General features: G+C 42.2%; 1 protein-coding gene and 1 non-coding gene across 3 annotated transcripts; one reads left to right on the top strand and one right to left on the bottom strand.

The window, feature by feature from the left end:
* The first annotated feature begins 1,494 nt into the window (after positions 1-1,494).
* Trnas-gcu (transfer RNA serine (anticodon GCU)) lies at positions 1,495-1,576 on the top strand. The gene has a single exon. It is a non-coding gene; the product is annotated as a tRNA-Ser (tRNA).
* Positions 1,577-12,104: 10,528 nt separating this feature from the next.
* LOC139443078 (cysteine-rich motor neuron 1 protein-like) lies at positions 12,105-105,935 on the bottom strand. Of its 2 annotated transcripts, none has more exons than XM_071224010.1 (14): positions 105,210-105,935; positions 64,596-64,838; positions 51,414-51,525; positions 43,240-43,364; positions 26,170-26,352; positions 25,276-25,446; positions 23,703-23,819; positions 22,267-22,521; positions 21,525-21,767; positions 20,412-20,624; positions 19,760-19,975; positions 18,788-18,976; positions 18,063-18,146; positions 12,105-17,631 (listed from the first exon to the last, which is right to left on the bottom strand). In XM_071224010.1, the coding sequence occupies exons 1-14, from the start codon at positions 105,544-105,546 to the stop codon at positions 17,189-17,191; spliced, it is 2,931 nt and encodes a 976-aa protein (XP_071080111.1). In that variant the 5' UTR covers positions 105,547-105,935; the 3' UTR covers positions 12,105-17,188. The 2 variants fall into 2 exon arrangements, with proteins under 2 accessions (XP_071080111.1, XP_071080112.1); XM_071224011.1 differs by lacking the exon at positions 105,210-105,935 and adding an exon at positions 72,661-72,746.
* Positions 105,936-126,871: the final 20,936 nt, after the last annotated feature.

Below are 126,871 nucleotides of genomic sequence, written 5' to 3'. Positions count from 1 at the left end.
TAAAAACAGTTCACCAAAGTTTGTCGCAATGGCCGTAACGTGTTATAAATTAAGATGCGTTGTTCAGAAAATAGTATGTTATCATTTTACCCTTCGAACTTTCTATAAAAAAAATACCGCTAGTAAAAGGGGTGTGGCACTGACAGAAGTAATTACGTTAGTATGTTGTTTCCTGGAACTGTCACATATTCGATTGCGACACATAATGCAAACTGAGTAATGCTTCTGAATTTTCAAAACAACAAGAGCTATAAACTGACTCTCATCAAATCATGTTTGATTTGATTTAATTATTTTTCGCGGTAAAAAAAACTTGATTTAGATATAAAACTAAATCAACTTTTTTAATTTTACCATGAAGGTACACTGCGTCGTATTAATATACAATACCAGGCATTGTTTTCGAATGGGTATATGCGTGCAATGGAATGATTAATCTTATATTTCAAATTACCATTACCATTTTAGATCTGTAAACATAGATTAACCAATATATGACGACAAACGATGTGTCTACATGTGTGATAATTTCGCTGCACTTTATAGTATTGCCCGTATGGGCAGGGATAAAGGAGAAAATATTTTCAGTAAACTTTCACTGAGCCTGACAACATTTTTTCCATTATGTCAGATTTTCTAGTTCGTTCCAATTTTTCCATTGTATTCTTTCTTTTTTACGCCCATAGCGACCTGACGTCATAAGAAAGCATTGTGGAAAATAATAGAAAATGACGTCGTCCTTTGTTCTTGACGTCACACACGATTAAACGTGACGTTGTTCCAACAATAGGAAATGTGTACGTTGACGTCGCCACTTGAGTTCAATGTAACTCACATTTTTCTTTTAAAAATTAGAAAAAGACCATGGCTAATGTAAAGAATATACTTATCGCGGAAATACTATTATTTATTATAATTTATTTTTTATTTGCGGGGGTTGTAAATGTCATGAAAAAAATGACAGCGAATGGGAGGAGGCAAATATCACACAACTATGTGAACTATGTGTCTGTTGTGTGTGTGTGTGTGGGGGGGGGGGGGGGGGGGTGAGCATTATTTAGGGACGTGTCATTTATAATAGGGAGGGATGGGGAAAATGAAAACATATTACACATATTGGGGTGGGGTACTTTGGTACTGGTTTACATAAAACATGATACAGACGTAAGACCAACACCCACCTCAACCACCCATAATGACCAGTCCCCTTGGAACGAGGAAGTGCTATCATATATATATGTATTATCCAGTGAACATAAGTTATACGAATGAGCATGTTGCGTCGTACAGAAGAGCTTACGGTGCAGTGCAAAGCTGGCTCAGCTTTCTCTATATATATATGCATGTACATGTCGAATATATTCGTTTCAGCTTATACGTGGCTTGGAAAATGTGTCACGTGATATCGACTTCAAGAGCATTGATCCAGTCAACGTTTACAGCTGTGTACAAGTTGATAGTTATAATTGTGACAGACTAACATTAGTATATAAGGACGAGGTGGCCGAGTGGTTAAGGCGATGGACTGCTAATCCATTGGGGTCTCCCCGCGTGGGTTCGAATCCCATCCTCGTCGATATTATTTTCTAACTGGAATTTTAAATTTGTAGTTTCTCACCATCCAATTGTCACAGAAAATCGTCATAATTGATTTATTTGTGACGATAAATACATCTGGTACCTCCAAACCTTACAACAGATCATATAGTTTGATAAATGAAAAGCTAGAATGATTCTCTCACAAAAAGATTTAGCCGGTCCCCACGCAGAGAGGTATCGTATCAGTAAAAGATCTGATTTTCTTTCTGAGATTGAATGCACCCACGTTTCTCAAAGTGGTAAACGTCAACAAGAATTGTGCTACTGCGGTGGTCACAAGGGATATGCAAACGTTTTTTCGACATCTATATTAAAAGAAAAACCTTGCAACACCCTCCTCCTAGAATATCAATTGGTCCGCCCCTGAAGCGTGCGAGGAAAGCACGAAGTGATGCAGGTCTTGGATTTTTTCCCACTTTAGTGAAACCTAACAGCATGGTATAGTATTACCAAACCAAGAAATATATTTAGAGCGAATCTGGGATATGAACCCGATCATAGGTGCGGGCGCCTTAGACGACTGGACCATCCGTGGCCCCCACGTATACAAGTGTATAACAACTGCGAAAATTACAACTTAATATTCTCCAATTATATATATATACACCCCTGAAGACGACAGAGCTACCAATTACCAATCTATAGTCATCACTGTGGATTATTGTTCAACAGATATGTCCAGGAAGCATGGCTCTATATCAAAGAATACTTCTGCCTCTAAGCCAATGTTAGGATAATTATCATGCATCTTTTTTCTCCTGAAGTTGCATCGGTTGTTTATTGAGTTACCATGGTAATGGTATTTTCTGGACATCATAAACCAACAAGATCAGTCAGTCTAATGAAAGCTTCTCTTATTGATTGCAGCGAACTTGTCTCAACACAAACCTATACGATTCTTCAACGGTATTTGTTATTGTCAAACAGCAAGTGGCAGTATGACATTATCATGCTCGATTTGGGCTGGCAGAGTAGAAGGAAGGTCCCATTATGCATACGTATTTCGAATGAATACATCTTATGAAGGCGTATCCGGTAATTATATTATGTGCATTGCTCTCATTGTTTAAAAGCAAATTAAAATAACCTTTATAGAATAACCTTTTTATTAGATTTGTTTACCATAACACCGACCTTGAAGATTATTATTCTGTATTTATCTACATTTGATATTTATATTCCATAGGAGATAGTGATTTGGGGGGGGGGGGGGGGGGGTGGACATTTCAGATTCGGTAACGTGGCACCTGAAACGAGCTTGTTATGCATCAATAACTGTCATGTATCAGTAAGTTGTATATATTTACCTGCGCAAATATTATTATTTTCATTATTATCATACATGTGCATACCACTTGCATGAGTACGTAGCCTGTTTAACTGCGACAAACACTGCGTGAACTCAATGCCATAAACAAACAACCCCTATGCCAGCCATTTACCTGGTTATATAAATCCCAAGTCGGACAGGCAGGAATTCATAACCACCATTGTCCGAGTATCCTGTTTCAGATTGTAAATTGTGATGTAATATAATTGTCCCTTATATGTCTATGGACCACATCAGCCGTGTTATTATGAGCCTATAAAGTATGCGTCATTTATGTCTGCATGGCCCCCCAATAAAGCCGGTTTGTCGATCAGGCTAAAATGGCACATTAATAGTGCACTTGTTCGCAAGCCTGTGTATGTGATGGTTAAATTCCGGTCTGTGTACGAGGTGTACAGAGATTATATTCAAACTGTACGGAAGCTCAACTATATATCAAATCAAACCTGAAGTCACCAACAACTTATAAAAACAAACTTTCGTATATAAGCTCATATTCAGAGATAATTCCGGTCTTCTATATTCTCTTGTCGCAGTTTCTGATGAAACATACGCAATTTCTTGTAACTCATAGATTCCTTAGGCCTAACACTGCGATTGCTGTTACCCCTCCTGACGCAGAAAACGCATTAGTCGGGACTGGTACAAGCAGACACACGCGCACGCAGGTACGCGCGCGCACACACGCACACACACACACATCGCTATAAAGTGTACAGAGATTATATTCAAACTGTACGGAAGCTCAACTATATATCAAATCAAACCTGAAGTCACCAACAACTTATAAAAACAAACTTTCGTATATAAGCTTATATTCAGAGATAATTCCGGTCTTCTATATTCTCTTGTCGCAGTTTCTGATGAAACATACACAATTTCTTGTAACTCATAGATTCCTTAGGCCTAACACTACGATTGCTGTTACCCCTCCTGACGCATAAAAAAGCATTAGTCGGCACTGGTACAAGCAGACACACGCGCACGCAGGTACGCGCGCGCACACGCGCACACACACACACACACACACACACACATCGCTATAAAATAGCATTATTTATCTTCAAAGCGACGATCAACCCCATTTCACCTCACCTCACCTCACCTCACCTCACAGCGTCTATTATGAGTCCGGGCGGACACTCAAGGCTTTCCCATACGGACACTTGATAACACGGACACTCTCCCATATAACAAAGGGACACATGCGTGCAGGGAATTAACGTCTCGTTCAAGATTATTATATCGACGGTTTTTTTGTGTCTGCTTGTACCATTCCGGACTAATGCCAGTTTATAGTGCTGGCCCACTGAAACACTAAGCTTGATGTGGGGGAAAGGGCGAAATAGTGCAGATCGTAGACGTTTACCACTTGGGTGAAACCCACAAGCACGGGTATGGTGCTGACAAACCAAGAAACTTGATCAAGGTGAGTCTAGGATTCGAATGCCTAAAGCCTCAAGGGGACGTAACTCTACATAGCGAATTAGTACGCCCCACAGTAGACGTTGGGCTCCAAGTGATACATTGAAGTACATCGCTTGCTTCTATTTATTTCGGACAAGCCTTTGACTCGGCGTCTATTGGAGGCCCGTCTTCTATTAATACCCCCATTTCACTATGACCACGAATGTTACCGGAAGAGAAATGAAGGGAGTCCTCATTATGTAATTTTGTTCCCAAAAAGGGATCATTAATTGTATCAATTGATCGACCCGGCGTCTGTTAGAGGCCCGGCTTCTATTTTTTGCACTGAACAATTGACCCGGCTTCTTTTAGAGGCCGGCGTCTAACAGAGGAAATACGGTACTTGGAAGCCATGTTCACGGTCGTGCCCGAGATGACTCTCTTAGTCTCTACAGTCTATGTCAGTTAATAATCATTTCCAACACATCTTTTTTACATTTTCGTTATATTACATGCTCTCTTTGCAACGTATTTAGAAGGGTCCATAATTTGTCTGTGCAAAATCGAATTTATTTGAATGTCTACAAAAAGAGCATAAAAAATATCCACCCTTTTTTTATTTAAATACCTTTGTACAATACTTGCGCCCTGTGAAGATCCGGGTAGAGAATAGGTATTCAGCAAACCATGATTGCCGTAAAAGGTGACTATGCTTGTTGTAAGTGGCGACTAACGGGATCATTTGGACAGGCTTGCTGACTTGGTTGATGCTTGTCATCGTATCCCAATTGCGTAGATCGATGCTTATGATGTCAATCACTGGATTGTCTGGCCCAGACTTGATTATTTACAGACAGCCGTCATATTGCTGGAACATTGCTGATTGCGGCGTTAAACAACAAACAAACTGTTCAATAATTTGATTTATAAATGATTTCGACTTTTGTATACTCTCTGACCCCAACATGTGATTCGCTGATTTTATTCATGGTATCCCCCAAAAATACTTATCTTTTGTTAATTATAAGTGTGAATATGTTACTGGAAATACTTCGAATTGTAACACTAAGTTTTTCGTAATTATTTACCTAGCTTGGATCACCTTGTTTGTGGAGAGGTACAATAATGTCGACTGACCATGATTTAAGAACATTTTCTTTTTCTGATATCACATTGAATAATAGTTTCAGATACGGAAGTAACAAACCTGAAGAATATATGAAGAATTGGGGAATAATATTATGTAACCCCTGTGTTTTGTTGAATGTATGATGCTGTATAGCCCCTGATATTTAAATTTCGTCCCTTGACATTGGAGAATCAAGAATATCTTGTATAACTTCCGTGTTTGGATCTGCCTGTGTTAATTTGTAAGAGTCGGGGGTCACAAGGACTTCCAATATCCGTAAATGAGAATAGCTTTTCAAAATGACAATATTAATCATTGGTACACACATTATTTATCATTTTCCAACAAAAAATGACCAAAATCGTTTGGAATCATTTTTACTCTTTGTCAGGCTTTACTGTTGGAAGATCCCGTTAGCCTCCTCTTACGACAAGCATAGTTGCCTTTTACGGCAAGCATGGGTTGCTGAAGACCTATTCTAGCCGGATCTTCACGGCTACTGCTCATAAGTAATACTGTAAACAAGTATTACTGTAAACCTGTAAACAATGCTATTGTTTCCAACCTTTAACATTAAGTGGCAGGTCGAATCAATGCATCTGATAGCAAATGCGTCCATGCTCCTGTAATAGGTTCACGTTTGTCAAGCTGGCTCAGCGTTGGTACTGCCGCTTATGTCTTGGTCACTTAACAAAAACATACGCTTTTTCTAATAGACTTTCAATTAAAAAAAACCCATAGTTTTTATTGGGTGTATGTCGTCCGTCATTATAAAAATAAAGTTAGTGGTATTTTTCACATTTCTAGCCCCGATCCTCTGTCGACTGCAAAGACAGTGAACGGAGGGTTTCACATATTTTACGTGCGCTTCTTTCAGTACTTTAAGCGACATTTGCATGACAAGTTTTGTTAAAAACAAATTGAATCAAAAATAGATGTCCAGGTGACCTATGACTTTACTCAAAGAATACAGTTGTTGGATGACCCGTTGAGAAGCAATAGAGTAAAACATGTAGTGTGTAATTACTTATTATTCATCAGGAACCATCAGCCTGGTTTATTTCATGTACACTCGCTCTGCACGTTAGTTTTTGTGAAACTATGAGAACATGCGCTTATTTCTGTCCGTGAAATAAGATTCAGTTGATTTCTGTTATAACGCTACCATAGGGAATCAAAACAGAGGAAATGGAACTTTTCCGTCTACTAACTGGGCCAGTTATCGCCATCGTCTTAACAGCACGTGCCACGTGATCACGCGCATCGCTTCAGTTATACAAAATACACATTTTAGTATCACTGGTATCGCACTCAATTTTGTTTTCATCAAAATGAATAAGATATGCTATTACAATTTGTCATCTGCAAATTGACATTAAGCAATATTCCCCAAATTCGATATACACATGTTATGTACTATAGATTTGGCGATACAGACAGGTTATGCATTTTTGGAAATATAGCTCAATTACGTTTCAGAATTGTATTTTGGGTAAGAAATGACAGAGAGATAGCAAGCAATGACAAAATTGAAGGTGCGTCAACGCGTTGTTTAAATGAATTAGTCGCGAGACACAGCCCCGCGTCTTTTCTAAAGTTGTATTTGAGCAAGGCAATTATGGTGGGTTTTTTTAATATTTCCTCACATGAGTCCGTTTTGTTCATTTTCGGATAAATATTTCTTTCTTCTAATGAAACGAGCAAAAGTAAAATGAGATGCGATTACGTGCGCGCTATAACGGGGAGTTGGCGATAACTGGTCGCTTGCCAGTACACTTCTGTTCTGAGAAAGAGTTTGGTACATATGATGACACGGTAACCAGCGATGAAATTGTCGGTCTATAATCTTGGGTTATCTCCCATAGACCGTTAACGAGGGTAAGTTATATTTGAAGCGTACCTACAATACCTATGGCAAATCATTGTGGCGGTCTTGTCTCCCAATCCGAAAATCTGTAAACATTTACATAAATCTCAAAGATATATCGAGACTTTACGAGATGATCAAGTTCAGTCGTTTCCGTCCACATGTAAGGCCTCCAGCCCAAAGTATATTTATTGTCAACATATAAACGTTACTTATGTCTGGAAACACTTTTGGCCGTGGTCATTTGGCTGGAATATGGCTAACAGAAGTCTCCCAGCAACGTCTGTTAGTCTTGCGAGGTCACTTCTGGGCCTGGGTATTGGGGCGCCATTTCCGATACGATACGTATTGCGATAGAAGAAAACGGTAAGATACGTATTTGGAATGCGGGATCAGGTCGTCCAGCTCTTTGAACCTGTGACTGGTTTGTCTGGTGCCGACTCGATAATGTACAAGCGTCATAAAGCTGTGATATGGCTGAATGTAGCGTTAAACAAACAAATCTAATATGAGTGACCAAACGGCTTGCACCACATTATCAGTATTGGAGGTCTCAGCAATAATATTGCATAGCCATGTCGAAAGGAAGATGTGAGACTGACTAGCAGATAAAAGGAATATGTGAAACTGACCGCCAATCTAGAACCAAAATCAGATCGTTTTCACAAGACTAAGATCTAGTCTCTGAAATGAACATATCGTACAGACAAAAAGTTGTTAAATTATCTTAAGAAAAATTTAAGAAAAAGGAGCCCAGAGACTCTCTTCATTTTCAGACTTGCCAAACATTATAGACTTGCATGGGCTGTATTTGATATATTTGTAACAGGGCCTGTAAGACAGACTAAATTTTCGCCTACATACCTCTAACCCTGAAGATCAGGCAAACTGTCCATGGAAGGTCGTCTAGGTGAATCCTTAGTGAACTTTGAAACTATGCAATGGATGTGTGTTCTCGAGCCAATCAGATGTCAGCTTTCAAAATGATTCAGCTTTATATTTTTATCACCTTCATTCAGAATGTTTTAGTTTTAGCACAAGAAAACCAACCCAGAACACTAATCTCCTTTCAGTGGTCCTCAGTTTTTGGTTATAGAAGCCATGGCAGTCAGAAATGACATGGTGTATAAAAATTCCCCAAGAAAATATTTGTGCTGCCTATATCATTTACATTTGGATCTGATTGTTTAACTTTGTTTTCAGGATACAGCTCCTACAGCTGATTTGAAAGTTCTATGGAAGAGTTATCAGGAGTTCAAGAGTGAGTGAGTGAGTGAGTGAGTTGGGTTCAACGCCGCTTTTAACAGTTATATCACGGCGTGTTAGCTAAATGTGGGAGGAAAACCCGAAGTGATGCAGGTCTCAGACGTTTACCACTTCGGTGAAACCCACGAGCACGGGTATGGTGCTGACAAACCTAGAAACATAATTGGGGCGAACCGGGATTCGAACCCACAATCATAGGTTTCTGGCGTGCCTAAGGGACGCAACTCTGCACAGCGAATCGCAGGAGTTCAAGAAGAGGGTTTATTAGGACAGATCTGACTGAAATGAGATTCATCTGACTGCTAGCTATTACACACAAGGAGGGAGTTTCCGACACCGGACCAACTACGCAAGGTGGTCGAAACCTCATTAATTTCTTCACAAAAATAGACCAGGCAAAGGTGAAATTGGCCATTTTTTACATGGTTTATTATAAGTATAATGAATGTATGGACTATCTAATTCAACTTCATTGATAAGCGACTTGTGAAGATCCGGGGTAGAATAGGTCTTCAGCAAACCGTGCTTGCTGTTAAAGGCGACTATACTTGTCGTAAGAGGCGACTAACAGAATCGGGTGGTCAGGCTCGCTGACTTGATTGATGCATGTCATCATTTCCCAATTGCATGGATTGATGTTCATGATGTCAATCACTGGATTGTGTGGTCCAGACTGGAATATAAACAGACCGCCATCAGAGTGGCGTTAAATAGCAAACAAAACACACACGTACACCACCCAATGCCATAAGTCGTCTCTTACGACAAGCATAGTCGCCTTTTATGGCAAGAATGGGTTGTTGAAGACCTATTCTACCCCGGATCTTCAAGGGTCATGTGTGTGTGTGTATGTGGCTGCTTTTACTAATCCAGGCTGATGCCTATTTATAGTGTTGGCACACAGACTTGCTTGTACTATTCCGGACTAATGCCATTCTTGTTTTATACTGCTTGTCCACTCAGATACGTACCATGCTGCAGTTAAACATGAACACCCCACTCAGATACAGTATACAGTGCCAACCAGTCTTTTAACCTCTTAATGACGAGAGCCAGGCAGGGTAACAACAAGCACCCTCTTTTGGTGTCTTTTGGTATGACACTGCTGGATATTGAAACCCCAACCTTCTGTCCTCCAGGCAAATGCTCTAGCCACTAGGTCAACTAGACCACGGAGGAGGTGAGGTGAAATGGGGTTTAATGTCACGTTCAAGATTATTGCACTTATATAGGATGTGCATGCATGTGTGTGTGTTTGGAGGGCTGCTTGTACTAGTCGGAACTGAGACACCATGTTGCAGTTTAACATGAATACCCCACTCAGACACAGTATACTGACTCTGAGCAGAACAGTCCTTGTTTTATCCCCTAAATGCTGAGCGCCAGACAGGGTAACAACAAGTACTATCTTTTAACGTCTTTTGGTATGAGTGGGCCGGGGATCAAACCCCAAACCTTCCGCTCTCCAGGCGGACGCTCTACCACTAGACCACGGAGGCGTTCCTGGGAGAGGTAGCTTATTAAAGACTTCAGAGTGATTATATAGTGATCACAAACCAACAGTCTTAATCAGGAACAGTGAGTGAGTGAGTATGGTTTTACGCTGCTTTTAACAATATTTCAGCAATATCATAACGGGGGACACCAGAAAATGGGCTTCATGTACCTATGTGGGAATTGAACCCGGGTCTTCGGCATGACGATCCAACGCTTTAACCACTAGGCTTCCCCGTCGCCCCAATCAGGGACAAGCTGGTTGCCTAATCCACTACCAGGAAATGCTGGCATAAGGGATGCCTTCTGTACAAAGGGTTCAGGTCATGGTGCTCTAAATCGATAGATCACTTATATATGCTCCATGTCCTGATATCCTGTTACACAAAACAAACACAAGACTTTTCACATAGTTTTTAATTTGAAATTTGATCATAGTCTCTGCCATTTGTGTTATGTTAGTACAAAATACTATATACAACAAAGATGTCCTACAGTTTTCTGTCTTCATGTCTGTAACATCACCAGTACACCGCATCTGATTGGCTGGACAGAATACCAACACATCACATGACCAGCAGATGTGTGCGTCACATCTGATTGGCTGGACAGAATAACAACACATCACATGACCAGCAGAGGTGTACGCCGCTTCTGATTGGCTGGACAGAAAGACAACACATCACATTGATACACATACACCTACCAACAACAGCTAAATATTTACACAGTAATATGTACAACGATCGCAATGCACCAAATACATCAACCTTCCACCCCTATTTCAATAGTAAGCCAGTCGGGATCTCCCATTCTTCCACTGTCACTGAGACAAGGACACAAGGGCATATCCTCATAGCTCTAGGACATACAGGCATATCCTCACAATACTAAGATAAATGGGCATATCTTCATAAAGCTGGCTATAGGATATACGGGCATATCCTCATAGCTCTAGGACATACGGGCATATCCTCACAATGCTAAGATAAATGGGCATTTCTTCATAAAGCTAGCTATAGGACATACGGGCATATCCTCACAATGCTAAGATAATGTTAATAACAGGGACAATGTGCATATCCTCATAGAGGTAGCTATAGGACACATGGACAATCCTCACAATGCTAGGCTATATGGACATACCAGTGCTTGGATATATCCTCACACGGTAGACATATGGAGCTTTCCTCACATACTGCCAAGATAATGGACATATTCCCACATACTGATCAGGAAATATATCCTCACATAGTTCTCGGTGATCGGAACATAGAGTCACATGGTGCTACCATTTTCGTCACGAGGCCAACCTAGACTGCCATAGTGTTATGAACTAATACATCCTGTCAATATGATGTGTTACTGGCTCATGCACCTCCTAGATACTGCTTCAGACCAACATATCCTGGCACTGCGTTATGGACCAACATATCCTGGCATTGCGTTATGGACCAATATATCCTGGCACTGCGTTATGGAGCAGCATATCCTGGCACTGCGTTATGGACCAATATATCCTGGCACTGCGTTATGGACCAACATATCCTGGCATTGTGTTATGGACCAATATATCCTGGCACTGCGTTATGGAGCAGCATATCCTGGCATTGCGTTCTGGACCAATAATCCTGGCCAATTTACCTTAGCACAGTGTAATCTTTCCTACATCATGACAATGTGTTTGGGAAGGAATATCCTGTTAGTTAGTTAGTTCATGATGGTGAGAGAGAGATGGTTGGATGGTTTTCTAAATATACAGCTTATCACATAGGATGTTTAATAATAGCAAATTTCGTATACTATTCTAGTCTCAATGCATTTACCATTGCATCCTTTCGTTTCAAACTAACAGATTTGAAATTTTGAATCATTGTTTATGAAATATTTATCAAATTGATGCTTATTCAATCATGTCTCACATAACATAATTAGTAAATGTAAAATGTGCCTAAATTCACATTTGCTGTTATTATCTCATGGGACAGTGTTTTGATTGAGACGATGATTAGGGATGCACTTATTTAAGGAGGCCAGATAAATTGAGGAAGTACATATTAACTGTATACACCCTGTTTCTATAAGGCTATCATTACACAGGCAGAATCACCACTATTGTAGCTCGCACACTCACTCTTGTTTACACTGGAAGCATGTAGTAGGGCAATTCTAGGCAATGATATGCTAAAAGCTGAGATTCAGGGGTATAGAAGCACACATACATACATTAAACTCATTTGGAAACTATGGAATGATCTCCGCTCATAATGAACTATCAATGTCATCGACCACATCACAACCTGACTGGCATTCAATACCCAAAGGATTCGACTTGGAATCCAATATGGCCACCATAACCTTGTCATTGTTCCCTTGTCCTGCTTGACAGCAGAAATCCAGCCCTAGTTAGTCACACAGGTGTCTCTGGCAACATCGTAACAACACCGCAACTTACAACAATCTGACAACATCTCCGCCGTTGCCGAGGCAGCAATCTCATACCCTGTAACACTCCGTAGTCTTCCTATGCAAAGTCCTCATTTTATTCTAGTTTTCAAAATTCAGATTGTTTATGCTAAATTATCAGTTGTTATTTTCAAAAGTGACCAGGTTTAAAAGTTAAGATTTCATTTCATTTCGAAAACCCATAATATTTTCTTGTTAGTTGGAAGACAGAAAGAAAGTTTAGGCAATGATCAAGTGCGCTTTTGCTTATCAAGATGAAGTTGAATTAATTCAAAGCTTGAGACAGACAACTGACAAAAACCTAAACCATATACAGATTAGCACTAAATATTTGGTTGTAGCTAAACTTGCCCTATAATCACTCCTCATTCAAAGACACACAACTTCTATTTAACTTTTCTACTGAATACAGAAATTTCCAAACATAAATTAATTCTATCACTTGACCAGTAGCAATAGATATATGTATGTATATATAAAATGAAGGACATGTATCATTGGTGTAGAGCTATAGAAAGTTCACACATAACACACAAGTTAAACACACATGTTCTTCCATCCCATCCGGAGTAGGTGGGCGTGGCAGGACAGGTCTCATCACATCTGTGCTTGGTTCACATGACATCAAATTACAGACAGACCCATGAAGATCCGCGGTAGAATAGGTCTTCAGCAACCCATGCTTGCCGTAAAAGGCGACTATGCTTGTCGTAAGAGGCGACTAACAGGATCAGGTGGTCAGGCTTACTGACTTGGCTGATGTATGTCATCGTATCCCAATTATGTGGATCGATGCTCATGATGTCAATCAGTGGATTGTCTGGTCCAGACTCTATTTACAGACTGCCATCATATAGCTGGAATATTGCTGAGTGCGGCGTTAAACAACAAACATCATCATCATGATCATCTAATTACAGACATACAGGCTGACAAACACTGAGGACAGCATCTCCTTGCCAGGTCATCACCACGGTAACATCACCACTGCTGGCAGGACAACATCCCCCTACATCGCATCATCATCATCACAGGACAACATCATCTCTGCTGGAAGAAAATGGCCCCTCAGTTAATGAACATAATTCCACTGAAAGAAATGTCTTCTTACTGAAGGACCACTGTATACCCATTCGGACATCCTCATCAGGCAGTGACTGTAATGACAGCCATTGTCTCCATGAAGGAACATCATCACTACTGGTGGACAACATCATTTCTCTAGGAGACAACATCATTAACACCACTGCAACTGGAAGGAAATATTGTCATCAGAGGAAAGAGTTGTCTTGGATGAGACTTACACAGTCTCTTACAAAGGTAACGATGTGATCAACATACTCTGAACTGGTGGACAACATTGCCCACACAGAAGAACTTCACCTCTGTTGGTGGACAACATCGTTCATACAGATGGACATTCTCTGAACTGGTGGACAACATGGTCCACACAGTAGAACTTCACCTATGATGGTGGACAACATCAGTCATACAGACGGACTGCACCTCTGATGGTGGACAACATCGTCCATACTAAAGAACTTCACGTCTGTTGGTGGACAACATCGTCAATACAGATGGACATTCTCTGAACTGGTGGATAACATGGTCCATAGACAAGGACATTCTCTGAACTGGAGGACAACATTGTCCAAACAGAAGGACATTCTCTAAACTGAAGGACAACATTGTCCAAACAGAAGGACATTCTCTGAACTGGAGGACAACATTGTCCAAACAGAAGGACATTCTCTAAACTGAAGGACAACATTGTCCAAACAGAAGGACATTCTCTGAACTGGTGAACAACATGGTCCATAGACAAGGACATTCTCTGAAATGGTGGACAACATTGTCCATACAGAAGGACATTCTTTGAACTGGAGGACAACATTGTCCATACAGAAGGACATTCTCTGAACTGGTGGACAACACTATCACTGAAGGCATGTGTCCCACTTATCCCCAGTGTTTTATGTACCTGGTATCCTATCCCGATGGAGGCACTATTTTTCTTCACACTGAGGAGGTACAAAAGACACCCTGTGCTAATCTTGAGTGTCTTGTCACAAGAATGAGGATTTCTACTGTTGCTACAACTCTTATGTTTGTGTTACTTTCAAATACTAATTCTTATCGAAATGTCATCAAGTTCGAAAAACATTAATGATGTATGTTATCATAGCAATGAAACAATGGTAAAATTCATTCAAATATTCTTGAATAATTAGTATGTGTTTCAATAAGCAATTTTTTGTAAATACTCCCAAGAAGAAATCCAATAAATGGCTAGACGTATTACACAGATGTTCCAATAACAGAAGCACATACACAAACAATATAATATATCAAGATATAAATGGCATTATTACAAACAAAGCAACCACTTAACAAGCAATATAGTATACATGGACATAATGTACATCTTGTACATGATGACTCACAAGCAGTAGAGGATGATTGAACAAGCAGAATACAACAATGGGCTATTGATGAAATGACACTGAAGCATCATGGACTAGACGGGACAGATAACACTGAGAACTCTGGACTTGCTCTGATTCACTGGTGTCACACTTTTGAGTGAGAGAGTGAGGTTTATCTCTGTTTTAAACAATTCATCAGTAATAAGAGTGAATGTCAGTTTAATGTTGGAAGAAGGCCAAAAGTGATGCAGGTTATTTACTAAAGGGCACAGGTATGTTGCTGAAGACCAAGGACCATAATCAGGAAGAATTTGGGATCAAGTCTATGGATCCTGGGATGGCAAAGGGAGACAAATCTATACAGAGATTTGCAACACCTTAGATCACTGTCACTAACCAAGACAGTCATGCCTGGCTGATTATCATTAAGAAACAGCAACAATACATTTAACATAAAATAAATAACAATAAATTTATATATATATATGTCAAAAGTTCCTGCCAAAGTTGAAAAATAAAATACTATAATAAAATTCAAGGTTGATCAATTATTTTTCCATCTAGGAAATATCTGTGTCGCTGGTGTGTACCTTAGCAAGTTCAGAGGTCACCAGTACTTGATGTGGACATCCTATAGCAGTTCTCATAGATGCTCACTGAGTAATAAATATAACCTTACACAAATAACCTTACATCTTGTGATTACATTTCACAATAACAGCAACAGAGTCACAGGAATAGATGTCACCTGACCTCAATGAGGTCTCACACACACATCTCACCTGCGGCACCTCGATCAACACCACCCACATGGAGGCTCATACAACAGAGGCTCATACAACAGAGGCTCATACAACAGAGGTCCATACAACAGAGGATCATACAATAGAGGATTTGTTTTGTAAGTAATCAACAACAATAATGTAAACGTCATGGACTTAATATGGTGGTTAAAATTTGCCTCACATGATGGCAAATGTTTAAAGTATAATATTCTCCCAAGTTTGATTGCACGCAGTCAGATCCGCTGTAATGTGGCTGGTATTTTACTCCATCATGTGTCACAGTCACTCACTCACTCAGCCTTCACATGTTCATCGTCTCATTCTCACACACTCTCACATTCTCTCTTTGCACCAAATCAGTCATGTACATAGCTATGTAGTCAATCCGTCGTATTCCAGCATCCACCAAGAACCAGCTTGCTTCTCAGAGGCCTTGCTAGCTGTAGTAGCATTTTAGCAGGAAACAGAAACTGCATGGTGAAAAGGTGTTGAAATAATGAGGCATACTTCTCAGAGGTACTTCTAAAGGCTCCATCCAAGCGAAGCTGCTGAAGTGGCCTTCCTGCTTCATGGGGACATGTTTCCTGCTTATTGTGAACAGTGACCTTTGCTAGAGAACTCATTATTCCATGAAGCAGACCTGGGGACTTAACCTCCTTTTGTAGTGAACAGAAACCTTGATTGGCAATTATTAAAAATAAGTTGTGCCTTATTCCAAAAATCAAGGCTGATAGTTCAGGTGAATGTTGAATATTTACAATGCCTGTGTCTGGGTAAGCTTCTGTTTTCAAATGGAGGAATCAAGGCTGATTTGGGGGTTTTCTGTTTGTCCTTGAACATTGACCTTCATAATCAGGGCTCATGATCTGGTTTTGTGTTCACCATTGAACAGTTTTCTTGACTTGAGAATCTTCTGATCTCCCAAGAAACATAGTGGATCTTGTGGTTTTCTGTTTGTTGTGAACAGTGGCCTTTTCAAGCAGAGCTTTACTTTGATCCCTGAAGCAAGGCTGTTTGTTTGGTGGATGCTGAGGATATACAGAACGGCTTTCAGAAAGTGATCAAGGTGGCACCCACTGTCCGGTCTGTGCATGTTGCTAATATACACAAAATGCCTGCTATGCAGTCAAACACACAGACCATGTGGTTGGTAGCTTGCTTAGCAAACTACAAAAGGATCGTCAATTAGAGTCATCACAACCCAGCTTTGTCACAAAGGATGTCACCCTGCACCAAAGACGGCAGTCACATCACCATCCAGCTTTGTCACAAAGGATGTCACCCTGCACCAAAGACGGCAGTCACGTCACCATCCGATGACGGTGATGATAATCACCAACATATCTGCACCAAAAATCACCTCAGACCATTTCTCTTCCATCTGAATTCTTCCAATCCAAATGCTTCCATTTTTACACTCTATGCCTGGTCAAATGTCTTGTTAGACACACAGTTCCCATTTGTAAGTGGTGGATCCTTCTTAGGCTCAAAGTCTGGGTTAGTGTTAATGAGCTGATACTGGTGATTGGGTGACAAGTCCAGTTTGCTCTTTTCGTTGGCTATTACAGCTGGTCCCAAGGATGCAAGGTGCTTCTCCAGTTTCTGTTTGCGCTCACAGTTGATCTGCTTGCTAGGGGAGTCCAGCAAGAAGGGGTTGACTCCCTGGAGCTCCAGATTGGTAGACTTGGGTCTGATCTTGGTGACGACAGGACTGTCGGTCATCTTGAACATCCCAGTGTGGCGCCGCCGTAGGATGACCAGCACCAGAACCAGCACGGCGATCAGAGCAATGGACAGTAGCACGCCCAAAAGTACAATCCCGATCATGTAGTTATCCTTGGCTTTGAAGTCCTCTGTCGGGCCTGGAACATTAGATATTGGATTCATGCACACCACAGAAAGAACTGCTTGGTTATTGTGGAATATCTAGAACATATGTGCTGGCTGTTGTTGTTTGTTTGTTGTTTAATGCCGGCCGCACTCAGCAATATTCCAGCTATATGGCAGAAGTCTGTAAATAATCGAGTCTGGACAATCCGGTGACTGACATCATGAGCATCTATCTACGCAATTGGGATACGATGACAAGCATCAACCAATTCAGCAAGCCTGACTACCCAATTCTGTTAGTCGCCTCTTACGGCAAGAAAGGTTGCTGAAACCTATTCTACCCTGTATCTACACAGGTCCGAAAAAGTGTACAGAAATATTCCTTGATGAGTTTATGAATGATTATGCCTTAATGGATGTTTTTTACTGCAACAAGTGACTGACAAGAGGAGATACATCTTACCTTGTGTGGTGTACCTCCTGTTGTGGTGGTCAGACGTGGTGCGAGGGAAGTGTCGCTCCAGGAGACTTGTGGTAATGGAGGCATCTGTAGCACATTGATATAGGGTAAGCAAGGGCATTTAAAAACAATAAATATATCATAAAGCTGTTTGTTGTTTGATGACACACTATGCAAATGTTTCAGCTATATGATGGCAGGCTGTAAATAAACTAGTCTGGACCAGACAATCCAGTGATCGATTTTGTGAGCAAGTCACCAAGTTTGACCACCCGTTTTGGTCCCCTCCATGACCGCCATAGGTTGCTGGGGACCAGGTTTAACCAGGAATCCCGACAGAGTCATAAAGCTGTACCACTGTTGTTAACTCTTACAGTACCAAACTGAGTATACCTTACAATACCATGAGATCATGTTCCCAACACTTTAGTTACTGAGGTCATGTAAGGGAGGCAACCCTGATTCATGTCTTGTACAATGCACTGAATGGATACACACATCTCATCAAATCTCGCTTATTTTGGAAATAAGTAAAAAGACTAAAACAGAATGGAAGCCAATATTGATATTTTAACTTTGCAGCCAAGTAGCACCCATGAGGCCATGGTCAATGGCAGTTCATTGATACTAGAGAACACCCTAGTCTGACGTCAAACAGTAAAAGAATGTGAAAACACATGGACATTGAAAGAATCTGTTGAGCTTTCTGTGACCAGAGAACTACTCACCAAGACATGAGGGGCAGCACTGGGTGGGCTTCCTTATCATCACTGTACATGTCAGTCGAGGGCAGGGGATCGGGACGCACAGGATTTTACCGTTTTCACACACACATTCCGTGCAGTTGTCGGACTGCCATCTCTCTCCAGTACTGTAGGTGATGTCATCCTTGGTGCAGATGCCTGGTAGACTCACCTCTGTAACGCAATGATATACAAGTCAAGGTCATACACAACACAGGTCAAGGTCACACACATAATACAAGTTAAGGTCATATACACATAATATGGGTCAAGGTCATATACATGATACAGGTCAAGCTTGTTCCATATTGGCTTCAATCAGGTGAAGTATGTTTTGAAAAAACGTTTTGAAAACTGGTAGAATTCCTACAACTTGTTCAATTCTAGAATGGCTATATAGTATTATGTGCTTCTCGCTAGTAAGAAAACAATAAAAATAATGAAAATGTTGATGCCAGTTTCATATTTTTTCATGGAATACACTGTGGACCTATTCAGTTCAGGGATCACCACTGGGCAGACAAAACTGGATTACTGTAGACCTCTTAAGAGCAGGAATCCCCAAAGGTTAGACAAGCATGGACTACAATTGACCAATTCGGTCCAGGAATACCCACCAGGAAGACGAGCCTGGACTACAAGAGACCTATTCAGTCCAGGAATACCCACCAGGAAGACAAGCCTGGAATACAAGGGACCTATTCAGTCCAGGAATACCCACCAGGAAGACAAGCCTGGACTACAAGGGACCTATTCGGTCCAGGAATACCCACCAGGAAGACAAGCCTGGACTACAAATGACCTATTCAGCCCAGGAATACCCACCAGGAAGACAAGCCTGGACTACAAGGGACCTAGCCACCCCAGGTATAACAAAAGGGTAGACAAGCATTGATTGCTGGGGACCTGTTCAGCCTTAGGAATCCTAACATTGGATATCAAACGTTGTGAACGCACCGAGGCAGCTCGGGCAGCACTGGCCCTTCCTGAGGACTGTCTTGTTACAGTTGAGGGGGGGACACATCTGGGAGTAGCAGTGCACCTGGCCGTTCCTGCATGTGCAGCTCTGGCAGGGGCTGGTCTTCCACACCTCCCCCTGCTTGTACACCACCCCCGAGTCGGACTTGCAGGGCCGGGATGACACCCGGTGAACTGTGGGGAGGTGGTCTGAGGCTGTAAATATAAGTATACATTACTGACAAGGTGAATGTGAGAGGTGACTTCCTCATTCAGCAATACTGAACTCAGCAATCACTGTTGGGAATTCCAGATGGGTTTAGATTGTATAATTTTGATTATCTTCTTCTCAGTTAGAAGACCCTACTATATTACCTTACATTTGGCAAAAGTTTTGTTTTTTTGACTGAAAATGTGCATTTTACTGTTAAATAACAACAACAAAAATGCACAGGAATTATTAAAAAAAAAATTCACAAAATTCATTTTGGGAAATTAACTTCAAACAAACCTATTTTTTTACCTGCCTCTGGGCATACTGACCAAGACTGTAAAACATAATATAATCTGCCTAAACACAATTCATCTGCCATGATTATAATAAATCTGAACTTATACATTGATAAACCACACCTTTTATATCATCACTTACCTGCACAGTGGGCGCAGCACTCGTCCTCGGCCTTGACGGGGTGGTAGCACAGGATAGCGGGACAGGTGGCGCTCTCACACAGGATGGAGCCGTCGTGACAGATGCACTGGGTGCAGTCGTCCATCCTCCAGGTCTCCCCCTCCACCAGGTGCTGGCCATTGGTGGACTGACACGACTGCTTGCTGCCATTCTCCGACGGGATGCCCAGTACACCTACACACATCAAGGGTTTGTTTGTTTGTTTGTTTGTTTGTTTGTTTGTTTGTTTGTTTGTTTGTGGTGCCAACACAGCAGATTCATCTGTCTACCTTTTGTTGTAGATCCTGTTGTCGTTATTTGTTGTTTAGCACCATACTCAGCAATATTTCAGCTACATGACAGAGGTCTGTAAATAATCAAATCAGGACCAGACAATCAGTGATTTACATCATGAGCATCAATCCACGCAATTGGGATATGATGACATGCATCAACCAAGTCACTGAGCCTGACCACATGATCCCATTAGTCGCCTCCTATAACAAGCATGGGTTGCTGGAGACCTATTCTAACCTAGAATCTTCACGGACACACACATCAAAGAAGGTGTCAGGGAGGTGGACTTTTTGCGTCACAGTTACAAGTGGTGGGTAAACGTCCCTGCATATAAGGTAGGGAGAATTTACTTTTCAAGGTTTTACATTTGTAATGGGCCCGTGAAGATCCAGGGTAGAATAGGTCTTCAACAACCCATGTTTGGCGTAAAAGGTAACGCTGACTTGGTTGATGCATGTCATCGATCCGAATTTCGTGGATCGATGCTCATGTTGTCAATCACTGGATTGTCTGTTCCAGATTCGATTATTTACAGACCGCCATCATATAGCTGGAAAATTGCTGAGTGCGGCATTAAACAACAAACAAACAAACAAGCAAACATTTGTAATAAAAAAATTAAATTTCTGGAAGACAACTACACAAAATTATATAATAAATGTGCTAAACAGGATATTCCATAATCATGTCAAGTGAAATATCATGTTTCTCACATCTCATGGCTGTGCAACTCATGAAAATATCTCACTCAACACATGAAATATCCTCTTTTTGTTTGTTCCAACCTCGTACACTCACCTGGGCATGATGGGCAACAATCTCCCAGCCGAAACACAGGGTTATCACAGCGTGGCACGGGACAAGCGATCAGAGAGCACATCTCATGGCCATTGTGACAGTAGCACATACGGCAACCATCATGCCACGACTCTCCGTCCTCATGACGGTGGCCACTCAAGGACATGCACGACTTGTCGCCACCAAACATGGAAGGGTCAGGCATGAAGTCGATAGATGGCGTATTTGGTATCATCAAGGCTTCTACAATGGAAACAAAACATGCATTGTTGTATGCTCCTGTGGTTTTCTTATGGCTGTGGAACAAGATGCTGATGAAGTAGCAGTAATACAGACAAAGTTTGCTCATCATCCTCATCAGAAACTCATGGTTTCTCAATACTTTCAACAGATCTTGCCTCATCTTTAACCTTTAGCTTGCTGAATATTTAACACTTTTTACCCCTGACTGTTGGATTAATTTTATCATAAGGCACTGTAAAGAGGTTGGGCGATTTCAAAGAGTTGAGGCTTCATTAAGCGTGGGACGAATGAACCAATATTTTTCACATTTATTAGTGATAGAAAAATGGATATTGTTATAAAACAATATTTTCAAACCAAAGTGATCATAAACCAAAACTGCTGCCATTTTCAATAAGCCATACTTTCATAAGTAACGGTAATTTTCAATCTATGGTATCTTCATGAAAAATCTCTATCAAATTTAGATAATGGTAATTCGGTTATTGTTTTTGCCTACCTTTGCATTTGCAGAGCTGGCAGCCTTGGTCATTGAGGTTGTAGCCGTACAAACACCTCTTGGTACAGTTGAAGGGCGGACACTTGTTGCAGCGACATTTGAGGCAGCCATTTCTTGACTTCTTAAATCCATATGTGCACTGCTTCTCACAGGTGGCGAGACTGGGACAGTGATCCTGGGGCTGGGCGCACTCACAGTTCTTGGTCCCGTTGGTGTTGGTGGTGAAGCCAAACTTACAGTCCAGCTTACACACTTCTGGAGAATAAAAATAATAATAGGTCATTTATTTGGCTCATATTTCCACACCACACAGGGACATGCATGCTCAAAGCGCTATTATTACTCCATCATTGGATCAGCATGCACCTAACTATCATTCTCAGCTCCCTGGGGAGTATCCAACCCAAGCTGCCTGTGAGGCACTAGAAGGTTAACAACCACATTGCCATCTCATCCTACCGGGTACCCATTCACTGCTGGGTGAACAGAGGCACATTTCAAACAAAGTCACTTGCCAGAGGAGACACCACATGTGGTACATGTGCTTCAGTGTAGGGCAGGACAGAAGCCCTAGAAACTCTCAGGAGCCAATCTACCGAACACGGACACCCATGCTTGCCGTAAAAGGCGACTATGCTTGTCGGGATCAGGTGGTCAGGCTTGCTGACTTGGTTGATGCGGACACCCATCCAAGGACTCTCTGCTTAACTTCGCCTGATATGTGACATGACGTGTCACCAAAGCAACAAGGCATCTCATATCAACATACATTAAGGATGTTCGCTGGTCTGCACTAAATGTGTCACAACATGTTGTTAAAGCACTTCCGATACATGGCACTTGGACCTGTGAAGATCCGGGGTAGAGTAGGTCTTCAGTAACCCATGCTTGCCGTAAAAGGCGACTATGCTTGTCGGGATCGGGTGGTCAGGCTCGCTGACTTGGTTGATGCATGTCATCGATCCAAACTGCGTGGATCGATGGTCATATTAATCACTGGATTGTCTGGTCCAGACTCGATTATTTACAGACCGCCGTCATATAGCTGGAATATTGCTAAATGCAGCGTCAAAAAACTAACCAACCAACCAACACGGCATTTTGACTCGTATAGTGAACACAAATCATCCTCTCCTAAATAGTTCTATATAATATCATAATGTGGCGTTATACACAAAGTGAATGGTGCTTAATAATGTTCCAGCTTTATCCCAGTGGCCTGTGTATACTCCGCAAACCAATGATCAATAACATGAGCAATGATCTGCAATCAGCGAAATTCAATGACCCTGACCATCCAATCCTCCTAAATCGGCTCATATAACAAAAACAGATTACAAAAAAACCTCTTTCTTCCTAGTATCGCGTATCGTGAAATGTCAGGAATACACTGAAAGCTATTTGGAATTTGCTGTTTTGGCGACTACAAGACTGACCTTTCTTACACTTGCACAAGAAGCAGTCCTCGTCCGTCTTTTCCAGGCCGTTGTGGCAGGTGAGACTGCAGTTCCGAGAATCGGGACAGAGTCGTGGGGTGTCCACTTCAGGAATGTCTAAAACCAGAAAACAGATGTGTAGCGTGATGATGATGATGAGGAGGAAGAGGAGGAGGATGAGGATGAGGATGGTGATGATTGTATGAGAGCTTCTGGTAGGATTTATTTTGCATTTAAAGGTATAGCTAACATATCTGAGTTTGCATACAAGGTACAGTGAACTGAAAGGACTCAGAATAAATGACCATGACAGCTCATTGATCAACCTCATCCACTACAACTTCATACTTCCCTCACAAAGCACACACTGTCTGGGTACTTATCCCTGCTCCTCACATGATAACTCTATCTCACACTTCAATCTTACACCGTCACGATAATAACACCTACTCTAACCATCACTACCTGTGTTCCCCCTAGGCTAGGGATACAAGACGCCGACACATCACACCGACACCTCACAACGACAACCCCGACTGACACCTCACATTGACACCTTCACTCACCATCACACACAGGACAACACTGTCCGGGCACCTGTCGGGGCTTGGAACACCTGACAGCACACATCTCAGCCTGACACAGCACCTGGCCAGCATCTCACCAACACCTCACACCAACACCTCACACCCACACCTCACACCCACACCCCCGACAGCAACACCTTCACTCACCATCACACACAGGACAAACACTGTCCGGGCACCTGTCGAGGCTTGGAACACCTGACAGCACACATCTCAGCCTGACACAGCACCTGGCCAGCATCACACTGACAGGTCACACCCACACCTCACACCGACACCCCCGACCGACACATCACACCCACACCTTCACTCACCATCACACACAGGACAACACTGTCCGGGCACCTGTCGGGGCTTGGAACACCTGACAGCACACATCTCAGCCTAACACAGCACCTGGCCAGCATCACACCGACACCTCACACCGACACCCCCAACTGACACCTCACATTTACACCTTCACTCACCATCACACACAGGACAACACTGTCCAGGCACCTGTCGAGGCTTGGAACACCTGACAGCACACATCTCGGCCTGACACAGCACCTGGCCAGCATCACACTGACAGGTCACACCCACATCTCACACCGACACCTCACACCGACACCTTACTCACCATCACACACAGGACAACACTGTCGGGGCACCTGTCGAGGCTTGGAACACCTGACAGCACACATCTCGGCTTGACACAGCACCTGGCCAGCACCTGGCCAGCATCTCACCAACACCTCACACCAACACCTCACACCAACACCTCACACCAACACCTCACACCCACACCCCCAACAGACACCTGACAGCAACACCTTCACTCACCATCACACACAGGACAACACTGTCCGGGCACCTGTCTGGGCATGGAACACCTGACAGCACACATCTCAGCCTGACACAGCACCTGGCCAGCATCACACTGACACCTCACACTGTCACCCCCGACCGACACCCCGACAGACACCTCACACCGACACCTTACTCACCATCACACACAGGACAACACTGTCCGGGCACCTGTCTGGGCGTGGAACACCTGACAGCACACATCTCAGCCTGACACAGCACCTGGCCAGCATCACACTGACAGGTCACACATGGGTTCTCCTTCCAGACATCGGAGTTGTTGTAAAGGCTGCCCGAGTCCGACACACAGCCTGCAACACAAGGGATGAAACAGCATGAGACATTCAGGTTTTAAAGACTGATGCCACCGGGTATCCCACTTTACACTATATAACAAACAATCTAACAGGAAGGTTTAATTCTTTCTTCGTTGCTTTTACAAATGATGAACATAATTTAATTTTTCGTCAATATTCCAATCTTTCAGCATATACTGTTTATATCGTTTGTTTGTTTGTTTGACGCTGCACTCAGCAATATACCAGCTATATGACGTCAGGAGCATAGTCGCCTTTTCACAAGCATGGGTTGCTGAAGACCTATTCCAACCTATTCCAACCTATTCACGGGTCTGGACTGTTTATTGATTATAGCTTGTCACTATATGGCTGAGTTACTGCCGATGTGATGTAAAATTTTAACTCACTCACTCATTTACAGATTATAGATCAAAGCAACAATGGAAATCACAATGTATAATTACATTCAGGATAAATGAAAGATGTTAAAGTTGGACATACAATCATAAGTGACGTCTGATATTGAGTGAGTGAGTGAATATGATATTACGCTGCTTTTAGCAATATTCCAGCAATATCACGGCGGGGGACACCAGAAATGGGCTTCACACCTTGTACCCATGTCGGGAATCGAACCTGGGTCTTCGGCGTGACGAGCGAACGCTTTGACCACTAGGCTACCCGACCGCCCCCCGTCTGATATTGAAAGCTCCTGTTTGAACCAGCTGGCCTTACCTTTACACACAGGGCAGCACTCTCCCTCGGGGATTACCATCCAGCCACACAGTGGCGCGTTGCAAGTCTTCGTCTTGCAGAACGTCAGCCCGTCGCGACACTCGCACATCGTGCACTTCTCCAGCTGCCAGCTCTCGCCGTCATGAAACGTCCGACCCTCGTACCTACAGGTGTGGCCTGTGTCTGAAACAACAACAGCAGCTAATACAAATCAGCTTACACTGGGTAGGAATTTGCCCGGTGTGTCCGACTGTCGCCATGGTTTATGTGAATAGAGTCTGCCCAGAGAGGGGAAGGTTGGTGATTTCGATACCCAGTTGCAAGATACCAAAAGATATGAAAGATTGTACCTGTTACAGGGGATAAAACAATGGCTTGTCAGTGTCAGCGTTAGTGTACTATGTGTGAGTTGCAGATACGTACTCCCCAGGGAGCTGATAATAAAATTTGAAAATCTGTTGTCAAGCACTCTGAGCATGCTGCTTGTATTTATGGATACAGGAAGACAACAGCATTGATGTTGGTATTTCTACAAAACATAAAAAGCTGATTTCGTAACTTGTTGGTATCAAATTATCACGTCCGTGGCTGTCAAGCAAGGAATACAGGGGAACAACCCCGGAATCCCCATGGCGATGTGTCTGTGTCAGTATTGTATATATACCACTCAAAAGAAGTTAAAGAACACCTTATTCTTTCATTATACTATAGTCAATCTGGCAACCCAAAGCAAGTCTACAATACTTTGGCAAGTCTAGATTTTTCAGTTTTAGGACAATGAAATGATGGTCTGTGTCCTTTCTAATATAAACCACTAAAAAAAATTATACCTGCCATGCCGTGATATATTAGCTATAGTATATTGAAAGAATCAGGTGTTCTTTAACTTCTTTTGAGTAGTATATCTGAACACTGCCTGACATCACCTGCATCTGTTCCACCTAATTACATAGATATTTACTCATGCAGTATCAACGATCTTCCACCATTGATGGGATCTTTCAAAATGTGCTTCAGCAGGAGTTATCTCCCATTGACCACAACTCCATAGGCATTAATGGAATCTCATAAATAATCAACATGTGTCTCTGCCTGTTAAAAGTTTCGGCAATATGTGTTAAAAACATGTTTAACAAAGCCTGATGCACCAGAGGTAGACCACAGAATTCAGAGACTGTTGGTCTGCCATATTCTTCAGTGAATACGATGGTTAGAACTGGTCTTCAGAAACCCATGCTTGTCACTAGAGACTACTGATGGAATCGGGTGGTCAGACTCACTGACTTGATTGATACATGCCATTGTATCCCATTGTTTACAGACCGCCATCATATAGCTAGAATATTGCTGAGTGCAGTGTTAAACAACAAACAAACGTTTATGTATTCTTCTTCCAAATGCATATTTACACATTCCATGATAAAGTCATCTAAATAAAACACAAGATCGTAACTACATAAGGAATGCCCCCAGCTTTTATCTCACTCCCAACAGGAAAAATCTTACAAAAACTCAGATGCATTCTACAAGATGGAGAACATCTCAGTTCCTGCTTTCCAAGCAAAAATATAGCAACAATTAAACCTGCAGCCAACTTCTGTATCTGAGCAGTGCATCAGGAGACTGCCACACGATGAATGGGTTTGGCACAGCTCCCTCCTTCAGACAATGTCTTCCAATATATTATGCAGGTAAAAAGTTGTTATCGTTCGAGAGAGAGCGAAGGACATTCGCAGACTGGTGTAAATATAAATACAAGATCTAGAATAGACTGGAAATGTTATATGTGTACTAATACTGACAGAAAGAAATAAGTGAACATATACCCATATTGCAGAATAATGCTTACTGCAGGGCCAATAAAAACGCTACTGTCACAGAAACATTTTTATTGGCCCTGCAGTGACAAAAGACATCAACAAATGAAGTCTTTTTGTGAATTGTCAGTATCTGGTATGTTCACTCCTCGCCAAGCAATTCAGGGGTATTTTCAGGATACATACCAAATTTCTTTCTTACATTTACTTACTTCGGAGCATTCTCTGATTTCTTCCCACTAGTACAGACGGAATCTAGAATGATTGTGTATGCTCTAAGCAATGTCAAGTAATATTTCAGCCAAGGGACAAGAAACTGGGTTTACAACCATGTGTAAAATAGAACATAGATCAATGGCATAACAAACAAAATTTTAATAACTAGGTTACCCTACAACCCAAATATCAGACATAGAACATATGTTGATTGAGAATATATGTTTAAATGAACCAGAACTTGCTTATCATTCATGAGAAGGTGACAGGTTGACCAAGTTGACCCAATTGCGCAGACCACAAGCTGTGACTTTCCCCTGTAGAGCACTTCCTAGACTTGCACCAGTCTCTTAGGCAATAATTATTAGCTTAAATCATAATTTCTAGATTATGAAAATAACAAGAACAAGTTGTCCCTAAAAGAGACCGGAGTCCTAATCTAGACTTTTGCCTATTAGGTGGATAGAATTACTACACATTCTGAACGTATCTTTCAGTACAGACTTGGAGCAAGTCTAAGCACTTGGCAGACACAGGCCCCTTGTTTACCATGTGTTGTTTGATAACAGACAAGACGCATGGCTCTCACCTGTCTATGACTTAACAAATAACCTCTATGTCATCACTCACACTATATGAACAACTCAAATCAGATTTTATTACCGCATCGCTACTTGTTCCCCCATTCTCACCATCCCTTGATGAACTCATCCTTTTCCACATAAGCACCGTCTTCTTACATGTCCACATCATTACACTTCAACAGTGCCTCATACAGACCCTATACTATAGCTATCAGAATCCCCCAAGCAGTTCTTCACTACTGTGGCAAGTCTAGATTTCTTCAGTTTCAGGACAATGAATTGATTGTGTCTTTCTATTATATACTACTCAAAAGAATTTAAAGAACACCCACATGCCATGACAGATTAACTATAGTGATATGAAAGAATTTATTCCTTCAACTTTTTTTAGTAATATATATAAAAAGACAATTTAATGAAACACAAAACATCACAATGAGAGGGACTTGTCACTGGCACTTGGCCAATCCCTGGCCGTGTCATACCAAATGATGGTAAAAGATGGTTCTTGTTACCCTGTCTGGCGCTCGGCATCATGGGATTAAAACAACTGGTTGGCTCAGAGTCAGAGTATGGTTCTTGGTTTAGCATTGATGTAAAACTGCAGCATGGTATCTCAGTGGGCTAGCATGGAGTCTCAGTGGGCTGGCACTATAAAACGGTGGGGACTAGTCCAAGCAGTGTCACACAGTGACACACATACATCACTCTATACGTGACACACAGTGACACACAGTGACACACACACTCACGCGTGCGCACACACAGACATCATTCTATAAGTGAAATAATCTTTTCTCAGTGATGTTAAGCTCAATTTCTCCTCACCCACTTTGAAAATAGGCCATACCAAACATCAGGGAAACAGTTGGTCAGTTTGGTCCATACTTCAAGTAGAGCATGGTATACTTGTCACAGGAATAAAAACCACAGTGGGAAAGAAATCACAAATTCAATCCTCTTACTTCAAATAGTCAACCAAACTTTTCTGTCTAAATTTGGTATCCAATGCTGTTTGGGGGATGAGCTATTTTTAGGCTAAACACAAGACACAAAATCATGATTTTGCACACCTAAAACTGCTAAATGGTTGCTATACAATGGCTTGGCAGTCATCCTGACCCGAGCAAAGCTCAAAGCCTGTACGACTGTTCACCCTCAGTGAACGAGATAACAGATCATGTATTCAATATGAATAGGCACCGAAATTGCTGTGCACATAAATCAACAAAGACCATCTAAATAATTTGGCCAAGCCTGGTTGTTCAATTAGGGAACTGAAGAACTATAGCCATTTCAAGCCCAGCCTATCAGATCAGAACTTGCCCAATCACTGATAAACTGATTTGAATGTGCATATGTACGTTGGATTGCCATTCAGAGCCAAATTATATACACATGGATCCCATCTGTCTTCAAAGGCCAATCTTCATGTTAACCTGTACTACGTACAGTCCAAACCTGGGCATCATGAATGGCCTGTTGTGTTATTTAAGAGGCTATTATCTGATATCCATACAGTGAGTGATTGAGTTGGATTTAACTCTGTTTTTAACAGTATTCCAGTTATATCACGGCGTGTCAGCTTAATGTGGGAGGAAAGCCCAAAGTGATGCAGGTCTCAGACGTTTAGTGAAACCCACGAGTACAGGTGTGGTGCTGACAAACCTAGAAACATAATCGGGGCACACCTGAATTCGAAACCACAATCATAGGTTTCTGGCATGCCCAAGGGATGCAACTCTGCACAGCGAATCGCGGCGCCTTAGACGACTGGGCCACCCCTGCCCCTACTTACAATTAGAATATCGCTAAGATCTTAGTGCTGTCCAAACTCCCATACTTCAACACACACTTACAATAGTCATATCACTAAGATCAAAGAGCTAAATAAAACCCCTAGACTCAGATACAGACTTATGACAGTTGTGTTGTTTAAGTAGACCAGGGCAGTTTGTTTGACGCAGGCATGCAGTCACCTGCAGAATCCTCTTCAAAATTCCTCCTCAATAATCTCAACACCTGTAATCTTCTAACCCTAACTTCCCCACATGTAACCCAACCCTGTACTTTAAACTGACATTTCAATGGCTCCATGTGAGAATATTTCTAATAATCCACAAACACAAAGTCCTGTCATGATTCCTCTTCACTTCACCGATTCCCCAAAGGGGGGAGCTGTACCTTTTATAATTTAAACAAGCTAAACCCTCAAACTGTGTTCCAAATATTTGAGATAGTTCGGCATGAAGAAAGAAGTCATCGAGCAGACTATCTGACATGCATAAATCTCTCTCATATTGTCATGCATATGAACCAACACAATCAAAATTGTTACAGGCATTAGCAATAATCTCCTTGTCAACATCAAAATGCTCATTTCTTTAACCACTAACGGTTAAAAGACCATTAACCTTTTGCAAGGCTTATCTTATCAGAGAACACATGTTAATTGCAAATGTACACAGGTCAAAGGTCATGGAGTCATTGAGAGGTTAATGAGATGGTTGTCATGTGACATTAAGCCCATGGCTGTAGTTTGTTTGAAATGCTGCTATTTTGAATTTATGGTTTGTTTGAATTATTAATATAATAGCTTTCTACACAGGTGGTCGCACAGTGTCACAACATGCTTTTGTAGCAGGCCTAAAACAATATACTTTTTGTATTTCCAGTAGGAAAATAATTGTTATATTATTGAAGAAATGAGTTAAATTGACATTGCAGGGATCTATCTATCTGAACCTGAAGACTACCGCTTAGTCTCTGAAAATATAAAATGTTGACAGCAATAAACAACTACATTTAAACTGAAAATGAGCCCCCAGTGATATGGGAGATTGAGGAAAATCTAGACTTGCTTCATTTAGACAATAGCATAACAGTAAGGGCTTGGGGAAAGGTAAAATAACATGGTTCAAGGACTGTGAGACAACTAGCTGGTATAGAGGCTGATATTTGGCCCAAGCCTGCAGCCAATGTAAGTCAAAGTTATCAAATTTTCCAAATTCATGTAAATTTAATTAAAAGTAATGATTGGTTTGGTAGAGGTAACTTGAATATCAAAGACAACAGGATCAAGCGTCTGTAATGCCTAGTTCCACATTGCTGCTCGGAATTTAATTGAAATATCTCAGAATTTAGGAAAATAAGAAGTTTGAATAAATAAATTATTTTTTTCAATTTGCCTACCATGGCAGCTTAGTTTTGAATCCTAGATACATTTCTGCCATTATGATAATATATTTTATATATTTTCAATTAGTATTTGTTTGTTTGTTGTTTAACACCGTACTCAGCAGTATTCCAGCTATATGACAGCGGTCTGTAAATAATGGAGTCTCGACCAGACAATCCAGTGATTGACATCATGAGCACCGATCCACGCAATTGGGATACGATGACATGCCTCAACCAAGTCAGCGAGCCTGACCACCCGATTCCGTAAGTCACCTTTTACGACAAGCATAGTCGCCTTTTACGGCAAGCATGGGTTGCTGAAGACCTATTCTACCCCGGATCTTCACGGGTCTTTTAATAAGTAAACAACCATTGTACACAAACTATCAAGTATGTCAAACTCTTTGTTTTAATTACTTGGTATATTGATTTTACTGATCACTATATCAAGTGATTAAAACAAAGAGGCCTCATAACCTTGCATAAAATGTTTTTCTATGTTAGTTGCGCCTAATGCAAAGCCAGCTGCCACTTATATCTGACTGTCAGTAGCCCGTGAACTGTCTGCTACACAGAACATGCAGCTCTGATAGCACATCAGAAGAGCACCTGTTGATCATTCACACAGTCAGTTATATGAAATAGTACACATGGACTTGCTGTTTATAAAGACAATATTTTTTTCCAGCCTGATTATTTTTTTCTCAGCATATCCTTTTCCTGAGATAATGTTTATGTTGTATAAAGTGACACGCTGCCTGTGTCTTCGTCTACTCCGACTCCCATCAGAGGAGGGCAGGACCTCAATGGGATGGTGGGCACTGGGCTGGGTTATTGTATCTGACATTGTATACCTCCTCCCCACCTCACCATCCTATCTCACTTCACCATCTGCCTGTCAGCCACTGTAACAACCAACACACAGATACACACAGACACACACATACACTCACACACTGACACCAGCGACATACAGACACACACACACACACTGACACCACCAACACACAGACATGCAGACACACACACACTGACACCACCAACACACAGACATGCAGACACACACACACTGACACCACCAACACACAGACACACACATACACTGACACCACCAACACACAGACACACACATACACACACACACTGACACCACCGACATACAGACACACACACACACACTGACACCACCAACACACAGACACACACATACACTGACACCACCAACACACAGACACACACATACACTCACACACTGACACCACCAACACACAGACACACACACATATGGACACCACCAACATGCAGACACACACACACATGGACACCACCAACACACAGACATGCAGACACACACACACTGACACCACCAACACACAGACACACACAGACATGGACACCACCAACACACAGACATGCAGACACACACTGACACCACCAACACACAGATACACACATACACTCACACACTGACACCACCAACACACAGATACACACATACACTCACACACTGACACCACCAACACACAGACACACACACACCACCAACACACACACTGACACACATGACACAAACACACACACAAACACACACATACTCACACCACCACCACCACATAAAGACACACACATACTCACACACATACACTGACTGACAACACACACAGACAGACACAGGCATCAAGACACATTCAGACACAGGCATCAAGACAAATTCACACACTGACACCACCAACATACACAGACACGCACACATACAGAGCCACCAACACACAAACACACTGACACACACATTGACACACACACTGACACACAGACACACAGACAGACACACACAGACACACACACACACAGGCATAAAGACACATTCACACACAGACACGCACACATACAGAAGCCACCAACACACAAACACACTGACACACACATTGACACACAGACACAAACACACAGACACAGACACACACAGAAACACACAGTATAGCCTGGTACAGACTCATTCCATTTTGTTGTAAGTGATCACATTCACTGAATTATTACAAAGTGTTTTTTGTTTTGAACTTTATGTTATGAGGATCATGACGTCCTAACTGTAATCTATAAACTGGCCACAGACAGTGTTGAACTGAAAGAGATTGTAGCAAATTGCCATAATGGGTATACACTTGCTTGTGAGCAGAGCAGAGCAGAGCACATACACATGGGACTCGAAAGGCTATAAATAATAGGACAGTTATAGTGACAGTTGCCTTGATGGTGTTGTTGACAGTGGTGTGGTGTGGTGGTGATGGTTCTGTGTTCGTGCAGTGCTGGTGGGGTGTTGAAATGGTCACAGGAGGGGGTGGTGTCGGCGTTCATGCACTGCTGGTGGGGGTGTTGGTGGTGAAATGGTAGCAGAATGGTGGCAGGAGGGGGTGGTGTCATGTTCATGGAGAAATGGTGCTTGTGAGTGGCATTGGTGTTGGTGTGAGTGTGTGTATGTATGTGTGTGTGTGTGGGGGGGGGGGGGGTCTGTGTGTGTGTGTATGGGTGGGTGAGTGCCGGTGGTGTGTGGGTGTCTGAGTGTGTTGGTGGCGTGTGTGTGTCTGTGTGTGTGGTGGTGTCAATGTGTGTGTATGTCGGTGTGTGTGTGTGTCTGAGTATATGTGTTTGTATGTATGTGTGTCTGTCTGTATGTTGGTGTGTGTGTGTGTGTGTGTGTTGGTGGTGTGAGTGTGTGTGTGTGTGTGGGGTGTGTGTGTGTGTGTGTGTGTGTCTGTGTGGGGGTGGGGGTGGGGGTGGGTGTCGGTGGTGTGTGGGTGTCTGAGTGTGTTGGTGGCGTGTGTGTGTCTGTGTGTGTGGTGGTGTCAATGTGTGTGTATGTCGGTGTGTGTGTGTGTCTGAGTATATGTGTTTGTATGTATGTGTGTCTGTCTGTATGTTGGTGTGTGCCCGTGTGTCTGTGTGTACAAACCTGTACAGGGCCTACAATCAGTACAACCTGCATGTGCTGCAATCCATCAAGATGCTGTGAGACGATGCAATGTCTTCATGACACATGGCTCTATTTTGAGGCTGGCTGTTCCAAGTATTTATTTTTTCACAGGCAATTTTAGAACAGGTACAGAGTTTGACTGAAGTGTTCCATCTAAATTTAGCTCGAAAGTTGGCTTCTGGCAGTATGTCTGCCATCCACTGTAGTCAAATAAACACAGAATGAAATAAAATATCTGACACATTCTGACAGAATGTAACCCTTGATGGTCTCAGGCATAGTCTAAACGCCACAGCTTTGTTGACCAAATTTTGTTGTTTGTTTATTGATTAACGCCGCACTCAGCGAGAATCCAGCTATATGCTGGCGGTCTGTAAATAATCAAGTCTGGACCAGACAATACAGTGATTGACATCATGAGCATCGATCCACACAATTGGGATACAATGACATGCATCAACCAAGTCAGCGAGCCTGACCACCCGATCCCTATAATCACCGCTTACGACAAGTAGAGTCGCCTGTTACAGGAATCATGGGTTGCTGCAGACCTATTCTACCCCGCATCAAGGGTTCAGTCTAATGACCACAGCCATGTTGACCAAATGATTCTTGACTGAAAAGATAGTGATGCAACAATGATCTGATATGTTCCATGGCGACCACACATTTTTTGTGAGCTAACAGTGAATTAATATGTTCTATAGTTGCCACAGTAATAGTGACAATGACCAACAGCAACCTTACACATTTAATAGATATCTAACAGATACTTGGTATATTATAAGGTTTAGCCTAGTGGTTAAAGCGTTCGCTCGTCACGCCGAAGACCTGGGTTCGATTACCAACATGGGTACAATGTGTGAAGCCCATTTCTGGTGTCACCCGACGTGATATTGCTGGAATATTGCTAAAAACGGCGTAAAACCATACTCCCTCACTCATGCACTATAAGGTTTCCACAGTCATAATGGCACGATATATTCAATAATGACAAACTGACATATGTCAACAGTGTTCCCAATATTTACCTTAAAGAGTCCTTATTTGTTCCCCAGTGGTGACATGTTACATAGTAACAACACTGTGACCTAAGTGTGACCTCAAATGTTATACAGCGGTAATATATTACATAGTAACCTAAATGTGACCCAATCATAAACACAAGATGACCTCATATGTTCTGTAGCTGTGATTTATTACATATAGTGACCTAAATGTGACCTCATATATTCCACAGTTGTGATATGCTATGTAGTATGATACAGTGACCTCACTGTGACCTTATATAATATCTTCCATAGGCAAATCCAGGGACCCACTCTTTTGAAAACCAAAGGTAGTATTTGATGTAGTCAATTCCTCGTCCCCCCCACCACCACCACCACCACACATACACTAAGAGAGGTTTTTCAGAAACAGATTGTGAAAATGAAATATGTCTGGTGCAAGTTGGTCAACTGTAGTTACCTGAAAATGAAGAAGTACTGAAACTCTAGGCTCCTTTCTATTATATATAAAACACTTTGAAAATGAATATTCAATTTTTTGTATACTCGTATTTGGAAAAATGGCCACAAAAAATCAAATAAAGCTGCTCTGGGTATTTAAGCATGAGATAATCAAACACAACAATGTCGTTGTACAGGTTCAATTCTCAATCGATGTGTTTTGAGATGGACACTAAAACACATCTTTCTGATTTTGACTTAAAAGTTGATGACGCGTTTTCATTGTGTGTCTGAATAGATATATAGACAATTCAACAATATATAAACATTTTAAATAGTTTCATTTCAGTTAGTCAAATCTCTCAATGCTGACTGCTAGAGAGTGTTGTATTAATGATAAGAATGAAAGAAATTACAACAATGCTCTACAGATTGACAAGTTTAGTTTATTCTCATCTCTCCACCTATCAACAGCTATTTCAATACTCCTCACACACGCGAGTCTAACCACATGCCAAACGTAAACAGAAAATTAGGCCATTTAAACACAGGCATGGCTTTTGACTAATTGTAAAGTATGATTTAAAGCGCGTAATTGCGCCGCTGTTAGCTTACCACTTGATTGTTTTACCAGGTTTGTTGGTGGCTGTTCAAATAAGGCCTTTGCATCACTCCCCCCGATCACAGCTCCATACCGCACACTCAGAATAATGGGAAGAAAGCCAATAACACCACATTTCAAACGATGACTACAAATGTTGGAATTATCTCCCTTTTTATGTTTCCAACCTTCACCTCTGTCAGTGAACAAAAAGATTTGAAGAATTTCCTCTCGTAACGTTCAAACATTGGGTGACAAAATAGACTTGGCTACAAATGTCATCACTGTGACAAAGCTGGTCTGCCCGATTTGAATAAATAGATCCTTTCCGGTAAGTGAATGTTTCCTGCATATACACCAGCTGTTTGATCAAAGGCAGCTTTGTTGCACAATCAACATAAACAGAGCGAAAATAAACTGTGCAAGACAGGACGGGATTATAGACAGCTATTCCCCCTTTGTATCAATATTTCCTTGCTAGGTGGGTGGCAGTATGCATAACTGAAGGATTTTGCATTTCAAATTATTTTCATTTGTGTATGAACTTCTCAAAAATCATATCTTTGAGTATCATATTCTATTAGTTTATGCTTTAAAAAAGTTTTTTATAATGATAAAAACACTTGTGGTAACCTTTGACATTATATCAAGAGAATTGTAGGGTATAAAATGTAACTTACATTGTGGCACTTTCACACTTTACAATTTGAAGTTTTGCAGAATGCTTAACTTCCATATAATTGGAAAGACAAGGGCAAAATGATATGCTAAAATGAGGAGAAAACATTGTATTTGATCATACAACAATATTTCATCTGTCTACATAAGAATATACATGTATCTCCATGATATAATTGTTAAAAATATCAACTTGTCATATTGAAAGAGTTCTGTCAGTCAGAATGTTACATTACAGTTCTATCACAGTGAGTCAACTTAAGATGGAGGGATCTCACAGTCAATCGGGATTCAAACTCATGCACTATCAGCAAACACAACCAAGGGAAGCAACTCTGTACAATTTGCATCTCCTCACCCTATTTGGCCACCCGAGCCCCTCCTAAACCTCATAGACCTCAAAGCTGACATTCCAAATGAGCAATACAGACCGTTTTTCTCCTCATTTAAGTGGCAAAACAAAAACTGCAGCCAGTTCTTCTAATGTACATTCTTTATGTAATGTAACATTGTTAAACTCAACAGCCTCAACTGATTATTTTCAGCCATCTATTTCTGTGTGGCAACCAGGCCAATACCCTAAGCTGGCAGCAAATCAGCACACATGTCTGTTTCATTTCAATTTCGTACCGAAAATTGTGGTCCAATGGCAATAACTCTGCTAAACTTAGATCCGCAGATAACAGTGCCTGAAATAACTCAGTTTACCTGGCAGTTATGAACTAATTAACACAGTAAAGATTTATATACATTGTTTGCTGGCATTACACAGTGGCCAATGTGAGAGGCTACCCTAACAAAGTGGCCATCAGTATATGGAGATACCATCATTACTATGGGGAGGCAATCCACTGACACATGCTGTTAATTTAATGATCGGACGGAACCACGACAGTGAACAGCGTTTTATCCCAATTTATAATTCCATTCAGCAGCATTTTGGTATCTCGTACCGAGATTGGGTTTTAGTTCCCATTTGGGGACCATATGGCGAAAACTATGGTTTTGTTCTAACTGACAGATTTGTTTGTTTGTTGTTTAACGCCACACTCAGCAATATTCCAGCTATATGACGGCGGTCTGTAAAAGATGAAGTCTGGACCAGATAATCTAGTGATTGACAACATGAGCATCGATCCACGCAATTGGGATATAATGACATACATCTACCAATTCAACGAGCCTGACCACCTGATCCCGCTAGTCGCCTCTTACGACAAGCATAGTCACTTGTAACGGCAAGCATGGGTTGCTGAAGACCGATTTGAACCCTGATTTTCAGGGTCACAAAAACCATGGAACAGAAGAGGTTATCTTTACCAGACTTCATCGAGGGCATTGCATTCTTGCTTCCCAGATGTAAACATTTTCAATCAAGATATCTGCATCATTGGTTCGTAATAAGCTAGAAACATATGGTGCACTGTCAAAAATATGTACAAGGTATGGTATATGTATATGTACAAGGTACTGTAAACATTATTATAATTATTGAATGAAATTTTAAGTATAATTAATAAAATATATTGCAAACATAAGTCCAGATAAACAATAAAAACATTTTTTATAACCAGATATTATAAAAATAGGATTAAATTGCATTCTTCAGTTCGGATTTGTTGACTGGTATTTCCGGAGTTACTTGATCACGGTGGTCAGCTGATAATGTTTTCTGAGATGGGGGAAAACACTGCGTCATAAGACAACTTGAGTTTATTAAAAATGTTAGTAAATTTTGGAAGCCATGCTTTACTGCGCGCTATATCCGAGATAGCGCTATATTGAAGAGCGCAATAGCGAGGGAGCACTGTCGTATAATATTTCAGAAATATTGCTCGCTGGGAGATTAAATACTGTAAATCATGAAATTAATGTGAGCATGAAATTAATGCGAGAAATGTGAGTGTCATTGTTTGCATCAATGAAGTGTCACATTTTTATCTGGAATTGGAAAGTTCCGCGTCAAGTGTGGTCAGTTTGTTTACACATCTTGATTAAGCAGTAATGACAGTCGTCAAACGGGTATGACAGCATCATTTTTCTTTGTAACCTCGTCAAATAATCCTATAATTGCAAGCAAAACACTGCTCACTCACAAGGTGAATACATAACACTGCTCATTTACATTTAAAGGGGAGTGAGTGTTTAACGCCGCTCTTAACAGTATTCCAGTTATATCGCGGCGTGTCAGCTTAAAGAGGGAGGAAAGCCTAAAGTGATGCAGGTCTCAGACATTTACAACTTCGGTGAAACCCACAAGCACGGGTATGGTGCTGACAAACATAGAAACATAATCGGGGCGAACCGGGATTCGAACCCACAATCATATGTTTCTGGCATGCCCAAGGAACGCAATTCTGCACAGCGAATCGCGCCGCCTTAGACGACTGGGCCACCTGTGCCCCCTACATTTAAAGGGCTGCACTAACCACACATGGAACCTGTACAATCTTCATTGGTGTCCTCCTTTTGTGTTATCATTTGCTGATTATCTTTTTTATAGTTCAAAAGCTGGTCTACATGCATTATTTCTATGACCCATTTTAGAAAAGGCCGGTCAACACTCGCCTTAATTTGGTGACAAATTAATTTCAAATTTACATCATGTTATTTTTGCAAGTAAATGGCAGTTTCTTAGACTAACATCTAGTCTCTGAAACGAAAATATTTAAAAAAAAAACAGTTGTTAAATTGTTTTAATAAAATATAACAAAAAGGTGCCCAGGGTCTCTTAAGTTTCCAACACTGCAGTAATCTGGCATGGGATGTATAAGGTACATTCGTTTCATTTCAGGGTCTATGTGATGTTGCAGCTCTCGTGTAAAAACATTTAGTCACATGGAATAAATGACAAGGTGTAACTGGGCCTAGTTGCCAGAACACCTATAAGGCTTAAAAAAATAAAAGAATTGGTTCTAACGCAATGATTTTTGAAAACATAGTTTGGGTGGGTGGTGTTTTTTTTTTTTTTTTGCTTGTTCAAACTAGTATGTAACCAAATAAACAGTTGTATACCATCAATCTGGGAAAGGGCCTCCCTACGTCAAGAAGCATACAGATTCCTATCGTCGCCAATACAATAACACCAGATCAGTAAAGCAGAGGGCATGTAAAGGGAAGTAACTGCGTGCTACATTTAATTTTGCATTGTTTTTAAGTGTTAGGGTAATTTTTTTTTTTAAATTTAAATGGAAAAAAAAATGAAACGTGCAGCGGACTTTATGATAATGCGGGCGGTGCCTGAGAACCAAGACTATTATTTTTTTCGCCTAACATTGTCAAAAGACACTCAGTCATTTGGACACCCCTCCCCACCCCCAGTGCTGGCCTATTGTTCCCACTACCTCCTGCATCTGTTTAGGATTCACTGCCAGGAGTTGATTCAGCTTTTAACAAACCAATTAACGTCTGACTTGACGGATTCCTTTCCTCAGGTAATTGAAAGATGTGATAAAACAAGGTGTTATGATGAAACCAGGAAGTCAAAGGTCTGTTTGTATTACTGCTTCTTATCTGATATTAACAGCTGGTTATATATGTGTTTTTACTTTCGGTGATGATCAAATAAGTTGTTTACATTTGTGGCTTCAACAGGTGTTATGAAATAATCAACCGTATACAGGTGCATTTTTACCTGCTGTTATGAAAAACTCATCTGTTTACAGGTGTGTTTTACCTACCTGATTTATTGAGATTAACAGCTGAATACAGTTGTGTTTTAACTGCTTAAATGAGATCAAAAGCTGTTTACATGTGTTTTATCAGCTTTTATGACATTCACAGCTGTTTACAGATGTGTTCTGTTTTAATTAGACCACAAGTATTTTTTACAGCTGTGTTCTACTTGGTTTAATAAGATCAAAAGCTGCATGTATGTTTTTTCTTGCTGTTACCTGCTGTTTTGAAATAATCAACTGTTTACAGGGGAGTTTTTAACAATACGAACGACATTAGCCCCACGTATTTACAGGTGTCTATTATCCTCTAGGTCAATCGTCTCCAAAATTGGAATTGATTCCTTTGTGATCAATTGTTTCCACTACAATGGTAATACAACAATGACTGTGACCATTTGTACCGGTAATGGAGTTACCTGTCCCTAAAATAGTACAACCTACATCTATCTTGTCCATTCATCCCCACTTGCCCTTTCCATAACCTGAAAGAAGACTCGTTCTCCTGTCAATGAATGTTATGTACGAAAACTATGACAAACCAATCAGAGTGTGCATATGATTTCAAGTATTTCCGTCAAGGAATCCCTCAGGAATAATTTTTGATTTCACATATGTCTTACATCCAAAAATATACCCAAGATACAGTGTGTTCAATCATACCCGATCTGTTTTAAATAGTATCTGGTATATAGACATGGGGGAAATATACATTAATCATTATGCAGCGAGTTGACCATTCTTTTAGCTGCAACACTGCACAGCGAATCATGGCGCCTTAGACGACTGGGCCACCCATGTCCCCCTACTGAAACAGCTGACTGTACTGATAGTGAAACAGGTGTGCATGATATCACTGTGAGGAGTTTATAGTTTGTCGAGAGCTCAAAGAAATAGATCCTTGGTATATCTGTCTCTTCATCATATCAAAAGGAAAACTCACTGGCATTTACTCTGTAGGATCACATAATGTTTGTTTGTTTGTTGTTCAATTCTACACTCAGCAATATTCCAGCTATATGACGGTCTGAAAATAATCCCGTCTGGACCACTCAATCCAGTGATTGATTTCATGAGCATCGATTCACAATGACATGCATCAACCAAGTCAGCGAGCCTGACCACCAGATCCTGTTAGTCGCCTCTTACGACTAGCATAGTTGCCTGTTACAAAAAACATGGGTTGCTGAAGATCAATTCTAACCCGAATCTTCACGGGTCGATCACATAATGTATATGGAGGTAGAGCAAAACCAACTCAACAGGCATTTTCACAATCAGAACAGTTAACTTGATACCAAAGATTTGGAGCTATATCAACACAAGGGGTTCTGTCCTCTTCCAAGAACAAATCTTCATGACGTGCCCTGGACACCGTTCTACAGCGCTAAGATGATCATAAGATAGACTACCAACAATATAACCTTAAGACAATCATGCGCTAAGATCACTTTGTGGAACAGTTCCTGATCTACAGCATTATAGGTGCCTACTTCTATACAATGGCACTTTAACAGTTCAAAAGAATTCCTAGACATCTGGGCATCGTTCCACCAAGATGCAGCAAAGACAATTGTAACTCCCATACACTAACATAGTCTTTAGATAGTCATAGTGCTAAGATTGTCTTGTGGAATGGGGCCCTGAGCTACAGTAGCTGGGGGGAACCACTTATATTCCATGGCACTCAAACAGTTCTCTGTATCCAAGACATCCAGGCGTCATTCCATAAAGAGATCTTAGTGCTGAGACAACCGCAACTCCTATACTCCAAACTCCTATAGGCTTAAGATAGTCACAGTGCTAAGACCTCTTCATGGAACAGAACCGTGGAGATACTAAGGGCATCTAGCCCAGATGTCTTGGTTGTGGTAAGTCAATACTAAGAGCTCACTTACCATTAACACAGTGGAATTTATCACAGCATGAGCCGGGCATGTCTGTCGCCTTGGAGATGATCTGTAGCTGCGAGCCCTCTGGACACTGCACCGATGGACAGGACTCCATCCCCTTGCACTTGCATCTGGAACAGCAGGAACTACATCAGCAGGTGCAACAACTACTTCCACAGGTGCAACCACTACTTCCACAGGTGCAACCACTACTTCCACAGGTGCAACAACACACCAATGTAAGAATATCTAGTGTTCATGTTTTGTTCAGTTTGTGCCCTGGGTTTGCATCCCCCTCTATAAAATCCTCATTCTGCCTCTGGATATCATCACCAAGTTCCTGATGATTATAGGGAAGGAAGGAGGGGTAGGGGAAGGGGGAGGGGGACAAGGGAAAGAGGGAGTGGCAGGAGGGGGAGGAGGTTGTGTGCTCTCAGAAAATAAATGTCAAAGTGAATAATATGATTTATGATGGAATAAAGGTATTTTGATGGTTAAAAAACAAAAACAAAATAAACGTAATAATTATGGAGTGAAGACAGAGTTATATTTATGTAGTTCAACCTTCATGAGACAAGTGATCAATAACTGAGTGAGTGAGTTAAGATTTAAAATCACATTGGCAATATTTCAGCAATATCGTGCAAGAACTGAGTAGGACATCTGAACCAAAATGTTGCATGGAGAGAATAAAGAAGTTGAATCTCATAATCTCTCCTTTTTGTTATTTCAACTTCTAAAATGCTACTAAAAAGATATAATTATAGAGACAGGATGAGTGAGTCAGTTTGATTTTACGCCACTTTTAGCAAGATTCCAGCAATATCACAGCAGGGGACACCAGAAATCGGCTTCACACATTGTACCCACGTCGGGAATCGAACCCGGATCTTCGGCATGACGAGCGACCACTTTAACCACAAGGATACCCAACCACCCCTGAGACATGGATGAAGAAGGCATCATATAGAAGTCTTGGATGGCATATTTTTGTTATTTCTTATTTTAATGCCGCACTCAGCAATATTCTAGTTGTATGATGGCGGTCTGTAATCCAGACAATCCAGTGATTGATATCATGAGCATCGATCCACACAATTGGGATACGATGACATGCATCAACCAAGTCAGCGCCCCTGACCACCCAATCCCGTTAGTCGCCTCTTAAAACAAGCATAGTCCCCCTTTACGGCAAGCATGGGTTGCAGAAGACCTATTCCACCCTGAATCTTCATGGATCTAGAAGTTGGAAGAACAATAAGACACGTAACTTTTTTAGATAACAACTTGTTTTTTGTTTGTACTGACGTTCCAGGTCTACTTCTTGCTCCTTCATCGCAACAGTTTCATGTCTTCCCATCATATAAGAGTTGATGATCAAAGTAGGACAAGTTACAAATAGAGCCATGTCCATCATCATAATGTCCTGTCATCCCGGCAAGGAAGGGCTGACAGGTAACATCGAGGATCAAAGCCTGGTTTACCTGGCCAGGTAGGGATAATAGTATGGAGGACAGCAGCAAGCACCTGCCAGTCAGATCCCCACCTTCAACTACCTTGTGATGTGACATACAAGGATATTGGGACCTGGACTTGATAGGACTCGATCAGGGATTAACTCATCATCTAGACGATGTGACAGTGGCTGAGATTGATGAACATTGAACCGTACTTAGCGCATCAAGGGAGATAACTGGGAACAATAACATCAAGGGGCAAGGTGGTTCCTTTGTCTTAGACTATGTTCACTGTGTAGAGTTATCCGTGCCAGGATAACAGACTTGTCCGGATTATGATCCTTGGTCTGTCATCACCATACGTGTGATTATGGGTGAGTGAGTGAGTATGGTTTTACGCCGTTTTTAGCAATATTCCGGCAATATCACGACGGGGGACACCAGAAATGGGCTTCACACATTGTACCCATGTCGGGAATCAACCCGGGTCTTCGGCGTGACGAGCAAACACTTAAACCACTAGGCTACCCGACCGCCCCACCTGTGATTATGGGTTCCACCTTAGCAATAAATATTATGAAGCGGCAATGAAATGTCTATGTGACTGGTTGGATTTGAACCACAGATGTTCTGATCTGAGGACGGTACCCTTGTCCACTAGACCAAAGAGGATAAGCCTGTCACAAGCAGACATGGTAAGAATGTCATCTATAAGATGAATCCATGAGCTGGTTATTCAAAGTCTCAGATACACAAATGTGATTAGAAACCAGTACTTATAGTGAATGAGTGAGTGAGTGAGTTTCATTTAACACTGCTTTGAACAGTATTTCTGTATACATGTCATGTCATGTCATGTCATGTCATGTCAACTTGCTGCGGAATAAAGCCTAGGGACCCTCACCACAGTGAGACGTCCAAGTTAACATTACCTCACCACAGTGAGACGTCCAAGTTAACATTACCTCACCACAGTCAAGTGTCCAAGTTAACATTACCTCACCACAGTCAAGTGTCCAAGTTAACATTACCTCACCACAGTCAAATGTCCAAGTTAACATTATCTCACCACAGTCAAGTGTCCAAGTTAACATTACCTCACCACAGTCAAGTGTCCAAGTTAACATTACCTCACCACAGTCAAGTGTCCAAGTTAACATTACCTCACCACAGTCAAGTGTCCAAGTTAACATTACCTCACATTAGTTAACATGGCCTCACAACAGCCAAGTGTCCAAAATAATGTAACCTCACCACAGTCAAGTGTCCAAGAAAACATAACCTTACCACGGTCAAGTGCTTAAGATGACATTATCTCACCACAGTCAAGTGAACATTACCTCACCAGTCAAGTGTCCAAGTTAACATGACCTCACCACAACGGGAGGAAGATTGGGGGCAGCTGTAAAGGGTGCAGGTAATGGAGGCAAGGTCAGTGAGGGCATGTCCACCACTTGTTGGAAGAGATAGGTCAGCAAGGGAGATTTATGACCTGTGACATCTACAATGATTTGTAGTGTGGGGACAACAAACAGTGTAGTAGTTCTCCTGTACTGGTCTGCTGTATACAGCATTATCCTGATGAACATTACTCAAGACTTTAGAGCCTGCCCATTCAGTGTCACCCCTTCTAGCATACATAAATCATATAAAAATATATATAATAAAAGTCCTTCACTTAATGCTAGATAAATTTAGATGAGATCTTGTTTTAATTTGTTTACAGATTTCGCTGACCCTAACACAATGAAAAGTGGAAATATAACCTGAAAAATGCTATTTTCCTTAACCTATCAAATATAGTGAGTGAGTTGGGTTTAACGCCGCTTTTAACAGTATTCCAGTTATATCACGGCGTGTCAGCTTAATGTGGGAGGAAAGCCCGAAGTGATGCCGGTCACAGACGTTTACCACTTCGGTGAAACCCACGAGCACGGGTATGGTGCTGACAAACCTAGAAACATAATCGGGGCGAACCGGGATTCGAACCCACAATCATAGGTTTCTGGTGTGCCCAAGGGACGCAACTCTGCACAGCGAATCGCGGCGCCTTAGACGACTGGGCCACCCGTGCCCCCCTATCAAATATAAACGTGTGTTGAGCACAATACAAGGTGCAAACACTGAGTGCAGTAAGTTAAACAACAAAACAAGCTTAACTAGCAGTGCACCCTTGGCAAAAAGGTTTTGGAAGAACAAGAATAATCTTTTTTCCTACCCACCCACAAGGATTTGTTCGATTACAACAGCTACCAAACTAGGGCTAGAACGGGTAATTTGTATACTCGGGGTGGGTGGGTGCTGAGTAGGACCCAGGTACACACAGTACTACCAGGACTCTTGGTTAGTCACATGATATATTATTTAATGACAAAAACTTATCATAGCTCAGTGGTTACACAACAAGTCGCTAATGTTTGCATTTCTTTCTGACAATGCTCACATTCCTTAAGACTTGTATATGTTTGAGTGAAGATAAAGCTTCAGCCAATCTACATATGATCTGACTGCTTGATACACATATCCAAATAGTTTTTGCTAGGGCTGCGGTCAAGTAATTTCCAATCAGACATCTCTTGAGACCAACAATCGGTACCCAAATAGGGTCAGGTAATAGGGGGTTGGGTACCCGGGTAGTAAATTTGGACTCGTCCAACCCTACACTAAACCCTCATGGACTCTGGAACCACCCAAGTGTGGAGTCCACCCAATACACCCAAGTGTGGAGTCCACCCTATACACCCAAGGGGGGATTCCACCCAAAACACCCAGGTGTGGAGTCCACCCAATACACACAAGTGTGGAATCCAACCAATACACTCAAGCATGAAATCCACCCAATACACAAAAGTATGGAGTCCACCCAATACACCCAAGTCTGGAGTCCACCCAATACACCCAAGCTTGGAGTCCACCCAATACACCCAAGTCTGGAGTACACCCAATACACCCATGTGTGGAGTACACCCAATACACCCAAGTGTGGAGTCCACCCAATACACCCAAGTGTGGAGCCACCAAATACACCCAAGTCTGGAGTCCACCCAATACACCCAAGTCTGGAGTCCACCCAAGCATGGAATCCATCTAATACACCCAAGTGTGGAGTCCATCTAATACACCCAAGTGTTCAGTCCACCCAATTCACCCAAGTGTGGAGTGAAACAGACCTTGTCTCAATGATATCCCAAAACAAATACAAGCAGATCAAGTTGCGCATTAGGCTGAGTTGCTGTCACACAAATAACCTTGATATCAACAGAAAATATAATTCAAGACATAAACAACATGCTGAGAGATGTAACATTAGGTATAGGATTGCATCCACAAACAATGGAGAATTGAGAACTCAAGAAGCAAGGGAAGATTGAAAAGGTGAGACAAACACACCTCCCTCTCCACTCACACATCTCACACCAGTACACCTCCCTCTCCACTCACACATCTCACACCAGTACACCTCCCTGCAGCTCACACATCTCACACCAGTACACCTCCCTCTCCACTCACACATCACACCAGTACACCTCCTCTTCACTCACACCAGTACACCTCCCTCTCCACTCACACATCTCACACCAGTACACCTCCCTCTTCACTCACACATCTCACACCAGTAAACCTCCCTCTCACTCACACATCTCACACCAGTAAACCTCCCTCTTCACTCACACATCTCACACCAGTACACCTTCCTGCAGCTTTCACATCTCACACCAGTACACCTCCCTCTCCACTCACACATCTCACACCAGTACACCTCCCTCTCCACTCACACATCTCACACCAGTACACCTCCCTCTCCACACACACATCTCACCCCAGTACACCTCCCTGCAGCTCACACATCTCACACCAGTACACCTCCCTATCCACTCACACATCTCACACCAGTAAACCTCCCTCTCCACTCACACATCTCACACCAGTACACCTCCCTCTCCACTCACACATCTCACACCAGTACACCTCCCTCTCCACTCACACATCTCACACCAGTACACCTCCCTGCAGCTCACACATCTCACACCAGTACACCTCCCTCTTCACTCACACATCTCACACCAGTACACCTCCCTCTCCACTCACACATCTCACACCAGTACACCTCCCTCTCCACACCTCCCTCTCCACTCACACATCTCACACCAGTACACCTCCCTCTCCACTCACACATCTCACACCAGTACACCTCCCTCTCCACTCACACCAGTACACCTCCCTCTCCACTCACACATCTCACACCAGAACACCTCCCTGCAGACCACTGAAGTCTGAAGTCCAAGTCTTGTAAAATTACTTTTTGTAAGCTCAGTTAATCACAGTTCATACATTGACACTAGGACCTACTGAAACGGATGCCAAAACCCAGCTGGGGTGAGTAGACTCGTCTTGGTTTCTACCTGCTTGATTGGCTACATTCAAGATTTTGTCAGAGGTAAATATACAATGTCAGTGCCAGAGAACAGTCTCAATTATCTGCTGAAACAGATTCCCTTGGCTAAATAGTGCTGAAATTTATAAGAATGGATCACTGCAACAACGACTAAAGGTACTGTGGGTACCTATTGTACCAAGTATCCAAACAGGGGTGTTGATTATGATGAAAGTTACCTTAAAGAGAAACTCCATAGACATAGGACTTTCATCCCCAAAAAATATTTTTTTACAACAAACTAAAAAAGCAGGAAACACTCATACACACCCCCCCCCCCCCCCCCCCCCCCCCCAAAAAAAAAAAAAAAGTGACTGGTTGTGTGCAAGGCAAGAAATATTGTATGGTTTCAAGATCTGCTAAGGAAACGAGCACTACTGCCATTTTCAGACTACCGGTAAGTCAAAATCATTGCGATGGAAACTCAAAAAATAATTTTTTGAAAAGTCCCAAACTATCAAAATGCACCAATTCACTACTAGACCTATCGATGTGCCAAGTTTGGTTAAGATATCTGTCATGGTTTGGGAGTTCTGCTCCGGAAACGTGATTGATGGATGGACGGAAGGACAGATGGATGGAAGGACGGAAGGAGAGATGGACGGCACCAATTCCTATATCCCCCTTATGCTTCATGGTGGGGTTAAGTAATGACTTAGCCGAAACCTTTGTTTCATCTTCATCACCCACATTCACATCAGAATCTTTAATCTGCTATGTGCAAGGTACATATAGCAAACAATGGCCTTGTGACAAGAAGCTCCATGAAGGAGGCTCCACAGGGCTCCACAGGGCTCCACACGGAGTGGTATACAGACAGACCCGGTCTGACAGGCTCACAAACTAGTGACAAGAGAACCCTATATATCCCATTAACAGCAACAGTAGAACCACAACTGAAAGTTTTTTGGGGAGAGTAAATGGTTGTATTGTACCTAATGTGTTGGCTATGGCAAGCATCTTACGGTCCATTAAATGATGAATGCTGGTGTCATCATGCCCCCTCTACTTGGAATGTCGGGCACGGCCTTGCAAACAGACATGATAAACATGTCACATGTCATGGGAGAAGAGTACTCCAGTACAGGACGCGGTTCACAGATATTCATTGTGATTATGCTATACCTGCATGTCATCATATTTCATCAAGATATGTTTGACTGATATAAAATGTTCCTTTTCTGAAGTGATTTCAGGGGAGACACCACAACCTGAGCCTGGCTCATCTTCCCGTGGCAAGGGTGTTATCTATAAAAGTACAGTTTCCACCCTTGTCGAACTAGGCTGGAATTTAGGAGTACTCGTAACATTTGGGCTGGAATAACAAGTCTATGCATAGTCTAATCAAAATCACGTAACACACTAGACATCCAGTTCGTAAACAACATGGATCTCAACACACAGATTTCGGTCAACTGCAGAGTTGCAAAGCATTGTACCACCAATTGTTACATGTTTTTAACCAATGTTCTCAAGTTGGTTGTTGGTTGGTTGGTTGTTTAACGCCGCATTCAGCAATATTCCAGCTGTATGATGGCAGTCTGTAAATAATCGAGTCTTGACCAGACAATCCAGTGATTAATATCATGAGCATCGACCCACACATTTGAGATCGATGACATGCTAGTTCAACACTAGACCTATCTATGTGCTAAGTTTGGTTAAAATATCTCTCATGGATTTTTTCCGGAAGGACAGACGGACAGCACCTATTCCTATATCCCCCTTCCACTTCGTGGACACTGTGTCCAGTAGTCGTGGTGCTAGCTTCCTATAGGTCCAGTCCAACAAGATTCTGCTGATTGTTAAATGGGGAACTATGTAGGTAAAAACTAGATTACCTCTATAGGTAAAAACTAGATTACCTGTGTAGGTAAAAACTAGATTACCTCTATAGGTAAAACCTAGATTACCTGTATAGGTAAAAACTATATTACCTGTATAGGTAAAAACTAGATTATCTGTATAGGTAAAAACTAGATTACCTCTATAGGTAAAAACTAGATTACCTCTATAGGTAAAAACTAGATTACCTGTATAGGTTAAAACTAGATTACCTCTATAGGTAAAAACTAGATTACCTGTATAGGTTAAAACTAGATTACCTCTATAGGTAAAAACTAGATTACCTCTATAGGTAAAAACTAGATTACCTCTATAGGTAAAAACTAGATTGTACTTTCTTCCAACATGTGACTGGTGTACAGCAGGGAGCAGGGGTGAGGGAGGGCCAGCATGTGTGTTCTCCATGGAGGTCTGTGAGGCTGGGCGGCCATGACGGACATTACCTTTTCTTGATGTAGCAGCATCCATCATCGGTCAGCTGATTGGGCAGTTCGTAGCTGTCCTGCGGACATGTCTTGTCTTCAGCTGGTGGGCAGATAACTGACCGACAAGGTGCTGAAACACATATTCACCAAGGTTACAAAAACATAATCTTATTTTTTACATTGTCTGTATATCACATTCATATGTAAGAGGTAGCCTAGTGGTTAAAGTTTTCCCTTGTCACGCTTAAGGCCTGGGTTCAATTTCACACCTGCAAAAAATGTGTGAAGCCCATATCTAGTGATTCCTACTGTGATATTGCTGGAATACTGCTAAAAGCAGAGTAACACCTCACTCACTCACTCAATGCAAGACATCACCTACACAGTTCTGTGTATTTCCAGAACATGAATCAGTGCTAACCATGTTAAGAACATATATTTGTGCTAATATTTGTTTGTTTGTTTGTTGTTTAACGCCGCACTCAGCAATATTCCAGCTATATGACGGCGGTCTGTAAATAATCGAGTCTAGACCAGACAATCCAATGATTGACATCATGAGCATCGATCCGCGCAATTGGGATCGATGACATGCATCAACCAAGTCAGCGAGCCTGACCACCCGATCCCGTTAGTCGCCTTTTACGACAAGCATAGTCGCATGGGTTGCTGAAGACCTATTCTACCCCGGAATCTTCACGGGTCATTTGTGCTAATATAATTCAGCAATATATCCAATTTTGCAATACAACTATACATTTTGTTTATCTTACAGCCCAACACACCTAATGTATTCATACAATTTATCTTTGTAGTATGACCTGTCTTCATGAATCAGTATTTTGGACATAATCTTTTTTATAAATGTTAACACTATTTAGGGACTGGTCATTTAATAAAGGAAGGGTGTGTGTGTGTGTGTGTGTGGGGGGGGGGGGGGGGGGGGTGGGGGTTTGGGGCATGATAAAATGTCATATAAAACGGGGGGTAGGGGCAGCAAAATATGATACGGTCCTACGACCAATCTCCATTACAAAACATATATGTAAAACAGCCACCAGCACACCAACAATGACACAGACAATTGCATAAAAAACATCTTTAGATCTGCATCAACTTGAAGCATAATTGGCTCCAAATAACTCATAAATGGCCATCCTCAAATTTCAGTACTTCGTTCAGCTGATAAATGTTGTTCAAAGAGCTCGAGGCCCTGCTAACATGTATAGTATAGAGTAAACTTCTGGAATAACGGGTCATTATTAATATTAGAGGTATTACAGCATCCAAGAGTGAAAATGAGGCCAAGATCAGCCGCTCTGCGTATCACTGAGTGACTGTGTCATGCTGTAAGCAATATCGCAGTGATCTATAAAAGATTGAGTCTGAGTCAGGCATACCAGTGATTGATGGCATGAGCACCGACCACAAAGGGACATGACCAGCCAGGTTTGACAATGTATTTAGTCAGCCATAGTGAGTGAGTATTGTTTTTCGCCGCTTTTAGCAATATTCCAGCAATATCACGGCGGGAAACACCAGAAATGGGCTTCACACATTGTACACATGTGGGGAATCGAACCTGGGTCTTCGGCGTGATGAGCGAACACTTTAACCACTAAGCTACCCGACCGCCCCTTAGTCAGCCATAAGAATTCGGAATGTCGATTAATATTTATTGGGGGAAGGGTGTTACATATTCACCAACATGAAAAAATAGCAAAATTTAAAGTAAAACGGAAATTACTTTTTAGGTATATTCTTAATAATGAAGGCTTTAATGGTATGACAAAAGTATATACAATAAATGAACATGAAAAATCTCTCATATTAGTTTGTGTTGAAAAGGTGAAGTGAGGTGAAATGGGGTTTAATGTCTCGTCCAAGATTATTACAGTTATATAGCGGTGTGCATGCACGTGTGTGTGTGGCTGCCTGTAGGTGTTCGGACTAATGCCGATTTTATAGTGCTAGCCCACTGAGATACCATGTCTCAGTTTAAAATGAATACCCCATGCAGACATAGTATACTGACATCGATCCGACCAGTCCTTGTTTTAGACCCTTAATGCGGAGCGCCTGACAGGGTAACAACAAGTACCATCTTTTAACGTCTTTTGGTATGACGGGGTCGGTACCTTCCGCTCTCCGGGTGGACGCACTACTTCCAGACCACGGAGGTATTTTGTGTTGAAAAGTGACTTCACTGTGAAATCTAAATATAAAGCGAAGCTTGAATCAGTATAGACCAATAAAGAGTTACAGCTCTTCAATATATCTAGTTGTGCAATCATTTAGACATGCAAATGGCGGTATTCATGTGCCTCAGGAGAGCAGACAAGGGGCATAAATTCAGGAAATTCAGGAAATTCAGACATGTTTACTTGAAGACAATTTTTGTTTGTCAACCACCAACATTGTAAGAACAAAACAAAATTCATAAACACATAACATAATAATCACTGCCCAAGGAACACTGTGCCTGTGCATATCAAGATGCTAAACATGATGTTAAATGTCTGTTACAAAATACTGCTTTTGAAAAACCTCCTGAGCAATGTTGAATCTAGTGACATTAGTAAGGAGGTATTCCAGGGTCACCTTATACGACTACATGAAACTATGAAACTATACCTGATGATTGACAAGGAACCTTGACATACATCCACACAGGCTAAGCGAGTTAATAAGGGAGATAAAACAAGGTCTCAAGTCTCCATAAATGTGTAACTTAGTAATATGTAAATACCTGAAAACATGATCGCAATGTCTTTATTATATCCTTCGTCAGTGTCTGCAAGACTGGTCTTGCATACTTAATTAGCTTCACCTGTAATTCATCACCTACACTTTGGGGAACAATTGTGTTAAGTCTGTGTTGGTGCTGATGTCATGGGCAAGTCAAACGGAAGACTGAGTCCGGTACTAACAAAACTGCCACTACTTCATGTTGGCCAGGTTAGCCTGGGTATCAAGTCACATATCATATGTCCAGAGGAATGCCTCCGGTCTTGAGTGTGGAAGTTCTGTGGGAAATACTATCCTGTCTTGGTGAGCTTGCTAACATCTGATTCTGGGGGCGCTGTCTCCACGATCTGATACAGCATCACTGTCATCTAGATATTGTTCCGCAGGATGTGACACAGCAACACCGTCATCTAGATATTGTTTCCCAGGATGTGACACAGCAACACTGCCATCTAGACTTTGTTTCCCAGGATGTGACACAGCATCATCGTCATCTAGCTATTGTTCCCCAGGATGTGACACAGCATCACCGTCATCTAGGTATTGTTCCCCAGGATGTGACACAGCATCACCATCATCTAGACTTTGTTCCCCAGGATGTGACACAGTATCACCATCATCTAGACTTTGTTCCCAAGGATGTGACACAGCATCACCATCATCTAGGTATTGTTCCCCAGGATGTGACACAGCAACACCATCATCTAGATATTGTTCCCCAGGATGTGACACAGCATCACCATCATCTAGATATTGTTCCCCAGGATGTGACACAGCATCCTCGTCATCTAGACTTTGTTCTCCAGGATGTGACACAGCATCACCATCATCTAGGTATTGTTCCCCAGGATGTGACACAGCATCACTGTCACCAACCTCAACCACATCAACCTCAACTACATTTACTTCAGCCACACCAACCTGGACAACACCAACCTTGACAAAACCAGGGGTGTCTGGGCAAAGATTTACCAAATATTAATATCTGACAATCATTAACAAACCTTGAAGTTGTTTACAAATAAGAAATTGATAACAGCAAAAGTTAACATTTTAGATTAGATTATTCAGCTAATTTCCCAGGGGGGTTTCAGAAATAAACTATTTCCAAATTTTTTAATCAAAATTGGATCAAAAATGAAGAACCAAGTACTGGTGTTTTTGTGAGGAACATGCATGCCAAGCAGTTTTTGAGATGACCTCATTACTCATATCCATCAACTGTTCCAACCATCGCATGCTTTTGTTTGTTTGTTTAACCCTGCATTAAGCAATATTCCAGCAATATGACGGCAGTCTATAAATAATCAAGTCTGGACCAGAAAACCCAGTGATTGACATCACGAGCATAGATCCACGTAATTGGGATCGATGACATGCATCAACCAAGTCAGCGAGCCTGACCACCTGATCCCGTTAGTCGCCTCTTACGCCAAGCATAGTCACTTGTAACGGCAAGCATGGGTTGTTGAAGCCCTGTTCTAGCCCGGATCTTCACAGGTCCCATAGCAATCAAGCCCACTTAAACATTTTGACCGGGCAAGCTGAATATGTCACCTATTTTTCACTAGTTCAGTACAAAAACAATTATGTTTACAGATATTCATCAAAAATACTATGTCAAATGCACCAGAATTCCCCAAGGCGAAAAATATTTTCTCATTTCGAACACACCAAGAGAGTTGGCCTCCATATCCATACATCAGACGCCCGAAGTACTTTTATACCTGTGCCGTCTTCATACATGACTGACCTACAATCTGTCAAAATGACAGTACTGCTCTACTAGGTTATGACTCTCGGAGATACATAAGCATAATGAACCATGTATTTACGGGCCTAGACAGCCAGTCAGCTGATGAGGGCTATGCACTGCTTGAGTGGTCACATCATGACTACAGGGGAGGCAGTGAACACACTATATGGGACCCACCAGGACATAAGGGACCTTATGGGTGAAAAATCCCATTTGGCTTTTCATTACAATTTAAAGCTACAGTATCTTAGGAACACAAAAATACAATTCCTAAGCTTCAATTCATATTTATTACAAAGATTCAGGGCATCAAACATTTAGATTCATTTTCTGACTCATTGGACAAAGTCCAATTTTCAGAAGTAAAACTGTTTATGTAATGATTGAATTTAGGGGATATAATGTCTGATTAGTTGAAAGTAGACACGTAAGCAGAAATGTTTTGAAATAATTTTGTTTTTATTACATTACGAACTAACGAGAGAGAAATATGACACATGGCGTTTTATCCGGAAGTTAGTTGACGTCAAACATCTTTTTTTATGACGTCACAGCACAATTGTATCCTAGCACCCGTTAGGTCCCTTTTCTCCTGGTGGTCACATTTAGTGGTATCAGGTGGCTTGGGAGAACACGTGGACATTATTCACCAGAATCTCGGACTCTTGCACAACTGTTCTACTCCAACATCTCATGAGCTGAATCTATTCAAGGTCATGTGTGGCAAGGATGTACTGCGACACGAATTATGTAGATATGCTACAAGTACATGTAGCTCTACAAGGGGGACGCAATAGCTTAGTAGTACATGTGTTTGCTCATAATGTTGAAGATCCTGGGTTTAATTCCTCACATGTTCCTGACTTAGAACTATTAAGCTTATTTAGAGTTTTACCTTGACTTACAAAAGGAGGGATCCAGGAACCCCAATAATTAATTGTAAGGGTCCTTGGTAATCAATATGATGGTCCTGTAAAGTAATGAAATGGTGTAGTGAACTGTACGTTTATAGTGAGTGAGTGAGTGAGTGAGTGAGTGAGTGAGTGAGTGAGTTTGGTTGAACGCCTCTTTTAACAGTATTCCAGTGATATCAAGGCGAGTCAGCTTAATGTGGGAGGAAAGCCCGAAGTGATGCAGGTCTCAGACGTTTACAACTTCGGTGAAACCCACGAGCACGGGTATGGTATATTTCCGAGTCCCGTGTTGGGATTCGAACCACGGACCTTCTGATCAGAGGTCAGACGTCTTGTCCACATGACCAAAGAGGTTAACCCCGTCAGCAAGCTGACAAGGTGAGGATGTTATCTGTGGGATGACTCCACGTACTGCTACACTGACAAACCTAGAAATTTAATCAGGGCGAACCGGGATTCGAACCCACAATCATAGGTTTCTGGCGTGCCCAAGGGACGCAACTCTACACAGCGAATCGCGGCGCCTTAGACGACTGGGCCACCCGTGCCCCAATACGTTTATATAATTACTGCAGAGCCTGGAATGGATCAGTGATAATGTGGAGGGTGGTAATGATAGATGGATGAAATGACAGATTCCCATCACTGCTCTTGATTAGCTGTAGGTACAGTGGATACTACTGTGCATACCTTTTTTTCGGCATCCATTCTCTACATTTGTGCATACTAAATGCACATTTGTGCATCAAGTAAAACCCAGAGCCAATGTATAAAATTCCCTAAAATTTCAGTTAGACTACCAGACTGGCAACATTGCAAGGTTACCAGACCAGATACAATGTTGCCAGGGCAGAAGGTTCAAGACAAACAAACAAAAGTAACAACAGAGTAAACATAAGAATAGTGCTGTTGAATGTTAGTTCTTAGAAAATAACAATAAACTGGTGGATTGTCCACTTAGTAACTTTAAAGGGGCAGTAATCCCTGGCATCTTCTCGGCTGTCTGACACTGGCCGCTAGGGCTCACTATAGCTGCTGTGAGTCCATTTGATCGCTAACGCAACTGAGCATGACAAGAGACTGGGCTACCGTCTGCAAGGACAGCTACCGGGAAATAAACTTGGACGCAATATTTGTTTGACGCATTTTTGAACACTGATTGGTTACCCGTGATATATCTATAAAGATTATGACAAAGGGTGCATGTTAATTAATTTCTTCAGCCTAAACAAACAGGCTAAAAGAACGGTGGAAGCTCATTGGATGTTGTTATTTGGAAATACCCCTGATGGTTATGGTTTAGTAAAAAAAATAATTTATCCCTGCAGTGAAAACATTTTCGGATTTCGGATTTCGGATTGCGTAGATAATACAATTACTACTCCCTTGTTGTCATCCATGTTTTCTGGTATAACTCTACACTTGTGCATTTGTCGTCATACACTTGATGCTCAGTTAATGAATTTATTACAGGTATAATTAGTGGTAGCACCACTCAAATTACCTGATAAAGGTTCCCATTCGGCATTTCTTGTGTCTGGGGTAATTATGCAATCAAAATCCAGATTTGAAGTGAGGTGAAATGTGTGTTATGTAATATGCACGTAGCAGCCCAGCAAGAGATGAATGATCAGTTGTTTTACATTTTTGTAAATCAATGGATCATTCCTAGCCATCAAAGGATCAACAGAAAATATGTTGATTGATTAATCACTGTTATAATGCACATTTGATATGTCAAAAGTAAGTGTTTACATGTGTAGGTCATATCATGCCGTCAAGTGCCAATGTAAAAACAACATAATTTGTTCAAAGGGTTAACCGATGATACGTTGATTGATTGCTCATTGTTATCTAACTCAATGGAATTTTTTTAAGAACCATGGACATTATGAAAAAGGTTGTAATGTGGGCTTTCTCAGCTGACCCTTGGGGCTTCACACCTATGTGAAACAATTGAAACAAACTAAGTGATTAGTTGAGAAACGAACACGGGTTATAATATCCCGAGATGATACATATATTTTAAAATATTTAATTGTTACAGAGACATGTGGCATTGATTAAGTTTCTTTGTACAGCTGCAGACGTGTGGGTTATCGTTCCTCTATGTGGATATTCACGGATACATTCCTCGAACAAGGACGCAGCCTAAAATTATACATATAACTTTAGTAGGTTGTAATTATGATATTTGCATTTTGATTTCATTCATTTGTTGTAGCATTGAAAAGAATCATTCTTGTTCCTCTACGTCTTGGTTGGGAAATTCTTCGATGCGCGACAGACATTGTTTTCACAAGTCTTTTCCTTTGTAAGCGTGTATATGTTACAGTAAATGTGTAAAATGTGATTCACTCAGGTAATTTATAATATGTCTTAATATTTCAGTCATTTTACAAATTGACTGAAAAGTCTGTCCATTTATTTAACAGACTGACAAAAAATTATTAAGACGGTCAAAAACATCACAATAGATTAATTATGGAAAGATTAGAAGCCAAACAATATGCAAATGTACTTTTAATCTTAACATTTTTAGTCACATGGTGATAATATTAAACGTAAAAATGTTTGGAATTTGTTATCATAATAATACAGATGGACATATTTTGAGTCAGTTTGTAAAATAACTGAATATTTTGGCATTTAATAAATTTCCTAAGTGAAAACTTTGCACATTTTGAGTGTAAAAATATTAACACGATAAAATAAGCAATGCTCAGGTGAAAGGTGGAAACAATAACACAGGCAACAACCAGTCCCAGGGAATTGCTTTAGATCAGTGCCCCGACCATTGGGTGTGGCCAATTTTTGAAAACTGACTGTCCCTCAGCAAAATAGACCAACTCGGACTGTCGGGCAGGCAGGTATTTTAAACACTGCCTGAGCTCATCCTTTTGAACACTTTCCATGCTGGCACTTTTAAGTGGCTTACATTTTAAATTAGCTCCCTGATTCACTGTGATAACTTTCTGTATCCTGGTTGCAGCCTCTAATATTAATGTTTGTTTTCACTGAAATATGTTGTCATGATTTCCTATCTGTTAGCAACTCACTGACACATACTGTCAATAAGAATAATCTGCATTTAAACAATATATTATTCGTAATTACCCTCACTTTCACAATATTGTGAATATGCATACTGCACAAAAAACATAGATGCACAAATATTGGCAACTTAATAAAATGCTAAAATCAGTCCTGTAAGTACAGTATATCATATGTGATTTCCAAAATTCAAAAGCGATCCACAAACCCACAACTTGTGACTGCCTATGTGAAAATAATCTTTCAAAACTCTGCCATCAAAACGACCAAATATCTCAATTTTCCAAAAAATGTTCATTATCAAGCCAACATTCCGTTTAGATATGCTTAATCAGCAAAGTGTAGAAACAGCCCATATATATCCCGAGGACAAGTATCCAGTGTTGTATCTGTGAAACATTATCAGCATGTATAGCACATACGATGATGAAGCATCACATTCTTGATAAATTGATGTGATCCCTTAAAGGCTATTTACCAAATCCTTTCATTGGGGTAGCTTATTATCAGGATCCAATAAGTTTGATTGATGAAAGCAACCAATAACCGAGGGCATTGTGCCGACATCCAACCAGCTTTTCCAGCCATGGTGGACAATGACATGGCCTGGCAGACAGAAGCCTAAAATAACAATACTGTCAGACAAGAAACATATCAATAACCGGACACTATTTCCAGGTGAGAAGCTTAAGTCTATTCTGCAAAGTGTGTAGATCCCCCTATTGAGCTGTGGTCATTTCAGAGATATGACCAGAAATTATTACCACAGCTAAACGGGGCCCCTTTACCTCTCAATATGTTCCAAGTCCATGTCCTCGGTATGGACCGTCTTATGACTGGCTGTTGAATTCCCAGCTGATTCAGCAAGACTGACCTTCCCGGCAACTCTGCTTCAGTTGCCTTGCTGTCAGTTTATGACCACGGACATTGTACAGCGTCATTGTACAGCGTCAATTCACCCAAAAGATGTTCAGACAGTTTACAAAAACAAATTCGGGAATGAACCCTTGCTTAAGTTCATGATCTTCAAAATGCCTGCATGTAGAGAACCAGTTCATATTATACCAACAGATCACTGATTTTGTAAACCATTTAAAAAAAATGCTAAGATATGAAATATTAAACTTATCAGCTAAATTTTAAATCTTCAAAATACTTTGATGAACTGAGATCCAGTTGATACGCCACCAGATGATTGACTTTGCAAAATGTCCAAAAATGTCAATAAACAACTGCTTTGTTTGTATATTTTTTGTTTGTTGTTTAACGACATACTCAGCAAAATTCCAGTTATATGACAACGATCTGTAAATAATCCAAGTCTGAACCAGACAATCCAGTAATTCATATCAAGAGCAAGGATTTATGCAATTTGGATACGATAACCAATTAATCATATCATGCCAAATGTACAATGTTTTGTAAACTATCATTATAATCTAAGACTTATAGAAGAACATAAGCATATTATTTTGAAAATAGATCACTTAATAACTCAGCAACATAAATAACAATCTGTTGAAGTTAATCTTCCTTGAAATGCCAATTTTAGCCTGACCACCGGGTATTACCGAAAACCTGGCCCCAATCAAGTTTAATATTAACTGTTCACATAGTCAGTGCCAACCAATATCTCAATCCCTCCCATACTAATATTCTATCCCCATGGCCATCCGACCACCATACAGTTTAACAGCTTTGTGCCACCAATTTCCATTAATCTTATCTGACAACTTGATACAATGGGTGCGATATTTACTGGTAAATGGCCTCATTTCATTACATGGCCAGGCATATCCACCAGCAGCCTCATCAACCAGGGATGTGCATCTCCATAAACCCAGACCTGTATCCCAGACCTTGGACAGCTAAGTAATTGCTTCCTGGAGACCCTCTTTCATCAATCCTAGGTCCACTTTTCGGACTACCAGTAGTCCATGTAGAGAAGCATGAGTATAAGTCAATGCTTATACATCAGAGTCACAATAGTTATGGCACCGTTATCGTCGTAAGTCAGTGCTTAGGTATAAGAGTCACGATAGTTATAGCACCATTATTGTCGTAAGTCAGTGCTTAGGTATAACAGTCACAATAGTTATGCCACCATTATCGTTGTAAGTCAGTGCTTAGGTATAAGTCACAATAGTTATGGCACCATGATTGTCGGAAGTCAGCGCTTAGGTATAAGAGTCACGATAGTTATGGCACAATGATTGTCGCAAGTCAGCGCTTAGGTATAAGAGTCACGATAGTTATGGCACTATGATTGTCGTAAGTCAGTGCTTAGGTATAAGAGTCACGATAGTTGAGGCACTATTGTCATCATAAGTCAGTGCTTAGGTATAAGAGTCACGATAGTTGAGGCACCATTGTCATCATAAGTCAGTGCTTAGGTATAAGAGTCACGATAGTTATGGCAATATGATTGTCGTAAGTCAATGCTTATACATCAGAATCACGATAGATATAGCACCATGGTAGCACTTATCACTATAACAGTTAAAGCAGAGCAAAAGTCGTAAGTTCTCATGATAGAAAAAGCACAACAACCGTCACAAGTCCTTGCTGAGTCACGACAGTACCGACATTACAGTATGGGACCCTTGCATGGAGGCTATGGAATACTCAGGTCAATCAAACACACAGATCTATCTAGACAGTTGTGTGTAATGACTGTTGACATGTAAAGACTAATGATGTGGAAACAGATCTCTACAGCACTTCAGGCGCCATATCATATCAATATCAGCTCGACGACTCATCTCTTCAGTGTTATGTATAAACAAGTATGGTCGACATGCATTACAAGTACTTATAATACCTTCAGCAAGAATTCAAGTTGAAAGCACCGCAATGAAGGGCAACAATATGAATACTCTCAATGATGACAAGAATATCGAGGTACATTTTCACCACATAATTGGGTAGTTGATAAATGGAAACATTTCTATTGAACTGGACCCCCCAAAACTGTTCCTGTCAAAAGTCCATGATCAGAATAGTTCTCCTAATAGTCATGGGACTATGGTTTTGTTTGTTTGTTTGTTTGTTGTTTAACGCAGGACTCAGCAATATTGAAGCTATATGACAGCGGTCTGTAAATAATCAAGTCTGGACCAGACAATCCAGTAACTGACATCATCAGCTTCGATCCACGCAATTGGAATACGATGACATGCATCAACCAAGTCAGCCAGCCTGACCACCCAATCTCGTTAGTCGCCTTTTATGGAATGAGACATTATTTCACAGTCTCCAGTTTGTGTCAGAGTTTTTCACTTAACCGGTCAGTGATAGTACGTTCTTGAACTATCTTAGGTCATAGACCATAAAGTTAAACTGGTGGCTTAGGCTTCCTTTTCAATTCATCCGTGCATGACAGACTTCACAGTGTCAGGGTGTCTCTATCCACTGAGCTACACAGACAACCTATCATTATATACCACATTCCTTACTAGTTGTATGACAAGTGCCGGGCCACACTCAGCAATATTCCAGTTATCTGACAGCAGACTGTAAATGATCCAGTTTTGACCAGACGATCCAGTGACTGACATAATGAGCATGGGCCCTTGCAATGGACATGCATCAACAAAGTCACCAAAACTTGACCAGCCGATCCACTTGTGACCTCTTCCGACAAGCATAGGTTGCTGGAGGCCAATATTCTTACAAGGGCTGGGACGAGTCCAAATTTACTACCCGGGGCCCGACCCCCTAGTACCCAACCCTACCCGGGTACCAAGTCTCAAGAGTAGGGAACAAAATGTCTGATTGGTAATTGTTTTACCGCAGCCCTGGCTAAAACTATTTAGATACATGTATCAAACAATCAGATCATGCGTTCAATGAAGTTGACTGAACCTATAGTTTTACTCAAACATTTACAAGTCAAAAGGAATGTGTGCTTCATCAGAAAGAAATGCGAACATTAGAGACTTGTGGTGTAATCACTGAGCTATAGTGAGTTTTTGTCATTAAACAATATATCACATGACTAACCACGGGTCCGGTGAGCGAGTGAGTGAGTGAGTGAGTGAGTGAGTGAGTGAGTGAGTGAGTGAGTGAGTGAGTGAGTATGGTTTTCTGACGCTTTTAGCAATATTCCAGCAATATCACAGCGGGGAACACCAGAAATGGTGATTGTACCCATGTCCAGGAAGCGAACCCGGCTCTTCGGCGTGACGAGTGAACGCTTTAACCACTAGGCTACCCGACTGTTCCCCCCCCCCTCAACTTGAACCAAATCATACCCAACAGCCTCTCATTTGATGCAAATGCACTCAATGGATTTTTAAACACTCTTAAGGCCTGGCCAGTATATTTTCATGTTTCAATATGCTATGGGGTAAAGGTCAAAATAATATGACAGAAACAAGATGCAACAAAACTAAAACCCAAAAGCCATTTTTTCCTAGAATATAGTGTTTTATCGGGAAATTGAGGGTAGGCTCCTCAATAAAACATTGTTTTTACTTTGGCCTGAGAAAGAAATCAAGAATAACCACAAAAGATACAATGCATGTCACATATCCAAAAAGTTCCTGTCTAGAGTTATCTGCCCTTGCCAGAAATGCTGGTCGAGTTTGCAATCAGGATGGACAATGATGCAAACAGAAAACGGAAACAAAATATTTATTTCAGAGCTGAGCTGGACAAATACCGATAGATGATCACCGATACCTAGTGTGTCTGTGGTTAAGTGTGAAGTGTAGTCTTCAGTCTTACCTGTTCTCTTGCACACAAATTCATCACAACAGGATCCGGGCCGTAAATCCGCAGGGTTGAGAAGCACACTTTCAAATCCAGCAGCACATACTGGCACAGTACAGTAAGAATGATTACACACACACAACGACCGTGTTGTGGCACCGGTAGAGTTGACAATAAGATCCGAATCAAATGGACACTGCAGAGTTACATCCCCAATGGCCTCGCAGTCTTCGCTGGTGCAGTTGTCGGGGCCAAACGCTGAAGCAGACAAACACCTCGTTAGATTGTTAAATTGTCACAAGGATTAGATTTCTAATGTAAAGTATTTTGGGTACAGTATTCTTTCATACAGTCTGGAACAAATATATCCAAAACAGCCCATGCAAATCTATAATATTTGGCAAGTCTAGATTACTGCAGTACTTGAAGAAAGTCTCTTGGCTCCTATTGATTATAGGTTATAACAATAATTTAACATGGTTTTTTTCTGTAAAAAAAGTTCATTTCAGGGACTAGATGTAAGTCTATGGGTAGAGGTCAATGGTGCAACATGGAGGCAGACAACCAAGGAAGGTGTTCGCGTTCCCATATGGGAATAAAACCCAGGTCTTCCCCATACTGAGAGGAACCAGTAACCACTGGACCATGTGAGAGATCACTTGAAGATTGTACAATTCAAATAATGGACCGACCATTTGGTACTTATGGGATATGGGATATATATTTAACCATTAACAACTAGCAGGAATTTTACCATAACTGAAAAAGGAATTAGCAGGAATGTTTCTATACTTGATAAGAGGCCTCTATGTGCCCCTAAGTCTGCAGCCAATGTCAGCAAAAATTCCCAAATTGGAATCATACATTTCCCAATTCACGCTGTTATACTTATAACTAATAATGTGGCTTTGTAGCGGTGACTTGTATTTTACTGATAACAGGACCAATACAGAGAAAGAGGCTATAACGCTTATGTGATTAAGTGCAATGTTAAAACGCACTGTTAAAATACCACTGAAATAACAATTGTTCCCAATTTCCCTGCCATGGGCACTTAGCATGGAAACATAGAAAATACCTACTAACGTTTTACAAGCAAAAAAATAATTCAATGAAAAGTCTGAATGCCCTGAAAGAAGGATGTTGTACGAGCTATAATTCCTCTTTCGAAGAAAAACAATGTTCTGAAGCAGTGATTGAAAGGTGAATAAAAGTAAATTTGGAAAAAATCATCCACATTAATTGAGGAACAATGGTCAGGCTCTTTCATTGAGTTATGTCAAAACTGGTGTTCCTATATTGTTACCTCATACCTATAAGGAAAATATGTGACAAAAGAATAACTAGCTAACTTCATTCACCATTGTTAAGCCCCGTGAATGTTGCAAGGATTTAAACAGAAGCGTTACCATTTCATTGTGTTTTTTATCTCAGAATGATGCATTCTCAACCCTGATTTCAAATTCTGCTTTCTTAATATCACACATATATCCAGATTATAAAAGAATGATTTTGGACGTGGAATGATCTCGCACAATACCAAGGATGCCATTTTAGATGACGATGTCGGGAAAACACACACAATACCGGCTATTCTATTTAGATGATTCATTGCTAGGCAACTTATTCATGCATTTCCTTCTGGAATGACAGACTCTAGAAACAATGTGCGCCAACTGCTACGCGAGGTGCGCTTTTGTTGTCGCCATCTGGAGAGGTCGCCTACTTCCTGTCCAGGCCTCACTCCCGCAACACAAACCACCTACCTCTACCAACACATGGAGGCAATATGGCTGAGAAATGTGCACACAGACTGTGTAGCCAACATCACAACACAAAAGAAAATCACTCGGAATTTCACACAAATATTTCGGGTCATCAAAGGTCATTCTGGATTGTGCTTCCTTCCTGGTGCCTAGTACAAAGTTTGGTGCCAGAATTTTGGCGGTACTGCCAATGAGAGACTTTAGATGACTACAGTGAGCGTAACACCTTAATTCACTATGGAAAAAGCCTTCTTCTGAAACATGATTAGTTCAAGACATGGTACACGTGAACAATCTATACTTATATTCAGAAACAGTTCATTTATTGGAAGGTAGGAAGGAATTGTGTTCTGTTAATCTAACCACCCAATCCTCGTCTAAACTGGCTTTCTTATTCAGCACCAAAGGTTCATTATTGGGGAAAAGAGATGTATTCAAAGCATTATGTACCAAAAAGATGTCTCTCACATAATATATATAACTTTTGGTGATTATGTATCACAATTAATATTGCACATTGACCATATTAATATTAATATGCTGAGCTGTAATTTCCTTCTGAAACAAATGAAAAAATCTTCCTTTAGGGACTGACCATTTCATATCTGATTTGGTTTGGTTGGGTGCCATCTTATCGAGAAAAGACCGCTCTTGTGGTAGAGCGTCCGCCCGGAGAGCAGAAGGTTTGGGGTTCGATTCCCGTCCGCGTCATACCAAAAGATTTTAAAAGATGGTACTTGTTGTTACCCTGTCTGGCACTTGGCATTAAGGGGCTAAAACAAGGACTGGTCTGCTCAGAGTTAGTATACTTTGTCTGAGTTGGGTATTCATGTTAAACTGCGGCATGGGATCTCAGTTAGCTAGCACTATAAATCGGCATCAATCCATACTTAAAAGTACAAGCAGCCACACACGCACGCACGCACGCACACTTAGCTGTATAAGTGCAATAATCATGGATGTGACGTTAAACCCAATTTCACCTCACCTTATCGAGAAAATAAATTCTTTCACTAAAGTTACATTGTTGTTCTTCTCCTTAAAAAAATATTCAGGCTGATAGTTTTAATTTAAACAACATTTGGTTTTGCACTATCTTTTTAACTTTAGGTGATTTTCACAATACCAAATTGGTATCCATTTTTCATGGCCTTTCCCAGGAAGCAATACTAGCTAAGCTGTTTGTAATTATCATTTACATCATATTAATTTAATTTTAATATTCAGTGGAATAATTGTTGATTTCTTTTCTGATCCTTCCAAACCTATTTTATTACAACCCTCAGGTTGAACATAGGCTTGTGTGACCATGATTCTATCAGTTTATTATGAAAAGCCAAGGGATCCTGTTACTCAAACTGTGTCAGATATCACGATGTGCGTAATGATAGCCATCATATAATATGAAATGTAGCTACAAAAATCTATGTGAGAAGCATGTACATGACCACGGCTAGACATGATAAACCCAGTGATGGAATGACGATGCAACATCCGACAATCATGATATGTGGGATATCTATACGTATACCTACATGTATCTTACTCCATTAATCTATGACAGGTGTCTGATTCACAAAGCTTGTACTACAGACAAATATTTTGACAGACAGTAAGTCCGATAAAACCTCGTTGATCGACAGTCGCCAACAAATGTCACGTATGACCATTCTGATAAACACACGTTCCGAGCTGCTATCAGAAATCACTGTCATTTACCCAGAGGTGGAAACATTGACAAAGCCAGTACTTACTCAATTACAAACATTTCAGGACCAACAAGGACCAATATTCATTACCCTGTGCGAGTGCAAGAGTTGACGACCTCAGAATTATCGGCCTATTTACATTTACTCCGATAAGTATCAACTCATTCGTTCATCATTTCACAACAGCCTAAAGCCATATTTCCTCATTTAATTTGCTTTAATTTGTCTGAAATGTCTGTTTAGGCTTATCAGGAGGTCGTGTCCTAGACCCCTGACGTGACATTTGTCTGCTGCTTGTTACACTGGTGTGAGCGGTTCCCAATGTACTATATCCCTAATAACATATTACATTCCTAATTCCCCATCAACATATTGGCCTTTTCGTATCTTGGATCATCAACAAATTGCTCACTTCTCTGATCTGTCACGACTTTTGACGTGAACTCATTATTCCAATAATGGTTACTTTGTGATGTTACTCTCGCAGTTGTAACAATATCTGCAGTTTATTATAATCACTGCTCACAACATGGGGGTACAGTATTTATAAATAAATGCATATAGGACACAACAATTAACAGTGAGTGAGTGAGTGAGTGAGTGAGTGAGTGAGTGACAACTGCAGAACACAACACCTGCAGCTATTTTCAGCTGAACCACAGTGACTGTATTGTAATACACACAATATTTATTGCTGGGTATGTTTAAAACTTGTATTTAAACCATAACAACTGATTGTTATATTATCCTACAGCAAACATTTTTAAACTTCAAATTTACAATCATATGTATAACAATTAATATTGCATATATGTATGACCATAATGATATTAATATGCTGCACTGTAACATCCTTTCGGAACAAAAATAAAAAAGTCTTACTTTAGGGACCGACTATTTAATATCTGGTTGGAAGGGTGGGGGTCAGTGCCATCTTATTGAGAAAAAATATTGTCCCAGGAAAAGTAATTTTGTCTGTCACTAAAGTTTCATTGTTGCATGGTGCTTTTCTTCAAACAGTATTCAGGCTCATATTTTTTTTTTAAATCGCTTAGTAACTTTAATAAATGAGCTTATGGGGTTTGTATTGCTTAGTTTTCACTGCAACCAGCGATTGATAGTGTGAGCAACAATCCATGCACTCATGATGTCACGATTACAACAAATCAGAGAAGAGGTTACATTGAAAGATCCAAAGACAGGTGCAGGATCTTTCACCCATCCACCCACCCCACCCTTTTCGGACAGTTTACTTGTCACCTGTTCCTTCTGTATAGCATTACTTTTCCAAAGCCTGGATGTGCCTCTGTGAAAACCTGCATAATTCATCTCTTAAAGGAGGACAAAATACTCTTGCCAAATGGCAGTCCTAGTCTTTATTCAAGTCATTCAAGACACATTCTGTATGTCTGGGCCTGACCCAAGTGAGTGAGTGGGTGGGTGGGTGGGTGGGTTTTACCCCACTTTAAGCATTATTCCAGCAATATCACAGCGAGCGACACGGAAATGGGCTTCACATATTGTACCCATGTGGGAATCAAACCTGTAGCCCCAAGACAATGAACATCTAGACCATAGACTTTGAACATGGAGCAAAGTGCCCTTTGAGAGGGCATAGTCCCCATTAAAACAGCACAGTGCCCCTTTAAGACAGGACAGTGCCCCTTTAAGACAGGACAGTGCCCCTTTAAGACAGCACAGTGCCCCTTTAAGACAGCACAATGACCCTTTGAGACAGCACAGTACCCCCTTAAGACAGCACAGTGGCCTGTTAAGACAAACCAAAGATGCTGTGGACATCTTCTACCCTGGAACCCTGCTTGTCATGCAGCTTGGGAAAGAACAAGTCATACTGTGGTTGACAAGTCATCTCGATCTGTCCGCATGCATGATCCTGTGTGTACTCTTTAAGGTTGGAGGAGAAAGCTTTGATATGACACGAATTAGAAGGAAAACAAGAATTCAATGAAGATGAAAGACAGGAATCTTCATGGAAACCATCTGATAGCAAAATCGCAAGGACATCGACAGAATGTCAGAAGGAAGTTGAATCGAAGTGGAGAGTCCAAATACATCCATTATTCCAGTGTCAACAACCAAATTGATTCTTTGTCGCCATCATTAGAGAGTTAAACACCCCTGTCCTGAGAATGGCGTGGAAGTATGAGAATTTGGCACTGCTGTTGTGTGAGAGATTGTGCGGACCACTGAGCAAACTTCCTCCAATTATCCTGTACACACACCAGAAGGAGCTAATGGTTCTGTGGTCCAGCCAAATCACTTTCCAACACACTGGGCAAAGGCCAGGCTATATTTGAAAGTTCTGACCCCTATACGGTGGATGTTTGCTCAGTATTGTTTCAAATTGGTTCAATTAGGGCAAATTATCTCAGTAGACACAGTACCCCATCTGGATGAAAGGTACACTTCCTGTTTTGAGGGATGCTGGGAAATCTACAAATTGGCTATCTCACACATACTGGACACACACTCTGATGACCAGTCCACCTAACATGATCCACCTATACACTCATGATATCACAATAAAAGTGAGTGAGTGAGTGAGTGGGGTGTTGTGTGGTTGAGTGAGTGTGTGAGTGGTTGGGTGGTTGAATGAGTGGTTGAGTGAGTGGTTGAGTGAGTGGTTGAATGAGTGAGTGAGTGAGTGGTTGAGTGAGTGAGTGGTTGAGTGAGTGAGTGGTTGAGTGAGTGGTTGAGCGAGTGAGTGGTTGAGCGAGTGAGTGGTTGAGTGAGTGGTTGAATGAGTGAGTGAGTGAGTGGTTGAGTGAGTGAGTGGTTGAGTGAGTGAGTGGTTGAGTGAGTTGTTGAGCGAGTGAGTGGTTGAGTGAGTGGTTGTGTGAGTGAGTGAGTGAGTGAGTGAGTGAGTGAGTGAGTGGTTGAGTGAGTGAGTGAATGAATAAGAGGTATAACTTTGCTGTTAACAATATTCCAGCAATATCACTGTGACAGAATACCACCAGGCTTCAGATGTTATCTTCATGTGCGGAATCAAACACAGGTTTACAGTGTAACAGGTTTACCACCAATTACCCTACCAGTTTTAACATGTCATGACAAAAACAGTCAACCTGTATCTAAAAAAATTAAATATTTTGAATGTTTACATATCTATCAACTATGCATTGAAACCTGAAGAATAACACAATGACAAGCCAAACAGTCAAGTTCAGTATCTTCCAACACACACATACTAGATCAGATGTGTTGTTTAACGCCACACTCAGCAATATTCCAGCCATATGACAGTGGTCTGTAAATAATTGAGTCTGGACCAGACAATCCAGTCATTGACATTATGGGCATCGATCAACACAATTGGGATATGATGACATGCATCAACCAAGTCAGCAAGCTTGACCACCGGATCCCATTCGTTTCCTCTTATGACAAGCATAGTCACATTTTACGGAAAGCATGGGTTGCTGAAGACCTATTCTACCCCGGAACTGCACCCGTCAGACCCACTTTGTTCAACTCACTTTGATTCCATAATTTACAAAGCTATATATCATGAGAATATTGCTAACTGGGCAAAACAAAATTCACCATTATTAATATCATTGACCTATTTTTGTACATACAAGACGAGTATGTGTATGTGACATAATGCACAGTTTTCACTCAGCAGACAAACAAAAGGCCACTTCTATTAAATCAAACCATCAGGATATAAAACAATTACTTTCAGCCCTAACACACCACACCTAAACAGCTACAACATACACTGTCCGTGACTGCTGTCGACAAGTGTTGAAATAAAAGCAGTGAATTCTAACCACAGCATGCACAGTACAGACTTCACCCAGCGTGGACACACTTTGTCAGATGTATATCCTAAGCCAGGGCGCTTACTTAGCTAATTGGTTGGCAGGAGTTAACAAGATTCCTGGGTATTCCCAATGCAATGTGCTTACTATCATCATCAAAGGGCTGTTTACCTGTCTGCACTGTCTGCAGCGTTCAGGTAGAAACAGGTGTCATTATACAGGTGAGCAGCTAGGACACGGTTTGTTTGTTTGTTTGTTTGTTTGTTTGTTTGTTTGTTTGTTTGAAGCCATATTCCTGCCATATGACAGTGGTTTGTAAATAATCGAGTCTGAATCAGACAAATCAGTGATTGACATCATGAGCAATGATCTGCACAATTGTAATATAATGATATGTATCAACAATGACATGCACAAACAAAGCCAGCTACTTGGGACCTATTTTGTCACAGAATCCCCCCACAAAGATAGCACAATTCAAGGTGACCGCAGTGCATGTGTGAAATGTACCCTTAAGCCATACGGTCACATCGTTTACTACATATGACTACTTCATATGTATATATGGTGAATGAACTCTAAGCCTTGCAGTAGTATCGTGTTACACAGGTCATTATCGTCCTGGATTCTAGTCCAATCCACACAATAGAAAATGTGTCATCTATGACATGAGCCATAAAACCTACAAACAACCGAAATATCTACCTGCTCATGTGGAAAATGTCAAAATGGCCTCCTTACTTAGCCCCTCCCCATAAAGCCCCAAATCTGACAAGTGATATTTCGGCTGTGAATGTCTGAACAACAGCTCTTTTACCTCGACACAGCAGGGGTCCCGCAAGTCCTCCCAGCATGGCTTCAGTCATGCCAGCTGTCCCACATACATTGTATTGATCCATCTGCCTTAGCTTGTACATGTAACCCACCCCCCAATACCCCAAATACCTGTAGAACACCCCTCTCCCCAACCACCCAAACCCATTCCCATCCCTACTCTACCCCATCCCACCACACTCAGATCCATCTGGCTTAACTTGTGTGACTAACCCACCCGGCAATACCCCAAATACCCCTACTAACGCCCCTCTCCTCAACCATCCAAACCCATTCCCACCCCTACTCTACCCCATCCCACCACACTCAGATCCATCTGGCTTAACTTGTGTGACTAACCCACCCGGCAATACCCCAAATACCCCTACTAACGCCCCTCTCCCCAACCACCCAAACCCATTCCCACCCCTACTCTACCCCATCCCACCACACTCAGATCCATCTGGCATAACTTGTGTGTCTAACCCACCCGGCAATACCTCTACTAACGCCCCTCTCCCCAACCACCCAAACCCAAACCCATCCCCACACCCCCTCCACCCTGTCCTGACCCACTCAGATCCAAGGGGCTTAACTTGTACATGTAAGAAACCCCCACCTCCTCACTACCTGAAATACCAATAGAAAAACCCTCTCCTCAACTATCAATACTCCACTCTCTACTCCATCCCATCCCACTCAAATCCATCTGGTACAACTTCTACATGCAACAACCTACCCCCAATACCCCAAATACCTACTAACACCCCTGTCCTGAACCACCCAAACCCATCCCCATCCCCATCCCCACACCCTCTCTACTCCATCCCACCCCACTCAGATCCATCTGGTACAATTTCTACATGTAACAACCTACCCCCAATACCCCAAATACCTACTAACACCCCAGTCCTGAACCACCCAAACCCATCCCCACACCCTCTCTACCCCATTCCCACACCCTCTCTACCCCATCCCCACACCCATTCTACCCATTCCAACCCCACTCAGATCCATCTGGTACAACTTGTCGGTGGGACCCCACCAATTACACAATGTATATCTACACTGAAAATAGACTCCAGTCAGAAGCTAGGATATACAACTAACCCTTGTGGAATTTTCGGCTTCTCTTATTAAAACAGCAGGTAATAGCAGAAAGAATGTAACACACTCACAACTCGCTAGACATAAACCGTAATCGTTTTATGAACTGGCAATCCTATACGAGTTGGAGCAGCAATAACCTACACAGGAATTTGATCTCTCTCTTGATCTAATGCTGATGAGAGTGGGTGTTTCACAACACAAATAGTAAACAAGATGATGCTGTAAGCAAGATGATGCAGACACCTGTCAACAATACTAATACCATGACTAGACAAGTAGACTCTACTCTGGATGACAATACTCCAGCAGGCAATACTTCAGATGACAAAACCCTTTCAGATGACAAAACCCTTTGACAATATGACAATACTCTGTATGACAATAATCCAGCAGACAATACTTCAGATGACAAAACCCTTTGATGATAGGACAATACTCTGTATGACAATAATCCAGCAGACAATACTTCAGATGACAAAACCCTATGATAATATGACAATACTCAGTCTGACAATACTATAGCAGGCAATACTTCAGATGACAATACTCTTTGACAATAAGACAATACTCTGTATGACAATAACCCGCTAGACAATACTTCAGATGGCAAAGCTCTTTGACAATAAGACAATACCCAAGTCAGCAATACTTCGGTTGACAAAACTCTATGAAAATATGACAATACTTCAGATGACAAATTGCAATGACAATACTCTGTTTGACAATACTCCAGCAGGCAATACATGAGATGACAAAACTCTTTGACAATATGACAATATTCTGTATGACAATATTGAGAAAGACAATACTCCAGACAACAATACATATTTCTGGGCAGGTGGCTTGGTCTGCTGCCACTGATCCCCCATGCATGCCCTGTCCCCAGTGTGAGGACTTATACCTAACACCCAACACCCCATACCCGACACGGTTATGTCACTGGGACAGAAACACAAACGCTGTATTGATACACGATCATACTCTAAGGTCATTCAACTAAGGTCGCAGTGCACAAGTCCAGAATACATGGTGATGAAACTATGAGGTCACAAACACATGTGGGGCATATACAATGGATACTCCCAGCTTCATAGACACAAGGTACTTGTGGGGTATATATACTGGGTACTCGTAGGTCATATACACCAGGTACTCGTAGGTCGTATACACCAGGTACTCGTGGGTCCTATATACTGGCTACTCGTAGGTCATATACACCAGGTAGTCGTAGGTCATATACACCAGTTACTTATAATGCAGTCTTTCATAAGATATTTTGTTAGGCACATACAACTTGCATTCACAAACCACAAAAGATGTTCTATAAAATACAACACTCCAAATGAACAAGCCACCAGCCACACAAGATGTTCCACAAACACCAACACCCCAAATGAACCAACCTCAAGCCACACCACAAGATGTTCAACAAACACCAAGGCCCCAAATGAACCAACCCCCTCCCCACAAGGCAGACCATCACTGTCAACACCACCAATAGGTCAATAATTAACCTTCCCAAGTCACCATCCCAGGGCCACCTCCCACACTGACGTTCACACCCGTGATCACCAATGCAGAGCTGAGTTTAAGGATATCACATGATGACTTTTTGACAGGCATTATAGACCGGGGAGTGTTTGAGCAGGACTAGAAGCAACCAGACACCCTTCAGCCACTCCAGAGTGTGCACCATCTTGGAGTGTGCCATGAACATGCGGAGACCACCACTGACATGTACAGTCTCTATGGAAAGGATTTTAGTCGCTCTTATTTACAGACCCATGAGCATATATCTGATAAAACAATCACCCCCATTTTATTCGCATCCACTAAACAACATAAGCTCAGACACCTCGGGAAAACAGGAGACAAATTCGGAATTAAACCATATCTAAAAGTAACCCCCATATTAGAACACCGCAAAGCAGTTACAAGGCTAAGACTCAGTGTTCACGACCTTCAAATTGAGCGAGGAAGATACTTTAACATTCCAATGATTTTGATGAAACAGAAGATGAGGAACACTTCCTGTTGCGATGCCCTCTCTACAAAGATCTGAGAAGGGAACTAAATTCATCACCCGGCTTTGCTATGCACCTACTATCGCTAAAAATACTATTAAATCCACCAGAGCCCTTTGCAAAAATTATCTCTAATTTCATTCACAAAATGTTCAGGCAAAGAAAATCTGCATCTCCTTCCTAACAATATAATCACAGCAATGTTTGTATTCTGTTTTGTATGTCAATGTTTTAATTAGTCATGTTCATGTTTTGTACCCTGCCCCCTTTGGGTGTTTATGTACAATAAATATTCTTCTTCTTCTTCTTCTTCTTCTTCTTCTTCATCCCATGCTTTAGAAGCCTATACCCATTCTCAGCACGAGCTCTGGAATTGTGAGCCATGTCAAGACAGATTAACTAGTCGTATGATCGGGTGTTCTTAACTTCATGTGAGTAGTATACACCACCTTTGTCTCTCAGTGCTGGTTAGTGAGGAGAGGCAAACAAAAACATCATGTCATTTATGATTCCAAACTGGTTTAATGAATAGAAGATCATTTGTATGTTTTAGGATCACAACAGTCATTTCATCAGGTTAATAGCTCTTCAGCCTCCGGCACATCTTAAATGCCCAGCGAAACATTTCATGATTCAAAAGAAACAGACCATTTGTCAACCTTTATGACGCTTAATCCATTATCTTCTTCGTAAACTTTTATAGGAATGAATTTAATTGTTCTAACAAGCAAGATGTCTGCCTGGAGGCAGCTCAATTCAGACTCAGGGAGACAAGATCTTCATCAGCAAGGAGGTAGGTGACGAATACACTTTAACACGGAGAACTCACTTCCCCATAAATACTGCTCCCCATCCTCGTCCCCCTTTATCACCTAGCTATCTGTGAAACATACCTGTGCCATGTTGACAAATTATTATGCTTTCTCTTAACCTTGTCAGGGTATGTCCGGTGTTATAGGAACACCATAGTCATATTGTTCCTGTGTCTACTTAACAAACATAGGGAGAGGGTGCACACTGTCTCATTGTTCCAGGGAGACACTGGCTTGTTTCGGGCTTTATGTTTTGTGTCCAAACCCGCAGGTAGTTGCACTAAATCCCTGTCCTGCAAGGTGAAAGTCATCTGACACTGTACATTCCATATGTCCCGCCTAGTAAAACATGGGGGGTACAGATGGCCAGGACAGAAGACATCCATCTTTCCCTGTTCCGGAATTCTTGTCCTCTTAAAAGCTTTAAATAGTTTTCATGATGCATAATCCTGGTGTTTGAAGGAAGAGAGGCTGCACATGTTGGGACTGAATCATGTGACAATGAGTTCCCTTCCACCCTCCCAACTGTTGATGACGACAGAGACACCCATCACATCCGTGTGCGTTGTCTCATGTGTTTGCATGTCACATGCCAAGAAAACAGATTAAAAACATTTTTCGTTGGCTGAAAAAAATTATTTTTCCGCAAAGTGGCAGATTTCGGGATGTAGTTGTATACTGTCATTTATTAAACAGACAGCAGTGTTCTGACACCAGGATCAACATAGTGTGAACACAGCAACTCCATCTGTCTACCTATAGTTTTGGATTCTGTTGCTGTTGTTATTTGTTGTTTAATGCAGCACTCAGCCATTTTCCAGCTATATGACAGCGGTTTGTAAATAATCAAGTCTGGACCAGACAATCCAGTGATTGACATAATGAGCATTGATCCACGAAATTGGGATACGATGACATGCATCAATCAAGTCAGCGAGCCTGACCACCTGATCCCGTTAGTCGCCTCTTACGACAATCATAGTCGCCTTTCACGGCAAGCATGGGTTGCTGAAGACCTATTCTACCCCGGACCATGACGGTGTTGTCGATGGGGACAGACACATGGGTTGTCAGTGTAATAGTGAGTTACTTTGGTTCAATCTGTCATAATGTGATTCATAACATTTTAAGGACCAGAACCAGGCCAATAACAGATCCAAATCAAACTTACAAATGATCAAAAACATCCTGTGCAGTGCAGATTTTTTTGTACCTGCTATAAAAATCAGTACCCCCTCTCTCTCCCCCCAACCCCAAAAAGAAAAAATGTATGGCACTGTGACACTCAAACGTTCATCTAGTAGCAGCAACTTCATGGACCTTCGAAACACTCTGACCCTTCTTCAGATACCTTGTGCCTGGGTGATACGAATATGTTATATTAGCAATGTTTTAACGGAGGTCTGTTGATTGGCTGATCAATGTAAGATAAATGCAGGTGGTTGTATAGTGTCCCAGTGTTTATTGTCTTGATAAGAGACATTCCAGCACAATCGCTGTATCACACCTGTATGACCTGCCCTGACCCCCACACAACCAGATCGTCCGATAATCAGACAACTGCCATCATTAACAAGCCCTATCTGATAACAACTGTTAGACCACTTATTGAGATGATAACATTCATTCTTCATGATAACATCCACATTCATTCATGCCACTAAAATATTCCAGTTTGAATATAAAATCAGAACTAAGTTGAAAAATAACTTCACTTGATGGTCACAATGTTGCAAACATTTGCCCATAAAATATTTATGGCCATTGATGCAACAGAAAATCTGACACAATGTGCAACATCATAGTAAGTACAATAGTACAAGAGATGAGAAAGAACATAATGTTGCTACAAGAGACATTCTGGCTTGCTCGACTTGACAAACCACTTAATGACAGTACTTAATAGACACCCCTTGTATACACTTTAATACACTCTTACACACTAGCTCTGATGGGATATTTAACATAATGCTTAGAAAAAATCTCATATCTAAAATTCATGGGAAGTTGGGTTAGCAGGGGCATTGAACACATCACGGCTATCATGGCTGTGTGAGTGGCCGGTTCCAGCCATGGGAACCTGGGCCAGGTGGCTTCTCTGTGGCAATCACTGTACACGATTATAGACATTATCTAACAATGACTGGATATACAATCACAGATCTACATTCATTCCTTTAAGCATTGATGACTAATTCAATCTGTATCTATATTACTCATGTCAATTATCGCATGACATAAGTCTTTTTTATGTTGAAATTCTCCACGATTTGTCATATCAACATTTAACGAGAGTCATGCATGTTTTTATCGAGTTAGTCATAAATATTCCTGTCAGATCATGACACCGTAGACCTGCATGGTAAAATCTTGCCCCTGCACTCAACCAGTTTCCTGATCTCTACCCTTCCCATTTCTTGTTTACTGAAGATAGCAGAGGAATTCCATTCACTCACAAGATTGTCCACAAGAAGATTTAGCGCCTCTTGATACTTGACAACACTGGGAAGATATTGCTAAGGAGGGACATGCTTGAATTAAAGTGAATTATCCTGAAAACTGAATTAACCCAATTACCGAAAACCCTGACAACAGGTTGACAGGCATTGTGGGTAATCAGCGGGGTATCCCCGTTGGCCGGCTTCCCTGGATGTGGTATTTAAGTGAGTGTTAGTCTTGGCAAGCAGGTATGCCAAATATACATTATAGGACCCTCACAGAAAGCTGGTGCCGACAAGCAGAGATTCCACACATTCAAACCATCTGTGTGCTGGGTTAAACACATCGGGTTTACATTGTATGCAATAACTGATTCAAAAAATGTATTTGATGTAGACTACAGTAAGTTAGAGGTCAATGGCATGACTGTTTATCATTGTAAAAGAGGAGATAAGATTGCAGCCAAGACACAGGTTAAGAGATCTTACATACTTTACTCACAGGATGGGGTAGAAGCGGAATCTATGGTACATGTGCAGATGCAATGTTATAACGTGATACCACTGCAGGGGCTCACCTTAGGAACATGTCCTCAGTCCGGATTTAGCCCAGTCTTGGAGTTTATCTATTGTATCAGTCCAGTCTTGGGGTTTATATATTGTATCAGTCCAGACATGGGGTTTATATATTGTATCAGTCCAGACATGGGGTTTATGTATTGTGTCAGTCCAGACATGGGGTTTATGTATTGTGTCAGCCCAGTCTTGGAGTTAATTAAGTGTATCAGTCCATTCTTGGAGTTTACAGTCCAGTCCTGGGGTTTAAATATTGTATCAGTCCAGTCTTGGAGTTTTTCTATAGTATCAGTCCAGCCGTGGAGTTTATATATTATATCAGTCCAGACTTGGGGTTCATGTAGTGTATCAGACCAGTCTTGGGGTTTATACATTGTATCAGTCCAGTCCAGGGGGGTTAATATATTGTATCAGTCCAGTCTTGGGGTTTATCTATTGTATCAGTGCAATCTTGATATTTTTTCTATGGGATCAGTTCAGCTTTGAAGCTTGTGTATTGTTTCAGCCTCATCTTGGAGTTTATAATACTTGTAGCCTAGTCTAGTCTATTAACTATAGACAATGTCAACTATATCAGAAAACAGGTTTATCCAAAATGTTTCATTACCAAAATACAAAAATAAATTTTTTGTAGTGAGTACATAATTTGTCATTTTTGTTTCATAAAACAATCTGAGTTTCTGCACAAAATAATTTTTAAAATCTGTAGATGTGGTCCTAAAAAGTAAGAAAACCTTAACAAGAACCCATCCTCTCCAGCTCTCCTTCACTGATGCAGGTAGTTGATCTCTCATGAAGCACTCCTAACACTTGTTTCCCATATCATACGCCTATATACACCCCCCAGGGTATAACCAATATAGCTCCTCTCCATATCAATCTGCATGTCAGCATGACTTGTACATACATTTCCCAGCCAATTACCGCCAATCGAGGGTTTGTATCAACTCTTGGCCCACTAACCACAGGCCTGTGTAAGCACTAGGAGTGTGTACCTAGTGTTTGGAGAAGGCCCTTCAGGAACTGGACCTGACCCCTCACTGCCCACTGGTGATCAGACATGTTTGTATGTCTGCAGTCCGGACCATGATAGCTTATTGAGCCAAGCAGCAACCAGGCACAGCAACTTGCCACAGTTTACATCCAGCGTTATCCAAAGAAATGCTTTGGCAAAAAAGTGCTCTATTGATTGTGAAAAAGACGTGAAATATCTCGGGGCAATGGAAGACTGTGACCAGGATAAAGGTTCTGGCTTCAACCGCCCCGAAATGGACACTGATATCGACTCGATGAACCTGCAACAGTTCACAACTACAGGGGATTTAGTAAAGCAGTGTTGGCATTCAGACGTATTTAGTTTCACAAATCTAACAAATATCCATCCTTGGCTGATAATTAGTGAATGCAATAGCCCCAACAGAGAGGTATCCGTGGATACCGGGGCAACAGGTGGAGGGATGTGGTTGGTCCTACAGGTTCCTCTGTGTAGGGCTACGAGTGTGCTGAATCCTACACAAACTGTATTATGCCTGGTAAACTAGTTGCAAGTACCTAGTGGATCCTCGTGGAAGGAGATTGCCTGCCTGCCTGCCCGCCTCATTGAGACCACATCATCAGATAAGTGCTAGACATACCTCCATCAGAAGTATCACATCGGCACGAAAACAATGTAATGCTCTTGCAACTCGGGAACATCACACAGCCCCATTGCCTCTATTGAAGGCCCCCGCTCAGCTAAATGACTTTATTCTGGATATTTCCTTCAGGATGTTTGAACAACATTTACGCTAAGACCTCCTTCTCTCTCTCATCCCACACCTTCCTTCATTCCTTGAACACCTCCTTTTATCTATAAAATCATCCCTACTTCATTACCTCCCCTCCACACACCCCTCCAACAATCCCTACCTCCACCCCATCCCCTTTTAAACAAATCGAACACCCCAGTTACCACCCCATAACCCGTACCCACCCCTCCAGACATCCCCAGTCCCCACGCCTTCGTATCCTCCTCCCTCCTATTGTATATATCCCTCTACCCTACCCTCCATCTCCGACCTCCTCCGACCTCCTTCACCCCACACAGCCCTCACACCCTCCTCCTCTGTCATATACCTCTACCATATTCCTCCACACCTTTCGCTCGTCACGCCGAAGACCCAGGTTCGATTCCTGACATGGGTACAATGTGTGAAGCCCATTTCTGGTGTCCCCCGCCATGATATTGCTGGAATATTGCTAAAAATGGCCTAAAACCATACTCCCCTACACACCTCCCCTACATCCACCCATCCCCTCCTACCTTATGCCATCTCCCTCCACATCCTAGCATCCCCTACACTCATCAACCCCCTCCTCCATCTACTCTACCTGCTCCATCTTCCCACACACCTCCCCTACATACACCCAGCCCCTCCCTCCTTCTACCCTTCTACACCCTTCTCCCAACACCATTCCCCCCCCCCCCCCCCTCACCAGGGGACACATCTCCTCACAGACTCCCTCTAATCCCCCCACACAGGCAATGTGGCGTAAGGTCGAAGATAGCTGTTGCACCTGCTCTACGGGTGAGAATGTCATTAGCTGGGGTAAGACATGATATGCACACTCAGCAAATATCTCAAGGATGCCCGGCCTACAGTCTAAATAATTCAAGTTACAAGCTATGCGATAATTGTCCTTGTCTAAAAATGGGAATTTCACGCATTGCCTTTTGATACATTATACTCAGCACCTTCATACCACCACATGAGTGAGTGAGTGAGTGAGTTGGGTTTAACGCCGCTTTTATTATTATTCCAGTTATATCACGGCGTGTCAGTTCAATGTGGGAGGAAAGCCCGAAGTGATGCAGGTCTCAGACATTTACCACTTCGATGAAACCCACGAGCACGGGTATGGTGCTGACAAACCTAGAAACATAATCGGGGCGTACCGGGACTCGAACCCCCAATCATAGGTTTCTGGCGTGCCCAAGGAACGCAACCCTGCACAGCGAATCGCGGCGCCTCAGACGACTGGGCCACCCGTGCCCCCAACCACATGACACTCATAAATCCTTGACCCTGTAAGTTCATTTTATTTAATGAAGTTTCCATCATTTTTGTTGTTGTCTTGTTTGTTTGTTGTTTAATGTCTGCACTTAGCAATATTCGAGTTATATGATATCGGTCTGTAAATAATCGAGTCTGGGCCAGACAATCCAGTGATTGACATCATGAGCATTTGGGATACGATGACATGCATCAACCAAGTCTGCAAGCCTGACCAACGGATCCCGTTAGTCGCCTCTTGCGACAAGCATAGTCGCGTAACAAATGTTATATTTGGAATAACACTTTCTTAGTAAAGTACAGATTCTCTTACTTTTTGGGGGTTGAGTCCCGTCCGGGATTCGAACACACACTTGCCAGAGTGAGGCACGTAATTGCCAGCACACAAAGTCAGCGATCTAACCCACTCAGCCACCGAGGCTTCCACAAACATGGCATGGGTAGCTGAAGACCTATTCTACCCCGGATCTTCACAGTCTTTTGGTTATGACATGAACATGAAAAATGTATTTAATTAGATAAAAAAGATATTGAAAAATATATCTATTTCCGGTACGCCCCTGCTGATGTAATATTGTATGAACACCAATGAGCTGATGCCTTTGGATACCAGCTTTGGCTGGACAGAGAGGACAATGTATGTTCTTCCATGACATTCATAATTACTGTATTACTGTAGCTGCATGGTCATGATGGCTGTATTTGGGTAACCTGAGACTAATGCCATCACCAGCGGAACGAAAAGTGGCAAAAGGGAACCGTTTTGTTGCCTATAAGTGACCAGTGTTGAACAATCGCCCATGGTGTGCATGAAGTTCACTGCAGACATAATTGTTTTGGCATTAATGGCAATTGTGTGTCAAAGGGCTTCTATTTCTTATAGCTGGTTTACAGGCACAAAATAACAACTGAAATTTGAAGAAAATAATTTACTTTTGACTAAAAAGATTATGTCCAACGCTGTTTTACAATTACATGAAATGAAGAAAATGGTGACTTATACATATATGAATCCTTATTAGAACAAAACACCCAATCTATGATCTTTTGGAATCATTTTGACATCAAATGTCTGATGGTGTGAACTACAAGTTTGTTTTGCATTTATTGTAGCAATACTATTAAGGCTAATTATGAAGTTTAAAACTATTATTATTATTTTTCAACCACCTACATTTAATTTTTGCCCAATTGTAAACACACTAAGAATTTTTTTTTTTTTGTGTGTGTGTGTGTGGGGGGGGGCGGGGGGGGGGGGGTTGTTGTATAATGCCTCATCAATTTTCCATCTGTAAGACATCGTTCTTTAAATAATCCAGTCTGGACCAGACAATCCTGTGATAGATATCATGAGCATCGATCCCCACAATTGTGATACGATGACATGCATCAACCAAGTCAGCGAACCTGACCACCCGATCCCGTTAGTCGCCTCTGGTGACGAGCATAGTCGCTTTTACGGCAAGCCTTGATTGATGAAGACCTATTCTACCCCGGATCTTCACGGGTCAAACCCACTAAGACAAAAAGGTCAAAAGCATCTGTGAGATAAAGGACATAAAGTTATCTGATCTGCTTTGTCCAGTTTATCTGAGTGGTTTGTGGACGAAGGGACATATGGACAGGTGGATGGCGGCAGGTTGGGGAGTGTCTGTTATATTGATGGAGATGTGGCCTGTGTGGGCGGTGTGGGTGGGGGAGGTTTCGGAGGTTGTGTGGAAGGTGGGGGTGGGGACAGAGTATTGGAAGACATATGTGGTTGGAGATGTATTCTATTAGTTGTCAACTGTGTTCTAGGGGTATATAGCATACTGCATTTCATAGGAGATCAAGATAACATTATCATATCATTCTATTTGCATTGGGAAGATGTTTGGCATTTCTCAGCAGAGTCTGAGTATGTGAAATTTGTACCCTACCTATCAGTGGAGTACATGAGAAAATATTGCTCTTTCCGTAACCAATCAGAAACAAGTGTGTTAATGTAATGTGCGATAATAATGTAATGTTGGTCATCCAACTAAACATCCGCAGATCACTATTGTTGCACCCTAGATCAGGGTCTAGATCAAGGCTAGTAGGTCTGTGTAAGGACTAGTAAAAGAAAATGAAATGGCTGGATAGTGTATTTTGGTACGTTTGTCTGTAAATAATGGAGTGTGGACATGACATTCCAGGTATTGACATCATGAGCATCTTTTTATGTAATTGGGATACAATGACATGCATCAACAAAGTCAGCAAGCCTGGACACGGGATCTCGAAAGTCATCTCTTACGACAAGCAAGGGGAGAGAGACCCGGGGAGAGAGACACTAAGTAGAGGTATAGACAGACACTAGAAAGACACTAAGTAGAGACAAAGAAAGACACTAGAAAGACTACAAGTAGAGACACTAGAAAGACACCAAGTAGAGACACTGGAAAGACACTAGAAAGACACTAAGTAGAGACACTGGAAAGACACTGGAAAGACACTAGAAAGACACTAAGTAGAGACAAAGAAAGGCACTAAGTAGAGACATAGAAAGACACTAGAAAGATCCAGAAAGACACTAAGTAGAAATATAGAAAGCCACTAGAAAGGCACTAAGTAGAGACATAGAAAGGCACTGAGTAGAGGACATAGAGAGACACAACATCCAACCCTTTCCACAAATAATGAGAGAGTGAGCAAGTGAAAATTGTTTTTAGCCACTTTTAGCAATATTCCAGGAATATCAAGGAATGCCACAGGTAATGAGCAGTCACACAGTAGCATGGCTGACAAATCAGAGAAGATGCTATTTTGAAAAGGTGAAAAACGTTAAATGCCCTTATCTTTTCTAAGTGGTTCATACCATTCTGAAAAAAACATTCCTAAGCAACTGCCAGACTACATCAACTTTGCCCGCATGCAATGCTCGAGAATCTGTCAAGCCTACTAAAGATGATTTAACGAAAACATGTCTGTCTGATCACAATAAGGTATATACGAGGGAGTATGGTTTAAGTGGTTTAATATCTTGTTTTACAGAGTATCAACGATCATTTGCAGACTGTGGCCCTTCACTGTGGGACATTCTCCAAATTGAACTAAAGAACTCTCCCTTTTCTGCGTTCCTCTAAGGTTAAAACTCATCACTTTCCAAATACTTGGAACAAACCTCATTCTGTCAAACTTATTCTTTCCATTTTAAAAGATTTACATGGATTTACATTGTAGATGCCAGGGTTCAACGTTTGTACCTCCATAAGCGTAAACATTATTGAAGTCAATTCTTGAGTATCCTGTTATTTTGGAACCCCTCTTCCTACATGGTAAGTGTTTTAAGATTTAATCCAGAAATTTATTTAAACTGGAACCATCCAGAATGACAGCGTTTCACTGTAAATATTATAACATCGACTTATTCGCTTGTTCTGACGTGAATCACCACAAGCATATGGATGTGACTGGCTAATTCCATCGCCATCATGATTGGACAACATAACAAAGTTACACAGTGATTGGCTCATACTGTCAATACACTTGCGATCGATTGGTCAACAAGGTGCCCTTCTGTGTGATTGGCTAATATTTTCTCGACACTGCTGTTGTATTGGCCATGACTGCATGGTGTGCTTCACTAATATTGGGAGTGCAAATAACATGGAACCAATGTGTGACAAAACAGGTGAAAGGACAACACCATTATTTGAACCAGCTTCATAATATTTGGGTTCCTGTTTTGAAAGGTCAGAATAATATTTGGAAAATGAGATAGATATGTTTATGTCATAATAGCTAGGGTCAATATTATGTTGGGGAAAATAGTATTTGTACTGGGTGTCATTTTCTCTATTTTCAACAACTTATCAACATGCAAATATGTCTTTCATTTCACACAATTATTTTATACCCTTTTCCTTATGAAACTGTATATCACATTGAATTAATTGGTATGGGATATTTTAATTACAGTTTATTTCATTACTGATATTAATTAATGGGAAGACGAAAAAAACTTCTTAATATCTTCTTTTCTGTATTTGTGAAACATGTGATAAGCAAATATGCAAACAAGTTGTTTTTTAAACACCTTACATAACAATTAATCACTGTTCACAAAGAAAAACAACAACATAATTACATCCCAATTGCATGGATTGATGCTCATGATGTCAATCACTGGATTATCTGGCCCAGACTCAATTATTTAGAGACCGCCGTCATAAAGCTGGAATATTGCTGAGTGCGGCCTTAAACAACAAACAAACAAAGAAACAACAACATTTTATTTTATTTTCAAATGATTTCCAATTAAAATAATAACAACTGCTGCATAACTAGACCGTACTATATCCAGGCCTGGCAGAAGGCAGAAACTCAACGTCTCAGTGTATGATGTTTGTAGGAAGGAGTGAGTATTCATTTACGCCGCTTTTAGCAATATTCCAGCAATATCACGGCGGGGGACACCAGAAATGGGCTTCACACATTGTACCCATGTCGGGAATCGAACCCGGGTCTTCGGCGTGACGAGCAAACGCTTTAACCACTAGGCTACCAGACCGCCCCTTCGTAGGAAGGAGCTGTCATCACAACAATGTATTATTTAGTCATGCTTATATGGATGAAATTGGCTGCAACTGGGTGTGGCAGTTCAGATGACTACAATATGAACACTATCACATTTGGGCGGTTGTCAGCTTGATGCGTACGAATGAATCATATCTAGCATTAACAAACTATTTGACTTTTGCAGATCAGAAGACCAGACATTCAAACAATGGAATGCAAACAGTAACCATTTCACTTTGTCACACATTTCATTAAACAAATATAAGGAGTGATCTATATCGAACAAGGACTGGTTCTAAAGGATAAACAACTTCTTTATTACAATTACATCGCTTTAATTATAATGAAGAGGTTGTTTACCCATTAGAAGTTGTCCTTCATCATCCCTACTTCTAAATGCCACGTAAAGAAGAGATCTACATTGAAAGGAAATTAACTCTTTGACTTGTCAATCAAAGAATCATGTTTCTACTGTATGAGTTTTTGTTTTTGTTTTTTAGAAGACCAACCCTTGGTTTTGGACTATTCATTTTAACCAAGTAATTGAAAAATACTTTAAACTATATCAGCACTAACGCATTGGTGTCATCCCTTGTCATAAGCTTACACTATTAGCCAGGCAACTCATCCCAAGTGATATAAATGTTAGTTTTTAATAACAATTCATTTAAACTAAGTAATTAAAAAATACCCAAAATTATATCAACAATAACACTGTTGTCCTCCCTAGTCAAAAGGTTACATTATTAGCCAGGCAACTCATTCCAACTATATAACAATTAATATTAACCAAATAATTAAATAATACCTAAAACTACATCAACACTAACACCGTGGTGTCGTCCCAAGTCACAATGTTACACTATTTGCCAGACAACTCATCCCAAGTGATATAAATGTTAGTTTTGAATAACAATTATTATAACCCAATAATTAAAAAAAACACTAAAACTACATCAACACTAACACACTGGTGTCGTCCCTAGTCACAATGTTACACTATTTGCCAGACAACTCATCCTAAGTGATATAAATGTTAGTTTTGAATAACAACTATTATAACCCAAGTAATTAAAAAAAAACTAAAACTACATCAACACTAACACACTGGTGTCCTCCCTAGTCATAATGTTACACTATTTGCCAGACAACTTATCCCAAGTGATATAAATGTTAGTTTTGAAATAACAATTATTATAACCCAATGATTAAAATAAAAACTAAAACTACATCAACACTAACACACTGGTGTCCTCCCTAGTCACAATGTTACACTATTTGCCAGACAACTCATCCCAAGTGATATAAATGTTCTGAAGCATTGTGCCTCATGTTCCCACACTTGAAATGACACTCATCACAGAGGTATTCAATTTCCACTCAATCAGTCTCAAATGTCCTCACAAACACTTGTCTACCTGCTATGAATTCCCAGTGTAAGAGGTTTACAATTAATAAATCCTTCTTGTGTAACTCAAGTAAAATCGTGTCTCATTGCTTACCACAGCATCACAAAAAATAAACTCATAATAATGACGGGTAGGTGATGCATCACGCTGGCTCAAAGGTGTATTTATGCATTATGTGTTTGTCATCCCGAGAAGGCTCTTCATAGCATCACATCATAGCTTCTCCTACCAAATATACAACGGATCACTTCCTCCTAATTCAATGTCGAGCCTGATTACATCTCACCAGCTATAGAAATTGATGGCAATAAAACCTGGTTTGAAAAGCTTGTGTATGAATCATGTCTTCAAAGAAAATAGTAGTAATGTTGAAACGACACATATTCAGCATACATCTACTCATACTAAGCCTTTAGACAAAGACTCCAAGCCTTTCTTAATCTGTACAGGGACATTTCTAATAATTACTTTCAAGAGAGTAAAGTATAGAATATCAGAGAATAAGCATCCTTATCAGTCACCATATTAGAAAATATTAATAATAATCACTTACTGAGACCATTGCATATTTGTTGCCATGGTGATTAAGCCGCGTTGCACAAGGCGGTAACAGTACAGGCACCATGTAACATTGATGTTTCTAGAGCCATCATAAAGATGGATTGTAATCCTTAGTTTGAGGCAAGTTGTTTGGTTGTTTGTTGTTTAACGCCGCACTCAGCAATATTCCAGCTATATGACCGGCGGTCTGTAAATAATCAAGTCTGGACCAGACAATTCAGTGATTGGCATCATGAGCATCAATTCACGCAATTGGAATACGATGACATGCATCAACCAAGTCAGCAAGCCTGACCACCCTATCCCATTAGTCGCCTCTTACGACAAGCATAGTCGCCTTTGATAGCAAACATGGGTTGCTAAAGACCTATTCTACCCTGGATCTTCACGGGTCGTATATGATGTCAGCCTGTACTAATCACCAATGATGGATGACAGTGTGAGCATAATTCAATTTTTTCCATGTACAAAGAAGCTGAAAATTTCCTCCTGAATGTGACTATCACACATCTTTGATCATTTCCCCCTTAAATTAAGGCCAGGGCCCAGTAACACAAAGAGATTATAGTGAAACATTGATCATAAGCCTATGATACAGTTTGGGACTTACGATCACCCTAGTGCTAAGAGCACTTTGTGGAAAGGACCCAGGGCCCTGATTCACAAAGAGTTCGTAGCACTACGATTGTCGTATGTCTATGCAAAACCATGAGTTACGACAGTTGTATTATTACAATCACACAGAAGCCAGCGCCAGCTTCTTAGCAGTATACTGTATCACAATTTCACCTTTCCCCTGTCAGTTTTCTGCCCTCTACCTTCTACAACAGGAACACTGATGTAACCAGCCTCAAGGGCTGGAGCTCTCGATAATTGATTAATTTCCGCAGAGACCCAAATTACCATCAGTAGGGCGTCTCCCTTAACTCAGCATCATCATCATCTTCACAATCACCTCCATTGTGGCCCCCAAACACCGGAGGAGCCACCAGGGGGCTGAACACACCTCCCTCCTCAATGTGGGATGGGATGCTTGTTCCCGACCAGAAGGATCAGATGTCAGTCCAGGAGGAGCCGGCCACAGCTGGAGCCGGCCACAGCTGGAGCTGGAGGATCAGCTGGAGGATCAGCTGGAGGTGTTGTGTAACAGCTGCTGGTCCAGGCCCAGAGATGTGGAACCAACCACCAGGTACATTATTCTTGTGAACAATACACACCAGCTAGGTGACATAAGACTCACTAGTCTCATTGCCTGGAGTAGCGGGTAGTCCTCTTGGCTTGAAGAGTCAAGTTTCTTGTATTCTGCTTGCAGGGACATGAACAGCCTCACACTACATGGATTGCTAGAGAGCAAATGAATAAATCTTTATGTTGTCAGAAACATCGGACAGCCTGGGTGTTCACACTGGGTTTAGCATGAGACTAATCTCACTTGTAGATCGGATGCTGAGGTCAATGGATGGTAATTAGTCTGAGATGCAGGAGGGGAGTTATGTTGATGCTGGAATGCTGCTCCTCCAGAGTCATTTGACAGCCATCCAACAGTCTGTCTGTGAAAATAGCTCCGCTCTCACATTGAAGCACATTTCACAGTGATCAAGATGTAGCATGGATGTGTGAAAATTTGTATTTTGTTGAGGCAAGGGTGTTAGCCTAGTTTTGGTGCTTGTCGGTCATTCAGTTGGAGACGGTGGGGTAGCCTAGTGGTTAAAGCATTTGCCTGTGATGAAGGCCTTCATTTCGATTCACTACATGAGTACAATGTTTGAAGCCCAGATCCGGTGCCCCCACAATATTGCTGGAATATATCGCTAAAAGTGGCGTAAATCCCAACTCAATAAGCTGAATAGAACATGCAGATGTGCAAAGAAGTCTAATTGAAGTCACAAAGTCAAAGCAGGCTACCTGATTTAGAGACGGTCTTTACCATTATACATCTACCCCCACTGAATTTTTGGGAAGAGGCCTAGCACAGTGTTCTCTTGTAACAAGTTCAGTTCCTTGCCTGACTTCTATCATTATGCTACCCTTAGGTACCTTTCTGAAATGTACCCAAGCTGGCCAAATTGAGCAACCGGGACTGGTGTGTGAAATCATTTCAATGTAAAGTGAGTGAGTGAGTTGGGTTTAATGCTGCTTTTAACAGTATTCCAGTTATATCACAGCGTGTCAGCTTAATGTGGGAGGAAAGCCCAAAGTGATACAGGTCTCAGACGTTTACCACCACGGGTATGGTGCTGACAAACCTAGAAACAGAATGGGGCGAACCAGGATTCGAACCCACAATCATAGGTTTCTGGCATGCCCAAGGAACGAAACTCTGCACAGCAAATCGTGACGACTGGGCCACCCATGCCCCCTGCAATGTAAAGACTGGTACATGCTCGTGATATCAATCACTTGAATGTCTAGTTCAGATTTGATTATTTACAAACCGCTGTGAGTCACTTAGGGTACATTTGTGTATTCTGATTTCATCCAGGGTATATTTTCGTAGACCTTTCATGACATTAGCCTCTAAAGCCAAGAGGCCATATTGTAATATTTCAATCACAATAGGCCAACAATTTTGGTAAGGTTATAATACTAAGAACAAAATTTCAAATTTATTTGGATAGGTATTAGGTGATACATTATTTTAGTCTGCCATTTTGTTGTGATGTAAAAATAAGGGCCAACAATCTGACTGGGCAAAATGCTAACATCTGATACCCCTACCTTTATGTCCACCTGAGGACAAGGGCTACCTACCCAAAGACCGACGACAATGACGCCACGGTTCCAGCAATTGCAATGTACCCTCTAGCAAACACAGTCTAAATATACAGTGCACTTCACCTGGCCGCGATCACCAACCACAACCTCAAATTAAAAGTCAGGTGCTAAAGTGATTTACAATGACACTTATGCCAGTCAATATTTACTGGCAAGGTGTTAATTGCAAATGTAAAGTTGGTGCTGTAGAGTGCTTGACACTGTAATTGTGTCACAATGGTTGATGGTTTGGGGAGAAAAGAGCACTCGTGATGCTTACAATCTCGGTCTAAAGAGATGGAAAGTTATCTCGGAAGAAGTCAAAAGTGTGTGAACACGGCAGACAGTATCACATTTCTTGAACATCATGGATTATTGGAGTAGGTGGGTGTGATATACACAGAGATTTCTGGCAGAATGGGAGTCTTGCGCACAGCCCAGCTAGGCCTCACAGGGTGGTGAATCCAGCCGCAGGTCCCCCTATCCCACCCCCACCCCCTCACAGCCCAGCCATGCCTCACGGGGTGGTGAACCCAGCCGCTGGTCCCCCTATCCCACCCCCTCACAGCCCAGCCAGGCCTCACGATGGTGAATCCAGCCGCTGGTCCCCCTATCCCACCCCCTCACAGCCCAGCCAGGCCTCACGGTGGTGAATCCAGCCGCTGGTCCCCCTATCCCACCCCCTCACAGCCCAGCCAGGCCTCACGGTGGTGAATCCAGCCGCTGGTCCCCCTATCCCACCCCCACCCACACCACCACCCCCACCCCCTCACAGCCCAGCCAGGCCTCACGGGGTGGTAATGAAAAGCTGGAGACATACCAGGAATACTTGCCATTCTCTGCCATTATGTCGGCAGTTCTTTCCTGTTGGCACACTGGCTGTAATACACCCTTGATTCAATAAATTAAATAGACCCTGCGCCCGATGGGGTAATTCCCCACTACTGGGGTAACAGCAGGACTTGGCATTCATCATCTACTGACGAGGGTTGAGGAGAGTTAACTGCTCACAGGCCAACAGTGGGATCGCCCCTGTCACCCTAAAGCAGCTGTCAACAAGTTGGTTACAAGTTGTCAACATGTAGTAGCTGGACATTGATGGTTTCAAGTTGTTAACAGAGGAAGCGTTACACTGGTGTTGACAAGTTGTTAATATGAGGTAATGTGACTGTGTTGTCAAGTTGTCAATATGAGGCAGTGTGACGGTGTTGATAAGTTGTCAACATGAGGAAGTGTGACAGTGTTGTCAAGTTGTCAATATGAGGCAGTTGGACAGTGTTGTCAAGTTGTCAACATGAGGCAATGTGACAGTGTTGTCAAGTTGTCAATATGAGGCAGTGTGACAGTGTCGATAAGTTGTCAACATGAGGAAGTGTGACAGTGTTGTCAAGTTGTCAATATGAGGCAGTGGGACAGTGTTGTCAAGTTGTCAACATGACGCAGTGGGACAGTGTTGTCAAGTTGTCAACATGAGGCAATGTGATAGTGTTGTCAACATGAGGCAGTGTGATAGTGTTGTCAAGTTGTCAACATGAGGAAGTGTGACAGTGTTGTCAAGTTGTCAACATGAGGCAGTGTGATAGTGTTGTCAAGTTGTCAACATGAGGCAGTGAGTGTTGTCAAGATGTCAACATGAGGCAGAGTGATGCTGTTGTCAAGTTGTTAACATGAGACAGTGTGAGTGTTGACAAGTTTTCAACATGAGGCAGAGTGACAGTGTTGACAAGTTGTCAACATGAGGCAGTGTAACAGTGTTGGGCCAGTTGTCCCTCTGCCAACCCAACAAATGTGGACTCATCCATCAGTGGTATGTCCATCAAACATGTTCAGGACATACACACAAAAAGGTAATAAACACCGAAGACCGTTAACCGTCACAAACACGAGCCAAGAATTCATCATTCACACAAAACACTCATCCATTAAAATAGTCTGGCATGACTTCCACATTTCTTAGCAGCAGAAATCTCCAACAATGAAATCACCTATATATCCTAACTAGGGTGTGAGGCCCAACACTGGGGATAGCTGTGGCTCTACATGTATACATGAGATAGCTAGGAGATGAATCGAAAAATAACAATGAAGAACAAAACATGAATTCAATCAGGCCGTCATTTCTGGAGAATTGAACATGCGATCACAACTTGATGACTTCGTAAATTTGACGTTATTTTTTAGAGGGAATTTTTAAGTGAGTTCCCAACAGGTGCAGCTGGACAGAACAGATGAAAAAAATGGCCGAACGATCGCATCCAAACGTAGGAGAGATATGATGAACGGTATTGGGAGAAAAGGGTTCAGATAATCGACGTGACAATTGTGAGAATACAATTATCATTATTTCAAATATGGGTAAATGTTTTTAAAGCCTGAACAATTTATGGACATCCTCAAAAAGGCTGTACGAAATGTTGATATTGCTGCACCCCTCATGGTTTATTCTCCCTGCAGTGTTTTTTTGTATGATAAACAACTCCCACTTATCGTTTATTTTTTAAATAAACCCTCTGACAGTACCGATACTTGGAGATGAAACAACTATCACATTTTACTTAAACTCACTGAGGACTCTGTTGCACATCATCTGTGCATGTGCCCATACTTTTTCTTGACATAAAAAAGTCTTTGACTATTTGAAAAAATAACCACAAATTAATTACCTATTGACAGAGGAAAGAATCAAATCTAATAATGGAAGAATGGAATGTAAGTGAATGTTGTTGGGTTTTTTTGTTTTATTTTTAATTAAAAAATGATTTAATTTCTAGTTTCTAATTATTATATTACACATAATAAAATTGGCATTAATATGAGGTTACAAAGTGTAAACATTATTCACAGTAAGTCAAAGTGACTGCACACGTCACTTTGTAAGTGAATGTTGTTTTACGCCCCAGCTCTATTCCATGGTGACATGTATCTACTTGGTCCTGGGAAAGGACACACAAGAGGTGGACAGCAAGAGCATCAATTCATGCTGATGGAGAAGCACTGACCCCACATGCCTTACAAGAAATCTGAAAGGGCTAAATCTGAAAGCTGGGCCACATATCTGACAAAATATAGTTATAAACATGGCCTTATGTGAGAAAGAGCCCACGTCTGACAATAAATCGTTATACCCATGGGCTCATTTGAAAGCTGGGCCACATATCTGACAAAATATAGTTATAAACATGGCCTGATGTGTGAAAAAGCCATCACGCTGACGAGAAATTGTTATACCCATAGGCTCATTTGAAAGCCTGGTCACATATCTGACAAAATATAGTTATTAACATGGCCTTATGTGAGAAAGAGCCCACGTCTGACAATAAATCATTATAACCATGGGCTCATTTGAAAGCTTGACCACATATCTGACAAAATATAGTTATAAACATGGCCTTATGTGAGAAAGAGCCCACGTCTGACAATAAATCATTATAACCATGGGCTCATTTGAAAGCTTGACCACATATCTGACAAAATATAGTTATAAACATGGCCTGATGTGAGAAAGAGCCCACGTCTGACAATAAATCGTTATAACCATGGGCTCATTTAAAAGCTGGTCCCACCTCTCTGAGAAGAAAACCATGGCCTCATGTGTAAGGGCTAAGCTGTGATGACAGGCTCCTCTATTGACAAGAAATAAGTATAACTGCTGCCTGAAGTGTGAACGGCCCAAACACTAGCCGGCTTGTTGTTGGTAGTGCACCGTCGTGTACTACACCCATATATGACAGGGCTGGCCAGGTCAAGCGCATGTCATTGTTCAATCACCCAACACTACTACGACTAATGCCGTAATACCACACATTGATATTCATGAGTTACAAGACCTCACAAGATATTGCTCAACACAACAGGAGTAGGTCGTGAGTAATCCGGGACAATAAATACACCATACTCCCTTCAATATGGTCAGTGGAACCGAATTAACCGATGGATTTTCCACATGAAAGAGAAAACAATAAATATGAGATTCATCATCTATTTCTTCTTGTTCCCAGATCGCCAAGATCTCCCGATAAAGGCTGTTTTGAGAATGGTCAGTTGAGCATTTAATGTCTTAATTGTGTTTACACGTAGACCCTTACAGTTAAGATTCAAGTATCACAGCTAGGATACCACTAGCCACAGGGATGATAGCAACAGCCATTGGTGCCTGGCTTTCAAGCACCAGTAGGCCCTTATAGACTCCTATAGGCACGAAGGGCATAACTCAAATATCTCACTAACCAAATGAATGAAGGCTCACACAAAGAAATCTTAGTGCTACAATTGGGGAGTAACCATTTCATTTATTTGGGGGGGGGGTTGAGGGATCTGTTCAAAAATAATAATCCAAGACCCGGTTTTACTGAATGTTCATAACATATTCCTTGCATTATAGGGAAAAATTATAATGGTCCTTTTTCTTGCAGACTGCATTAAAGTGATCACAGACATAATTGAGCATGCGCTTTTGTTTTAGAAAAAAAATCAAGCTCCTGATCATTAGAAAAGAATATTTCAAACCAAAATCCCTGGGACCATACACACACACACACACTTCAATCAAATGGTTGCTGCCTTATTGTTAGTGTCTTTGTTGGTTGGAGTATAAGAGAAAACATTAAAGCAATAACTGCTTTGTACAAAGGGTCCTGTCATCTCTGTGATCTAGTGAATGAGTGAGTATGGTTTTACGCCATTTTGGGCAATATTCCAGCAATATCACAGCGAGGGACACCAGAAATGGGAATCGAACCCAGGTCTTTGGTGTGACGAGCGAACGCTTTAACCACTAGGCTACCCTACCGCCCTGTGGTCTAGTGGATAGGGTGTCTGCAAAGAGTGTAAGGTGGCTGGTTTGAATACTGGCTAGGTCATACCACAAGACTGGCACTCGGCATGAAGGTGATAACCAAGGACTGGTTGGCGGAGTCAGCATACAAGTCTGAGTGGGGTACCTCAGTTACCTAGCACTATAAAACCTGCATTAGTCGGGACTAATACCCACACATACACATATAACAGGATAGTGCATTTCTGACACTCGTGATATTAACTGATCTAGAACTATTTAAGCAGGGACACAAGGGCCGGTGCACCCACATCCACACCCACACCCACAATAATTGTGAACGCAACATTAAACACCATTTCATCCCACCTCCAGCTCAGCATCATTATCCTGTATCAAAAGACGGTCCAAGGTTGTCACTCTTTACCTAATCTTGATAAACACACTATATAAACAGACACCATTATCTTTTAATAGCCTTAATACTTTAGTGTTTACAGATGAAAAAACATCGAAGATAGATCTGATAGGGGCAAGGATTACTATCAGTCAGACTAAAATATTAATAGGCATTTGAGAATTCGTGGCGAGATATCTCACTATCAGATCTCAGATGGACAGAGAGATCACAACACACAATGCCAGTGTTTGGGTGTGTCTATGTGAGAGCATCCAGTCATGCATGAAAAAAAACAATTTAGTTTCAGAAGCATCTTCTTAACCATCTTCACTGGAAAGCCAAAACTGCAGTGCAAACGTTGAATGATGTACCGATTCCCCTAAATTAAAATAACAATGTGTCACAGTTATTTCTTTAGCCCGAGCAATACAAATATGGACTTGAAAGCTGTGTATCTGATATACGCACTTCCCAAGTCTTTGATGCAGGACTTTTGTTTAACCTCACGATAGTTTCACAACAACATGTACATACTATTTTCACATTTCTCCAGCATTAAGACTATGAATCCTAAATAACAAACTCCAAACGATAACCTATATGCCTTCATGTACAGACGATCAATCATGCAGTGTAGACCGGACACAAACGCCTCCATCACAGGCGCACCTGAAGATACAGTGCACAGCACCATCAGGACAGGTGTACTCAACACCGCTTTGTCTACCTTCGTGGCGTGACTCTTGCGATGGCGGTTGTCATTTTGTGATGCAGTTTTTAGCAATAAACACAAACTCACTTGCTTTCAATCAAAGTTGATTACTTCTACCCTGATCAATCTGCTCCAGCCTAATCAATCTGGCCCTACCCTCAGTTGTAAGCACTAGTGTGACTCTTATGGAGCAAGCCCTACAGTGTAATCTCTTATGTGAAAGTCTTATGGCGTAAGCCCTACAGTGTAATCTACTTATGTGAAAGTCTTACGGAGTAAGCTCTACAGTGTAATCTCTTATGTGAAAGTCTTATGGAGCAAGCCCTACAGTGTAATCTCTTATGTGAAAGTCTTACGGAGTAAGCTCTACAGTGTAATCTCTTACGTGAAAGCACCCCTCAAGTAAGCCCTACAATGTAATATCTTATGTGAAAGTCTTACGGAGTAAGCCCTACAGTGTAATCTCTTACGTGAAAGTCTTACGGAGCAAGCCCTACAGTGTTATCTCTTACGTGAAAGTCTTATGGAGTAAGCTCTACAGTGTAATCTCTTATGTGAAAGTCCCATCAAGTAAGCCCTACAGTGTAATCTCTTACGTGAAAGTCTTACGGAGTAAGCTCTACGGTGTAATATCTTATGTGAAAGTCTTCATCTTCCCAAGGCAAGAGAGTTAACTGACTATAAAAGTCCAGTTTCCACCCTTGCTGAACTTGGCTGGTATTATGGAGTTACATCTTGGCTGGACTAATGAGTCTATGCATAGTCCAATCAAAATCTCGCAACGAAATCGAAATCCGGTTCGTAAACTGTTGTGGAGATTTCGATTGATTGCAGGATTTGCAAAGCTTGTGCACCACCAACTCGTTGTCAACAGATATTTTCCAAACCTCTTCATGTTTTTAATCAATGTGTTCGCGTGATTTGACGCAATGTAAGACACGTTTTATCACAATATAGATCTTGATTATCGATCAGATCGTCTTGACTGGGCGCCGCCATTTTGTTTGAAACAAATGCAAGTGATGGAATCTGATTGGTCCATAGGAGAGGCTCAGAAGGGACATAACTCATAATAACCACTGGTGGCGCTACGATCAAGCCCAGGAAATCCAGCCTAGTTCGGCAAGGATAGAAACTGGACTTTTAAAGTCATTTATCTCTCTTGCCTCAGGAAGATCGAAAGTCTTATGGAGTAAGCTCTACAGTGTAATGTCTTATGTAAAAGTCTTAGGGAGTAAGCTCTACAGTGTAATCTCTTATGTGAAAGTCTTATGGAGTAAGCTCTACAGTGTAATCTCTTATGTGAAAGTCTTATGGAGTAAGCCCTGCAGTGTAAGCACTATTGTGTAAGTCCCAATGTATAAGCAAGTAATATGTGGAAGTAGGTCTCCCATCCAATAGCCCGTTGTTCTGCTATATCTTTCATCTCCCCTCAGTGATCCAAATGTCCACCTGACCTGGTTTTACCTGTATTTGCAGTTTGCATTGTTTACCTGGGAGCTCGTTACAGTCTTTGAAGCCGGAGCTATAAGACCGCAAGTGACTTCCTCATGTCTCAGGCTGTTTGCTTCAGCAGATACTCCATATGACCTCTCCAGTCTGTCTGAACACGCTGCAGCACTCACTCACTCACTCATGATGACCAATAATACTACTACTACTTGTCACACACCTTACATCTTCTTGTCCTGATGTCAAATCAGTGTAAACACTACTAACATTGTACATCAACACAAGACCAATAATGGCTCTCACACAATAGTATATGACACCACCACTAAGGCAGTGTATGACACCAACACTAAGGCAGTGTATGACACCAACACTAAGGCAGTGTATGACACCAACACTAAGGCAGTGTATGACACCAACACTAAGGCAGTGTATGACACCAGCACTAAGGCAGTGTATGACACCAACACTAAGGCAGTGTATGACACCAGCACTAAGGCAGTGTATGACACCAACACTAAGGCAGTGTATGATTCTAAAACTAAGGCATCATATGCCACCAGCACGAAGGTAGTGTATGACACCATCACTAAGGCAGTGTATGACACCAACACTAAGGCAGTGTATGACACCAGCACTCATGACACCAACACTAAGGCAGTGTATGACAGCAACACTAAGGCAGTGTATGACACCAGCACTCATGACACCAACACTAAGGCAGTGTATGACACCAACACTAAGGCAGTGTATGACACCAACACTAAGGCAGTGTATGACACCAGCACTAAGGCAGTGTATGACACCAACACTAAGGCAGTGTATGACACCAGCACCCATGACAGCAACTCTAAGGCAGTGTATGACACCAACACTAAGGCAGTGTATGACAGCAACACTAAGGCAGTGTATGACACCAGCACTCATGACACCAACACTAAGGCAGTGTATGACACCAACACTAAGGCAGTGTATGACACCAACACTAAGGCAGTGTATGACACCAGCACTAAGGCAGTGTATGACACCAACACTAAGGCAGTGTATGACACCAGCACCCATGACAGCAACTCTAAGGCAGTGTATGATTCTAAAACTAAGGCAGTGTATGACACCAGCACTCGTGACACCAATACTAATGCAGTGTATGACACCAACACTAAGGCAGTATATGACACCAACACTAAGGCAGCGTATGACACCAGCACCCATGACAGCAACTCTAAGGGAGTGTATGATTCTAAAACTAAGGCAGTGTATGACACCGGCACTCGTGACACCAATACTTATGCAGTGTATGACACCAACACTAAGGCAGTGTATGACACCAACACTAAGGCAGTGTATGACACCAACACTAAGGCAGTGTATGACATCAACACTAAGAAAGTCTACAACACCAACACTAAAACATCACAATTTAGGTAGGATCATCGCCATGTGTTGTGGCTGTTAGGTACCACCTGCAGGTTTATTGACTAGTTACGTCCCTCTTCAGGCATCTACAGCACAGGCAAACAGCTTTCCCCTCTCTCCCGAATGTATTTCTCACATAAATCACCAAGTTCTCATCCAAACCAGAGCTCTCTCAAACTTAAATATTTGATCACCAGTTCCCAGTGGTCCCCAAGAGCCTTCAACCACCAGCCGACCCACAATGAGGTAATAAGGATTAAATTCGGAAAAGGGGCAAAGTGAAATACTGCACATACCACAGTTTATCCTTAAAGCCAATTTTGATGATAATATTACCCAATCCATCATCACATGAAATCCATCAAGTAGGTCTTGATAGAAGGAGGTCCTGACAGACAGAGGCTGTTCAGAAGCTAAGCAAATATCTGCACAATTCTAACCCAGTCACCTCCCCATCAACCTCCACTGCTACCCAGGGTGCACAAGTAGCTACCTGTGTTTACACCTGTTGTAATTAGCAGGTGAAGATACCAGACACAGCTGATTTCACAACATACACACCTGTGTAAAGCATCAGATAACAATGTCACACTAATACATCAATTTTCACTCAATGCCTCCACAAACAGGTCCCGCCAACACATATGTTCACCACATTTTTATGTACATAAGTTTACTTTTGCTCTGAAAGAAGATGCTATTGAAAATGATTGAATAGAAAATACCACTTGATAGAGAAAACAAGCCCATCTCACCGGGTGTATCAGCCCTTTGAAAAATAAGAATGAGCTAACAGAATGACTGAAAGAGATGGTACAAACAGCACATACCAGCCCCTAACTCATACTAAAGCTTCATCAAAATATCCAACGAATTTCTGTCAGTACATTCGTCTCAAACATCTACTCAATAATGTTCTCAGAGGGTGAAAAACTTTCAATAGTTCACCTTGGCGTCTGATTACTTTAATAAACCATATCTCATAGTATTCCATCTTCCCACACAAACAAATCATAGTATCTGAATGTTTGAATATTTATGTGTCAACATGCACTCAATACTATACTGTGGAGGTTGCTGAATTTCGCAACCAATTCCTGTAGAAAATTGACACCTTTACAGTGTGATAATAATAATAACAGGTCTCTCAGCAACATCAGCCATTTGACATAAATGAGAAAAAAATATTAAACCACAATTAAAAGGGGGTAGTTTATGTCAAAGAAAACGCATTTATTACCAAGAAACATAAAACTATCATATACTATATTCCTTCACACGCGTCTTGAAAACCAAGTACGCAAACTGCAATAAACTCCCCTGAAACGAGTCTATTGCTGGAACTGTCAATCAAGCCTTGTATGTGTATTACTGATAGCATAGCATACGGAACTCTGTGACACATTAACGACATAATGACAGATAGCAGACAGAGTCGAACCCCTTGTGTCAAAAAAGCTTAGTACTTTTCTGTCCATATCAAGCCTTTTTCTACCGTTTCTAGCCAAGAGACGTACGCAATATCATATCAGAAAGTTTTTAATCGGTTTGAACCGATAGGACACGGGCAAATCAGGGATGTTCCAAGCCTCCAGCTGGCCTTAAAGGGGCTGGGATTTTAGCGATCCCTGGATGTGTCACAGCCGCCTCATTCATGTCAAACGGATAAAAGAAGAAAAGTGCCATTTCAATACGAAAAAGGTTGGAATTGCTTCACTACAAACATGTCATTTCCATTTGAAAACCACGCGTATTTATTTATCAATCAGCATAATGCTAACAAAATACGGTTTATAGACATGACATTTATTGTGTGTGAGCTGTACCGCCAGTTCGTTTAAGGATACATTAAAACTACTATATATGGTCTGGGCTCCGCAAAATTGCAAAAACACGGACACTTTGTGAGTTGATGCGTGATATAAGCCATATCCATGTAGAGAGGCCGTAAAACACACAGGCGAAACACGACCTCACATTGGGCGATTGCATAACAGGCATGCCGCACTTCTGAAATATTCCATAAGAGTGTTTCTTAATGTCTCGCTGCTGCTATCGTATTTACTATTGTGAATAGCCAAATGTCAATCAGCACCCACAAGGCAAGAATGTAAAAAAAAAATCACAGACGCGACAAATTTACGTTGACTGACTCCTTGATTGATGGTCCTCCGTTAATCGCCAGATAACGAGAAACGGTGATCGGACTGTCCATGAACGGAGTTTGTAGTTTCTAATGTCTCTATCTGTCGCAAATGGTAATGATAATATTCAAATGAGGGAACCAAGAACAAACGAACTAAATCATGGTCGAGAGAGTCTTGCTGAGCAGGGACGCGACAAAAGCCTAACAAGGCACTGTTAGAATAGGAAACCGCCTTGTGATCTGCCCACGGCTGGCGAGCTCTGCTGTAATACGTGGTGAAGCAAACACTCCAGACTTGTGATCAATCACCAGAAGATAGCCTCATTGTGCCCTAATCGCTAAATGAAGACATTGTCGACTCAAGACAATAAGAAAACCGACCGTCCCTGGGTGGTATCCCATGCAAATCTTCCCCCACCCCATCCCTCGGTCGTCAGTCTCGCTTCCTACTCTCCCTCCTCACACTGAAAACTCACTCTCGCGCAACCGCTTCACGCGTGCATTTCATGGACACTTACGTAGATGTCAACGTTCCCTTCGAATATCAATAATCTTAATGACGACATTCGTACAAGAACATCCTTTGAAAATGGTTTGACGTCCTTGTTTACGACCCTTTAATATTTGGCTAACGTCTGGGTTAACTCGAACTTTGTGTTCCTTAAATCTAACATTTTTTTAAACTATGAACTGAAATTTACATATTCAAGTAATAAATGTCACAAAGGGCAGATCCAACATTAAAGCGTCGCTGACATTCCGTGTGCTAATATTCAAAACGTGATGTAACATAAATATGAAACTATTTGAATTATTTCACATTCCATGCATAGTAACAAGACAATTGAGATATACGATCCCTGACCGTTATATTATGAGTCGGTTTCAAATTTTCCTGCCCTATGATAAATTAATGACGCCGTTGACTATATCAGATCACTTGTTTGCAACAAGTCCACATGCACACACTGGCAATCAGACATCGCCTGGCTAATAAATAAATAACGATCTTCACAGGAAATTCACTACGGAAGCTCGACACACCTGGTTAGATTCAATGGGAACACCTTTGTCTTTACTAAATTACTCGCACACTGTCGAGATTCCTGAGGCAGATGGCAAGCGTATGCCTTCATATTATCAATTTCCGAGATGTTTTTGACACGACGAGACGAAATGCCCTGTCGCGTCTCCTTTCCTCGCATCAGTGACCATCACATCGACAGAGGCAGGTCGGACATTTAAAGAGTTAAGTCAAGTCAACCGGCTGCATCAACCTTGCGTCTACAACACTACGTTTATTTAAAAAAAAATGCATGGCTCTCCACCAAACGTTTGAATGACATCGCGCGTAAGAACCTGGCCATGCGCCAAGGCATGCCACTGTTAAGGTCTCCCCTTGTGGCGAACATACGACGTCGGTTTTTCCCCATGCCTCCCTTCAAATAACGAAGAACCCCCTCCCTCGTTTCTCACCATCCCACGAGACCTAATCCGACAATATCTAACTAAACAACAGCGTCGAGCCACCAGATCATGTACGTTCAAAGCGCCATACTACTTGCGGTACCCTTTCAGTTGCATATCTCCACCGTTTTCTCTCATATTCGTGTTTGATATGCAAGGGGTCTACCGTTCAGGTGACCAACCATCCCCTAATGCAACACCACACCGCTAAACACTACCCCATCTCCGTTTATTTTTGTTGCCACCCCCCATCCTCGGTCCCCGTGTGTTTATTATTGTTTACATCTGACTGTATATAAGCGAGACGATGTTTTAGCCTGACCAGGTGCTATGCACACCTCAGGTGTGGACTGTGATAAATAGGACATCGAATATCTTTGTCTTCGCACTAGATCGTGCTCGCCTTATAACACCGTCTTGTATAGATCGCTGTGTGGGAGGTTGCAGTTGTATCGTGCCGACGCTATCAACACAGATATACCCCTCATTGAAACACGCTACAGGACCTGTTTACCGTGCTTATCAATGTCGTATAAAATACTGAACACTCACAACAAGTCAATGAAATCGAACAGAATTAGGGTCGTTGATGAAATATGCAAACTATTTCATATGGATAGACCCAAATTGACAAACAGGGTTATTGGTGGCGACAGCTGCGGGTCAAACATTCCAAGCAATGTGGACCTGTCTGTATGTCACCCGAGTATTGCATTACATAAGCTGTCGCCTCTACAAAACACGGCAATTCAAACTTTATTGTAGGTGTAGTTGTATTGATCCTCTGCCAATACAGGCCAACTCACGCAACAAGTGTAGAAATGTGAAAAGTTTTACATTATGTTATACAGTGCAATGGCCTGTTGGGTAATATACTGTTAGGTATGTATACCGTCGTATCACCTACCTCTACAAATACCATCCTCCTGTCCTGATATAGCCTGGCCCACAGCGGGGGATATAAAACACTTTAGTCCGGGGCCACATTTGCCGAAAATACCATACTTGCCCCCACAAGTTTCGTTGAGGGCCCGAGCACACTCCTGGCAGCACCCGCAAATATCAGTAACGACCCCCGCGTGGCACTGGTCCCGAGGGACGGGCGGGCACAGGTCTGGGTGACATATCCTACAGTTGATGGCCCTAGTGGGTCCCGGGGTGCACAAGAGAGTGACCACCACAATCAGACACAGCAGGAGTCTGCTAGACGTCCCGACACCGATCCCGTAGGCCTGACGTCGCATGCCTAGCTCACTCCCACATTGAGTTAGTAATTCCACGTCTTCTCCCTGTGTCAGTTGGCCTCCCTATGTTCCGATAGTCGGCGACTTAGAGAAATGAGCATTTTACAACGGTGCGACATCACGAGTAACCGCTGCACTACAGCGCTTATCTTGAAAACAAACACTCGCCAAACTCCGTATGTCGGCCGAGTAGCGGGCTCGCTCGATCTCGTGTGGTAAGGAGTTCATTTCCGGTGTGAAATCTACAAGTCATCCGGGTACTGGCTGCCTCACGACCCAGGCTGTGCTGCCGAGGGGGGTAAGGGGACTGCAGGTTGAGAGAAAGGTACAGAACGTCCCTGAGACCCGAGAGAAGAGGGCGAGCGCTCAGCGCGGCCCAGCACACACCTGAATGGAGGTAGCAGAAAAGCTGTCTGTCAGTCAACCCTTCAGCTTGCGTGACCTGGATAGTTGGCCAACATTATCCCGTGCTCTCTGCCCGCAGTGAGCCTGTGAGAGAGAGAGTCAATTGAGGCAGGTGGGGAGACCCTGTTTCACTGAACAGGGACTTCAACACTCCACAGGAACACACCAGCACTGCTAGGCACCTCTCCGGGACCACAGAACACCCCTTGCACAAGTCGCGACAACGCGAATACCACATACCTGAATTAGCTAGTTATGTCCATTAATCAACTCTTGACAATTCTATTATCATGTGTCCCGTGAATGATTTACACATACAATGTCATTGTATCATATTGGACTTAACTCTCCGTGAAACAGCCCCGAGTCGCCACGAACCTTACACCATAGATCATGGACAGTATATCTTGAGATACTGTCTCTGCTTGGTATAATGTATTCTGCGTAAAAAGGTCTTTAAGTATTTAACTTCTCTGCGGAACTTCCTTTGTTTCATATAGAATCTTCCTTGACATTCTGGCGAAGAGCTGCGGCTGTATGTTGATGGCAGTGATATTTCGGGACTGGCTGATAAAGTTTCATTTTTATGTTTAGATAAAAGTAAAACGCATTCTGTGGTCAGTAGTCATCCGAAGAGTTCTCCTCACATATAACATGGTCAAGTTACAAATCTCCACACAGACAATAATTCGGTAGCTCCTACAATCAATATATGCCTACGTTAATTGATTCTTAAATGTGTGGATTTTGTTTGTGCGTATCACAGTTTGAATGTCTATTTGAGTTTTCCTACAAACAGTGTGTTTGTTTTGTTGCATTGATAAACCTTCACACTCCCATACCGATGAGATCGCTACCACATTCAATGCTCAGGTTGGAGCGAGAAGTTCAAGGCGGGCACTCTACCGCTGAACACGACCGCCCTTCTCAAAAGGTGTTGCAATCTGCGTTGTGGGCAAATTGAATGAATTACGTCGTTGATATTATTAGATATGACAGAGTTAGCAAAACGTACATTGATGTGTCAGATACTTACTTAGTTTCTCTTTCTTACATTTTGCGACCTATTCAGACGAAAATAGAACATACAAATTTAATAATATCTTATATACTTATGACATCTTTGAAAATGATTAATGCAGAGACTCAATATGATCGCTTTAAGCATCCATTATTTGATAGAACGATTTTTCGCTAATGTTATAGCGTCACGTTAAGAAAACGATTAAGAAATGTAATAAGCAGTCGTGCAATAATGTTCGTCCGTTATAGAAATCACCACCACATAAACATAACATTATTTATACTGGAGGGGCGGTCGGGTAGCCTAGTGGTTAAAGCGTTCGCTCGTCACGCCGAAGACCCGGGTTCGATTCCCGACATGGGTACAATGTGTGAAGCCCATTTCTGGTGTACCCCGCCGTGATAATGCTTGAATATTGCTAAAAGCGGCGTAAAACCATACTCACTCACTCTTATACTGGACATGACCCGTGAAGATCCGGGGTAGAATAGGTCTTCAGCAACCCAAGCTTGCCCCGAAAGGCTATGCTTGTAAAAGGCGACAAACGGGATCGGTTGGCCAGGCTCGTTGACTTGGTTGATGCATGTCATCGTATCCCAATTACGTAGATCGGTGCTCATGATATGAATCGCTGGATTGGCTGGTCCAGACTCGATTATTTACAGACCGCCGTCATTTTGCTGGAATCTTGCTGAGTGCGGCGTCAAACAAACATGTCAAGTGGACGACTCGGTGACGTTCTTCCATTGTTAGCCTTGCATTCTGACCCGTGAAGATTAGAGTTAGAAATGATCTTCAGCAAGCCATGCTTGTAAGAGGCGACCAAAGGGTTCGGTTTGCGCAGCAGCACAAGGATTATCAGTATTAAAAGATAGCATTTGGTTTGTCGCAGATGCTTTATATGTTTTGCGGTTTTGTATTAGTTGCAAATCTTGCAATCAGTCAAAAGTATTACAGACCCAACTGATGAAGATGCTATCCGGAATCTGTACCAGGGCCCGTTCTACAAAGCGATCTTAGGGCTGAGGTGATCATAACTCCCATACCTTAACATAGACTTACGAGAGTCGTAGCGCTAAGGTTGTTTTGTACAACGGCACCCAGGGCCCGTTCTACAAAGCGTTCGTTGGATCGGGTGGTCAGGTTGGGTGACTTGGCTGATGCATGTCATCGTATCCCTGTTGCGTTGATCGATGACCATGATGTCAATCACTGGATTGCCTGTTCCAGACTTGAATATTTAAAGACCGATGGACCGCTGTCATGTAGCTGGAATATTGGTGTGTGGGAGTTAAACAACAAACTTGCATTCTACATATCACAGCATTTCTCGTTTCTCGTAAACAAAACTGTTATCCATCCATGGGTGATTAAACTAATAAGTTATTTTTAGTTCTGTTAAACCGCCCCATAACACTTGGAAGAATGCACGCATTAACGAACTGTTCTTTGGACAGAGGTAGCTGGTGTATGTTATGAATAATAAAACGATTCAATGTTCTTGGCAATCATTCAACCTGAATGAAAATGGGGAAAAAAAAGTTTGAGCCAAGGATTTCGCATCTTTTAATCATCAATGTATTTTAACGATGATTGTTTCGATTTGCTTTGTCCATTATGCGGGAGACTATTGTTGACTGAATGTTTGAAATAAAAATCAAACTTAATTTGATGATTTCTATTTGAATTCAAAGTAAAACATCAGCCTATATCTATACCTAATTTTTGTGTTTGTGTCGTTATCTATCGTGTAGTTGTCCGATTTTCGACCACAAACGTTGATACTATTTAATTTCGTTAATCCGACATAATCACATGCATGATGCAACCCAACCATGTCGGATTAATGGGACTTGACCGTTTATCCAACACGTCCTTCAATACAGCATCGCCCACCCTACAGAACCGAGGATACATTGACATCTGTGATGTTTTCATTTTGGGAGCCAATTTAAACTCCGCGATACCCTTGTAAGGCATATTGTTAACGAGCATATATTCAAGGTGTAGGTCTTATCTCCAGTCTGCCATACCGACGACATCCATTCATATCTCGACTGCACCAAAAATACTGACACCATCACATCCCTCTGAATACCAGCCTGCACTCACTGGCCGAACATAATACGATTTATTTACCACTCTCGATAACACGGAGTATTTATGTAGGTATGTGTGTATGTATAGACTATATGCAGATATCCGCGTACATGGCGACAGACCCTTTATCTCACTGTGGTACTTAGAGTTCAGATCGACATCTATATGGATCTCTTTTCCTTCTTGCCACAGCTCACGGGCACCGGAGCTTTTTGATGTTCCACGTGACAGGTGCGTTTGCTCGTGAAGCTCGTGCTTTATGCCCTGCCTCGTGGGTTTAATATGCGATATTTACCCCTGTAATTACCGAGACCAATAATGATAATATTCGCTGTATACAGGATGAAAGTCGACGGACTTATATCACCTCTTGACGTATGAGCGACGGAATTAGGAGGAACTTGTTTGTCTTGCCTTTAACTGTATCATCAGGGCTGTACCGAAGGTAGTGGCTTTAAATTCTTTGGGGCATGGATGGCCCTGTTTTCTGACTCTAAGGCGTCGCGATTAGCCGTGAAGGGATGCGTCCAGGGTCTGATAATCAGGGGTTCGAATCCCAAATTCGCCCTCACAATTATCTTTGAAGTTGTGTCTACACAAAACCCTTCACGCGAATTTCACCAATGGGGTCAAGTTAGACTTGCAAAAGTCTCTAATGCAATAATTATTAACATTTAAATCATAATTTCTGGAATATGTAAATAACGAAATTAAACAAGTTGTCCCTTTTACAGACTGGCGTCCTTAGATGTACTGTCCGCTTATGTAGACTTGCCTGTTATTAGGACAGAATTACTCGACACCCATGGATTTATCATTCATTACGGCCTTGAAGCAAGGCAAGGTCAATGTCGGCGACCTGCGTTCACTAATAGCTGATAATTATTGTTTAAAACGGAGTTAAACCCAAACCACTCGCTGAGTCCTGCACGAAGGCATTGGGGTCCTTGTGGAGATTGGTCAGGTTATGGCGTTCGCGTCATGGTTTTTCTCAGCCACAAGGTTGTCCGAGGTAAACGTGTTCTGAGTCTCATTTAGTCTTGATATAGGGCACAATAGATGCTTCTACCCAATGGCTGTTTTAAGAGCAAACTAATGCGGATCGGTCGGATGGTTGTAGGTGTGAATTGGTTGACACCGTAGCAGCAAGTTGTGTAAGCTTGACCCGGACCACTACTCAACCTTTAACAGGGATCTCTCTCTCTCTCTCTCTCTCTCTCTCTCTCTCTCTCTCTCTCTCTCTCTCTCTCTCTCTCTCTCTCTCTCTCTCTCTCTCTCTCTCTCTCTCTCTCTCTCTCTCTCTCTCTCCTCTCCTCTCTCTCTCTCTCTCTCTCTCTCTGTACTCATAGGATGCTTGGTCAGGACCTGACGCACGTCCAGCTTTATTTAATGATATAAAAAAGTAAACATATATGGTGTTGTCTCCCGACTCCCGTAAGAGTGTGATTGAACATATGACTCATTTTGTCGTCGCTTTGGGAGAGAAGTGGAGCTTGTCCACAACACACATTAAATTTTTCCACTCAGTGTCTCAACACAAACAGCCTCTGTTTAAACTATGCAATACCTATTGAGATAATCTGGAAATCTTCTAAAACTTCGCACACTTGCTCCCATGTTATTTTGTTTAATATTGCTTGAAATGAACCTAAACATGTGTCCGGAACAGCCGGAATCTCTACCGTACGCCAGCATCTTCAAACATACAGTCAGATTTATCCCAATCTGGACACACAAAATATCCTTATCAAATGTTGAGTAGTAGTTGGACCATTGATTATACATCCATTCGATCTCTCGGGCGCTCACTTACTCACTCAACCACTCACTCATCTACCCACTCGCCATTCACTCATCCACTCACTCACTCACTCACTCACTCACTCACCCGACCAAGCAGCCTACCACTCACTCACTCACTCACCCGACCAAGCAGCCTACCACTCACTCACTCACTCACCCGACCAAGCAACCTACCACCCACTCACTCACTCACCCGACCAAGCAACCTACCACTCACTCACTCACCCGACCAAGCAGCCTACCACTCACTCACTCACTCACCCGACCAAGCAACCTACCACTCACTCACTCACCCGACCAAGCAGCCTACCACTCACTCACTCACTCACTCACCCGACCAAACAGCCTACCACTCACTCATCCGACCAAGCAACCTACCACTCACTCACCCGACCAAGCAACCTACCACTCTCACTCACTCACTCACCCGTCCAAGCAGCCTACCACTCACTCACTCACTCACCCGACCAAGCAACCTACCACTCACTCACCCGTCCAAGCAACCTACCACTCACTCACCCGTCCAAGCAACCTACCACTCACTCACCCTGGCTTACTGTTCATCCTTTGCTTCTTCCTAGTGAGGTGGTTGTATAAGAACGGCAATAAAAGACATATTGATCACGATTCGGCAGATATATTCAACTTTCGTGATTAATTATTGTACACCCCAGGTAAAGGTAACGTGTTTAATTAGAGTTCATCAAAGTTCAACTGCGATTTGATTAACCGTCCTTGGCCCCATCACTGTCAGAGATAATAGATATTATCACGTGATACGAGTTTTTATGAAAATGAAGTGTGTCCGGCACAATATCATAGGTAATCTGACCAGGCCATGTATAGATCTCGCAGTCCAATAGCGGTCAATAGCCACGGCCGGCCCTAACTCTGTCAGCACAGCGAAAGGGAATGACCACATGCGCCCCAGGCAAGTATACGTGTAGAGCGCTGTAGTATGTTAGCCGGGCAAGTACATGTAGAGCGCTGTAGTATGTTAGCTGGGCAAGTACATGTAGAGCGCTGTAGTATGTTAGCCGGGCAAGTACATGTAGAGCTCTGTAGTATGTTAGCCGGGCAAGTACATGTAGAGCGCTGTAGTATGTTAGCTGGGCAAGTACATGTAGAGCGCTGTAGTATGTTAGCCGGGCAAGTACATGTAGAGCGCTGTAGTATGTTAGCCGGGCAAGTACATGTAGAGCGCTGTAGTATGTTAGCTGGGCAAGTACATGTAGAGCTCTGTCGTATGTTAGCTGGGCAAGTACATGTAGAGCGCTGTAGTATGTTTGCCGGGCAAGTACATGTAGAGCGCTGTAGTGTGTTAGCCGGGCAAGTACATGTAGAGCGCTGTAGTATGTTAGCCGGGCAAGTACATGTAGAGCTCTGTCGTATGTTAGCTGGGCAAGTACATGTAGAGCGCTGTAGTATGTTAGCCGGGCAAGTACATGTAGAGCGCTGTAGTATGTTAGCTGGGCAAGTACATGTAGAGCGCTGTAGTATGTTAGCTGGGCAAGTACATGTAGAGCGCTGTAGTATGTTAGCCGGGCAAGTACATGTAGAGCGCTGTAGTAAGTTAGCTGGGCAAGTACATGTAGAGCGCTGTAGTATGTTTACCGGGCAAGTACATGTAGAGCGCTGTAGTATGTTAGCTGGGCAAGTACATGTAGAGCGCTGTCGTATGTTTGCCGGGCAAGTACATGTAGAGCGCTGTAGTATGTTAGCTGGGCAAGTACATGTAGAGCGCTGTAGTATGTTAGCTGGGCAAGTACATATAGAGCTCTGTCGTATGTTAGCCGGGCAAGTACATGTAGAGCGCTGCAGTATGTTAGCTGGGCAAGTATATGTAGAGCGCTGTAGTATGTTAGCCGGGCAAGTACATGTAGAGCGCTGTAGTATGTTAGCTGGGCAAGTACATATAGAGCTCTGTCGTATGTTAGCCGGGCAAGTACATGTAGAGCTCTGTCGTATGTTTGCCGGGCAAGTACATGTAGAGCGCTGTAGTATGTTAGCCGGGCAAGTACATGTAGAGCTCTGTCGTATGTTTGCCGGGCAAGTACATGTAGAGCGTTGTAGTATGTTAGCCGGGCAAGTACATGTAGAGCGCTGCAGTATGTTAGCTGGGCAAGTATATGTAGAGCGCTGTAGTATGTTAGCCGGGCAAGTACATGTAGAGCGCTGTAGTATGTTAGCTGGGCAAGTACATATAGAGCTCTGTCGTATGTTAGCCGGGCAAGTACATGTAGAGCTCTGTCGTATGTTTGCCGGGCAAGTACATGTAGAGCGCTGTAGTATGTTAGCCGGGCAAGTACATGTAGAGCTCTGTCGTATGTTTGCCGGGCAAGTACATGTAGAGCGCTGTAGTATGTTTGCCGGGCAAGTACTTGTAGAGCGCTGTAGTATGTTAGCTGGGCAAGTATATGTAGAACGCTGCAGTATGTTAGCCGGGCAAGTACATGTAGAGCTCTGTCGTATGTTTGCCGGGCAAGTACATGTAGAGCGCTGTAGTATGTTAGCCGGGCAAGTACATGTAGAGCTCTGTCGTATGTTTGCCGGGCAAGTACATGTAGAGCGCTGTCGTATGTTAGCCGGGCAAGTACATGTAGAGCGCTGTAGTATGTTAGCTGGGCAAGTACATGTAGAGCTCTGTCGTATGTTAGCTGGGCAAGTACATGTAGAGCGCTGTAGTATGTTAGCCGGGCAAGTACATATAGAGCTCTGTCGTATGTTAGCCGGGCAAGTACATGTAGAGCTCTGTCGTATGTTAGCCGGGCAAGTACATGTAGAGCGTTGTAGTATGTTAGCCGGGCAAGTACATGTAGAGCGCTGTAGTATGTTAGCTGGGCAAGTACATATAGAGCTCTGTCGTATGTTAGCCGGGCAAGTACATGTAGAGCTCTGTCGTATGTTTGCCGGGCAAGTACATGTAGAGCGCTGTAGTATGTTAGCCGGGCAAGTACATGTAGAGCTCTGTCGTATGTTTGCCGGGCAAGTACATGTAGAGCTCTGTCGTATGTTAGCCGGGCAAGTACATGTAGAGCTCTGTCGTATGTTAGCCGGGCAAGTACATGTAGAGCTCTGTCGTATGTTAGCCGGGCAAGTACATGTAGAGCGTTGTAGTATGTTAGCCGGGCAAGTACATGTAGAGCGCTGTAGTATGTTAGCCGGGCAAGTATATGTAGAGCTCTGTCGTATGTTAGCTGGGCAAGTACATGAAGAACGCTGCAGTATGTAAGCCGCTCTGAACAGAAAGACTTTCCAGTTCCATTCGGAAAGCATGATGTTTAAGATGACTACACTAAACAAAGGTACAAACAATATAAGTTTCGATGGACCTGTGTCGTTGTAATGTCTACCAACCTCGAGCTCCCAATTTGATAAAGGTGCAGGTCTAGATTTACTCTAGGAACGGTTTTTGTCTGTGTACTTTCGTATGTTGCACATCCATGTAAAGCCATGTCATCTAGCAACTTGCTGTTTCAATTTAATGACTGTCAAGTATCTAACGCCGGACAAAGCCCACGTAACATTACAGATGTCTCGCGAGTGTCAGGCGAACCAATGGTTGACACACAATCAGCCAGTTCTGTCATGTGACGATAGTACTTGTTTGAGTCTCATGGGTGACGATAGTACTTGTTTGAGTCTCATGGGTGACGATAGTACTTGTTTGAGTCTCATGGGTGACGATAGTACTTGTTTGAGTCTCATGAGTGACGAAAGTGCTTGTTTGAGTCTCATGAGTGACGATAGTTCTTGTTTGCGTCTCATGGGTGACGATAGTACTTGTTTGAGTCTCTCGGGGCGGTCGGGTAGCCTAGTGGTTAGAGCGTTGGCACGCCACGCCGAAGACCCGGGTTCGATTCCCGACATGGATACAATGTGTGAAGCCCATTTCTGGTGTCCCCCGCCGTGATATTGCTGGAATATTGCTAAAAGCGGCGTAAAACCATACTCACTCACTCACTGTTTGAGTCTCATGAGTGACGCTGGTACTTGTTTGCGTCTCATGGGTGACGATGGTACTTGTTTGAGTCTCATGGGTGACGATAGTACTTGTTTGAATCTCATGAGTGACGATAGTACTTGTTTACGTCTCATGAGTGACGATAGTACTTGTTTGAGTCTCATGGGTGACGATAGTACTTGCTTGAGTCTCATGAATGACGATAGTACTTGAGTCTCATGTGTGACGATAGTACTTGTTTGAGCCTCATGAGCGACGATATTACTTGTTTGAGTCTCATGAGTGACGATAGTGCTTGTTTGAGCCTCATGAGTGACGATAGTGCTTGTTTGAGTCTCTTGAGTGACGATAGTGCTTGTTTGAGCCTCATGAGTGACGATAGTACTTGTGTCAGCCTCATGAGTGACGATAGTACTTGTTTGCGTCCCATGAGTGACGATAGTTCTTGTTTGAGTCTCATGAGTGACGACAGTACTTGTTTGAGTCTCATGAGTGACGATAGTACTTGTCCCATGATCGTGGACACATGAGAGTGATGGGGATACGGGTTGCCTATTCGACAAATTGCTGAAATTCGCTGGGGAACGTTGGGTCCCTTAGGTGTGCCAGTAACATATGGCGGGGGGTTCGAATCCCGTTTTAGCACAACTCATTACCATAACAACATGGCCGTGCTCCTGGGACTGTGACGTTAACCTTAACACACTCGCTCCTCGCTCACACGATATTTCACAAGAGCTCCCACTCAGAGGATTACACGTTCGCCCCATGTCGTAATTCTCACTTGACAATGAAAGCCCCGACATTAGCATTAGCATTGAAAAGAGAATATATCTTACACCGAAGCCAATGGTGACAGTCCTCGTTTGTATGTAATCGTTGTTATGAATAGGAGCGCAACTCAACGCCGGTATGTATTCATGCAGTATACATTGCAACAATAGCGCAAATGATAACACATGCATATCTTCAATGTTGACGCCCATGTTGTGAACTCGGATGGTTTAGAATCTCATTTTGGCGTTCACACCTAAGATCTCGTACACACATGCATTGTGTGACTGTCGTAGGCTTTAAACACAGCTCTGACATACCGATATTCAGGTTGCTCGTCTCCACCCACGGGATGTGCCATGGCACGGAACATGATACTCCCATGCATAGCAAACCGTGTGAACGACGATATTTAAACTTACCAATGTACAGACGGTGCCCTAGTCTGTCATACACACCCTGAAACGAATATATCAAATAAAGCCCGTACAAGTCTCTAATAATCTAAGTCTAGATTACTGCAGTATCTCTTGGCTCCTTTTGATTAAATTTTATAACTATTACTTAACAACTGTTTTTTTCTGTAAAATATGTTCATTTCAGAGACTAGAATGTAGTCTAACGGTGCCGAGTTTCGCTGTTATTTACATATAGTTTGTTTGTTATTTAACGCCGCACTCAGCAATAGTCCAGCAATATGACGATGGTCTGTAAATAATCGAGTCTGGTCTAGACAATCCAGTGATTGACACCATGAGCATCGAACAACGCAGTTGAGATGCGATGACAGCGAGCCTGATCACCCGATCACGTTAGAAGCCACTTACGACAAGTAAAGACGCCTCTTACGGCAAACATGGATTGCTGTATATAGTACATTGCGCATGCGTCGATGGCTGACCATCAGTGATCACCTAAGAATATTGTATTCAATGGCGGGGGAACGATTTTCAGGGTAATTAATTTCAAAAACGATATTTATACACCATGGCCCCGTTCCACAAAGCGATCTTAGCGTTAAGACGATCGTAACTTTAACTTTGACTTACGGCAGCCGTAGCGCTATGATTGCTTTGTTGAACGGGGTCCTGTTGTTACATAGCAATTACTGGCACTGCCAACCTCACTGCGGTTTCACTTGAAACACTCTCGCGCCTTACAGAGAAGCTTTCGCAATATCTTCCCCGGGGAGATGAGAATGCAAAATGAATACATGCCGATCCGTTGATTGAGGTCGGCATGAGTTTCAGCTTCCCTCTGTGAGGTGTCCAATGGACAGTTATTTCAATCATCACATAATTGATAATAGACTAGTTCAGCTGCAGTGTCGTGAGGTAAGATCTGATGATCTGGTGATTAGTCCGGCTGCAGTGTCTTGAGGGAAGATCTGATGACTAGTCCAGCTGCAGTGTCTTGAGAGAAGATCTTATGACTAGTCCGGCTGCAGTGTCGTAAGGGAAGATCTGATGATCTGGTGATTAGTCCGGCTGCAGTGTCTTGAGGGAAGATCTGATGACTAGTCCAGCTGCAGTGTCTTGAGAGAAGATCTTATGACTAGTCCGCATACAGTGTCAAGAGGTGAGAATTGTTTACTAGTCCGAAGACAGTGTCGAGAGGTGAGATCCAATTACTAGCCCCGGAATGCGGAGTGTCCACGCCAGGACATCTGCATGTCTGCACACAGTGCTAAGTGGCCATAAATCGAGGCCTGCACTCATGTTAAGTTGCATGGAATGCAAGGTCAAGTAGCCGACTAATGAGCCAGGGGTGTTATGCCGTACATGTCTTGTGTAAAATACCCCAAACATGTTAACACTTCAGACATGCTTATTCAGACAAAAAAAAGTAACAACCAAAATTTCTTTGCTTTTATAGACTGATTAAATGACTTACAAACGCCAGACGTTGATCGTCTCCTACCTCATTTCCAGCCTAATGCCTAGACTTGCACAAGTCTCTGTGAAATGATTATTAGTTTAAATCAAAATTCCTAGATTATATAAATGATAGGAACAAGTTGTCCCGATAAAGACTGTATACCGTCCGCTTATCTACATTTGCCTGTTATATGGATAGAATTTCTATACATGCATGGACTTATCATTTACTACAGACTTGGAGCAAGGCTAGCAATGCCCCGCAAGGAACGTGGGCATTAAACTGTCAGTATGGTTTGGAAGAAAGATATACATTTTGACTGGCTTTGTAATGTTTGTGACAGTTACATGGTGCATCGTCGGTAAAAAAACTTGGAACATAAACGCGAGGGATAATGAGAAAACGCAACATATCACATGTTCCTAAATGAGAGAGCCACTGTCAGCCTCAGTGATGTAATCCCATGTTTATCTCATGTGGAAAAATTAATGTGTCGCAAAACATGTCTATCAGCGAAAATGTTTGTGGATATGTGAGCGTGTTCTTACCAGCTTTAGATGTTGACGTGGACGATTGACAATATATGTGATGCGTAGAAATCTAGGATTGCCACAAATATACTGCTTGGCAAATTGAAGTATACATAATACATATATAAAAGAAAGTTATCATGATGGCTGAGAATGAAACAAACAAAAAATGGTCATTCGATGGTAATGTATTAAGTGAGTGAGTGAGTGAGTATGGTTTTACGCCGCTTTTAGCAATATTCCGGCGGAGGAAACCAGATATGGGCTTCACACATTGTACCCATGTCGGGAATCGAACCCGGGTCTTCGCCATGATGAGCGAACGCTTTAACCACTAGGCTACCCGACCGCCCCAAAGCTATTAAGGGTATCTTAGACGTGTTTGGGAGTTTTTCGGCGTCTGTTTTTATTCCGTAACGTTTTGTGAATACACAATGCCTTTTAGAAAGTGGTAAAGTTCAGATTCTCGTACTTTTGGGGGGTTGAGTCCTGTCATGGGAGCAGTGCCAATTTACACTTTCAGAGTGATACACACAGTACGTAATCTAGTCTACCAGTTGTCGAACTTTCACTTTTGTGGCTGAGTGGGTTAGATCGTTGACTGTGTGTGCCGTCGATAAGGTGCCTCACTCTGGCAGTGTGGGTTCAAATCCCGGACTCAACCCCAAAAAGTACGAGAATCTGTACTTTCCTCAGAAAGCGTTTTCCCAAATATAACATTTCTTACGTTTTGCTAACGTTTGTAATTTTGGGGTCAAATCCAGTTTTCATGTGTATAGTTTCTTTTGCCCGGCACTGTAGTTCAGTGTTGTATAGTAAACATCCCCCAGTGGGAGAAAGGGGGACCAAGGAGGCAAGTGCTCTCATTTCGCTGTGAAGACTTGGTGATTAAGGGTTCGGGTCTCAGGTCTACCCTTCTCGTATTTTTCACTGAGGTGATTATCGTCTTCGATCTACATCCCTATAATAGTACTCCAATACGTTCTGACTCGTGAAGATTCCGGGGTAGAATAGGTCTCCAGCAACCCCTGCTTGCCGTAAAAGGTGACTGTGCTCGTCGTTAAAGTCGACTAACGGGATCGGGTGGTCAGGCTCGCTGACTTGGTTCATGCATGTCATTGATCCCAATTGCGTGGATCGATGCTCATGATATTAATCACTGGATTGTCTGGTCCAGACTCGATTATTTACAGACCGCCGTCATATAGCTGGAATATTGCTGAGTGTGGCGTTAAACAACCAACCAACCAACCAATACGTTCTAAAGTGGCACTACACCCAACTCATGTTCACAAACTATATTGAAGTCTGAATAGGATGTGATGAACTCTCTCGCCTGTCCTCTTGATTTGTGCTCCCTCATCGTTTTGTACCATGGCCTGCTTCCTCATCTTCCAGCCTAGTGGCTAAAGCGTTCGCTCGTCACTCCGAAGACCCGGGTTCGATTCCCCACATGGTTACAATGTCTGAAGCCCGTTTCTGGTGCCCCCCGCCGTGATATTGCTGGAATATTGCTAAAAGCGGCGTAAAACCATACTCACTCACTCACCCCTCATCTTCCAGGGGCGGTCGGGTAGCCTAGTGGTTAAAGCGTTCGCTCGTCACTTCGAAGACCCGGGTTCGCTTCCCCACATGGTTACAGTGTCTGAAGCCCGTTTCTGGTGCCCTCCGCCTTGATATTGCTGGAATATTGCTAAATCGGCGTAAAACCATACTTATCACTCACTCCACATCTTCCAGCTCATCATCCATGATGACCCCGAGCACACACGGACTGGTCAGACGAAGTTAATGCCCACCCATTGACCACTTCCATTACAAATACAAGTATGGTTCAATTGATTAGTTAAAAGGTACACGTTTTCTACTTATCGACACCAGTATCAACATGGCTCGCGTGTGTTTAAATGGAGGCCTCTTGTCTGGCAGGCCACCATCCGGTCAACGTAGGTTTGTGTGGAGGCAGGTCTCGACCCGACCGCACTGTAACCGATAGCCCTTATTATCCATCTCATCAGGGTCGTCTTACTGTGTCTTGTCTCACCTCGAGCCGCACACGACTTTATTGAATAAATCAATTTTTGACCACTGTCAATAAGCGCCAGTGCTGGCAGATTGCTGACAGATTGTCCACACCTAGTGTGAGGCCAGCTGTTGATCTGCGTGGAGTTGTTTAATAAGACGCTGAGGGGTCGGACATACATGGAGAGTGGGTCTTGCAGCGACCTGCTTGACACTAGCCACAAACGGGTCATGGCTATGTCACACGACATCCACCCAGTTGCAGAGACAATGAGATTGGATGCATGCTGTTTTGCCCCATTGGTAGTTAATTTAGCGTACGCGTACGATGATATGAAATGTGCCTGGCTGCACATTGCAACCTCCAATTTATTTCTTGCGACTACCCTCGATTATCTCATTCATCTCCAAAGGTTCAGGACCCGTGAGGATCCCGGGAAGAAGAGGTCTTCAGCAACCCATGCTTGCCGTAAAAGGCGACTATGCTTGTCGTAAAAGGCGACTAAGGGGTTGGGTGGTCAGGTTCGCTGACTTGGTTCATGCATGTCATCGATTCCAATTGCGTGGATCGATGCTCATGATATCAATAACTGGATTGTTTGGTCCAGTCTCGATTTTTTACAGACCGCCGTCAGATAGCTGGAATATTGCTGAGTGCGGCCTTAAACAACAAACCAACCAACCAATCCAAAGGTTCAGGACAGAGCAAATGTCATCTGAAGTCTACAGCGAAAACTTTAATTATGTGAAATGCTGGACTTCCTCATACATAGTATATGCGTGAAATTTGGGGATTGGACACTTAGGCATCCCCATTCGTATTGATGCCGGCCCCCCCCCTTGCTGATATGTTTCTTTGTACATACGACCCGTGAAGATCTTTGATAGAATGGGTCTTCAGCAACCCATGCTTGCCGTAAAGGGCGACTATGCTTGTCGTAAAAGGCGACTAACGGGATCGGGTGGTCAGGCTCGCTGACTTGATTGATGCATGTCCCAATTACGTGGATCGATGTTCATGATATACTGTGTTTAAGATCAAAACACTTCTTATTTTACAGTGTTCTCCAATAAACATCCTGTTAATTTCAAATTATTCTTTTGATACTGAATTAATTGAATGGAGAGTCAATTATGCATTAAATACATTAGGTATCAACCTTCGTTCTAGTGGGGCGGTGGCTGGCATAGTGGATGAATCATTTGGTCGGCACGTCAAGACCCGGGTTGAATCCTTACATTGGTACAATGGGTGCCCCTCGGCGTGATGGTACTAAAAGATTGCTGAAAGCGGCGCTTACACCCTACTCAGTCACTCAACCTAACGGAAACACTGAAGGTTACGTACATTAACTCGTGTTGCATAGCATGGTAGCAACAGGCTTAGCACCAGACTATTATATTTACAGTTAGGAGGCCCAGGTGGCCCAGTCGTCAATGCACCACGATTTGATGTGCATAATAGCGACCCTTAGGTGTGCCAGAAACATATGACCCTGGGTTCAAATATCAGATTCGCCCTGAGTAGGTTTTCCGGTTGCCAACACTCGTGAAGATCCGGGGTAGAATAGGTCTGAAGCAACCCATGCTTGCCGCAAAAGGCGGCTATGCTTGTCGTAAGACGTAAGAGGCGACTAACGGGTGGTCAGGCTCGCTGACTCGGTTGATGCATGTCATCGTATCCCAATTGCGTGGATCGATGTTCATGCTATCAATCACTGTATTGTCCAGACTCAATTATTTACAGACCGGCGTCATGTAGCTGGAATAGTGCGGCGTTAAACAACAAACAAACAAACAAATCAGGTTGCCAGCACCAAACTCACGCACTCACTCATTCACTCGTTACCCAGTGGGGATTCCGGGTAACAATAAGTCCCCGGCAACCTTTACTAGCCTTAAAAGGCGACCAAAAGTGGTCAGACTCGGTGATTATGTTGACGACTGTCTTCGTATACCGCTGCCGTAGATCGTTGCTCACAATATCAATCACTGGATCGGCTGGTCCAGACTCGATTATTTCCAGGCCGCCGTCACATGCCTTGATTATTGATGAGTGCGGCTTTAATCAACAAACAAACACTGTTGTTTTTTTGTTTTAGTCACAGTGCACAGAGTTAGTCTCCGGCAGGGTGGGACAGGGCGCTTCAACAGCACACATGCAGTCATCACGATATCTGACGCACCCGGGAGCTCATCCCTTGTAGAAATAATCGCGGTGTTTATGCTGGCAGGGTATAAGATTAACCAACAAAGAATAGCGCCGCTCTCTATTTACACTGACATGAGTTTTAATGGCCCCCAAAACTAAATTTCAATAGTGAGTTATACTCAACAGATGAATAAATTGGCCAATATTTTCACGGAATATAAATCTCTTTGAATGGGTGGATATTCACAATCAAATCAATTGTGTCTACAATTGCTAAACCAAATATAGATAGGCAATGTAATTTGAGTCTAACTAGGTATGTCACGCGATCCAGTGACATCTATGTACACACGAATCCTCCCATTTATTCCCCCAAAGGCGTGTGTCGACAGAAGACCACACTGTATGTACCGTGTAGTCAACTCATTAGCTGAGGGTTGCCTTGTAGAGCTAGGCTTTGGGCAGGGTGTTGCTCTCCCACCACGTGTATTTCTTACCAGCCTCAATAGTGTTTCCAAACATTGTGTATTTGTAAAGAGGCACATGTTGGAATTCGTATGTAAGATATAGCACGATCTTTCATGCTTTATTAAATGTCAATATTTGTTCTCATTGAATTAGACACATGCATATTATTTATTTTTTCGATACAAATCTTTGAGAAAATTCGCATGTCAATAAAATATTGTATTTTGATACCTTGCATAACAAGTGGAAACTGGCCTATTTAGCTCCTTTCGTATAATGGTTGTTTAACGCAACCGTGGGGGCAAGGGAGTTCTTGAATCATTGTAAAAATATGATTTTTTTAACGAAGTTGAAAACACAGTGTTCGTTGTTGTACGGATAGGACATTATGCTGATTCGTTACGTTATTGTTGCAGCCCCTCGTCTCGTTGCCGGGTCGTCTCTTGGTTACGTAGGTGTTCTGTGCCACCTCGGTCTTACCATACCACCTGGGTGTACGATGTTCTGTACCACCACGGTCTTACCATACCACCTGGGTGTGAAGTACGATGTTCTGTACCACCTCGGTCTTACCATACCACCTGGGTGTGAAGTACGATGTTCTGTACCACCTCGGTCTTACCATACCACCTGGGTGTGAAGTACGATGTTCTGTACCACCTCGATCTTACCATACCACCTGGGTGTGAAGTCCGATGTTCTGTACCGCCACGGTCTTACCATACCACCTGGGTGTGAAGTACGATGTTCTGTACCACCACGGTCTTACCATACCACCTGGGTGTGAAGTACGATGTTCTGTACCACCACGGTCTTACCATACCACCTGGGTGTGAAGTACGATGTTCTGTACCACCTCGGTCTTACCATACCACCTGGGTGTGAAGTACGATGTTCTGTACCACCACGGTCTTACCATACCACCTGGGTGTGAAGTACGATGTTCTGTACCACCACGGTCTTACCATACCACCTGGGTGTGAAGTACGATGTTCTGTGCCACCTCGGTCTTACCATACCACCTGGGTGTGACGTCCGATGTTCTGTACCACCACGGTCTTACCATACCACCTGGGTGTGAAGTACGATGTTCTGTACCACCACGGTCTTACCATACCACCTGGGTGTGAAGTACGATGTTCTGTACCACCTCGGTCTTACCATACCACCTGGGTGTGAAGTCCGATGTTCTGTGCCACCTCGGTCTTACCATACCACCTGGGTGTGAAGTCCGATGTTCTGTACCACCACGGTCTTACCATACCACCTGGGTGTGAAGTCCGATGTTCTGTACCACCTCGGTCTTACCATACCACCTGGGTGTGAAGTACGATGTTCTGTACCACCTCGGTCTTACCATACCACCTGGGTGTGAAGTACGATGTTCTGTACCACCACGGTCTTACCATACCACCTGGGTGTGAAGTACGATGTTCTGTACAACCACGGTCTTACCATACCACCTGGGTGTGAAGTACGATGTTCTGTACCACCACGGTCTTACCATACCACCTGGGTGTGAAGTACGATGTTCTGTACAACCACGGTCTTACCATACCACCTGGGTGTGAAGTACGATGTTCTGTACCACCACGGTCTTACCATACCACCTGGGTGTGAAGTACGATGTTCTGTACCACCTCGGTCTTACCATACCACCTGGGTGTGAAGTACGATGTTCTGTACCACCACGGTCTTACCATACCACCTGGGTGTGAAGTACGATGTTCTGTACCACCTCGGTCTTACCATACCACCTGGGTGTGAAGTACGATGTTCTGTACCACCACGGTCTTACCATACCACCTGGGTGTGAAGTACGATGTTCTGTACCACCACGGTCTTACCATACCACCTGGGTGTGAAGTACGATGTTCTGTACCACCACGGTCTTACCATACCACCTGGGTGTGAAGTACGATGTTCTGTACCACCACGGTCTTACCATACCACCTGGGTGTGAAGTACGATGTTCTGTACCACCTCGGTCTTACCATACCACCTGGGTGTGAAGTACGATGTTCTGTACCACCTCGGTCTTACCATACCACCTGGGTGTGAAGTACGATGTTCTGTACCACCACGGTCTTACCATACCACCTGGGTGTGAAGTACGATGTTCTGTACCACCTCGGTCTTACCATACCACCTGGATGTGAAGTACGATGTTCTGTACCACCTCGGTCTTACCATACCACCTGGGTGTGAAGTACGATGTTCTGTACCACCACGGTCTTACCATACCACCTGGGTGTGAAGTACGATGTTCTGTACCACCACGGTCTTTGCGTACCACCTGGGTGTGAAGTACGATGTTCTGTACCACCTCGGTCTTACCATACCACCTGGGTGTGAAGTACGATGTTCTGTACCACCACGGTCTTACCATACCACCTGGGTGTGAAGTACGATGTTCTGTACCACCACGGTCTTACCATACCACCTGGGTGTGAAGTACGATGTTCTGTACCACCTCGGTCTTACCATACCACCTGGGTGTGAAGTACGATGTTCTGTACCACCACGGTCTTTGCGTACCACCTGGGTGTGAAGTACGATGTTATGTACCACCACGGTCTTACCATACCACCTGGGTGTGAAGTACGATGTTATGTACCACCTCGGTCTTACCATACCACCTGGGTGTGAAGTACGATGTTCTGTACCACCACGGTCTTACCATACCACCTGGGTGTGAAGTACGATGTTCTGTACCACCACGGTCTTACAATACCACCTGGGTGTGAAGTACGATGTTCTGTACCACCTCGGTCTTGCCATACCACCTGGGTTTGAAGTACGATGTTCTGTACCACCACGGTCTTACCATACCACCTGGGTGTGAAGTACGATGTTCTGTACCACCACGGTCTTACCATACCACCTGGGTGTGAAGTACGATGTTCTGTACCACCTCGGTCTTACCATACCACCTGGGTGTGAAGTACGATGTTCTGTACCACCACGGTCTTACCATACCACCTGGGTGTGAAGTACGATGTTTTACCACCTTTAACCACCTTACTAACCATATCATCTCTGATGACGTAAATGTTCTTGCACCCTCTAGATCTTTTCTTATTATATATGTATAAATAAATGTAAGAGACCATACCGTCTCTGTATTACGTAAATGTCCTTATAATACCTGGACCTAACCCTACCGTCTCCGTATAACGTAAATGATTTTGTAATCCCTGGATCTAACTCTACTGTCTTCGTATAACTTTTATGTTTTCGTACCCCGTGGATCTAACCACACCGTCTCTGTGTAAAGTAAATGTTCTTAGACCCCCTGGGTCTAACCATGTGATCTATGTGTAACGTAAATATTCTTGTACTCCCTGGATCTAACCCTACCGTATTTGTATAACGTAAATGTTCTTGTACTCCCTGGATCTAACCCTACCGTATCTGTATAACGTAAATATTCTTGTACTCCCTGGATCTAACCATACCGTATCTGTATAACGTAAATGTTCTTGTACTCCCTGGATCTAACCGTACCGTATCTGTATAACATAAATATTCTTGTACTCCCTGGATCTAACCATACCGTATCTGTATAACGTAAATGTTCTTGTACTCCCTGGATCTAACCATACCGTATCTGTATAACGTAAATATTCTTGTACTCCCTGGATCTAACCGTACCGTATCTGTATAACGTAAATATTCTTGTACTCCCTGGATCTAACCCTACCGTATCTGTATAACGTAAATATTCTTGTACTCCCTGGATCTAACCCTACCGTATCTGTATAACGTAAATGTTCTTGTACTCCCTGGATCTAACCCTACCGTATCTGTATAACGTAAATATTCTTGTACCCCCTGATTCTAACCCTACCGTATCTGTATAACGTAAATGTTCTTGCACTCCCTGGATCTAACCCTACCGTATCTGTATAACGTAAATATTCTTGTACTCCCTGGATCTAACCCTCACCCTCTTTATGTAAAGCACGTGTTCTGATACCAGTTCCAGAGGGTCGGTCGGGTAGCCTCGTGGTTAAAGCGCTCGCTCGTCACGCCGAAGACCCGGGTTGGATTCCCGACATGGGTACAATGTGTGAAGCACATTTCTGGTGACCCCCGCCGTGATATTGCTGGAAAATTGCTAAAAGCGGCGTAAAACCATACTCGCTTGTACCAGTTTCGCCCAACCGTGTCGTATCTGTAGGTAAGTGTAAATGTACCACGTT

The sequence above is a fragment of the Haliotis cracherodii genome, unplaced genomic scaffold (genome assembly GCF_022045235.1).
Source record: "Haliotis cracherodii isolate W230 unplaced genomic scaffold, xgHalCrac1.p SCAF_5, whole genome shotgun sequence".
NCBI lineage: Eukaryota > Metazoa > Mollusca > Gastropoda > Lepetellida > Haliotidae > Haliotis > Haliotis cracherodii.
Note: the sequence above shows the minus strand (reverse complement) of the source record. Positions and strands in the feature narration are given on the sequence as shown.

What these genes read in the sequence shown, in the direction of transcription:
- LOC139443078 (XM_071224010.1), bottom strand. Translation starts at nt 105,546, where the DNA reads ATGCGACGTCAGGCCTACGGGATCGGTGTCGGGACGTCTAGCAGACTC. An exon ending in GTGCTGCCCTGTGTGTAAAG is followed by an intron (nt 25,447 to 26,169) that starts GTAAGGCCAGCT and finishes CTTGTGTTGCAG; the next exon opens with GCTGTGTGTCGGACTCGGGC. An exon ending in CAGGAGGTACACCACACAAG is followed by an intron (nt 17,632 to 18,062) that starts GTAAGATGTATC and finishes CTAATGTTCCAG; the next exon opens with GCCCGACAGAGGACTTCAAA.